General features: G+C 45.7%; 4 protein-coding genes across 5 annotated transcripts; all 4 read right to left on the reverse strand.

Moving 5' to 3' along the window:
* Positions 1-4,334: 4,334 nt before the first annotated feature.
* On the reverse strand, positions 4,335-27,673 carry LOC8041767 (eukaryotic translation initiation factor 3 subunit B). The gene is made up of 12 exons (XM_029967591.4): positions 27,132-27,673; positions 24,883-25,078; positions 23,682-23,801; positions 23,404-23,461; positions 22,721-22,849; positions 21,382-21,539; positions 20,281-20,574; positions 16,198-16,505; positions 13,440-13,641; positions 9,526-9,868; positions 7,278-7,386; positions 4,335-4,546 (listed from the first exon to the last, which is right to left on the reverse strand). The coding sequence occupies exons 1-12, from the start codon at positions 27,277-27,279 to the stop codon at positions 4,434-4,436; spliced, it is 2,178 nt and encodes a 725-aa protein (XP_029823451.1). The 5' UTR covers positions 27,280-27,673; the 3' UTR covers positions 4,335-4,433.
* Positions 27,674-30,034: 2,361 nt separating this feature from the next.
* Positions 30,035-89,497, reverse strand: LOC115309319 (histone deacetylase 6). Of its 2 annotated transcripts, none has more exons than XM_029967540.2 (34): positions 89,390-89,497; positions 88,991-89,039; positions 87,440-87,637; positions 85,510-85,550; positions 84,894-84,993; positions 84,181-84,252; positions 82,983-83,008; positions 82,174-82,278; positions 81,622-81,690; positions 80,765-80,891; positions 78,143-78,208; positions 78,014-78,073; positions 76,893-76,982; positions 75,819-75,925; positions 74,540-74,662; positions 73,944-74,168; positions 67,662-67,749; positions 65,949-65,989; positions 65,761-65,857; positions 64,744-64,815; positions 60,443-60,573; positions 58,466-58,534; positions 56,158-56,284; positions 56,007-56,072; positions 53,963-54,022; positions 52,837-52,926; positions 52,156-52,262; positions 41,821-41,888; positions 41,549-41,585; positions 40,939-40,991; positions 38,292-38,419; positions 36,281-36,430; positions 33,146-33,274; positions 30,035-30,214 (listed from the first exon to the last, which is right to left on the reverse strand). In XM_029967540.2, exons 2-34 carry the CDS (start codon positions 88,994-88,996, stop codon positions 30,152-30,154), a joined length of 2,991 nt encoding a protein of 996 aa, XP_029823400.2. In that variant the 5' UTR covers positions 88,997-89,039; positions 89,390-89,497; the 3' UTR covers positions 30,035-30,151. The 2 variants fall into 2 exon arrangements, with proteins under 2 accessions (XP_029823400.2, XP_029823399.2); XM_029967539.2 differs by having other exon boundaries at positions 88,991-89,043.
* Positions 89,498-93,408: 3,911 nt separating this feature from the next.
* On the reverse strand, positions 93,409-103,356 carry LOC8041768 (lysophosphatidylserine lipase ABHD12). Its single transcript, XM_029967537.3, has 3 exons — positions 103,202-103,356; positions 97,577-98,089; positions 93,409-97,012 (listed from the first exon to the last, which is right to left on the reverse strand). The coding sequence occupies exons 2-3, from the start codon at positions 98,087-98,089 to the stop codon at positions 96,350-96,352; spliced, it is 1,176 nt and encodes a 391-aa protein (XP_029823397.2). The 5' UTR covers positions 103,202-103,356; the 3' UTR covers positions 93,409-96,349.
* A 6,929-nt stretch (positions 103,357-110,285) lies between these two features.
* Positions 110,286-122,320, reverse strand: LOC8041764 (SUMO-conjugating enzyme UBC9-B). Its single transcript, XM_029967556.4, has 7 exons — positions 122,129-122,320; positions 120,954-121,022; positions 119,912-119,995; positions 118,956-119,028; positions 118,088-118,197; positions 115,485-115,564; positions 110,286-110,722 (listed from the first exon to the last, which is right to left on the reverse strand). The coding sequence occupies exons 2-7, from the start codon at positions 121,017-121,019 to the stop codon at positions 110,656-110,658; spliced, it is 480 nt and encodes a 159-aa protein (XP_029823416.1). The 5' UTR covers positions 121,020-121,022; positions 122,129-122,320; the 3' UTR covers positions 110,286-110,655.
* Positions 122,321-144,179: the final 21,859 nt, after the last annotated feature.

Consider the following 144,179-nt stretch of genomic DNA (forward strand, 5'->3'; position numbering starts at 1 on the left):
CTATAGATCTCGTCGTTCGAACATAAATATAAATGCGTCAAAAACCTGGTGTCATCGACAAATATTTTATTATACGGAGTTTTAGTGGCGTCATCTATCCTAGGTCCACAAAACCGTCAGCTCTCTCTGCTACCCGGATGAGACTTTCTTGCTTTCACCTTATGTTCGCGCTGCGCCAGCACGTGGTCGCGAGCGGATGAGTTTTCGCTGCTCACTGATGGCTCTAAAGAGAGCTTCACCAGAACCCCGCGCTAACCCCATTGACGTCACAGTGCACGTGACTCGGAAGATGGTGAAGGAGTTGAGGTGTGCCGAACACCTCAACCCTTGTCCATTTTTAAAATAAAAACTAGGACATGCAGGAAAAAGCGGTTTTTTTGTTTTTTACTTCAGAAAGGTCGAGACACCCAGGCTTAAAATCATGGTTGCATTATCTGGAATCACAAGAAACGCTTTTCCGCCCTCCACAAATGTTTAAACAGTTCGCGACAAAGCCGAAGCAATATTACGAGCTTCCTAAAAACGAATCTAATGCTGAGGAAGTCGCAACTTTGAATCATGACGATTCGACAGTTGCACCCACTCTGCACAAGCACCAAGATGGCGGCGTCTACAACAATATCGGGGAACAGAGTGCCGATAGCGTAGCTCATTTAGTGGCTTTAGTGTTGTTTCACATGCTGGAAACGCACGAAATATACTTTAAAATGAAACCGGCAGCTACTTATTTTCGAGAAAACCAATTAAAAATGTCCAGACTTCACAATATTTCAGGAAATACGCTATCTACCAAAGCCACTTGCAGTTTGACAAAAGGGTCACGATAAACTTTTTTTCTTGCAGCCAATTTTACGGAAGAAGTCTGTGAGAGTGCAATCCGTGCAATTCCCCAACACACGCAAGCGAGGGTGAAGGTCAGCGGCAGCCACAGAAGCTGGCAATTCTAACGTTTCATTTTATTTTGTGCCTCTGCGAACAACACGTCCGAAGTGCTCCAAGTCCCCCGGAGTGGGACCCCCAGTTTCGGGTACTACAGCTGGTGCAACTCCCTCCAGGTTCGCCTGGTAATAAGAGTGCACTGAACACATCGGTTGCGTTGCCAGCGTCGACCGAGAAAACGACAAAACATAATTGGCAGCTTCCAATTTTTTAAATTTTCCTGCTAAATTTAGCGGGGAAACTAAATTGGTGTGTAGTTCACGTGACACAAATTTTCCCGCTAAATTTAGCGGGGAACCTGAATTGGTGTATGGGTCCTGTGACGTCAATCTTTCCGCTAAATTTAGCGCAAAAACTGAATTGGTCTGTAGGTCCCACGAGATGAAATTTCCCGCTAAATGTAGCGGGGAAACTGAATTCGTGCAAGGCCAAGTGAAATCAATTTCACCACTAAATTTAGCAAGAAATGTGCAGATGGACAAAATTTGGGGATTGGGGGGTGGCGTTCGAAAAAGCATTTCCTGCCTTAAAACAAGGAATGCCGCGAACCTCCCGAAGTTCGGGTTCAAAAGGTTTGATTTTGAAAGTTTGCAACTTTAGAGCCCAGCTGAAGTTTGAATTCAAATAATTAAAAAAATGTTACGGTTTCTGAAAGTTCGTGTTCGAAGATATAGATTTTTTAGGTAGTTACGAAATATTCAAACATTTAGAATTTTCATTAAAATTCAAGTTCAGAAACTGCATTTTTTTTTAAATACAAGTTTGAAAGTTTCGATTTTAAGTTCCAAGTCTGAATTGAAAGGGATACTTCAATGAAATTTGAAATATACCCTTCGTGTTCAAAAATAGATTGAACATCATCCACAATATCAGTAAATGACAATCACACGTTTGTATATTGAGCCTGGCGGCTGTATTTTTCATTATAAACGGCCCACTCTGGCCAGTGCTCGGAGAACCGCCAGCGGAGACCACGTGACATCCAACGCAATCGTGACATAGCTCGTCTCGGGACGAGCAAAGCTGCGGCGGAGCCGACGTCGAGAGGATGGCCTAGTCGTTCTAGCCACTGAAGCGGCTGCTTTTGCACAAAATTTGAGCGACGGGATAATCTTCTATTAACCTTGTAGAAGGACAATGGCGACTTCTAGGTCACCAAAAAGGGATTCCCGGGAAGAGGGGAGTTCCTCCTTCCCCTCTGCTCTCGTCGTGGCCGGAGGCGAGACAGTTACCGTCACTACCTCTCAAGCTTCCAAGACGGGCATTGCGATTTTTGGCGGGATGACCCGTGGGATGGAGAAAACAATGAGCACAGGCACATTACCAGACACAAGTGAGTGTTGACGAGAATCTAACCAGACTAAATTAGGGGCCCACCCGGCCTACTAGAGCTGATCAGGTCACGACCGGTTGTTACCGGTTTAACCACATTGCCACTGCTTGAAACTTTTCTTTTTCGACGAACGGAATGCAGCCGGTTACTAATGGTAATGAAGCAAGCACCGATTCAGCATTCGATGTAGCGCATTGGTGTCGCTCTCCTCGCACGCTTTCCTTGATGCACGGAAATCAAGGGACTCGAGTTCAAAAACAACCAACGTTATAAAATATGCTCCCAGCAAAGTGCCCCGGTTGAATTTCAAGACTGCAGATCAGGGATCTGGTGGCCTACAGGTTACCTCGGGGCAACCTAAAAAAGTTGTGTGCGCGAAAGGCTCCGTGCGGAAGTCTAAAGAAAAAAGGTGAGGTATGAGGCCAAGGAAACCCCAAAGCGATCTTTCAGCGCTTTACAAGAGTGTCGTTTGTAGCATGATCAGCTAATGGTCAGACTTAGTGCAAATTCAACTCTTCACACATTGACATCTTGTGTTTAGATCTGTTGCCTGGAACCTATGGGGGTGAACTTGGTTCGAACGCTGTCGAATTTTTGTTCAGAAGTTCGTCAAACTTTTGAACTCAACAGGTTCGAAATTTCGGCACTCGTCGAATTTCTTAGCGTATTAAGTTTGAAAATGTTGAATTTCATAAAGCGAAAAATTGAAAGTTAGAAAACAATCAAACTTCTCAGCGTCAAAAATTCGAAAGACGTCGAAATTTTTATGAAACAAGTTTGATGTTGCGAAACCTTCCAAACCTTTCGAACCCCTTGTTTCAATCTTTGAACCTCAGGCTCAAAAAGTTTACAGCATCTCTACTTAAAACCAGATTTTTCGGCCCGCATAAACAAACTATGCGCTGCAGAAACCTTAAACTTCATTCGATTGACACTAGTGACGAGGATAGCAAGCGAGAGTTTCAGAACATGACTTTACCTGGGCCAAAAGACAAAATTTGTCTGCTAGCCAACATTCACCGAAGCCCAATTTCATCTAACCAAAAAATATTGTTGTGGGCATCTGTGGCATTCATTTTAGTAATCCATATCTGTCAGCAGAATTATGACATCTCCTCGCTGACAAGTTTGTTCCATTGAAATAAATGCCACAGGGATCCAGTGTCATTTGCTGCAAATGGATGTTGGCTCGAAAAACAAATTTAATCCTTCCCTCTTCCGATCCAGATAATGTCGCGTTTCGAAATTTTCACATTCCATCTACACTGCTAGCGTCCCATCCTGACAGAGTTGAGCCTTTATTTAGGCGGGCCAAAAAAACGGGTTTCATTCTCTAGATGGAGACCAGTAGATTGTTTGGTTTTTGCCAACTTGACATATTTATATAAGCGGCATGCTTTACATTAAAGTATGAAGAAGGAGCCTTTAGGATAAACGAAAGCGACAGAGGAGTGCCGGTGCGGAGATGGAACACGTTTCATCTTCTAGTGGTCAAAGCGCAGCTAATGGGCGAAGAAGCGAAAACATTTGCCGTTGCGGTAGCGGCACTACACAAAAAAGAATTGTTTGCCGCTGTTACATACAAGGAGACGGAGAACACCACAATGGGCTTAGCGCAGGGGGCTTTGGCATAGAAGCAACAAAGTCTAGGGCTCACAGAAGGGTGATCCGGAGATGCCTTCATACACACTTTAATACATCGCAGCCGCAAAAAGGCCTTGCTGATGGAAAAGCCAGATGGGTGTGCCATTTTTGTTTTGCTCCTTTGTAAACAAAAAAGGAAAAAGCATGAAAACGTCGCACTGTTGACAGACGACGCTTTCCAAGTCAATAAATACCCTGCCTAAAATCTGAGAGCAAAAAGGCGCTCAGCTACTTGTCCCCACATCCACGCACCAAAATGGCGATTTGGGTTGCAGTGTTAATTTGCAATAACACACCGGTTCTGTCAGTTACTTTTGGTATGCCAGACTGTAAACTGTCTGGTTGACACCGACATGACATTGCATGTGTATAAAAGGAGGCCTTCGGAATAGACAAAAGCGGCAGATGAGGCAAGCCCTATGTCAAACAAGTCTTTATTCCCTCGGCTGCAACAGCACCAGGAGACATGGCTCTCGACGCACGCCCCCGCGGAAAGGGCTGCAGTCGACCTGCGGGCTCACTCCTCATCTGCATCTCCCTCGGTCACGATCTCTTCCTCCTTGATGAGGAACTCCACCACCTCCTCCTCCAGGTCCTCCAGGTTGCTGTCCAGCTCGTCGGTGTCGACGCCTGGACACCGCACAGAAGGCAGAGTGTGCATTACTCCCAGGTGGACAAGCATCCAACCCGACGACAAACTAGCTGCGCTTACACATGGATTCGACTGCGGCATGACGAATTGAGAGGGGACCCATTGTGCACACCCAGTCTCCCCCTTTTCTGTTGTACCCAACCTCAGCCAAACACTAGAATCTTTCGAAGAAAAGCACGGAGGGATCGGGTTCCCACACCAGGTAATGGCAGTGTGTGTCGTAGAGTGTCGAACCATCGGAATTCAACTAGTGAAACCTGTTTAGAACAAACCCACATACAGCGAATTATTGTCGATATTGAACTCACGGAAAATTTAAATAAAAATGCATGTAAAAAGTATGTTTTATAACGATCAACATATTGGTTATATAAAATTTTTCCCCCGGAAGGCTTCCAAAAACACACAAACAATCATCTTCTAGCCTGTCCCTTCCCCCAAAAAAAGAAATAGGAAAGAAAGGAAATTTGAAAAGCTCCAGTTGCAAACAAAATTGAGAGAGGAGAAGCGATTTAGAAGAGGGAGAAAGCTGAAAAATACACTCTGCGTGCACGCACAGAAAAAAAAAAAAAGAAATTCATCCCAAAGCGTTTGTTCACGAAGAGAAGAGATTCAAAAAGAGGGATGAGCTAAAAAAACAAACGCTGCAAGAATGCAAAAAAAAAAAAAAAAAATCTTTTTAGCGTGTTTTTACAAGGCGGAAGTGAAGAGATGAGAAAGAAAGAGAAGCTCTCGGCCTTACAACAAACTCAACGTGGAAGTTCATTGTAAATGTTTTGGGCTATATCAAACTACTTGCTATATTGAACTGATCGTAGCGTTTCCTGCTGTTCGTTATAAACGGGTTTGACAGTATGTACCAATTGCATTGGTTAATAGTAAACACCAAACGAATTAATGTATTCGCACGGTCCCCCGACCCCTGACATTTCCCGGTAAATTTAGCGGCATAGGTCAACGGTGACGAAACATAGTCTAACACCGCGACATTAAGTCCAGGACAGAGTGGCTAAATAAACTACGCTTGAGTGATGACATTTCAACAATCTCACTGCATAAAACCATGGTCGCCAATAATCATGTGCGAATAATGTTTTTTGAGTTTGCAGCGAATGATGGTTCTGGCCGAATATTTTCAAATAGAATATTGAGTAGTTTCTCCAAACCTATCACTACTGTTGCACAATGCTTAAACGAAAATCAAGCTAAACTTGTGAAGGTTGTTCCCACGCTTCAACTTGTCCATTGATAAGCTAATTTTAATCTAACTATATTTATGGACAGTGACCTATGAAAGTCCAATGCCACAGGATGGCAAGTAAATGACGGATATGACATAAAATGATACCTATAGAAATGCCCAGCTATACCTAATTGGAATCAAGCGGATTTATAAACCTTCCTACAAAGAAAAATCCCTCAATCTCGAAATAAAAAAGTATCACAAATGATGAATGCAGGTTATCAGGGCATCTCTGCCTAGCATACACAATTGTATAACAGTCAGTTTAATTTTGCCAGAAAGTCGGCCACTTTCTGGCAAAAAATGCTGTGGACGAGCTCAGCTCGTCCATTGGTTTTTTCGGTTGCTCTCAATTCCACGGACGAGCTCGGCTCGTCTGAGTAGTATAGCGTCGCTGATTATAGATGGCAGCACTCGTATTAGTTGGCAAATATTTTTTTTGCATCCGCTGATTTTTGCGTAATAAACTTTCCAAATTTGATGTGTTATATACTACTACAGGAGTAACAATTCAAAATAAAAAAAATCTGGCACTTTTAGGTCACTTTTGGAAAAAAAAAAAAAAATTGGCACTTAAGGGGTTAACATTTACCAAGTTTCACTCAAATTGAGTGCGTTGGTAATAAATTCAAAAATATGCGAAAGAGTCAGACGAAGAGGATGGGCAGGACAAACATCTTTCGACTTTCAACACATTAAAAACATCTTTCGACTTTCAACACCTCAATGTGTTGAAAGTCGAAAGATGTTTGTCCTGTCCGTCCTCTTCGTCTGACTCTTTCGTATATTTTTGAACCAAGTTTCAGTCTGTTTTTAAATACGTTAGGTTTGCACGTGCACCATACCGCTTTCGAAGTGTTGTGCCTTTCTCCCAAGCATGCAATTGCGATGCTCATACTTTTACAAGTGTTCATCGCAGCGGGTTAGCCCCGTTGACTGCGCTTTTTACCGAGCACCTGCGCACTGCAGAGAAGCGACACCCGTGGAGCTCGCTTCCGCAGGTGTCGCTTCCCCACAGTGCACCCGTGCTCGGTAAGCAGTGCACTCTACACTTGGAGAAATGCAAACGTCGCAGCTCCTCTCGAAGTGCACATCAAATAGCGTATTATTTGAAACTACTACTCGAAATTTCTAATGTTCGCACAACCCTAATTGCCAATTATCTTAAGCTTCATCTGAAACAGCAGGAAACGTTTTTCCGCCCTCCAAAAATGTTAAAGCAGACCGTGACAGAGCAAAACAACATTGCCCAAACTTCAATACCCCGTGTTCAAAGCTTGAAAAAACATGTTTTGGAGTTGTGAACTGCAGCTTTTGCGCACACCTTACACCAAAACACAAAATGGCGGAGCTCCGAGACAGTCGAGGAACGGAGTGCCCACGCTCTAAGCGAACCTTATTTGGCGGCTTTAATCCACGCCGTGAAGGTGTCCCGCGTTAAAAAAGGATCAGAAGAAGCCGCTCACCGTCCCTAAGCTCCATGCGCAGCTCCCGCATGTTCATGTACTCCTTGGCCTTCCTTTCTTGCAGGGCTCGGAAGTCTTCCAGCATCTTTTTTCGCTTCTCCATCACCTCCTGCAAGATCGGACGCCGACGTGCGTCAGAGGGAGCACTGCTGCCACCGGTGCGCAGGCCCGCCAAAAGTCGCCGGAGAGCCGACCGCAACCATTTGCACCGTCGGCGATTGACGAGGTATTCATGCCTCGTCGACACCGGCAGTAAACACACCAGTCAATGCATTCCAGGCACCATCACGCAGCTTTCTAAGTTGCCTCGTTGCGAAACTAAAGCGCCGTCTAAGACCGTCAATTTGAGGACTTCCGAGGCAAGGAGAACGCCACTTTTGCACTTCAAGAACCTCCGACGTGCCAAGAAATAATTAATTTATTCGTTCGAAGCACCACATAAGGGTGTCGAGACAATGCCCAGGATATTTTACGCAGCTGAAAAAAACAAATCGCATCACTCTGGGAGTTGCGCGAGTCGTCTCGAACCCCATAACTACCTTGTTCACATTCTCTTCAAATCAAAGCATTTTTAGTGCTTCGCTTGTCATCAAAATTAAGTTTCGTAAATTATATTACTTATAATGACAAAGACGACTCGTTACTTGTTAAAATATTACGAGTCCTGTACTGCTGTCGCACACAATCGACGAGCAGCAAGCGGGAGACCCAGATGGCAGGTTCTCAAACAAATTCTTTGCAAGGAAAAAATAAAAATAAAAACCAAAGGACTTAGAAAAATTATTTCAGTCACTTTGATGTCTCTTAGAGGCATAAATGACATTAAGGGGGGACATGGGCCTAAATTTTAAATTTTTTTGAAAAAATTCATTTTTTAATTTTCAGGTTTTCAGTTTTAGAAACTAATTATACACCCTTACACCAAATTTGATGACCATATGCCAAATAGTTACGTTGATATAAAATATTTTCAACACATTGTGAGGCAGTAACAAAGTAAAGGAGTTCAATGTTTGAGTGCATTTTTCTCAGTTCCACTTTTTGCTGCAAATTTCATACGAAGGAATCTTTTGTTCGAAGGTGAAAGTATTCTGTTACCACAATCAAGATGTTTCTGAACTGAAATTTACTCAGGAATCGGGCTATCTACTTTATTTTGTTTTAAGTTGAACTCCTCAGTGAGAAAAAAAACTAAGTTTTCAAAAATTGACAGATGTCAGATATGCATCTCATAGTTTGAGGTAATAACTCTTCCTGAAATATTGACATTTAAGTTATTAAAACTAGATAGCCCGAGGTCCCATATCCCCCACTTTATATTCAAGCAGTCAAAATGGTGCTTAATAGCTTGATTTGCATATCATAGATTTCTTAATGAAAAGTGACATATCATCTTATGCAGGTATGTAAATTTGTACTAGAGAGCTGAAAGTTTGCACAGTACACCTACATCTGAAGCTAAATCTCCCCTGCAAATTTCATTCCAATCACTTGAGTAGTTCAAAAGTTTGACCTCTAGCCAGTGTCCCCCCTTAAAAAAAATATGTTAGAATAAGTGGTTTCAGCTTTAAAGGCGAAAGCCTTCTATGTTCCATTACAAGGAGAGGCGTTGGCATTGTGCCCAAAAAATGGTCGCACCATACATCATCAAGCATACACCGCTCAAGGTCAAAGCGGATGCGCCTCAGAAACAAAACGCAAAAAAAAAGCACAGCAACGCAGGTGCTTCGTCACTGAAGCCGTGAAGCCAGCGGGGGCGGCGCACCTGTGCAGTGGGCGAGCGTGATGTCAACGCTGGACTATAGTGTTTTCGCATTCCTACACATGAGCAGACTTAAGTTTCTTTGGCATGTTTTTTTGTAGTCTCTGGCACGAGTATACATTTATAAAGGCCGTAATTGAGGAATTCGTGATAAAGTGTGAATGCCTCGTCGAAGGTTGACAGGGCATGAATGTGCGGTTTCATTATGGAACCGCTCCTCCTGTACAGACTGATGGGGTACGAATGTACATTTCTAAAGGCCTCTAACGAGGGATTTGTGACGAAGCATGAATGCCTCGTGGAAGAGTGACGAGGCAGCAATGTACAGCTTTTGTAGGGAACTGATCCTCCTGTGCCTACCGACGAGGCATGAAAGCACAGTTTAAAAAGCCTCCGACGAGGCATTCAAGACGAGTCACGCATGCCTTGCCAGAAGCCTATCAAAGGCCCACCGGACCCAAAAGAGATCCCGTCCTTCCGTGTCACCTTAGAGGCCTTGGTCATGGAGGCACGGTCCCTGAGGTCAAACTGCTCCGAGTACTTCTTGAAGTTCTTGCGGATCTCGCGCAGCTTCTCCTCCGTGATGAGGGAGGGCGGCCGGGGCCGCCAGAGCAGCTGGCAAAAGCGGTCCATGTTGCACTTGCGCAGCACCCGGCCCTGGAAGGACCACAGCCAATAGGCGTTGTCCGTCTTGTGCAGCCACCAGGAGACGCCTGTGACCACGTAGCGCCCCGTCGGGTCCCACTCCACGTCCGAGGCCATAAAGTGGTCGTTCTGGTTCATCACCGTGAAGTCCGACGTGTCCACAAACTCCAGCGAGCCGCTCATCCTGCTCGGAGGGGTCGAGAGTTTGGGGAACGGCACCACATTTGCACTAATATAAGGCCACACAAGTTTCAAAGTCAATAAAAAAAAATTAAAAAATTATTATCATTAAAACGCGAACACAAAGCAACTGCACTCGAGGGCATAGCAGAAGTGAAAAGGGGACGAGAATCGGAAAAATGTTGTGCACGTTTTAACTGCACTCATTGTCACTGCTCGGCTCCTTGTCATTGTCACCACCTCGGAGATACGCTCGTCTTGCAGTTTCTTTTTCTTCAGGGTGAGCTCTTTGTCCGCAACCACAGCGCACCGTGTCAAGTCAATTAGGTTACGAAGGGCACGAAGCAGAAGCACATATGGCAGAACACTCGAGCAGGAACTAAAAAATGCACAGGCAGAACAAAGAGTGCTAGAAGCGATACACAATCTTCTTGCCCCTGCTCAGGTTGCTTTGCAAAAACGAACGCTTTAAGTTTCGTGACTGCGTAAACACGGCCAGCAGTCTTGGCTTGGCTTGAACTGGCTGGCGTCACACGCTCCGATGTGGCGCCTCGTGCTTCTGCCGTTTGTGTGGCCGTATGCGTTGTACAAACACGAATATGACAGAGTACTTTACCAGTTCTTTATACCTCCCTTTGCTTGCGCAACAGTAACAACGTTCCACCCACACCCCCGTTTCTTTTTGCACTTAATATCCCACGATCAGTTGGAGGGATGGCCTTCTTCCCACCCAAGCGTCTCGTGGCCCAGCTCGATTCCGAATATAACGAGTGTTTCAGAGCGCGTAGTTTGGAAAATAAACTTAAGTTATATTTGTGAAAATGCGAAACCTCTCCCGCAGCATGTGTGTGCCGTCAACAATGAAGTTGGCGACATGCCAAGAGTGCAGCATAAGCTCCGCTTCAGTGCGAGCTTTCTGCTTTCAAGACAGTCCTACGAGCGCACGCGGCTGAAGTACAACAGAAGGCTATGAGTGCATTCTGGAGGAGGTGCTAATCCTGCATTCCTGTGATCAAATTAGAAATATTATGTGCTGAGCTAATGAAGGGCACACGGCACACCTCGGCGGAGAATCGAGTATTAATTTTGACCTCAATAATTTTTCGACGCGCAACCGAAATTTTTGCCTTCTCTGTGCAAGCTTCCCTTGGACCGCAGGCACCTCGGCTGGAATCCAAACTTGCCACCCGAGAATCCGTAGTGTGTTTTCCACGTGCCGCCGACAGCAGAGCCGACAGATGCTTCCCAAGTACCAAAATCCCACAAGCTTCCGTCTCAGAACCGCTGCGCAATGCTCAAGCAGACGGTTAAGTTAAAGGGAGACTGACCCCCCCCCCCCCCCCCAAATTTATTTTTGATTTTTAGTTAAGCGATTCATTATGATGTCAGAAGACAACCCAGTAAATATTTTGATACAACGTTGCACATATTTTTAATAAAGTCAAAAAACGCAACTGCTTGAAACCGAAACTGGACTGGGGAGGAAGAACAAATATAGAGGAGAGGAGTGTTGCCAAAAGTCACATGGCTATTTATGGCTAGGGTTCCGTGGATTTTTCGAGTGCAGTGACTGAAAACTCTATGCTCACACTGCTGGACGCACCGCAAGTGCACGCCTTCCCCGTATAAAAGATTCAAAGTAAATAACCAAAATAAAGTGTTGACAAACACACATGCAAGATGTCATTTGTATTAGAATTTTGCTTTAGAACAGTTACTGCTGCAGACGCTGGCACGTGCGGTGCGTAGAACACCATTCCCCGCATTCTCCTTGATGCTTGTGTAATTTAGCAATACATCTGCTCAGCAGATTAGTTATCAATAGGCACCATTTTCAAGATCAGTAGACTCTCATGCAGATAATAAAGGTTTCTCAAAGATTTGCCGCTGTGCGACCCGTGTCGGCCATGTCTACGCTTGAAACCGCCCTCTCCTTCTCGTCGTTCCAAGCGCTTGCTTGCCTAGTTTCAGTTTCTTCCACTCTCCCCGGGTGGCAACCCGTCGCGCGTGTCTAGTTTCCTCCGGCTCCTCAGGGCGGGTCTGTGTCGTGGGCCAAACAGCTTCGCTGGTCATCCAACTTCACAGAGTGGAATGGCTCATGATTTTTTTTCAGCCAATGTATTTGCAGCTTTTCACAAGCCACAAAAAAGTAAATATCCTTTGATGACCCATGACTTTGGTTTCCTTTGGTGGTTGTGTCTAAACAATAGAAAACGGAGAGCGAGCGTGACTCAAAATGACGACTTCTCGACTGGCTGTTTTTGGGCGAAAAGAAAACTAATTTCGAGCCGTAAACTGTGTTCTGGGTAGTAGGACTCTCACGTCGCATACAAATAAAAACCTTGGCGGGCATAAATACCCTGTCAGTGTCCCTTTAATGCAAGACATTCTTTGGCTAGGTGCTTGGCATTTCATGAAGCCCAAAAGTGAAACCTGGATAAAAGCGTGGCCGCGAGGCTCGACAATGATTGGTTTTGGGTAAGGGAGGGGGAGGGGGGGGGGGACATGGACATTGCAGTAAAAAAGTGTTTGCACCATATAAGAATCGAACCCAGACCATTTAAATTCTTAAGCTAGTGCCTTCACAGCATGTAACGACGCACCGCTGTCAGTTGAGGTGCCATTTGGCCGGGGGCCCGCGGGGCAATCCGCTCTGTGTCCGACAGACGGCAGCCTAAAGGGACATCCAAACAGGACACTTCAGAAATCCTGGGGCAACACAACTCTGTCATAAGTCGTGGAAGCTGAAGCAGCTGGCGTCCGGCAGTTTGATTTGTGTTTGAACACCACCAAGCAAGCATCACGACTTTCCTCCCCGCTTCCTCTGTTTTTCGGTGACTACGGTGCTCGTCAGACTTTACGTCGCACGCCACCAGCCAATGGTGTGCCTGTTGCCTGTTCACCTGTTCTGCCGGGCCCTTGCATCCTTGGCCACATTCCAAAATATACTCAATCTTACTCCCTGGTAAGTCACTCTATATCTGTTAGCACGTGACGAGACCCGCCGGAGTAATTTATATCTATTTGGGTAAAATTTGGAACACAGCCCCTCCCTTCCGTTTTCGGGACTTGGAACAGCAGCAGAGGCCTTGAGCAACTGACCGAAATGAAAGCCAACAGAGCATGCGAGTGGCTGTTTGAACCCATGTCATGAGCATGCTCAAAATGCCTGTAAAGGACATAAACGAACTCCGACAAAAAAAAAAAGAAGAAAAAAAAAAAAAAAGAAACCACCCCCTTCCTTCCCTTGCGGCAAAAAGAAACTGACGGAAGCAGAGCGCCACATGACATGACGAAGTTGTGTCGCCTCACGATTTATGAAGTGTCCATTTGAACAGGCCTTGACACCCTGTCGCACGTTCCTAAAACCCAAGTTGGTACCGACATCTCCCTTCCACGAATCGCTATTGAGCATACACGCCACACGTAGAGCCAGTCGCTGAACTAACTGATGGAGAGCACTTAGAGCGTGGACGCAGCACGCTTCGCGTGCAACACGACTGCCCGGCGATTCGCTCCGCATTTTTCGCGGCAGCCAAGAGCAAACAAATCGCCGTTTTAAACGCTGCACTCACGTCCTGAGTCCCGCGAGCACGATGAACTGTCCGGCGGGGGACCAGAAGATGTGGTTGCACTGCTTGCGCTCAAACTTCTTGAGCAGGACGGCCGAGGCCCCCGGCTTGACGCCGTAAAAGCTGACCGAGATGTGGGGACTCTCGCCGTGGATGATGGCAAACTTGCTGCCCACGGGTTCCCAGGCAAAGGCCACTATCGTGTCTGCGGGGGAGAGAGAACAAGTTCACGGCAGGGCACGCAGGTTGTGTAATAGATCTACGGTCAGATGCGAGTTGCGAAAAGAGATGTGACATCGGTGCAACGTTTTTGAAATGACTGCACCCTTCACCGGGGGTCTCCAAACCCCTGCCCGCAGTATCTTTCCTGTCATCACCAACAACTTCATTTTTTGTACCCTGTTTCATGTCTGTCTGCGTAACTATGGGAAAAAGTTTTTGTGCTCTCATGCATGTATGCTTAGTAGTCTCCCGTGCTATAACTATTGCACACTGTCAACATCGCTTCTACCAGAGTGATTAGGCTTCTACCTTGAAACAATATGTCAAGGCTCCTAAGCATTTTTATATATGCCCAGTGAATTTTTCGGCTTGCAATTACTGTCGAGACCGGTTATAACGAAGTCAATGGAAATCGAAAATCACTTCGCTATATCCGATATTTCGTCATAACGAAGTCCAAAAGGGAATGAGAAATTATGATTGCTTTGCAGTAGCTGCTATTTCGGTATAACCAACTTCGTTATAACCGGTTTCGACACTACTGTATGATGTCATAACAAGCTTAGTATAGAATTTCAAAATTAACTGCATGTACTAATGCACCTTAATTCATTTTTCTTAAAATTTTACTCTAACTTCACTTTGTGTCTTTAAATGCCTATTTAGGTTAATGCATTGAGTTTTTCCCTAGATATACTATTTACTTGTTTATTTTCTGGCCCTCGAGACTGCGACAGATCCCCAATCCGGCCCCGTATCCACCATGTTTTTAGACACCTGCCCTCGACCAATAGGCAAAAGCCTCGGTAGTAGACCATTTGCCCTTCATAAAGGAACAGCGGCTAGCAGTAAGGAGGGTGTGGAAGGAGCTTCTGGCACAGTGTAAACTTGCATTCGACTACAAAGGAAGAGGCCTGCCACATTCCCGTACATTTCGACCGCCTCAGAATAACAGAGCAAGGAGGCAGACACGAGCAGTCCCAGTGGGCACAGATTGCGTGACACAGCAGCAAAACATCGCTCGCTAGGTTGGTATATTTTCTAATTTTATTCTAAAAAACAAAATAAAAAAATAAAAAAGAATAAGAAAAGAAATATTGGCACTAAACATTGGATAAGAAAAAAAAAACAAAGTTCACAAGCAACCTGAAATCGCAATTTCGGATACGCCAACTTGGAGCTAGGTGGACGAAAACAAACTTCACTGTCAAATGAACGCGAGATTGTGGCACGCTGCTTGAAAGAGAGTTCCGATTCCATAGAAACCATAGTGCGACTCTAGGTGGGGGTCACCACAAACTCTAACAAACCTCTCTCAGATTGTAAATGTACATGATTTCAATTCCCCTACGAGTTCCGTTACGTCTGGTGTCCCTCAAAGTTTTGTCTTGATGACCTCTAGTGTTCCTCATTTACATTAATGACTTGCCCCTCTGTTTCATTGAGCCGTATTTTATTTGCGTATAAACAAGTCCTTTATTGTCCCACTTCTTCAAAGCGACTTGAATGCTGTACCTGCTTGGTGTCGGCAATGGCACGTGACCCTTAACACTACCAAATGCAAACCAACGAGCTTCGCGTCGTAACACATCTCCTTCAACCTTGCTACCTTAGTAATATTCCTCTGATTTCTGCAACTTCCTATAAATGTTATATGTGTACACATTACCTCCAACCTATCCTGGAAAATTCAAATTATTCACATTTTTGCAAAGGCCAATTTTATGCTAGGCCACCTAAAACAAACCTTTTCATCAGTCCCTGTCCCCCTTAAACTTCTATTGGTCAGGTCTCTTGTTTGGTCAAAATTGCACAATGCAGCTGCAATCTGGGATCCTGGTCAAACCACACTTACAGCTAACCTGGAGCTACTTGAAAATCGCAGTGTTCATTTTGCATCCATAAAATCTAACCTCTCTTTCCCTCTTCTTTCATTGTGCCGTAGACACTCCTGCCTAAGCCTTTTCTCTATAATATATCACACTAATCGTATACTAAAAGAAAAAACACTCCTTCTCGAATCGTCTTACCTTTCTTCACACCTCAACCAGTTCAGAGTTAGCACTCCCCATTGCCGGACCTCGATTCAAAACGAATGATTCATACACAGAACATTGCCAGAGTGGAACCACCTGCCTGCATCTATAATATCTATACCATCCTTAGATTCGTTTAAAACTGCCACTAACAATTATTTTTGCATCCCGTAACTGTGTTCGATCCCCGTGTAAGATATGAAGGATTTAATGAATAACAGAGTACATTAGTGTGAATTATGTATGGTACAAGCTTCTTTGTGACTTAATACAGCAAGCACTTGCCAAGGTGTGCTGTGTATGATAACTTCTACGTTCTGATCAGGCACTAAGTGCGGGCTATCTAAGCAAAAACTTTTCTGACCCCAAATTTGCCCCTGCAGACTATATACCGAGTGCAAACATAGTCCGAAAAATACGGAAAAAAAACGCCCCAAAAAAGGCTTCATGGCTGCGGATCGAAATACACTCGAAAAGGGAGAAACGGGACGACCGGTACACACCCTTGATCTCCAGGCTGTCCACGGGGATCTGCTTCTCCTTCATGAGGAAGATCTCGAAGTTGAAGTACATGCCGCTGTACTTCCATTCGTTCTTCTCCTTCTTGGCCTTGGTGTAGCGGTCCACCTTGACGCACAGGTAGTCGCCCGACTTCTGCCAGTGCATCTTGCACTCGGCCACGTTGAACAGGTTCTTTGCCCGCAGCTCCACCCGGGAGGGCACCTCGATCAGGGTCACCCGGGCCGGCACGTTCTTGTCCTCTGCCACCCAGTAGGCCAGGATGTTCGACACCGGGGACCACGAGAAGTTCCTGGGACGGTAAACTGCCCCCGTCACCGGCGCCCCAGAAATGTTACCGTGGCACGTGTACGGTCGCGAGAACGCCCCAAAAGCGCTTCTGCGACCTACGTGCAGTCGCCGGAGTTGCCGGTGTCCCCGAAGCAATCCTGTCTTTGTATTGCCGTGCGTGTCGACAAGCGAGCGAGTGCGTGGCCAAACGGATACCGTGTTTGGCTTTCGTGCGAAGGCCCCGGGCTCGATTCCTGGGAACGGACGCCTGTTTTTGTTCGTTCAGTTTGCTGCTCTCGCGAGTTCAAGAACCTTGTCATCTGATCGAGTCACAAACGTTTTACGCCGAATGTTCCAGGAGTTCACCCAGATACAAAAGGAGCTCTGCGTGGCGGTCCGACGTCAGTCCCGCTTCAGCACTCAACCACTTGCGGTTACGGAGACTTCGACGCTTGCGACGCTACTACTATTTCTCTTTTGCTTTCTTGGCACAAGTTAGCCACATGAAGCTTTCAGTTTCTTTGGTTACTTGTAGGCTTATTTATCGGGTCATCCCTCCCATCCGTGACAATATGGTCACCAGAGCTGGCAGACACCAGTGTCATAAAAGGCATTCTTATGGTGTATATATGGCAGTGTTGGGTAAAGTACATCTAAAAGGTTTTTCAAGTACGAAGTAAATGAGACGTGATGTACTTTAAGTAAAGTATTAAAGGGAAGATGGGGCACTTCTGCATTTGACAAAAAACACGTCTATGGCGTTCATTTGGCCTTTAGAGTAACAGATATCACAATTATGTTCCAATGCGAAGAGTCGGAGAGCCATAAGAGCAATTTCAGAATAGGGCTGAAGCCCCACCTCACTAGCCTTGGGCAGCCAAAAGACCCGTCGATGACATCCCAAACAGTGACTGTCTTTCACGTTTTATCGCGTTTAACAATACTTGCGCAGCAAATAATTTGGGTATTCAGGTTCACGGGGTAAAAATACATCAGAATTCACTTCTAACTCATTTTTTTTAAGAACCTACCTAGGTTCCCTCTAAGTACACTGGGTGCAACATACTTGAAGTAAAGTACTATAAATACAATGTACTTTCAAAGTAAAGTACAAGTATTTTAACACAATCTTTCATGATGCTCTTTCATCCCCCTATACAGTGATTTTTTAACTGGCATGCATGGCCCAGGGGTAATCAGGGGTGCATGGCCCGTGTTCAAAAACAGCGGCGAATATTTGATAAAGTCAAGTGGCCACAGAGTAGTTATTTTCAGGAATGGAGCCAAATTCAGAAGTCCCTCTACTGAATTTGCCGCCCCTTGCACTGGGTTGTTGAACTCAAGGGGGCTAAATGTACTAGGAGAGAGCATGGTGTCAGCCTTGTAGCTTCCGCAAGCAATCCTGTCATAGAGGAGTGCCCTCTTTTTAATGCAAAAAAAAAAAACAGTGAGTGTCCAAGCGCCCTGGTGATAGTTATTCATAATCTGACACCTGAGATTGGGTGTGAAAAAATTAAGGAACTTTCAAATAGAAGGAAAAGACAAAAGAGAATGTCTCAAAACACGGTGACATTCTCTTCTGTTGTCTTCTACTACGACTTGAAAATTTGATTTTTCCGCACCACAGTCTCAGGTGCTACATTATGAATAATTTTGCTCTCCTAATATTTCAAAGCTCCTCGCTTGCGCTGACCAACCGAGAAGTAGTGAGAGTTCAAAAAGCTATGGGAACGCCGCTACCAGAACAAACGGAGCGATGCGTCGTCTGCTCACGTTTCTGACAAGAGTAGAATATCCCTCCCAGTTTTTCTTCGGATTTGACAAAGCATCATTTCGGGAAACAAATTCAACAAAACCAAATTTGGAAACTGTACTTTTAAGATGGGAATTGTACTTTCCGCGGAAAGTACCGGGAAAAGTACTTCAAGTAAAGTATGAGTACATATTCAGAGAATGTACTTCAGGTAAAGTAAAAGTTTCCTAAACCTACTTGAAATAGTGCTTTAAGTACAATGTACTTAAAGTACTTCCCAACACTGATATATGGTCATCGGTCACCAGTTACCAATGTCCCAACAACGTTTCTTTGGTCTAGTACGGCCACGAGAGTTGCCAGTGATCCAAAAGCACTGATATGATCTTTGTTGGGTCACCCGAGTTGTTAGTGTTCCGAAAGCATTACTACCGTAATATCTTAAATCATCAACCACCCATCTTTTGAAGGAAATATTGATAAAAAAAAATAAAAAACACATTTACCTCTACAAATACCCCAACGCGGACTCTGCGGTCCTTGAACATTGATCCTATCCGAATGATGCGGCCGTGGACTTTCCGGTTGGAGGACGACCATGACAAAGCAAAACGAAGGAGGGAAGGACACTTTACTTTTTCTGAGCATTTCCTCCCCAATTTCCGCAACCCCGAAGTAAAAGTACAGGCATGCGAAAGGAAAAAAAAAATGGAGATAACAGAATGAAACTTTGTTTTGCTTACAAAAAAGTTTGTTAAGACAAAAAAAACAGTTGGACAGATCACAGAACATAACCCATTCAGGGATCACGAGGTCAGCGAACGCCCCCTATCCTGGAATGTAACCGCGGAGTGTAAGGTCAAAGTCAGTCTCCGCCAAAGTAACGTCACCACAAACACTCTCCTCACGGAAGGTTGTGACTGCAGTTAGCAAGGTTGTGCAATATTTAAGAAAAAGTTAAAGGGTAAATAAAAATTTGCTGCAATGCCGCACACAGGCGTCCGTAGGGTGTCCCATTTCGAGCTCAGTGTTCACGGTGCCGAACATGCCATGCAGCAACACAGCAACACCGCCTCAACCTGCATTGATGGCACGCTGTGCACAGACTCACGCATTTATGTACCAAACAAAGAAGTTGCGCAAGAGCCTAGGTGCCTCACTTGGTCCGCTGCCAAGTACTTCCCAACATGATTGCCGGCTTTCCCGCTTCCCCAGCATCGCTCCTGGTTGCTTCTTTCATTCGCTCGCTCGTTGCACCTAATTAGATTTTTGTTGACTTTTTAAATTCTTTTTTCTAACAAGAGAACATAGCAATGTTAGAAACGTGCTTTCAGGAAACGCTCGCGCTCTATGCCGATTGGCGGTGTTCATCGCAAGGATGTAAGCAACGAACTTTGCAATACTAAATTTTCCTTCATGGGCATTTATTGCACAAAATAATGAAACTAAGTCGAGTTTTGAGTCTAATGTATAGCTTGTGCATGCCAAATATGTAAAAAAAAATAAAAAATTTATTTTTTGTGTTTACAAATTTAGACATGGGCCACCCCCCCCTTTTTTTTATGAATTTCAGGCGGCAGGGGGTTGGGCGACGACCCGGGATATTACGGTAGTCTATGTACGGTCACACGGGTAGCCGACGTCCCAAAAGCATTCCCATAGTCTACATACAACTGCCGGTGTTGCCAGAACCCAAAGCATTCCTAAGATTTCTATATGATTGCGAGGGTTGCCAGACACCCATATCATAAAGGGCGTCGTCAATAAGGGCATTCCCAAGATCTACCAACAATCGCCACAGAGTCCATGTCATAAAGAGCGACGTCAAGATGAAAGCCCTGCTCGTTCCTAGGTTAGAGTTAAAACATATTTTTCCTATGAACTAATATGCAAGCTCTACTTGAGCCAAGCCTAACCTTGCGCAAAGGATCACTACATTAACTCAACGGCTCATAAAAAAACCAACATTTCACCTGATTCAAGAAGAGCTAAACTACAGATGTTCACATTATTTTAACACTTTGTTAGGAAGAACGTCTCGCACCTGATGCCGGGTATCTTGAGGGACTTCTTGTCCAGCAGGCCGAAGGAGGGCGTTTCGTAGATGCTCAGCATGTCCTGAGTGAGGCGGGCGAAGAAGCGGTCGTCGCTGCTCCACTTGAACATGGGCCACGTGTGCATTTCTGGGTCTGCAGTGAAGCTGCGTCTCTTCATGCCCGTGCGGATGTCCCAGATGATCACCACCTGGGCCTCCTCCGGACCGCCGGGTCCTCCGCCCCCACCTCGCGGCGGCTGGTGGAACGTGTCCGGCGACGGTGGACTCAACGTCACCAGGTAGCTGTTGCCATCGTCGGGCGGCACGGAAAGGCAACGTCGAAAGGTTACACTCTCGACCCGATCTCTTCGAGGGACCGAGAAACAAAAGCTGGAGACTGGGAACTGAATGGGCCTTCCCTCCCACGTGCGGTTCTCTGAGCACGACGACAACGCGGCATCATGTTCCGGTACGGCCACAGACCGTTCAGCCGAGCTCTCGCTGGGCAACACCATTCTGTTCTAACTGCAGCGCCGTCTACACGCATGCGGGCATTTCGGCGGATTTGGTGGGTTGCGCACGAAACGCCGAAAGGTTTATCAAAAACAAAACACTCCCTCATCTCTCTCTCTTACACACAAACACGCACAAACAAAAAGAAATTGTAGAGTAAAAGTAATTGGTGCAATATTTAGACCAGAGACACATGTTGAGTCGAAAGTTCAGGTCGGCGTCGGTTCCCTGCACTATTGCTGGATCGAAAATATCAAGGTCAACGACACGGTGATTTCGAAACTGGAGTCGTCTGCCTCAGAATCACTGAATGTTCCCAAAATACCGAAACTCCCAGGCTCGCTGGAGCAGAGATGGCGGCTAAATCTTTCTATTTTTTTCTTCCAGCGGAAGCTGCAACTGCGATACTCTGGAAACACTTAGCAACTCTGGTCTGCCTCATGTTGGTAGAAGCGTGAAAGAAGGACACGCTTACCGCACACCTCTCCTCCCTGTACAGAAAATAGGTGCGAGAGGCGTCCCTCGTCAGCTACCCCGGCGTACGACCACAATAGAATGACGCAAAGAGGAAGGAAGAGAGAGAGAAGCGGTACCCACTTTTCGCAGGGCGAGAAGTCTATGAACTTGACCCCGAAGTGGGTGAAGCGCATGATCTGGTTGTACTGTGGGCCGCCCCAGAGGGCAATGCCCTGCTGGTGGAAGGTGGCCAGGTAGGTGCCCAGGGGGGACCACATCACCAGGTTGTCCGTCCACCGCTGAAACAGGGACACGAATTAGAGCGAGGAAAGGGAAAGAATGAAAAATCATGAGCCATTCCACTCTGTGAAGATGAATGACCGGCACGCAACACGGACTTGCCCTGAGGAGCCGGAGGAAACTAGACACGCACGAGGGGACCGCCACCCCGGGAGAGCGGAAGGAAAGGAAACTAGGCATGCAAGCGCTTGGAACGACGACAAAGAGAGGGTGGTGCGATTGTATACATGGCCGACACGGGTCGCACGGCAGCAAATCTTTGAGAAACCTTTATTATCTAACTGAGAGTCTACTGATTTTGAAAATGGTGCCTATTGATAACTAATTTACTGAATAGACCTATTGCTAAATTACCCAAGCATCAAGGAGAATGCAGGGAATGGTGTTCCATGCGCTGCACGTGCCGGCGTCTGCAGCAGTAACTGTTCTAAGGCATAAAGCGTAAAACAAATCGCATTCTTGCACAAACATTTTTATCAACGCTTTGTTTTGGTTATATACTTTGAATCTTTCATATGGGGAAGGCGTGCGTGTGCGGCGCAGGTCTGCAGCAGTAACTGTCCTAAAGCAAAAGCCTAAAAGAAATGGCATCTTGCATGTGCGTTCATCAACGCTTTATTTTGGTTTACTTCAAATCTTTTATACGAGAAAGGTGTGCGTGTGCGGCAGTGCAAGCGCAGTTTTCAATCACTGCACACGAAAAATCCATGGAACCCTAGCCATAAACAGCTTTGCTGTAAAAATATTAATCCTCCGTCGGCACTGCGACTGCAATGGGAATAGTTTAAGATGCCGTCAGGTCAACGTATCATGGGAGTTCAATGAGATCTTGACACTACAACTCCTTGCTTAACCTGCAGAGTGCCAGAATCCTGTCAGTGATAATTGCAACGCATCTGATTGCGTTCTTAATGCTTCACATTGAGGCTTTAACATGAGCGTTTTGACGTAATTAGTCTTTTTCTGCCACTTCGACTTCCTCTTTCTGCAAATCTCACTAAAGTAGTCAGCTGATGCATGTCTGTGCATTTAATTTTTGGCGACTTAATTAAAAACACTATGCGGCGGCGTACACCATCGATCCTTTTCATTTTAGTGCATATTTCATAACCTACACACAAACTAGCAAGACAATTTGCCAGCCCTCTGGCAAAAAAAAACACAAAAAAAAAACACATACCTCTCTGTCTTTGACGACAGTGGGCTCCGGATTGCTGTTGAGGTACACGGCCACCTTCTCCCCACCACAGTACATGACGCAGAACTGGTCGAAGCAGTCCGGGTCTTGCAGCCACTGACGCAGGTTGCCCTGAAACGGAACGAGCGAAGCAATGCAGCGCGTCACGCTCTAGTGCGGGCACGATCACTGAATGCATCTACAAATGCGTCTGCGTAGCAGTCTAGACCTCCCATGCAAGGAAACGCATGCTCAGACCACCACATGGGCCCTAGTGAATTTGCACCACTGTGCCTCAGACGAAATGTCTTCCTAGACAGCCGGCGAAGTTGTGCGCACCCGTCGGTTGTTTCTACGTTCTGTGGGCTCTCCATGCACGACTCATTTCTATGCACCGCATGCAGCTCCGTGCCACAAGAAACTATGTGTGCAGCACTGAACAAGCAATGTCGACACACATTTTTCACTGTCGTACTTAAACGCGAGTGCAGCACAGTGCTGCGACGTTAGAAACAAATGTGGAAGGACCTACTCAAAAGACGACGCAGGGAGGAAGAAAGAAAAAGTAAACGGTGGTTTCAGAGATTGGCACCGGCTACTCTATAAAAAGGCGGCACCATAGATGACTAATGCAACCAGTAACAAAACCCACTGCTGCAACAAACGAGACGAGTTATCGTACGTACGTGGTCGACATAGGGCTGAGGCTGAGGTTCCTTCCATTCCTCCGGAATATTTTCATACCTAGAAAGAAAAGTGAAGAGGAGAAAATGAAGACTTCACTCGATTGCAGAGTGCAACGGGGCACAAAGCGCCAGAAAAATCTGGCTACAGTTGGCGTCCCTAATGCAATCGCAAAAGATGGCGTTGCCGGCAGTACTCCTATTGAGCGCAGCCCATCGTGTAACTCCAGCCAATGACGTCCAGCCTTGATTCCTGCGGACAACGACCTCCCCGCACTCACTTCTGGAAGTCAGTGAAGAGGTTCACGGCGAACGAGTGCTGCTTGTCGAGCTTGTGGCCGTTGGTCACTTTAACCGCGTCCAGTGCACTCTGGGGGTTCTTGTACTCCAGGAACATGTACCTGTCACCAAAAAAACAGGCATCGTCAAGAAAGGAAATAGCAGGTTTGAATTAAAATTGAATCAAAAACTCTCAGCCCATTGCAACTTTCCCTCGCACTAAGGAGACCGTAAAAGGTGCCACACTGTTGCATTTGAATCACTATTTGTAAGAGTCTAACTGGAACCCCTTTAGTGCTTCACACTGCCCTTGCATCAAGATGTCCCAAAGTGGCAAGAAAACATGTTGTGGGAGGTGGCATGTCATGCTACCAGTTGTCGTGATTCTGGCATTTAATTACAAAAGCACGTACAAAGGAGACAAGTGGACGCAAGGACTCCCGTCATTGTTGTGTCCCAATCCAAGGATGCCGCCGTTTCCCCGAACCGACTGGTGGCAGAGCTGGTCATGGCAAAGCGGAAGTCTACCACAAGCACCTCTGTCCCCGTCGGGGTGTCGCGGCAAAACATGGTACAACACTATTGCGACATTACTGGCCAGATATCGAGAGGCCCAATATGAGATGGGGTAAACGCGCTAGTCGAAGGTTCCTTCTAGGCACAAGGGGGGTAACCGAGAGAAGTGTGCTGCAAGTGGAACCACTTGCAAGACTTCTTTTAAATTCACAAGAAATGCAATGCTGGAGTAAATTCTGCCCTGTACATGTTATGGGTACATTCCTAGCAGCCCCAAGTGGAAAAGCCACCAGGGTTTGATCAGCTTTACTACTTGAGCAGCTAGTTGTCCTTGCAGACACCTGTACGTCCACTTTTTCTGGTGTTGACATTTCTTTTACAAAGATGGAGACATCTCTGCAGCCAATGCCAGCCACCTCAAGGCGATTTTTGCCGTCAAGGACTTTGGAAAAAATTGCAGTTGCTCTAGGAAATGGCTTACAACAAAGGTTATGGAACTTCAGCTGTGTGACGGACCCCTACAATAATTTCAAAAACCGGCCAGACACAGCCAGGACACATCATTAAACCATGATACAAACTGCCGTCTGCCAGGGGTGGAGTGAGCAGACGACGGACGAAGCGGCTAGCAGACAACGAGCGGAGCGGCTAGCAGACAACAGGCGGGGTGGTTAGCAGACGACTCACCCTTTCGTCTTCCCCGTCTCATCCACGGGAATAAACTCTGTGTTGATCTCCCCAAACTGGGAGTAGATCTTCATCATAACATTCTTGAGCTTTTCTAGCCGTTCACTCCCGACCTGGGGGATGTTGTCGACCACAATGACGCTCTCGACCCCGTCCGCCTCGGCAGGCCTGTGCTGGAGGATGTCTCCCAAGAGCTCTGGAAATGGCGGCGGGAGAAAGGAAGAAAAGCAAACTTTACTTGTGGGAAAACGCAAAGCCCCTAATCTCTAGCAGGGAGGAACCAGTGATCATACCAAAAGTTTCTAAATCTTTTTTTTTTTTTCACCAGCTTTTTGCTTTGGTCACCAGGCGCTGAAATTTTTGATGCAGTGGCTATTAACGAGGTGGCGCAAGCCGCCATCCAATTCAAAGGCTTCAGTCACCCATACATTTTTCCAGTTATGAGGTAAACAAATGGCTGTGCCACCTTGGCAGCTGTGCACTTTGGCCACTAGCTATGGTTTCAGCCTTGTAAAAAAATTCACGCCAGGTGGTTAAAATGCGAAACTGAAAAAGAGGTAGGAAAAAAGTAAACTGCAACATTAAGTGCACATAAGTGTGCATTTCCACATGCACCTTTTTAGTTCATGAGCTCAAGAGTGGGAGAGTTGTAAGATGGGCATTTTCACCAAGGATGCAATAAGAATAGTCCTAGCATCACTTAAAGCAAGGCCTTTTCAATTTTACTCAACTTTGACTTTCCAGGCAGTGATGAAAATTGTTTTAATGCAGTACAGAATGTATGTAGCCCTTAGCCACACAACGTCTTGTGCCTCCATAATAACCAGAATTTGAAACAAAGAACATTAAAAATTGCAGAATTATTTTTGATGCAAAATTAAACCCTCATTTCTACCACAGGGATAGGGAAAAATGAAAGCTTGTAGGGATTGCTAGTTTGTTAAGCCCTTGACAACAGATATGCTGAAATGACTTCAGCAAAGGAGCGGTTAAGTCACGAGAGACAAGAAGGAAACAATCAATGGAAGAAAAGATACATCCAATGTCTCCTTGTCTCTTCTTTTCGCCAGTCCGGTTTCGAATTTATTTGAATGGTTAACTTGCACCAGCCTGCTTGCATCATAACCATTATACCATCTGTCACAACCATCTCAATTTCGGAGGCAAGAAAATTGCATTGCGATACCAAAAAAAGGAAACTTTCGTTTTAAATGTAGGAGCTATGTTTGAGACGAAGCAGTGGTTTGAGCCCTTATCAACTCAAACTAGAAAATCATTAAAAGAAAAATTCTACATAAAAAAAAAAAGAAAAACAGGATACGAAATGAGCAGTTTCTTTTTTTTTTTTGTTTCTCTAAATATTATTTCCCAGCGGGGAAACCCGCCTACAATTAAGCTAGAAGTAGTATGGGTAGACAGACTTATAAGCGCCGCACGCATACCACACCGGCAGTTACATTTTCCTTGTACGACAGCTGTCAAAAAACGCGTAAACAAGAGACGTTTAATTTGACCACACTAATTAAACCACCGCCACTCCACGTCACGTTCGCCGCACTTTTGAGTTTTGTTCACAAGCCGCTGTTAGGAATATCAGCAGGGCACGTCGTGCGACATTTATCGTTGTTTTCCCCACAGCGCATCCGCTTACAATATGTTCGGCTTCTCAGCGGGAATTCGTTACCGACAAGTGACCCCAGCCGACTCGCGTTGGTCTGCTAACAATGCTCGAAACCTTTTAAACTCGTTCTGACGATCAGTTTTTTTAAACTGTAGTAACTGGAGCCGATTAACACGGTAAATAAAACCACAACCCTAAGCCTAGCTCGGTAATACTGGGCATACATGGGTTGTTCCCGTCGACAAGTTGCAAAACCTGTTATTGTCGCCGCTCAAGTGGCCCCCGATCACTTTTAAAACAAAACAGGTCACACACCCCGTTCGCGGAACGAGTGCTCCCGAGTGAAGCAGTAAACATTACTCGGTTGTAATGAAGTTATTTGTGACTAACCAAGCTAGAGCCCGCCAGTTGTGTACGGCCGGTGACGGATACTTGAAACGGGACTTCGCGTCATGCGGCAGCCAAGCGGCCACTGAAAATACGTTGGACAGCTAAATTTGGTTCGTATATTTCTTTTTAAGGGGTTAATTCGAAGATAAAGACGAGAAAATCGCGCCGATTTAGCGCAAAGCATCGCTGGGTAAAGCGGCAAAGCGGGACACAACACGTGCAAAGGGTATCTGCGCACCTTCCTCTGTGATGTCGTCGACGAAGTCCTCGGGATCACTGAAACTGGGCAGTTCATTTTCGTCATCGCCGTTCTGGAGCGGATCCTTCTGAGAAGGCTCGTCCGCGAAATCCTGTTCACTTCGAGCCATGTCTCCTTTCTCAACCATTATTTTACACCAGCGTGGCCATCAGGAAAGCCGAAAAGAAACCTGCCCACCACGGCGCATGCGCGACCTCGAAGAGCTAGTTGCAGCGCTGGCCGCAAGGGGCGCCAAGGTCGCCGTCATTGGTGCGTTGCCAGATTGTGATATGCTCAGACCGCTAAAACCGGCAAAATTTTCCCTTCCCTTCCCTATTTTCCATGATTGGTCACATTTTTACATGTCACAAGATTCAACTTATCCGGATTACGGCTCTGTATGGCCGCGCCCGAGTGCACCCGAAGCGAGCAAGATGGCAGCCTCATAGAGTAAAAGCTCTCGATGCAAAACCCAGGGATCAGAGTTCAATCCCTGCCCCTGCCCGTTTCAATCTGGATGAGCATCGTACCGACATGTGCTTGTGTATCACTACTAGATGTGTCGCGAACCGGCCGCGGTTCGAGTTCGACCAGGTTCGACTTTTTCGAACTTTTAGTGGAAAGTTCGACGAACCTTGTATCGAGGTTCGACTCGTGTGCGCATGCGCGTCAGGCTGGCTCGTTGGCTTCGGATTGGATGGTAATGGCTAAGAGATGAATTAAGTGCAGCGCTGATTGACTATTTCAGTTAATACAGTACTAAAAATTAAGTTATTAACTTCTTCAGTGATTAGATTTAGTTTCTTTTAATTGCAGCTGTTCACAAAATAAAATAACCCTTTGCATAAAAAAAAAATTCTCCAAACCTAGACATGCTTGTATCAAAGGCTGGCCACACTGTCCACAAAGTCGAACCGATCGAATCTGGCGAAAAGTTTGAAGGTTCGTCGAACCGGTTCGACCCAGTCGAACCCCGAAAGTTCGATCAAAAAATCTGGTTCGACAAAAGTTTGCGACACCCCTAATCACTACGGCGTGATGCACGCCAAAGACCCCAGGCTAGCGGCTGTACAGTTCATCTACAGCCGAGACAAGTCGCCTGTTGAGGCAGACTGTTCAGGCTGTATGTGGAGCGCAAATTGTCTGCTTCTTATGCAGGGGTTGTGGTGACGTCAGAGTGCCGAGCTCTGATTGAAGGATAGTGGGTAGACCTCAAGGCAAGCTGCCTTCAGGTCTACCCATTATCCTTCAATCAGCCAATCAAGGCTCGGCGTTCTGACGTCTTCACAACCCTGCAAAGGACGAATACGAACTTGCACTATGCATAAACATACACCAAAATGGAGGCCTCATTCCCTTCTTCGAACACCGAGAACTCTCTAAAGTTAGCTTCACTTGCAAGATGAAGTATGTTTTTAGGAGTCATCTTTAACCAAATAATAATTTCATTCGTGACATTATTAAAAGCAGCGCAAAAGGATGGGACAAAAGTAGAAGCACACAGGACAGACGCTGTCTTTCCCCGTCCTTTTGCACTGTTTTAATAATGTCATTCAACAACCAACTAACCCAGCAATACATCCTTTTTCTTTTTATTCGTGAGTTCACTGGGCCTGACCTAGTTAGAAAGCGGGCTAGTTTCCAGCAGGGCTTTAGATCTCGCCCGACATCTGTAGAAGCCCACACTGTAAATCCCCTGATGCAGATATTAACAAACAGCTATGCACAACATTATGTTAAGGCACTATCTATTATAAAAGTCAATGCAGCTGGAAAAGGCTTCATCCTAGCCAATGCCAAAAGGCCAAATTCAAGCATGGACCCTCCACCTTGTCCCTCAAAATCTGTATGAAAGTATCTTTTCTTTTTCTGTTATGGAAACCCACTCTTGAGATTCAGCAGGACCGGCACCTGTGAATGTCACAGCCAAGAAAATGTATCAACTGAGAATATATCAATCAGCAAAGTTTTTTAACTTTTGATGAAAAAAAATGTACAAGAGGTTTCTTGTGCAAGATAGAAGGGTCCATATCACAAGAGCGAATGACATTTTAGCGAACAGCGACATTTGAGCGAATGGAAGTTTTAGCGAACGACGGGGGCGCGCGTTAACCCATCCGTCGCGCTGCGCTTTCAGTCTGCGGCAGCTCATTACAGAAATATGAACCCACTTGGCCCACCCGAAAACGCCGCGTCCGACTATTCGCTAAAGTGTCGTTCGGTGAAACGTGGGCATTCGCTAAAACGTCATTTGATTAAGTGAGTGCCTCCCAAGATAGACATAAACAATCCTGTAGATAAAAAAAATTTTTTTGTTACAAGAATTTTTGAGAAAGTTAGTTCATTCGGGCTAATTAGAGGCAAACTTGGAAGTGTCCAATAAGACCAACCTTTTCACGCCAGCTAAACTGAATGTTTACGAGACCACAGAGCAGGCAATGAAGAATCGATTTGCACAAATTCGCACATGTGTCTCACCTCCGATTTGAAAGGGTGCATCAATTCTTCTATCACCAATGCTAAAAAAAACTATAAAAGCTTGTCTAACTTTTTTTTTTCTTTTTTGTTGTAAGCTTTTAGTGGCAATTTTATTTTCGAAATACAAAATTTGTGTATTTTATTTATATCTTTTTTTCCATCTTACATTTCCCTTTCCTCCAACAGTTTTTGATACCTCAACTTTTAAGATTTGTTGATGCCTTTGGGGGGGCAGTTCTGTTTCATTAATGCTTGTTGCTAGTTAAAAGATGTGTTCTGTGCTCGTCCTATTTGTTTATTCTTTCGTGTGTAAATGGGATTTTTTAACTGCCTCTAGATGTTTCTGGCTTCCTGGAAAGGGTCTACCAGAAAAATTCCTCGAGAAACACCTACAAGATTCAACAGTTGGAAAACTACCTCCAGGATGAAATAAACAACATGGTAAATTGTTTTAATGGAACGGTGGGAATTTTCACAGGTTTCCGTCGCTTGCGTTGGCACAAAACAGCCTCCTCCGTCGATCACGGTTCTGCAGGTCAACCTCAAACGTAGTCGAGCGTTCCAAACTTCTTCAGGTAAGCGTCCTCTTTTGCGGGTTGCAGCACCTGTAAGAAAAATTGAAATAAAAACTAGAACAATTTATTTATGACATCCCTAACTGCAACGAAAATGACTTGAGTCGTTTCCAAGTTTTTTTTACACCACTAAATCTGTGTTTTTCTCACTGCAAAAATGAACTAAGCATTGCTGGATACACATTCTCTGCCCAAATCTAGTGCTGGCGGTCTGAACCAGATCCAGAGTTAATCGTGTTCAAAATTTATAAATGATTTTCTGAAATTTTTAAGAGAAAAACGGGGTCAATTTTTGCCCATTTTCAGCAGCTGGCGCCATAGAGCTCCATCTATTCGAGAGCTCTGTCGGCCGCCATTTTCAAATCGAAAATTCCGGAAAATCCCATGTCTTTTGAATAAGATAATGGTTAGTTCTGAAACTTCGGCACCCAGTTTATATTATCTGGGTGGAAAATGCGCGTTCGACGATGCATAGTATATTTTGCAACGCAAAAAACATCGGAAATAATTTTTGTGGGACACCCCACATTTGTTACCACAGGACAATGTAATCACGCAACCAATTTTTTTCAATATTTTTACAACTCCAAACAATTACCGTATTTACTCGATTCTAAGCCAACATCGATTCTAGGCCGACCCCGCAAAAACGGCAGGGCCAAAAAATAAAAAAAAAAATTCTAGATTCTAGGCCGACCAAAAAGTATAAGAAAAACACCATAAATTAAACACAGAACGGAATTTATCTGCAATGTACAGCACTATTTCAGTCACGAATCCGACGGTATGCTCACGGTTAGTGTCCGCATTTTTCCTGATCATTCGTCGTCCTCACTGGTATCTTTGTCACTGTCCACTTCCCACAATGCGTGGTCATCCGTACCGTCCAGGGCATTCGAGATGCAACACTTTCGGAACGACTTTACTACCAGTTCCGCCGGGATGTCGTCCCATGCGGCCGCGATCCAGCTCGTGGTGCCTTCCCTTCCGCGGTCCTGAGAACGCCATTCTTGTTGCCGCACATGCAAAGAGCTGACCAAGCTGTTTTCTCCAGCGACGCCCATTTTTTTCGTCCACGCCGAAGTCACGCTGGGCTTGCAGGTTGGACGAGTGTTCAGCAACCGAGACAACTTTCCTCTTAAAAGCCGCAAAGTAGTGGCATCGACTGGTCGATGCCATAGCGTCGAGTAGAGACGAACGTTCCGTGCCTTCCGTGGTACACAGCGTATCTTCCCGAAGCGATGTAGACAAGATGGCGTCCCGCGGTCATGGCGGAGCCGGATCCTCGTATCTAGGCCGACCCCCGAGTTTCGGATTTAATTGTTTTGGAAAAACTATCGGCCGAGATTCGAGTAAATACGGTAAGTCATTTATGGAACCCCAGTCAACCACCAAAGCAGTGTGGTGACGATGAGCTATATCCCGTGATATTATCGTACGGTTGCATTTTCCTGGTGCTTGAGACGCGTCTTTCGACCGACATGATCAGAGTCCTTTACTGCCCGTGCATCACGGTCCCGAATTGGCAGTAAATTCCCTCGCAGCAGCCGGCCAGTGATGCCGTCGGACGTCGCAATCCGGGCAGTCGCTCGTATGCGGAAAACAGGTCGTCTGCTTGTTGCGTAGGAGTTGCAGTCAGAGTTGTACATAGAGAGAGTTTGGTCGATGGGAGGAGCGAGCAGAGCATGCACGAGACGCAGTAGAAGGCTTGACGTGCTCTCCAAAAATAATCACCTAGGGGTGGTAGTGAAAAACACTTTTAGCGAGTGTGTAAGAGTTAAATGGAGTAAGTCTCTGCGGTTGAAAATACAGTGCGCGCGATGCTTCGATTATGATCGTGCAAAAAATGTGAGAATTGACAGTGCCGCCTGAATCCTGTTTTGCTCGGTCGGAGTCTGACCGCTCGAATGGCATTCTCGTGGCCCTCGACACCTGGCGTACCGATCACGTCAATCTATTCTCCTAAATTTTGATTTTGCACGACTGTGATCGAAAAATCCCGTGCACCGCGTTTTCAGTCACAGAGAGTTACTCCGACGCGCTTGTTAATTTTGTTTCTCGCGACCATTGCCAGGGTGTTATTCATGGCTTCCGACCCGCCACATTCGAATCTGTGAAGATGCCCTGAAACGTGACCAGCCCGCTCTCGGCCAATGGCGCCTCCTCATCTGCCTACTATACTTCCCAAAGAATGGCCACTCTCTCTCTATGTACGGCTTTGGTTGCTGTGACGTCAGACGATGCCGAGCTCCGATTGGCTCCGATTGAAGGGATAATGGGTGGACTTCAATGCTAGAAGGCCTCGAGGTATAGCCACTTTTTTTTTTCAATCATTCATTAAGAACTTGGTGTTCTGACATTGTTGCAACCCTTGTCCAAGACACCAACGAACTTGCGCTCAACGTGAGTTTCGGCGAAAAAGACGAGCAAGCGTAGGTATTGCTGTCGTCGTCGCAGCGTCCCGACTTCCGGCCGCTGAAGCTTCCTTGAACCGTAAAGCACAAGAGCAACTCGCAGCCGAACGGACATCTGCCCCGCCTACCTTCGACGACGTCGAGTGGAAATTGAGGAACCCCAAAACGACGACGCGCCAAGCACACCGGAGACGCCGTACCGGGACGTCGAGCGCAAGTTCTCGTTCGCACCTCGGCACGTCGTGTCTAGAGCCGCAATCACACCGCTCATACGTCGTGCAGAAGACGCAGTGTTTGCAGCAGACATGATGACAAAATTATCTGCACATATGCCTCAAGCATCTGTGCTCCCAACCCAATATGTGTGCATCGAATGTGCCCGCAGCAAGTTTTGGTATGACCAATGGAAACGTATGTTTGAGGAAGAAACACGCCCCAAGGGGTGTCTGCAGACCGTTTTCCGTAGGGCGCATTGGCAGTGCGACTGTGGCACCTTTAGACCCGAGTCTATGCGTGTGTGCCGGGCCATGCAGGTGCGAGAACTCACCGCATTGGAGACGTACGCGTTGCAAGGATAGCACCAGACCGAGAGGTCGCTGTAGCTGAGCACCATGTTGTGGTCGCTCTCTTCGTGGTGTTGCACCATGTGGCCGTTCACGTAGCGGCTGCAGTACGCCTGCACGTCCGAGAGAACCTTGTCGGCGTCGTCTTCTGGTTACCGCGTGCGCATCTCTTCTCGTATCGTGCCGTCTCGTTTCTAGGGTTGTGCGAATATTTGAAATTTCGAATAGTAGTTTCGAATAATACGCTATTCGATATTCGCTTCGAGAAGAACTGCACTATTCTTATTTTTCGAAGCGTTGATCGCGGCACGTTAGCCCCCTTGAGCATGCTTCTGACCGAGCTGTGGTGCACTGCGAAGAAGGAATACCTGCGGAAGCGAGCTCTGCGGGTGTTGCTTCTCTGCATTACACCGGTGCTCAGAAAGAAGCACACTCAGCGGGGTAACATGCCACAATAAACACTTGGAAAAGTATGAATATCGCAACTGCGTGCTTGGAAGAAAGGCATACTTTCAAAGCGGGATGGTGCATGGGTGCCGGCTGTATTTGAAAATAAATGAAAACTTTGTGTAAATGTGTATATCTCCATTGTAGTAAAAGTTTGAAAATTAAAGTGAGTGTTATGCAAGAGTTTTTGTTAGGCAGAGATGCCCTTACAACCTGCGTTCATCATGCGCGGGTCTTTCTTTCTAGAGCGCAGCTCTTAGGCGCCCAATTCTGGCTTGAGCGGCGTCAGCGTAATCGCGCGATGCATTATGGGACGCGAGACGTCACTGATGACATCATCAGTGACATCATTGTCATCCTCACTGATGACATCATCACTGACGTCACTGTCATCGTCACTGATGACATCACTGACGTCACTGATGACGTCATCGGCATCATCACTGATGACATCATTGGCATCCGCATCATCATCATCACTGATGACGTTATCGGCATCCGCATTGTCATTGTCACTGATGAGGTCATCGGCATCATCACTGATGACGTCATCAGTGACGTCACTGATGACGTCATCGGCATCCGCATTGTCACAGATGACGTCATCTGCATTGTCACAGATGACGTCATCGGCATCTGCATCATCATTGTCGTCACTGATGACGTCATCGGCATTCGCATCGTAATCATCACTGATGATGTTACTGACGACGTCACTAGTGATAATGACGCCATCAGTGACGTCATTGATGACGTCACTGATGACGTCACTGATGACGTCATCATCACTAGTGATGTGACCTCTAGGGGTCACGTGACCTGATGACACGACCCCCGTGAGGTCACGTGACCCTTGTGAGGCGACGCCGACGCCGCTAGGAGGGAGGAGCAGCAGACAGGATGAGGACGTGAGGAGGAGGGGTATACCTTCTCCTCAGTACCCTTCCCTCCTCCTCCTCCTCAAGAGCTGCACTCTAATTCGGCATTACAGGGAGTTGTAAACGGCTTTCCTTTTTTAACTCGACATAAAAGAAAGAATATTTTATATAGCAAGATTTGTAAATTCACTAAATTGGGTATATTCGGCCATCCCTATAGGATTCAATTTATGTCACATCCATCGCTTACTTGCCCTCCCAAGATACCAGACCTTCTGAGGTTACAGTTCATAAGTACATATATATTAAACTTAGCTTATAAATGAGCAAGTGGAACAACCTTCACGAGTTTAGCTGGGTTTTCGTCTAAGCATGATGTAAAGGTAGTGAAAAGTGTGGGAAAGCTATTCGATATTTGAATCGAAAATATTCAGCCAAAACCACTATTCACTTTGAATTCGCTTCAAACTCAAAATCCACTATTCGCACAAAACTACTCGTCTTGAACAACTAACATTTTCCCCCGTCCTTCATCGTGGGTGAGCTTAAACTTTCACTGAAGGCATATCTTAGTGAAGGATATTACCTCGCAAAACTCCCCAAAGATAGCTCTGTTTCCTTGGGAAATGAGAACCACACACTTGACATTTCCACTCGCGGATGCTGACGCAGATGACGGTTGTCTCGAGAGCCGTGCACGTGGTGCCATCTCCCGACGGATGCAGCAAGCCCTTGGCAACTGCTGTCTGCTCTCGACAGTGCCTGCTGCACCCGTCGGGGGATGCCAACACGTGCACAACTACCGGAGCAACTCTGCCGTCTGCGTTGATGCCCGCCACTAAAACTACCAAGGGTGGTGTTATAACTTCTCGCGGGAATGGAGCTACGCCTAGACACCTAAACAATATTTTAAGAGAAACAAGCCAAATGTTCTTACGTTACTATAAACTCAAAAGCAGCGCTGCTCCGCAGAGGTATGGCGGCAAGCTGCATGCATGCGAGCCCTGTCGAATCGGACTTCACCTCTCTCCTGGCCTATTCAACTCCTGTGGGGAGCGAAGAAGGGCAACTGAAACGGCCAGGTTGTAACGCGTTGGTGACTCCTAATGGCAGATCTAGTAACCCCGCCAGCCCACAGGCTGCTTTGCTTCTGCTGGGCCAGTTGACGTCATGTCTCCCACGATGCATCGCGCTCTCCGATGGCCGATTTCTGACTGCTCTCTGGTATCGGTTCTTTGGAACGAAAAATATAGCCATTCGTTCAAAATAAAAGGATACAGTTGTCATTAACAGATAGAGGTGATCACATTTAACTTATTTCTGAACATGAGAGGTATATTCGAAGTTTCGATTCAGTATCCCTTTAAAGTTTCACAAGGTAACGTCCATCACCAAGGTATGCGAAGTGCAAGTTCGTATGCTTCTTTTGAAGGGGTTGTGGTGATGTCAGAATGCCGAACTTTGGTTGGCTCTGAATGAAGAATCGAAGGTACACCTCAATGCAGATTGCTTTGAGGGCTACCCACTATCCTTCAATCGGCACCAATCAGAGCAGTGTCTTTCTGACATCACCGCAACTCTTTTGCAAGGAGCAGACGACTTGATCTCTGCACACACCGTTGGTGGAAGTTTGAGCTCAACACCCAGGACGGCAAGTTTTCCCGCTTGTTTCACTGCAGACTTTGCACTTTTCAACACCCTGTATGGCGGACGTCGAGAGAAGCATCTTTCCATCAAACCCCATTTTGAAACCAGGTGCGACCGAGTCGAGAGAAAAAAAAAATAGTCCCCAACCTCAAAGCAGTGCAGGCAGGCCCAGACCTCCTGCCTGACCCCACATACGAGGCAGGGGTCGTGGGGGTCGCAGAGCCCCGAGGGGGGCAGTGGGGGCAGGTCGTTCAGGTGAGGGCACCAGGGCTCCGGCTGGACGCAGTACGGGGCGTCCTGCACCAAAAACGTGGGAATTTTCGCAAATCGAAAGCGATCCAGGTAAGCTCCTGTAGCTAACTGACATTGTCGCAGCCAAAAACGGATAGTCGAGGGTAAAGCTGGAAATAAAGGTTTTGAGTCGGCTAACTTGTGCCAGAAACAAAAGAAAGAATGTGCGTCGAGAAAGCAGCAGCGAGCGTCGAGGTGTCGACGCGACACCTGGTTAGCGTGTGGGTGTGAGAGTGAGTAGGCAAGCCCGCACTGGACTCCCTATCTATTACCCTCGGTGTCTCTACATTTGGTCTAGAAATGTTTGAGCGTCGCACACTGCGGAGACCGACTTAGCAAGGTCACTCTGGTCTCCCCATCTATTACACTTGGAGTAAGAGTAAACACGAATCTTCTGCAAGTACGAAGAAGCGTTTCCTCTCGACCATGGGTGCGGCAACATTAGAGTCGGTCTGTCATGTCTTTCTGGAAACCTCAAGTAAACGGAAGAGACCCAAATGCTTCGACCTATTCGTCGTAAGAACTCGCGATACGGCTCGCGCTTTGCAGCTCTTGCCAAAAATCGCCGCTTGCGCTCCTGCAATGACCTCACAACTTTTGTTACGAGGCCATTACAGAAGTGTGGAGCTTGGCAACTCCGCCATAGCTCGATGAAGAACTCGACTTCTGACGACGACGACGAGCAACTGAGAAATCTCCCAAAGCTGGCAAGTGTTGGCCGCAATTAATAACACATTTTCTGGTGCATTCGTTGATCTCACATTACATTCGTTGTTTTATTTTTTTTTTGCGGGGCAGAACGAAAAATTGCCCCTCGCGTTAGAATTGTGGTTGCATCAGAATCAAGTACCGCACACTGCCACGTATAAGTCAACCTTTTCAGAAATAAATATATCAAAAGTGGGTATCAAGCGTTACAATTGTGGTTGCATTGGAATCAAGTACCACACATTGCCATGTATAAGTCAACCTTTTCAGAAATAATCTCAAAAATGGGTATAAAAAAAAATTATAAATGAAGAAAAATATTTTTTTATTGCTCAGAATTTGTGTGTGTCTGTCGGAAAGGGGGGTTAGGTCTATATTTGGAGTTGACCTCTATGTGGCAATATACGGCAAATGCGGCACACTTAAGGGGGGACATGGGCCTGAATTTCAATATATTTTGAAAACATTAATTTTTCAACTTCGAGGTTTTTGGTTTTAGAAACTAATTACGGTATACACCCTAACACTAAATTTCATAACCATGCGCCAGATAGTTACATTGATATAAAATATTTTCAACACATTGTGAAGCCAAAACAAAGTAAAGAAGTTCAATGTTTGAATGCATTTTCCTGAGTTCCGTTTTTTGCTGCAAATTTCATACGAAGGAATCTTTTGTTCGAAGGTAAAATTATTCCGGTACCAGAATTAAGATGTTACGGAACTAAAATTTACTGGGGAATCGGGCTATCTACTTTGTTTTGTTTTAAGTTAAAGTCCTCGTTGAGAAAAAAACTATGTTTTCAAAAATTTACATAGGACAGATATGCATCTCATATTTTGAGGTAGTCACACTTCCTGAAATAATTACATTTGATTTATAAAAACTAGATAGCGTAAAGTCCCACATCCCCCACTTTATATTCAAGCAGTTAAAATGATGCTTAATAGCTTCATTTGCATATCATAAATTTCTTAACGAAGAGTGGCACATCTTATGCGGATATGTAAAGTTGTCCTAGAGAGCTGGAAGTTTGCACAGTACACCTACATCTGAAGTTAAATCTCCCCTGCAAATTCCGTTCCGATCACACAATTAGTTCAGAAATTCAACCTCTAGCCAGTGTCCCCCTTCAACGAAACTGGGCGAGGCACAGACCATATCTTCGAGCACAAGGCCGGCGGCGGAAATGGGCAACCCAGCCTCGCCGTCGTCCGTGGGCAGCGCCGCCGCGCCGGTTTCCACCTCGGAGCGGGACGACCGGATGCTTTGACTAGACGGGCACCCTGAAACAGGGACGAAAGCCTCAGTCACACTGCTAATGCATCGTCCAAGGCCAACTCTTGCTCGTGTGATGGTCTTGCCAGATTGGCGATACAAAAACTGTCACATTCAAAGCATATAAACATACAAAACAAATACGCTCGAGGCTCGTCTGCAAATAATTTTGCCGTCGTGTCTACGGCAAACACCGCGACATTTGTGACTACGCTGGCTTGGACGTCGTGGCCCCATCTCTTCTTCCGCTGCCACAATGTGTCGCTAAGAAGCCCGGAAAGTACTCTATCATAACGCCAGAAAAGAAGGCAGCAATTCTCAAGCTAATAAAAAATGGCCGAACGCAAGCAGAGGCGTAACCTGAAGCAAGGCACTATTGACGGCTTTTTTAAGCCCGCTTAGATGTAATAAAGGCAAGTCTTTTAATCTGCTGATTTTTTGGACTGCTCTATCATTCAAGCATTTTTTTCGGTCCCTGCAAAGTAAAAAAAAGAAACTGGTCGGCGACTGTACTCCACTATGGCGTGATAGTTGGTTTGTTGCATGTGCTTGTTGACTCTACAAGTTTACTCGCGTAAATTAGTTTTTTTCAACTTTCGACTAGTCGTTGGAAAGCCATGCTCTCAATATTAACACTCTTTTTTTCCCGCCGCTAAATGCCGCCGCAATGATCGTTCACTCACTCGTGTCGTCTGCGCTAGGGTCAATGAATGTTCGTAGAATACCGAATTCCATTCAGTCCACTTGCTGGAAGTCAATCTCCCAGAATCCAGTTCCGATTGTCTGGTTTAGCCCGTCGCGAAAGTTACCAGTCGACAATTTCGTGGACTGACCCAAAACAACACAAAACATACAAAAAATGTTTCCGCTCCACCACGGCTACGGTGGGTACGCACGGGTGGTAGCACTGGGCATTGATGAGTTAGGACTGAACGGAAGGTGCGCTGATTTTTAGTTTTTTTTTTTTAATACCAAGCATTTACTAATCTGGTTTGCCAGAGAAGATTGCTGGCTCATTTCCTCACTCTGGTTGCACTGGTGTTGCGTTTTAAACTCTCCACCTAAGACACTCAGCCTAACACTCCACTTCCACGTGTTTCGAGGCGAGAGAGATGAGACGAGACAGTGATAAGCAGGTCACGCACAGCTCGGAACGAAAGAAAGAACTTTAATAAAAACAAACCAGTGTTGCCACAAACCAGAAAAGTAGACTGAAGAACTCGCATGAGAACGAACGCTACACTGTACGCACTTCGCTTCAACCACACAGGGCAGCACCTTAGTGGGGATCGCGACTGCTACGCCGCCACTCAATTCTGAAACGAAGATTGGGAGTTTTGATACTCTGGGAACATTCAGTGACTCCAGTCTGTGTGTGCTATTTGCAACGGTTGTGGTTCCGAAATTCGTTCTCCGGGTGGTGGGTGTGGCGTTAGGGCATCGTAGAACTCTTCTGCTCTGTTGCGAACTGTTCAGCAGCGGGATGACGGAAAACACCTCTTGAATTTTCTGACAAGCAAGTCGGCAAAAGCAATTCACGACTGGCAACATTGATTCTACACAGTGGAACGGTCGAATTGTTATCATTCTGAAGCACAGCTTGCTCGGTGGCCCTAATGTAGACCGACTGCACTACAGGCTTGGCTGCTTCATCAAGACAGAATCGTTCGGCCCATTATTTACGTTTAACTGTCGGTTGGCCATGCCCTAATCTTGAAAATTAAATTAAGAAACAAGAAGTCATTTTTTAAAGTATCTTTTCTTTCTTGATTTACAAGTCAGAAACAATATATATTGTGGTACTAAACTCAGGAAGTGCATATTTTTATAGTTACATTGATTCAAATTTTTATATCCACGCTGTTTACAAGCATGTTTTGCAAAGCTTTTCACATTTTTCTCAGAATTCAATTTCGTTTTGTCAAACAAAACAAAACAAAAGTTTTGTCCACAATGTCTTGAGATCTAAAATATAGATCTCAATACATTCTTTGGGGGATTTAATAACTCGTACATCAAAGAGTGCAACAAGACTAACTTTTCAGGAAAATGTTAACTACAAAATTTTCTAACAGGCAAAGACTCTACTGACTCATTTCTAATTACCAGTGAAAAAAATTTCGATCTGCAATAACCTTTCCTAGAATGATGCTGAAATTATAAGAATGGTTTTGTAGCACTTTCCGCTGTTTGTAGAACATGCTGACATACTTTGTGCCACATTTTTTGAGGGGGCTCTTGTAAAACAAAGTTGGGTGGAAACATTTGTGGTAAAATTGAGGTTTTCCTGAGAAGTACAATAGATGGGAAAAAAAATTAGCTTATGTTTGTCCTTAGCACAAAACACTTAAAGTAGACATGAAAATTTAATATAAATCAGATCGGAAGAGCATATCGGCCCTTAATATTAATTACCTTTCGAGAGCTAATGTTACGATACGCTAGGATGAATGTCGGAGACCAGGTGGGCAGTAGGAAGCAAAACTGAAAGATAAAAAAAAAACTTCCGGCATATGGCAAGACTCACCTGTCACCTGTTTAACGGTGCCTCCTTCATCTTCTTCTTCAACTTTTATTATGCTGAAACAGATACAAATCAGAAAAAAATATTGGAGACAGAAGGTGGATCGGTGGCCGAGTGGGTTGACGGACCGCAGTTCGGGGCACGCGTAGCGAAAGTTTGTTTTGCTGCAGAACCCAGGGATCCTGGGTTCAATCCCCACCCTTACCCGTTTCATTACCGCGTGATGCACATTAAAGAGCCCAGGCTAACAATGGTACTAAACTGGCCAAATGTCTCATCTACAGTGGATAACAATGTTGCCATACCCTGGCAGATTAACTACTACATGTAATTTTGTTTTTATCGTTTTATTGGGGGTTGAACTAGTACTATATTTTAAATGTACCCAATGCTAGGTCTTTTACATCTAGGAACTTTTCAGTGGAACACATGCCTGTTCCATAGAATTAGCTATTTCTGTGGCTCACAAATCCAGTTTGCTTTCACACACACAGATCACACAAATTAAAGCTCATTTTCACCATGCCCAGCCGCGACAAAATAAACAATGACTTTCAATTAATTTTCATAAAAGCTCAAGGAACGATCTGTGGTTGTCAGAGTCTCCACTTACCCTTTGGAGATTAGGAGTTCTTCCGTCGGCAGGTCAGCTGGCACCCAAATACAAGATAAAATCTTTAGCCAAAAACATCCGCTCGGAAATGGCGCTCATAAAAACATGAAAGAAAAAACAACAATTCGGCAATAAAAATAAAACTGTACCTCATGAAATTGCAAAGCTATAACAATTTTATGATAAAACATAAAAGTAATCTGGAGACTCTAATACAAATTTCAAGAAAAATAAAAAAGAGAAAGAGGTAGAAAAAAAAAACCAACACCCACCATCAAATCGAAGACAACTCCAGAACTGCTTATGAGCTTCCACGGTGTGAAGGATGGACTTTACTGCGCTGCACACAAGGAAGAGCAAGGAGTACATCAGAAAATCTGCGAAATTTGTTGCCGGGACCGCCAAATTTTGCACACTTGAAGGACACATGCAAAGGAAAAAAACTTTTTTTTTTTTTTTAACAGGCTAGGTGGAAAAAGAATATTATAAAACAAATTTACAACAAAGAAAAAAAAAATTGGAGCTATATTTAAGGCTGAAAAGGTTTACTCCGACTTAACATAACAAATTAATAACAAAAGGTACAGACGTTTCGCCACCTATGCAGGTGGCATCTTCAGTATAGACCAACACGCGACCCTGACGTCATGCAGCTGCGGTGGCGCTGTTGGCGGCACAGCGCATGCGCAGACGCTTCGCTCCTGCCAAATTCCGTTTCTGCGCACGCGCAGTGCCCACACCTGGTGTGGGCAAAGGCGGGCTTGTTTGTAAACAGTGTGTCGGTCTATACACTGACACAAATGAGGTGAGGTCGACCAGTCTACTTATCACACACGTCCCCGTAAACGTCCGGCAGGGGGCCACGGTTGGTGTTGCACACCGATGAGTCACGGCGAATGAACCAGGACTCGACGAATTTTCTTTGCCCCCACCTTTGTTCTCGGGCCAGCGTCGTCGCATTGTCCAGGTCGAAACTGTGTCCAGTCGTCCAGCAGTGTTCGACAAGTTCCGTCTTGGACCGCGTGGCATGGGTGGCCTTGGCAACGTCCCTTTTGTGTTCTTTCAATCTCGTTGCCCTCTTTCTGCCCGTTTCGCCGATGTAGGTCGCGTCACAATCCCCGCACTGCACTTTGTATACGACCCCCCTCTGACCGTCTGCAGAGGTGCGGTCCTTCGGTTTCGGGAACACATTCGCTAAGGTATAATGTGGTTTAAACACAGTTTGTACGCCCAGCGGGCGCAAAGCTCTCCGAACAGCATCTGACACGCCCTGGACATAGGGAATAGATACAATAGACGTTGCCCGCACTCGTGACTCACTCCCTCTTCCCCTCTGCATTCGCCTCTGCGTATCGTTAATAAACGTCCTCGGATAATGGCGCCGCTCTAACGTACCAACCACATTTTCTACCTCTTGCAACCGTAGCTGCTTGTTAGAGCACACTGCATCACAACGTGATAAAAAGGTTCTTACAGCGGACCGTTTGTGTTCGGTCGGGTGATGCGAGTCAAAGGACAAAAAATTTCCGGTGTCACACTGCTTACGGTACACCGTCGTTTCCACACTGCCATTACTGGTCCGGCGTACCAACACATCCAAAAAAGGCAACACATTATCTGTCTCTGTTTCGTACGTGAACTGAATGGCGTGGTGTACGCTGTTCAGCGCCACGTGGAAAGCATCTAGGTTAATTCTTTTCAAAATTACAAAAGTGTCATCTACGTACCTACAGTACATTTTCACCGGAAAGGGTACTGAGTTTAGCACCCGTGTTTCGACGTGCTCCATCATTAAGTTTGCTACGGTAACAGAAATAGGACTTCCCATAGGGCACCCTTCGATTTGATGGTAAATCGTGTTGGCGAAACTGAAGTACGTTTGATTCAGGCAAAACCGCAACAAAATTATAATATCCTCCACTAGTAAGGACGTACGACTCTCCAAATTACAATCTTCTTTCAAACGCGTCTCTACATAATCGATAGCCAGGCCAATGGGGACATTTGTAAACAATGAAATAACATCAAAAGACACCATAACATCGTCACCATCAAGCTGCTGCGTACGGACTTCGGTTACAAAATCGCGAGAGTTTCTAACCGATCTAGAGTTGTCCTCAGTTAACGGCTTCAGCACTTCAACCAAGAACTTCGACAGGTTATAAGTTGGTGAACCTACAAAAGACACGATAGGACGGAGAGGGCAGCCCTCTTTATGCACCTTAGGTAGCCCGTAGATGGTTGGAGTGGCTCCGTCCGAAGAAAACAGTCGGCGGTACAACGTTTGATCCAAACGCCCTTTGTTACGCAGTACCCGTAAATGTTCAACGAGCTGGCGCTCTGACTTTGCTGTCGGGTCACGGTTCAGCTTCATAAAGTGCGAGGGATCGTTCAAGATGCTGTACATTTTCTCCTCATAATCCTTTCGATCTAGCAACACAGTAGCCTTTCCCTTATCTGCCGAAAGGATAACGATAGATTTATCTGATTTGAGATCATTTAGCGCCGTGCGTTCCCCAGCGGTAAGGTTCGTCCGAGTGCTTTTTGCATTCGCCAGGACACTTACAATTCGGCTGCGAGCCAAGTTTACCCCAGTTGTATCCTGGATATGCCGCAACTTCTCCTCAACCTCCACGATGATATCACGTTTGGGCACTTTCCGTGGGGCAATTGCGAAATTCAGGCCCTTCGACAATAAGCTCATGTGGTTGTCCGATAGACGTTTCGAGGAAAAGTTATGCACTGCTTCTAAACTATCCTGTTCTGGCCGATGGCGAGGTAACAACCGGGACAACTTCTGGCGATGGACTTCGGTGCACTTGCCTCTTTCCAAGTCTTCAGCTTGTTTGCGCGCCCTGATGATGTCGCGCCCTGATGCGCCCTGATGCGCGCCCTGATGATGATGTAACCGAAGTCCGTACGCAGCAGCTTGATGGTGACGATGTTATGGTGTCTTTTGATGTTATTTCATTGTTTACAAATGTCCCCATTGGCCTGGCTATCGATTATGTAGAGACGCGTTTGAAAGAAGATTGTAATTTGGAGAGTCGTACGTCCTTACTAGTGGAGGATATTATAATTTTGTTGCGGTTTTGCCTGAATCAAACGTACTTCAGTTTCGCCAACACGATTTACCATCAAATCGAAGGGTGCCCTATGGGAAGTCCTATTTCTGTTACCGTAGCAAACTTAATGATGGAGCACGTCGAAACACGGGTGCTAAACTCAGTACCCTTTCCGGTGAAAATGTACTGTAGGTACGTAGATGACACTTTTGTAATTTTGAAAAGAATTAACCTAGATGCTTTCCACGTGGCGCTGAACAGCGTACACCACGCCATTCAGTTCACGTACGAAACAGAGACAGATAATGTGTTGCCTTTTTTGGATGTGTTGGTACGCCGGACCAGTAATGGCAGTGTGGAAACGACGGTGTACCGTAAGCAGTGTGACACCGGAAATTTTTTGTCCTTTGACTCGCATCACCCGACCGAACACAAACGGTCCGTTGTAAGAACCTTTTTATCACGTTGTGATGCAGTGTGCTCTAACAAGCAGCTACGGTTGCAAGAGGTAGAAAATGTGGTTGGTACGTTAGAGCGGCGCCATTATCCGAGGACGTTTATTAACGATACGCAGAGGCGAATGCAGAGGGGAAGAGGGAGTGAGTCACGAGTGCGGGCAACGTCTATTGTATCTATTCCCTATGTCCAGGGCGTGTCAGATGCTGTTCGGAGAGCTTTGCGCCCGCTGGGCGTACAAACTGTGTTTAAACCACATTATACCTTAGCGAATGTGTTCCCGAAACCGAAGGACCGCACCTCTGCAGACGGTCAGAGGGGGGTCGTATACAAAGTGCAGTGCGGGGATTGTGACGCGACCTACATCGGCGAAACGGGCAGAAAGAGGGCAACGAGATTGAAAGAACACAAAAGGGACGTTGCCAAGGCCACCCATGCCACGCGGTCCAAGACGGAACTTGTCGAACACTGCTGGACGACTGGACACAGTTTCGACCTGGACAATGCGACGACGCTGGCCCGAGAACAAAGGTGGGGGCAAAGAAAATTCGTCGAGTCCTGGTTCATTCGCCGTGACTCATCGGTGTGCAACACCAACCGTGGCCCCCTGCCGGACGTTTACGGGGACGTGTGTGATAAGTAGACTGGTCGACCTCACCTCATTTGTGTCAGTGTATACTGAAGATGCCACCTGCATAGGTGGCGAAACGTCTGTACCTTTTGTTATTAATTTGTTATGTTAAGTCGGAGTAAACCTTTTCAATCATGAATTCACCCGGCTTTTGGAACATTTTTGCATATATTTAAGGCGCAAAACAAATTTGTAGTTGGCTCCCGCGCGAGTTGCCGCTGGTCACGTGGTAGGCCTGTGCGCCGCCGCCGCCGCACACTGAGCGTTGTGCGACGCCGCTTCAACACGTTTCTCCATGCCGCCGTTGCCACCGCCGCACAAGTTCGTCTGCTTCGGGGTGCCGCCGGCACAGATCTATCACGTCTGCTTGCACTTTTTCAGGACTTTCCTTTGGGCTCTAAAAGTTACTTATTAATCTTAGTTTTTTGTTCTACTTCAAATGAAGATGAATAAGTTACTTTTAGAGGCCATAAGGAAGCTTCCGAAAGAGCGCAAGCACCACGTGATAAATAAAGACCAGTCACGTGATAAATAAGGGCCACTTTTCCGCGGCGCTAACTACGAATTCGTATAGCACCGTAAATATAGCTCTAAACATTTTTTTTCTTTGTTGTAAAACCGTTTTACGACATTCTTTTTCCAACTAAGCTGTTAAAAAAAAAAAGTGTTTTCCTTTACATGTGTCCTTTAAGGGGAGACCCTGGTCTTGAACATTTTTCTGTCATTTCTGATCTAATGTACAATAAACTTCCACATCTACTCTTAAGTTTTTGTGATAAGCAGAAACATAAGCTATATTTTTCCTATCTACTATAACAGCGGTTCTCAGCCAGTGATGTTTCGCGGACCCTTTGTGGTTCGGCGGAGATGATGGAGGATCCCGTTCGTGGTGAGGGGAAGGGAAAGGTACAGTTTGATTATGATAATGATCTAATAAGTGTATAAAACTAAGGGCTGGAGTAAAGTAGACTGCTCCCATTGACATACACGCGAGAAAACTCGCCCGAAAATTGGAATGTTTCGTCTCAATCGGATAAAAGACAACTTTTATCGCCAAACTTGACTCACAAGGCAAGGCTTCGCGGACCCCTAAAATGCCTTCGCAGACCCCAAAGGCTCTGCGGACCCCCATTTGAGAACTGCTGTACTATAGTTTTCAAGAAAACCTCAACTTTATCGCAAATGTTCCTCCCAACGTTTTTACATTACCTATAAAAAAACATGGCACAAAGTGTGTCGGCACGTTCTACAAACAGCAAAGAGCGCAACAAAACCGTTGTTTTTAATTTTAGTGCCATTCTATAATGAGTTACCAGGAGTTGAAATTGTTTTTCTTATAATTAGAAATGAATCATTAAAGACTTTGCCAATTAGAAAATTTTGCGGTGAACATTTTTCAGAAATAGCAGTCTTCCTGCACTTTCCGATTTACGAGGTATTAAACCCCAAAAAAAGTATATTCAGAAGAGGTGTGCGAATACCAAAATCTTTCAAAGTGAAACAAATCGAGTAGAATATTTTCAAATACGAATAGTAGTTTTGAATAAGAACATTCCTGAAAACAAACATTTTCTATTTGATGTGAATTAAACAAAATGCTCAATCAAAACATATCTGGAATTACATTTTTTTTACAAAACAGTTTTGAAAAGGTCAACTTTATTGCAGTAAAAAAAATGTCACAGGTGTGACTAATAAAAAACAGATGAAATAAAAGATCAGTCAGTAAAACATCATTCTAGAAGTGAAGTTACAGAACGTAAATGAAAGTACACAAGCGGTGGCGGGTTGGCAAGCCACAATACAAAGTGGAAGATTGCATCGTGCAGCTGCTCCGACTTTGTGCAAAACCTTTTTACGCGGGTGAACGCAGCAACGTGAACGTAATCGAAAGTACACAAGCGGAGGCGGGTCGGCGAGCCACAGAAGAGTTGGAGATTGTGCAATCGTGCCGCGCAGCTGCGCTGACTTTGCGCCATCTCTTTACGTGTGCAACAGTTCTGCCGATAGAGGGTGCCACAAAGAAGCAATAAATTAAGAATATGTTGTTGTTGGGTTCTTTGGGGCGGAGGAAGCAAGTCTCATTTAAATGACTGAAAATGGGTAGAAATAAATAGCAGACTGACGAACCAGAAAATCAAGCGGAAAATAACTCGAGCCAGATATCGCCGATAGCCAAGGTCAGCCATAAATCCATATCCGAGTCCATGGTACCTTGGCTAGTGAATATGGTCTGTCGCGTTTGTGCTCACGACGATGCCTGTGCCGTTCGAAATCATAGTCCTTCATCAAATCTATCGCAGCGTCTGCACCGTGACCGCTTCGCCAACTCCGCAATCCAGACATCATGGCGAGCAAAGGACAAATCGCGCTACTGCGTTCAAATAATTTTCCAGAGCTTCATACAAAAAAAAAAAAAAAGAAAAGGAACTTAGTAGATTGGCTTTTTGGGTCTGCCGAACCCAAACCGTACCGCACAGTCCAAAAGCAAAACAGAGAACTCGACCATGAATTGACACTAATCAGCGAGTTCCGCAATATTCATAGTTTTTTAAGTATTCTAAGAACTCGAATACTTCAAACAGCGAAAGTGCGAAGCGAATCGAATCGAAGAGCGAGCATTATTTGCAAAGTACAGTCGAACCTCGATATAACGAACTTCAATGTAACGAAATCCTCGATTTAACAAAGTATTTTATTTTTCATAATTTCTTGCCCATAGACCCCATGTATTTTTAGTCCCTATATAACGAAGTCTATTTTGCTGCTATTTCAATATAACGAAGCGCCATTGCCATAGAAGGCAATAAATAAATCAACTCTAAAAAACAAATTCGCAAAAAAATTGTGGTTAAAAAAAAATTATGCGCAAACGCGAGCGCTTGATAGGTTACTTCACGGGGACAGGCCTTCCAACGTTCCTGCCCGAGGATGCGGCGCCGGTAGCGCCGGCGAGGCATGCGGCAAAGCGGACTTCCGCGAGGCTGGCCAGAAAATGCCGAGCAAAAAGTTAACACGGCATAACAGCATCACCACTGACATTCACTGATCATAGTCTACTGCACCGCGGGTAGCGCGGGAGCCAACTTCAGCGGGGGAGCGACGTGATGGCGCGACCGCGCGAACAACAGCCACTACAGCCTCCCTACCGCGCGACCGCACGGGCAGTGCCATCTAGGAGAAGACCGAAAAGACCGATTATCGTCTTGCGAGCGTGATGTAAAGCAAAGGCGCAAGCACACTGTGGGCGCAAGGGGGCAAGTAAACTGTGCGGTCAAGAGTGCTGTGTAGGTTGGAAACATTGGCACCGCCTAAACTAAACCAACCGGCGGACTCTTCCTATTGGGGAGGAGGACAGACCGTTACGCCCCAAGCGGTTAACTTATCAACTACACGGATGGGGACAACAAACACAATGACGCAGCGCTCGGCCGACATAACCGAACGCGGCGTCAGCGTTCGACTGGAGTTCGTGTTCTCCGGCGAGGGGGAGGAGGGGCTCTTTTGTTTCCACGACGGCCTGCATGAACAATGCAGCATGCACGATTCCAGCTTAGCACAAAAGCCGAAGTGGGTCAAGCTCGCATTCTCAGAAGATAGGTCCGGCACTTAACGTCGCTTCGTCGATTGTTAGTATTTTTTACATTAAACTGTGCCCCGCGCTCTATTGTAGAAGATGACATGGCCATGCCCATAAGGCCTGTTGGCATGTGTACAGGCCTTGTGTTGAGTAAACACCGAGCGTGGGGAAAACAAACGGGTCAGAGCGCCCCCTATAGTGCGATCTCCTGCCCAATACCTCCCATTGGGACTCCAATTGCGGACGGCAGCGCCAAATCTCCCCTAACGGGCGTTGGGTTTCTCCAAAAGCAATAAAAAAATAGACAAAACAATACGCGCGCCGTCGTCATGGCAACCGCTTGGTTATGGGAGAGGGTGTGAAAAGTGTGGTCCCTCCTCTCCCTCTCTCTCACCCTCGGCGACAAAAGGATGCGAGTTCGTTCGGAGTTCGGAGCAGCCTCCGAACTCCGAACGAATTTGCATCCTATTATCGCTGATGTTGAGAGAAGAGGGAACTGCTCCCATTGCCGCCGTCTCGTTCTTCTACAATACAATGTGTTTACCTTTTTTTTGCGAATGTCCGACGCTCCGAAACGATTGCACTTGACTTTGCGTCGCTCGATTGATATCAGCTTGGCAACAGTGCACGTTCAGTGACAGCCAGTGCTCATAAAATGGTCACTCAATGAATGCAAAGTACGCCCAGCCGCTGCTGTTTAGCGGCAAAAGATGGGCGCACATCGCCAGTCTGAGCACAAGTCCAAACTTCTTTTGCAAGTTCTCTTTTTATTAGGCACGCTCTTTATACAGAGAAAAAAAAAAAAAAAACGTTCACTGCACGGCACAACAAAGTAACAAAATCTACACGAAACTACTATTCAAGTATTCAAAAACCTGCAATAACACATTTAACTTTGCGGTAGTTAGCGACAGTGATTCGATCGCCACGGTCTCTCGCAGGTTCCTTCTGCAGCGAGCTGCTCCACGTACGAGCTGCGGTGCTCTAACACCGATACCGCCCACACCGTTAATTTTAAGATACATGCGCTGTCCCTTGTGACCTTCTACAATAACTCTACCATAAAGAAACATGCACCAGCAAGTTTTCGGCAATCCGAAACTGTATAACCAAAAGTATAGCAGCCCGTCTTTACCTTTCGTCACTCGACCGGGAACCCAAAGAACTTGGCAGAGATGTTGCCACTGGAATTAGAGCACCACTGAGTCGAGCAATAGACAATGTTTCGTTTCCTCCGTGTTTTGGTAGAAGAAATAGACCGATAACCAATAGGTCAACGCCACTGCCCGCTGCCGCAAACGAAAATCACCACCGCACCGTTGGCACAGGAGCCGCCGAGCAGCCGACGCATCCGCGAGCGCGGCAGCCGACGCGCAACTGTTCTCAACGGTCAAAATACAAAAAACAACCGGCCAATGAGAGCAAAATATGAGGGCGAAACTTTAGCTAACCAAGATATCTGTTTCATCTTACCAGGATAATTTTTGAAATTTGTAAGCAGCAACAATAATATGTATCTCATCCTATTAAATAAACTTCCCGGCGTAAACCGGAAAAACTTAATAGAATACCAACGGATAAGAGATGGCGCTGAAATAGCTAACCGGAAGGCGCTCGAAGTGTCCGCCGGTTGACTAAACTGCTTTACTTTTTAACCGGGCGGTTCACTTACGTGCTTGCTGCCATAAGGAAACGTAAAGTTCTTTCTTAGGATGAGAAAGCAAACGTTTTGGACGCCATCCTGAAGAAACTGCCGAGATCACGTGCACTCGGGAAGTGCTCGACGCAATGGACGTACTGAGGAGGTACACGGCGTCGCATGGGCAGTAAGATGCCGTGCAAGCGCTCTGGGCCCTCTGGGCGCTCGAACGCCGTATGACGCCGCCGACGCCGCTGCTACTTTCGGACAAGGCGCAAGCAAATCTCGCGGACTACTTTGCCCCTAAATAAATGACATTTTCGGTTAGTTTTCATACCCGTAAAATGTTTCGGAATTTTTTTTTTGCGCATGCTAAAGCCAAATTTCGATTTAGCGAAATTTCAATGTAACGAAGTAAATTGCGAATTTTACCGACTTCGTTACATCGAGGTTCAACTGTATTCAAAGTTTCAAATATTTGCGCACGACTAATATTCAGGTCCAAGTTCTAGATTCAAGGATACTGTGGTCAAAACTTTGTGTTGTGACAAAAAAATTAATTCCGAGAAAAGGGGAAAATATTTCAAAACATGCTTACAAATAGCGCGGATATGAAACTTTTAATCGATGTAACTATATAAATGAACACTTCCTGAGTGTAGTACTTACAGTGTGTGTTGCTTGTAACTTGTAAATAAAAAAGAGTGTTTTAAAAAATTGGCTGCAAAAAATTGTTTTCAAAGTACCACTAAAGCCCCTCCTTCCCGAAGCACAACGTCATAAAAAGAGTTTCAGAATCGCCACTCTCACGCATCTTCAGTGCCTATCAAAGCTATGCACGCACACTTTTGCTATTTTCAAAAAGGTCAGAAAAAGATGTCACAACTGGTGTCAGTGCAGGAAAATATACCTGACAAGCTTGCAATTTCACGCGCAGCCCCCCCGAGCGACACACGCTTGGTGGCCGAAAGATCCTTTTTGTGACGTAACGACTGGTCAAAGGTTCAATCTGTCTTTTCGCGTTTAGATAAATCTTCAGAGAAAACTAACATGATGTTCACATTCACGGGATAAAAATACTCTAGAATTCACCTCTAACTCGTTTCTTTCAAGAACCTCTTCAGCTTCCCTTTAACGCGGCATGCCACTGGAAGTGCCGCGACTGCGCGCAGGTCAAGTGCACAAAAAGTGAAAGTCATGGGGTCACTACTGACGCACACAAAGTAGTTAAGTCACCTGGCAGAAGGGGCCAAGTTTTGACGCAGGGGGGGAGGTTTCTCCCCAAGCAGGGCACCCACGCAGTGGCTCATGGCTGATGGGATTTTGGAAAGATTGTAGCCTCCCTGTGGGAGAATTCGAAAACAAACAATGTATACGAGGTAAGACATGTAACAATACGACCAACTGCCACTTGAAGGAGTTCGCCAATAAGCTCTTCGTCATTTATATACTCCTAAAAAAAAACTCCATGTAGTAAAGGTCGGACAAGAAATATGGATACGATAAAGGTACAGTCCAAGCTCGTTATAACAGACCTTGATTTTTACCAAGATTTTGGTCTGTTGTAAAAGAAGTATGTAGTATGCAGATATAAAATTAAGCCAATGGTATGTAGAGAAAAACCAACTTAACTTCATAAATTGCTATGCTATATCCAAATGTCTGTTGTAACCAGGTCTGTTATAATGAGCTTAGACTGTAGCAGCATCAATTCACTCCACATCTTTTTTTAAATTTTATCTCATTAACAGCAGATAACTAATGTGATATGCAGAGAGTCACTTGTGCACATTAGTCAATGCTGAGATGCGACATTGCTGATGTTGAGACAGAAACTGCTACATGACGATCTAGAAATGCTGATGTAGGTTCCTCTCCGGACAGGCCTGACATAAATCACAAAGAAGCGAAACTCACCTCCAAAGCGAGGATCACTCTCCCCTGAGCCAGCGAGGTGAGCAGGTGAGAGAAATGTCCGTAGGCCTCGGCGGTGACTCGGCAATTTCCCTGCGTTGCAATACGTACTCGGTGTGCTATGTTTAACGACAAAGCCTCCTTAACAAGCACACTCTTACTCAACAGACTGGCACCCAGGGGAAGTTCATGGTTATTCAGGTGCGCTAAACCACTGCTTGCTACGACAAATCATGATTGGCCTTGTTATCTTGCTGTAGCCTCAACCGGGCGAATTGCTGTGGGAGGTGGTTGGCTGCCTAGTGCAAAAAATGTTTAGTACTCGATCACTGTCGTTTGTCAAGGACGTTCATCGAGACGTAGCGTAAATATAAACGGCTGCCTTGGAGGACACGAAGAAACTTCTTTGAAGGTTCTGCATGGCGGACAGCATCACAGTTTGCTTCGAAAGTTTACGGGTTACGATTATTAGTTAGACGCACTGTTCAGCATTGATGAAGTGTTCTAATGCTCGGATGCATCAAGAATCAAGGCCATGGATGTGATTGCAATCGTTCAAGAAAGTTTGCTTTCGTGTCTTTGCGCCATTCGAAATCACCTTCACCACAATTGAAGAGGACTGAGACCCCACACATCCACACCCAAAGGTCATCACCAACTGGCATTGGTGAAAGGGCAGGAACAGGAACAGAATGTGAAAGCTTCCTTCACTTTGTAGGCACACTAAAAGGTTTCCGACCTAGATTCTTTGAAGCGCCAACCTGATCAAGAGATTCTAGGACAAAAAGCACTAAACACATGTGGCCCGTTTCCGAATATAAAATAATGCAAGCTGTATCTTTTAAACCTTGTCTTGGAATGGACTTCTACTAATACATAAAAAAAAAAACAACCTCAACAGGCACACTTTTCAAGGCATTTGCTTGCTGGGCAGACCTTGATGAGTCGGCATGAATGCTGGGTGTGAGAACATTTGCTTGCAAACCAAGACGACTAGTATCAGTTACGTGCATATGCTCTAGCGAGGGCACTACCCTTTCAGCGAATCATAATTTCTGAGCCAATTTTCAAGCCAAAGCAAACCACAAAAAGCAGAAGGGAAGTCGATAAGGATGCATGGAGGCCTCACCAGGCAGTCGCCAACACAGCTGTCGAATCCACATGACACCAGCACGAGCTCGGGCGAATACTGAAATCAATCGATCAGCCAATCAACCAGTAGCATGGACAGATGGGCCAGCTGGTACATTAAATAAAAAATTATAGCACTTTATCTCCGTTTTTTGTACCGTCCTCTGGCACCTTATTTTTTAAGGAATCAACCATATAATCAGTAAACAGATGCATCAATCAATCAATCAGTAGCTCAACTTTCTCGAAAACCAAAATAAACAATTGGCTGATCAACCGGTCAAACGATAAGCCCACTGGTTTTCAACCAATGATGTTTCGCAGACCCCTTGTGGATTGGCGAAGATGATGGAGGACCTTGTTTGTGGTGAGAGGAAGGTAAAGGTATACGCCTCGCAAGTGGGCTCATTTTCGTCTTCTGCGCATGAGAAAGCAAGTAGCGGTGACGTCAGAACGTGGAGCCCCGATTGGCTGATCGCGACCCCCTATCTGAGCGTCGTCTGCTCCTTTGCAACGTCGTCTGCTCGCAACGTCGGCGTCTGTCTTACCTTTCCTGTGACTTTCGAAAGTTGAGCGAGCTCGACTTCGCCTTTCAGAGAGGGCAGACGAAATAACTCGAGCGGTACATTGTTTTTGTCTAACAACTAGCAGACGCGCATCAAGGAGGGAAAGTCAAAGGACTCACTGGCGAGGTGTCCCGAAGCGCCGAGGTTTGTTTGCTAAGAACCAAGAGCGAGGGTGGTTAGAGTCTGCAAGTTCCCTCCCAAATACTTTTTCACTCCTTTCGTGTGCTGCGAGACTCCTGACTCTGACGGCGTCGGCTGGTTGGCGCAGTTAACGTCTGCTTTACGTCTGCTAGTCAAAGCGATATCTGCTTTACCTTTCCTGCGTCTGTCGGAGATTCACCGCTTTTTTACCGGCGAGAGTCGCTGTTGCCTCGGAAAACAAGGAGATGACAAGAAAATGAGATTGACCTCTTAATCTAAAATTGAGGTCAGCGATCAAAGTATAAGATGGGAAGGGTTCACAAGGGTCGCGCGGGCATATTCCATTCAGCACGCCAGCCAATCGTGGGCAGACTGTTGCCAAGTCGGAGTGCCTGCTAGGCCTATCTGCCGCACTCGCTTGGTCGTTGTCGGGAGAATGTGGCCGTTGGAGCTTTTCCCGGGTGTTTGTGGATCCAGCATTCTTGTTCGTCGTGGTCTGTTTCAAGTACCTTTTACTTTTTTCTTGCTGCTTGAAGTCGGGACAAGTGAGAAGCGCACATAGAAAAATAAAAGTCCGTTGGTCTCCGCGACTGCGACGCTGTCGGCCATGCTGATTTGATTGTAAAAAGTGCGTAATCGGAGCTGTCCGTAGGATTTCGTCGTAACCTGCGCAAAACTTGCGAAAATTTCGTTTCGTGAATACGAATTTGTTCTCAAGTTTTGTATTACGCACATTTTTGGCGTAAGATCATTTTGTGAACCTGGCCTCTGCACTTTCGAAAGTCGCAGGAAAGATAAGACAGACGCAGACGACGTTGCGAGCAGACAACGTTGCAAAGGAGCAGACGACGCTCAGATAGGGGGTCGCGATCAGCCAATCAGGGCTCTGCGTTCTGACGTCACCGCTACCCCTGCGCAAGAAGCAGACGAACTTGCCCTCCGCGTAGGTTAATTACGATTATGATTTAATAAATAGATATACCTAAGGGCTAGTTTGAAGTAGACTTCTCTCATTGACATAGGTACACACAAGGAAACCTACCCAAAAATTGGAATGTTTTTTCTCGATCTGAAAAGAGACCTTTATTGCCAAGCTTGACTGATGAAGCAGGGCTTCGCAAACCCCTAAACTGCCTTCACGGACCCCCATCTGAGAACCGCTGAACTAGCCAACAGATCAATCGGGCAGCCACTTGAAGTCAGCCAAAACGCCGAACACCAAAGTAAATCAGTTAGCTGATCAACCAATCAATAAATAAATTAACTAATCGGCCAGCCCACACTTCAATCAATCAATCGATCGATCGGCCACTCGAGCTTCGTGGAAAAGCTCACCATGTAGGCGATGGGAAGTATCACATGGAAGAATGCCGCAAAGTAGTCGCCGTCCGTCAAGCCGTCCTGAAACACGACGCCCCGAATCTTAAAACTTTACCCAGAGGATCTGAAGGAGGATGACAGAGACCTGCCGAAGACATTTCCCTACCGAGTTCCAGGCAACGTTGACGTTGAAGCCCCTTCCGTCCCCTTCGCCGACGGCGCAGTAGTCGGCGTCGGAGGAACAGGGAAAGAACATCCCGTGATCGTGCCGGTGGATCGACATGTACAGCACCCTGGATCAGGTGAAAGATGATCACAGCTTCATGACGCATTGTTCCCGGTATAAACTCGTTACAACAGGCCTTGATAGTGATAAAGAATTTGGTCTGTTATAAAAAGAGTACCGTAAAATCCCGGGAGAGTACCGTAAAATCCCCACACACCCCAAAGGTGTGCGGGGATTTTAAGGTACTTGCGGTATTGCAAATCAAGCCCCTTAGTTTTGGCTTGATTTGCAATTTTCTTTTAAACACCGAAAGATAGCCACTCCTAGTGATTGTGGTGTTGGGATCAATGATGACCTCGTCATCATTGATCCAAACACTATGTGCGTCTAGTTAGTTATGTCGGGATACAATTCAACACTGCTGACTGGGAAGTAATGTCTTTTTACTTCATTCCCCTCGCTGCGATAACGAGTTTGGTTGCACCTTTCTTGGTTGCACACTGAAAGTTAGCCCACTCTTTATTTTCACCCAATTTTTTCTCGATTTTAGATGATCAAAGTCGATTTTAGATGATCAAAGTATGCAGAACGCAGATGCTCTTACAATGGACGTTGACGTAGATTACTACCAAATTCTGTTCTAAACGGCGAAACTGACACAATGTGAATGGAGTTTAGAAAAGAACTGGTTTATCGAAACCTGAGAACTTTCAAAGGAAGCAATTTTTTTATTGAGCTGTACTAATGATCGTCATCTCTGTGCGCTTGGGGTCGTACGGGGTCCGTGGGGCGCTGAGCGTGATGGCAACAGTTTGCAAAAATGGATGTTGTTGCTGCCACCGAACCGAAGCTGCGCAACGTCCGAAATGATTGCTGCCATTGAAGTGTCCGCTATAATGAAATGATAAACTATTTATGAACTCCCAATATAGTTTGTTATATTTAAATGTATGTTATGACAGAATCTGTTATGAGTGAAGTTTGCTCAATGGCATAGATGGGGAAACAAACTAAACAACACAAATCGGTATGTTATAGCCGAATGTCTGCCAGAAGCAGACCTTGTTGTAACGAGGTTATATTGTAATATGAACGGCGAGGAATTCTTTCGGTCGAAATCGAGTAGCTTGATGTTTGAAGGGGACTGAAAGATGACTGGTATGACGCCGTACACCATCTGCTAAAGTGAATTTTGAGATAGGTCTTTTCGTGGCACAATCTCAATCTATGCACCCTAAGCACCTAAGAAAACCCAGAAATTAGAATAGTATGTGGCCTTTTTCCTTATCAAGAAGGCAAGCATCGTGACATGCTGCTTTTTCTGAGATATGTTTCAGGAAAGGGGGAACAATGATATGTTTGGTCGCATTTACAACAAGGAAAAAGGCCAAGGATTATAGCAATTTTTGTTTGTTTTCCAGTACGTTTAAGACCCATAGATTGAGTTTTCACCCTAAAAAAGAAAACCTCAAAAACTTCTTCAGTGTTTCTTTAAATGAGCTGGAAGATCAAGTTTCAAAAAAGCTAATTAAAAGCCTTTTCGAAAACTTGCAAAAAATCTCGAGCAGGGCTGAACGCCATTCTAGTGTTCATTTCATTAAAAACAGCAGCAGAGGGGAAAAGCCACTTTTGTGGAAACTTCAGGGGCTCATATGGTTGAACATGCAGTTTTCCCAGGTAGCACGCCAGTGAAACAACGAACTTGGTATAAGCTTGTCAGTCCTCCTAGGCGCCCGACCCGAGCCTAACACGGTTTTGCTCCAAGACGCTATTGATTGCCTGAGTACTTTTCTTTGGTGTTTCTATGGCGTTTCTCTGGTTTGTCCCATGACTGCTTAAGTGCCAGACTTGAGCCAAAGGTGCCACGCATGAACCCAAGAAGCAGCGGCGAAGCCTAAATCCTGCAATTGTTTGGTGACATAGGCCCAAAATTGCCACACGAAAACCAAACAACCAGAAGTGAAGTCTACCTCTGCCACTCGTTTGGCGATTTAGGCCCAAAGATGTCGGATGACAGCAAAACAAGACAGCAGTGAAGACTAACTTCGGCACTTGTTTGGCGAATTAGGGCCAAGGCACCTCGAGTCTACCTTGGCTTCATCTGGCTTTTTATGGCCCTAAATTCCCAGATAGAAACCAAATTTTGGCTCAAAAGAACTGCGCTACCTGAGTAGAAGGAAAGGAAGTCCCCCCCCTCCTCTCGAACTTCAGAACAGCACAAAACAATGACGCAACGAAAGAACCTCACCTCGGGTCGCCGTAGAATGCGTGCTGCGTTCCATTGCCGTGGTGCACATCCCAGTCCAGCACGAGAATCCTGCGCAAGCAAAGAAGGGCGTCCTTCTCCTCACCCGGGACGACGGGCACGCACACGCGCTTGTGTCGAGACTGGCACAGCTCATAAGAGGCAAGAACACAGTTGCAGACAAGCGTCGTTCGACCGGCCAGCTTGTCTTCTCGTCGCGCGAGTTAACAAGGTGGCAAATCCATCAAGTTTTGAGCCGTGGACACAGCAAGAGTACCAATGCAGACGCAGTAAAAGTACTAATAGGTGCGGTAAAGGTACGTCAATCTGTAAATCAACTTCGCTACTCTGTACCAAGGGGATCATGAAACAACTTTCTTCGCTTTTGTTAACCGGAACTCAAAATAAATACTTTCCGTTCATAAGGTGTGGCAAAAAAATCAGACTTTGCTCAAACATTACATTGCACAAGAAAAACAAAAATTATTTTTGATTTTTGTTTTGTTTTAAGGGGGGACATGGGCCTAAATATTAAATTTTTTTGAAAAAATTCATTTTTCAATTTTAAGGTTTTCAGTTTTATAAACTTATTATACACCCTTACACCAAATTTGATAACCATACGCCAAATAGGAATGTTGATATAAAATATTTTGACACATTGTGAGGCAGTAACAAAGTAAAGGAGTTCAATGTTCGGATGCATTTTTCTCAGTTCCACTTTTTGCTGCAAGATTCATACGAAGGAATCTTTTGTTCGAAGGTAAAAAATATTTGGATACCACAATCAAGATGTTTCTGAACTGAAATTTACTGGGGAATTTGGCTATCTACTTTATTTTGTTTTAAGTTGAAGTCCTCAGTGATAAAAAACCAAGTTTTCAAAAATTGACATAGGACAGATATGCATCTCATAGTTTGAGGTAACAACTTTTCCTAAAATTTTTACATTTAAGTTATTAAAACTAGATAGCCCGAGGTCCCATATCCCCCACTTTATATTCAAGCAGTCAAAGTGATGCTTATTAGCTTCATTTGCATATCATAGATTTCTTAATGAAAAGTGACACATCATCTTATGCAAGTATGTAAATTTGTCCTAGGGAGCTGAAAGTTTGCACAGAACACCTAGTACATCTGAAGCTAAATCTCCCCTGAAAATTTCATTTTGATCACTTGAGTAGTTCAAAAGTTTGACCTCTAGCCAGTGTCCCCTCTTAAGCACCAGGTTATTCTATGGTGAAGAGAACCTACTTGAAGAAAAACTGAAGTGGTTCTGCATCTGAGAAAAAACAATGTTTTAATTTGGCCTCCAGGATCATGAATATCGAGATTGTTTTTCAATTTAGCGCAAGGAGGCTGCAGAAAATAATTTTCGAAGTACTGCTGAAGCCCCTCCTTTTCCGACAGTGACATCATATCAGGAGTTTTCAGAATCGCAACTCATCTTCAGCGCCTATCAAAGCTATGCCCGTGCACTCTTGCTTTTTTCCAAAAAGGTCAGAAAATAACATCACAACTCGTGTCAGTGCGTGGGAATACTCCTGGCAGGCATGCAATCACATGCGCTGCCCACGCGAGCAACATGCTCTTGGCGGCCTAAAGATCCTTGTCTAACAAACGACTGGTCGGAAGTGTTTTGTGTTTTCTTGCGCTTAGTTACATCTTTGAGGAAAACGAATGTGACCATTCAGATTAACGGGATAAAAGTACTCTAGAATTCACCTCTAACACATTTCCTTTCAAGAACCTCCTCAGCTTCACTTTAAATTTCACTTACCGAAGACTCAACACAGATTCACAAGTAGCAAATAACTGCAGCAGCAGACAAAATAGCTTCCTTTGAATCATGCCACAGCAAAGGAGGGCGATCCAGTTTTTACGCTGGCGGTTTCCGTTTCGAAATCCCTAATCCGGCGATCGCGCGTTCTGCCGTCTCTCAGCGGGACGAGAAACACCGCAGGAAAGAGGAGGTCTCACCGTTGCAGCCCGTGTCTTTCAAGGGCGTAAGCGGCGGCGATGGCGACATTGCTGAAGATACAAAAGCCACTGGCCATGTCGCGCTCCGCGTGATGCCCCGGGGGACGAACCACGGCCACGCCGTTCCGACACTGCGAGCGTTGGCAAAAAACAAAACGTCAATAGTCGTACAAATAAAAAAAAAATTTAATCAGGCGCCGACGAACGCACATGCAGAGTGACATTTCTTCTGGGGGTTTGCCTGCTTTGGAACGTTTGCGGTTGCAGACTCCAGCGTGCAAAGTACGTACAACTACACTCACGTGGGCTCCTTGGCACTTCAAGGGACACTGACACCCCCCAAAATTTTTATTTCATTTTTTGCCAGGGGCTTTAATATGGTGTCGGAGGACTACCCAATTAATATTTTGCAACAAAGTAGCGTATTTTTTTAATAAAGCCGAAAGACGCAACTGCTCGAAACCGAAACCCGACGGAGGTCGGAGAAGTGGAGAGAAGAGAGTGAGTGGCGGAAGTCACGTGGCCACACCCGACCGTGCGGTTTTTTTTTTGTTTTTTCTCCTCTCCTTAGCAGACGACACGACATGCGGCGTGCGATGCGGCGTGCGGGAACTGCTCGCCGGGCGATTCTTTTACAGTTATGTTTGTTCCGCTCGTTGTTCTGTACTCCAAGATGAGTTGTTTTGTACATTGAGGAGTCGGAGATGAGTAGTGAGTGCCCGTGGTGAATTTCCATGATCGGCTCCGAAAAGAATACACCCAAGATGTTGCGTGAAGAGCTGGCTCACATGTCCTGCGTCCGAAAAAAAGTGGCATTGTGCGACAGAGTTTCCGAAAGATCAACGGGATCAGGACCATTGACTGGCTGCAATTCCTGTAGAACATATACGGGCACCTCAGAAAGCGGACGCTACCTGATTTATATGCTCCTTGCATTTTGTGGAAAGTGATTACATTGAGTTCGCAGGTGTCAAAAAGGAAATCACATACCATTTAATTCAGCGAAGTATCGTCCGCAACATTTGTTTGTTATTTATTGTTTGTTTCTTCAGTGATGATTGTAAAAAAGAAAAAAGAAAAAAAATATGTAAACATCGGGAAATGTTTGAAAAACAAAAAGTTTCACGGGGGATTGAACCCGGTCCTACCGCGTGTGAACCAGACGTCTTTCCCACTGCGCTGCTGGGGGATCTCTTTTCTGGTGGATCTCATTCCTTTGTAATAATTCAGCCGGTAAACTGTAAGTTGGAAAGTTTGCTGTCGATTTTTCTCTAGCAAAAGCACTCCCGGGTCGAAGTCGGGAAGCACCACGCTTTGGGGACATTCGCACCTAGTAAAGAAATCGTACGCGTGCATATTCAACTCGAAGTAGACACGTCGTGCTTGACGTTTGCGCGAGCAATGTTTTCAGCCACGAGAAGGGAGCGACGGCTCGGCGACATCTTCGTGCAAATCGGCTTGGTGGCCGGGCGTGTCGTACGGGATGAATACCAATTCTTTTGATCAGTCCCAAACTTCTCTTTTAAAGGTAGACAAAATTCGCCGGTACCGCGAACGACAGTTCTGAAATAGAGGTCCCATGCCCGTCGTCCGCTGCCATCGCCGTCCCCAAGAGTCACACGATACGCGAAACGACAACGCACAGAATGCTTCCGGTTGTCTGTGGAACTTTTTTTTTCAATCAACATATTTACAGCTTTTTAGAAGCCACAAAAAATGGGTTTCATATTTTTTTCTATTTTTAATATTGAGTGTGTGCCTTCAGTGACCCACGACTTTGATTAAATTTGGTGGTCGCATCGATACCTTAGAAAACGGCCCGTGACCTAGAAAAAGAGAGTGAGCGAGACTCGAACCGGCCAGTTCTTGATCGGCGGTTTTCGGGCGGAAAGAAACCGAATTTCGAGCCACAAATTCTGTTCTGGGTAGTTGAGCTCTCATATGTCACGTACAACTAAAAACCTCGGCGAGCATAAATACCCTGTCAGTGTCCCTTTCAGTAATTTACGAAATGCCCAATTTATCTGGATCCTAAGAATGAAGTCCGTGTACACAGAATCCGTTTCTGCAGGATTCTTTTGTGTATGTGGTGGGCATCGCAGTTTTTATCATGTTCTTTGGTTATAGTAGCATGTTATTTCATTCCAAACTCTGTCCTCTTTTACTCGATGGTGGGTGCATCTTGAATTTCTTGTTTCTTTTCATAAACTGTTTGAATTGAAATGCCAAATGCCGACCGCAAACGCCAGAAAGCTTTGTGTGCATCCGCCAACCGGCAGAGGGGTACAATGTCGAGCTCGCAATCATATAGTCGTAGGTTTGAATCCCATCGGGGCATGTTTAGAACTTCGTTCTTCTCAGTTTACCGCTCTGTTGTACGGATTGTCCTCTGATGTACATGTTACACGTTTTGTGACAATGCCTGTGGCGTCCTGTCACAAATTTTTTTGGGGATGCCAGCCCTCAAACACACACTGTGGTATGACGTGACTTGCGACTGTATTTTTCCCCTACGAAAATTAAGTCCAAAGGAGGCGTGTGATTACGGTGCAATGCACCTGCAATGGACTCAAAAATCTTCGAAAAGCACGCTGGTTCGATCGGTGGTTTGGGACAGCTGGGGTTCGGCGTTTTTGGAGTCCCTTCCGGGGAACTTTAGAGAATGATGCTAGTTTTTCACTTCCATAAAATAAAAAATTCCAACTTTTTTTTTTTTTTCGAGGTATTGGGGTTGTTGTTTCTTACTAGACTTCAAAAGTCACAGACAGATAGCCTCTGTACAGCAGCATGCTCTACTAGTTTATAGCCTTGAAGATGCAACGAGACTATACTCCCTTAATTGCCGAGCTGACGATGCGGTTGCAAGATCGATTAACGGCTCTCCGTTGTCGCCTGACCCTGCTCTCGGCGAGCGAGTAGGGGCAGGAATGTGATCATGTGACAAGAGATAGATGTTCATACGACCGGTCCGACGAGCATGCACATGGCTCGCACCACACTGCCAGCTAAGGGGTGGACGGAGCACAGTCAGAATGAAGCGCACAGAAACCTTACAAACAATCAACAGATAATTTTCAAGTTCCGTCACATCTGCCTTGAGGAGGGGGGACACTACCCCCCCAAAAAAAAGAGAAATTTCTGCAAACAACGGTGATTTCGAAAAACTTAATTTTGCCAACATCAGAGAATACTCTTAGAAAATTAGAAAAATTCATTTGTTTAGACTGCAAAGTTGTGTTGTTTTTTTTTGTTTTTTTTTAATATAAGTTATGTTTACTTTATTGATGCTAAAGAAAAGGTAGGAGGTTCGAGCACTTTGAACATGTTTCTCTCCATCATACATTTGGCATAAACTTCACTTAATAAATTTATTGTTTCAGTATGAAACTATTGAGACTTAGTTTTTGCTGCTTACATACCGAAATTTTATAGAGCCAGTTACCAGGAACTTAGATTTTGCATTTTGATGTTCCTGTTTTATGAAAAATTGTAATATATAAAAGCTAGAAAAATGTAAAAAAACTACTTTTTTTTCATTTTCATTTTCTTTCATGAAAATATATATTTTGTGGAATTTATTTTCATAGTACAGTAACTGGCAACAGGTATTCCAGTATGCATTCCACCAGAAAGATGTGGTTATCAACACCATTCCTTATTGAAATATTTATTGAGCAGTTTCCATGCCAAGCTATGCTTTGCTTTGTTCTGGGGGTATAGTACTTCATAAAATTGGTTCACAGGACTGAAACTTTGTATGCCCTTCTTCTATATCGCTAGAAACACCCACCAGCAAATTTCAAAAAACAATTGAGAGAGCGGCTCGAAAGTTGAGATTCCCAGGCAGTGTCTTCCCTAACGCTTACCGTATCTAGCTGGAAGAACTTCAAGTTTATGAGATTCTGAGAAATATTTAGAATGCGTCACCCTAGCTAAGTAGGATGACACAGACCATTCTCTCACTGGTTAGAAAAAGAAAAGAGTTGTAGAACTTTCTCGACGCGTTACAGACCCAAATTTGGACGGACAAAAGATGGTCAATTCTGCTTGCGACCAGCGGCATTCCAAGAGTTGGTGCAGGCTTCTAAGGCACAATGTTAGACTCAGACAAATTCAAGCGCAGTCCACAGAGTGTCAGGGGCATGTTGCAGAACCAGAACACCGAAGCTTAGCTTTCTAAATTCAAGCCCAAATGTATGCAAATAAAATTAATATACTCCTCATGTGGCAACATGCCCCGCCGAAAAGGCTCCATACTAGGGTACACGTCGGAATAATGAAAAATAAAAATTCTGATTTACCTTCCGAGAGCAGACTGCATCCACAACCTGAAGGAGGGAACCTGCAGCCAGCAGGGCAGACTGGAACGTGTCCTGGGTATCCGGCGATGAAGGCCAAACAAGTGCCGGTAATTAATTTCTGGGCAATTTATTTTATTGCTGAGCTAATTTAATCGATCACAGAAATAACCACACTTTCCAGTCCACAAGTCACACCGCCATATAAGTCGCACCCTGCTGTAAGCAGCTCCTGTGAAACATTCTGATCGTTCTTTCTTCACACTAAAAACAAGAAAGAAGTTAGTTTTGTTTTGTTTCAAACATTCATAATGAATGAAAAGTGTGCATATACTACTACTAATTCATTTTCATCACTTTTTGATAAAAAAAGTAATGTGACATTAGTTTTAGTTTCGTTTCGGTTTCAACTAAGTTCCGAGACGCGCATCTCAACTGGGGTTGTTAGGCCTATGTACTGTGTAACACCGGACAACTTACCTAGTTGAACTTAATGAGAGATGGGAGATGCCAAAAATCGTTAGCTTAATGGTAGTCGAGAGCGCTCATGCAACTAGGGTATAAGTCAAATTGATAAATAAAATGCACCGACGAAAATTTAAAAAGAAAATGCAACTCCCACAGTGGAAAATATGGCACTTATCAGGCATTTCACGCCAAAACGAGCTATACCGAATTGCTGGACGTAAAATTGGTTTTCAGACTTTCGGCGCATATACATAGTGGCAAGGCAAGATTGGCGTGGCATACATAAAAATGCCAGGCGAAACAGGGAGCAACAATGCTGATGAGGCTAGATATGCCCCCGTTTTACACATTCTAAACTCTTCGCACACCGTTGCAGCTTTTTGGCCGATTTCAGCACCTTTACGCAGAACGTTTGCCAATAGAAATTAGGTCGATAAGGCTCCAGAAAGCGCAGCCACGTAATTTTTTGAGGAGAAACGCTCGTTACGTGAAAAAAAGCTGTCTCGTCACCCTTTGCGGCAAAGAAATAAAAAAAGAAGCAAATACACTTACGGCGCAAAGATATACAGAGGAGAAGGTGTATTGCAGCTTGATGAGGTCTGGTTTGTTCAGCTCCTGGGAGTTGCGCATCTTTTCGACGTAGGCCTTGCTGCAAGGATCCAGAGCAAAGATGTGAACAACTCGTCGGACGTGTCGGCCACTATTGTGCCCAAGAAGTGATTATAGACCAGATAACTCACTCGTGGACCAGCAGGAGTTCCTCGATCGTGGCCGGCCTTGACTGAAAGTGAGAGTCGAAATTTTTACTCGCGTCGCTTTCGACTATGATGCGTTATGGTTTTTCATCTGCCTTCGTGTTACAAACCCTACTTCTGCCTGCTTCGATATTAATGAGCATCACAACGGTATGCAGTCATTTCTCACTACTGCGTGAAGCACGTCAAAGGTACCAGGCTGACAGTGGTACTGCACTGGCTGAATCCCTCGTCTATTGCATAAACTAATGTTCCCGTACTTCGGAGACAGGCCAACGTTTGTGTGCTGCCTGCACACAAACGCCAAAATTTCCTTTTTAATATGTCGACGATTTTGTTACACGAAAAATAATCCCAAATGCTTTAGCAGAATATTTATTCCCTTTCATATGAGAAGCATGAGAAGAAATTAGATAAAACTAGAAAGCAAAGAAGATAAGCAGACCTCGAGTAAACAATGGTATCAACAACTCGAGCCAACGTGGACAGCGTTCTTTACCAGACCAAACTAGCCGGGGGGGGAATGGAGGCAGTAACTCTTATTATAATTACATTACAAAAACTAAGGTGAAAGAGAAAACGAACTAAACGACACAAGTTATTCCGAGGCATTTTTTTCAATCCACGGCTTCTTGAGCAAGGAAAGCGTAAGCATGAATGCGAATGATTCACACCGTTTCTTCTTTACAAAAGAAAGAAATGAAAAGATATACTGACATTAGGCATTTAAAGTTCCTATTATCTCCAAGTTACAGCAGGTTAGTAACCACGTGACCAGGTTTAACAAACATGATTGTGCACTTTTTTATTTAGCTTAAAGTTTCAGAGCAGATATACTCCGCTTGACCTTACAAAGGACCTTGGCATAGGCTACGAGCCATCCCAGCCGGTCCAGCACTCCGAATTTATCACGTGACAATGCACCCCACGCACGCATCATGTGACACTCACGCAGCATTGGATTGGCTACGATTTGAAGATTCCCCTGTGGTCCACCACAAGGAAAAACGGGATATACAGCATAAACTCGTTCTAGATTTTGAAAGCGACGAAGACTTTGGCCAGTTGTATAAGGAGCAAGCAGGATGCAGACACCCTTACTGCAGACTTTTCACGGGGGATTACGACTGGAGTCTGTTCCAATCGGTGGGAATGACAAAATGTGAATGGATATTAGAAAAGAGCTGGTTCATTAAAACTTCTGGACTTTAAAAGGTAGTGATTTTTTATTCGGTTGTACTAATGATCGTCATCACTGAGTGCTATGAGTCGTACGAGGCTTGTGGGGCACACAGTGCGATGGCAACAGTTCGCAAAAATGGATGCCGCCATCATCAGACCAAAGCCACGCAATGTCCGAAATTACGACTGCCATTGAAGAGTCCACTAGTAATAGAATGGTGAACCAGTTCCCAAACCCCCTAAAATAGTCTATTATATCCGAACGTTTGTTATACCAGAATCTGTAATAAGCGAGGTTGGCACAATGGCATGTATAGGAGGACCAATCAAACTTCACAAACCGGTTTTGTTATGACCGAACGTCTGCTGTAACCAGATCTCTCGTAACGAGGTTATACTGTAGTTGGTCCGTAATTCTTTCTTACTGAATTCACCCAATCTTTGGTTATGATGCGTCCAATAACTGAATTTACCCGCAGATCGAGGAAAAAATTAGAGAAAATAAAAAGTGTCCACCTCCAAGAGCAGGCACTTGTCGATGAGGCCGCGCTTCCCCAAAATCTTCCAGATGTTGAGAATGCGCTCGGGCTTTTCGGGATGACCCCTGAAAAGCGCAAAGTGAGGAGACGCTAAGAATGTGCGCAAAACGTCGTGTCTGCGTGATACCGACACTGGCCTTTGTTTCCTTAAACGCCCGACTTGCGTCTAAACAGTTATACTGGGCGTCATTACCGTAAAGGCCCGTTCACACTCTTGCGACCTCTTAAACCTGGGTTCCTTAAAACTTCTTAAACCAGGAAACACACTGGCGCCATCTATTGGGAAGCAGTGTAAACTCGGCGGTCCGGCATATTTTTTTTTATTTCTCGCGCATCATCCTTTCTTTTTTGGCTCGAAAAACTTTTGTCAATGTTATAAACGAGCCTTTCTATGGGTATTACGCACATTTGACCTATGAAATCCCGCAAAACCTTCGCACTTGTGAAATGCAGTTCCAGGGTCACTGCATAGATGACGCCACAATGCCCAGTGTGTTCCCCGATTCTAAAAACATTTAACAAGTTTTAAGAGATCTCGTCTCTCTCAGTCGTACTCGGTCGCAAGAGTGTGAACGGGCCTTAAGAAGGTCGTAAGGAATGTCGCCGAAAAGGGAGAAAACACTGCGACGATGTTGCTCCAATGTCGACGATGTTGCTTCAATGTCGGCGATGTTGCTCCAATGTCGAATAAAGCGACTTTGGACTGCTGAGTGCACCTCGCTTGTTCGTACTGTCATCTGATGGCTATGAGACACACGTCTGTCCATCCCAGGGGACAATTTTATGCCTCCTCAACATCCATATATGTGAAACTTAGATACTGCTGTCTAGTCACGTCAAAACAAAAAGTAAAGCACATCGTTCAGCTTTCTACTGTCCATGACAGTAAATAAAATATTGGCTCAATATTACACAAAATGAGTAAAGAGCTTGAGATGAAAAAAAAAAAAGATTCCCCAAAAGTATTATGGAAAAGTGTGACAGTCTGAATTTACCTGACTTATGCCCTACTACATTGAACGCGAAGCGTTCCACTGCTAAGTTCAGCGGGTAATTTGAATTGTCACGCATCCTCTATTGGACGTGTTCAAAGATGGTTTACAAGACTTATCTGCGACAGATACTTTGCGGGCAAGCGCTACTACTACAACCATGACATATTGCAGTATAGACCACTTACAACGTAACCGCTTATAGTGCAGGACCTGGTATAACGCGGCTTTTTAAAACCACCAGTTCGCCTCCCATAGAACTTTATGTAATTACATACCGCTTAAAGTGCAGGTGCGCGAAGGGAAATACCAGTTATAGTGCGTTTTCTCGAACAGCCCGCCGACCGCGCCGACACTAGATAACGGCGCTAGCCGCAAGCGGCACTCGCGGGGCAAGGAGGTTGCTCGAAAAAGTGAAGAGGGAGGCTACAGTTGCCATAGCGACGGAGGGACGCATGCACGCGTCGTTCACGTGCGTGCGTCCCTCCGCTGTGTTGGAAACAACTGCAACGACAGACCAATCGCAAGTCGAGGAGAAGTGTTCGCGCGCGTTGCATGCCGGCCGCGGGCCGGCTGCTTCTATCCGCGAACATGGCGTCGGTTGTGGACGTCGTCGCAGACGGCATGGTGGAAGTTCATCGTTCCGCGTAAAAGCGCTATCCTTGACTGTGAATTTTCGTTGTGTGTCGCTATGATAACCCAGCACGTACTAGAAGGGAAGATCCACCTACTCGTGCGGCGATGTTGTGGCGGCACTCTCAAGGCGGCAGAAACGCCCGTGTCGTCGTGTTTGTTTACTTCGACTACAGTGGTGCTTTCTAAACAATTCTGTTTTCGACCATCGCCTGGATTTCTTATTTGGAGCATTTTGTGCCTGTGCTCAAGTTGAAGGTATTACTGGCGCGTATTTTCATGCATTTTTATCGCGGGAAAAAAGTGATTAGGGTTAGTATTCTCGAACGCTCGCAATGTCCGTCCGCAGCCCGCGACGCCGTTAAAAGGCTGCGCCAGGCAAAAGTCACTCATTTCTTTCAAAATGTGTGACACACTTGAGAGAAAAGTGTACTAGTTTGATGAAATAAAGACTTTCCTCAAACTAAGCTTTATTTTTCATCTAACATAGAAATAATTTTTTTTACAAAGGTAAGTTGTCTGAAGGCAAGTATTTTGGCCTGAAAAATTTATGTTTTGGTTATAGCGCGGTACCGCTTATAGTGCGGATTTTCGCGACTCCCGCGACATACGTTATATGCGGTCTACACTGTACATCAGAAACTGGGATTATGTTTTTCGTTCAGATGATTTATCGTTTTTACATAAGGTTGTCAACGCAGCCGTCAATTCATCATTGCTCTTAGGCGCTGTTTGTTTTCATGCCTCCTTTCGGCCCAGTCGCTCTCAACACCCTTTTTACCTAATTGGTTCTGTTCCGTACGTCGCCAATTACGTGTGTTCACCTCCAACATAACAAGCTAGACCAATCTGTGGTGGATATTTTTGGTGACATGAACACTTTTCGAAGAGCAGTTAAGCCACTAGTGTGTGCATGATTATGACTTTGCTTGACTTTTTTTTTTCTGATTTGTACACATTCTTTTTTTCTCTATTCCTATGACAGCTAGTGTACCACATTTTAAGGCTTGTTTATGCGCCTGCACTCGACTCCGACCGACTGACACAAGACTGGTTTTTAAGCCTCTCGAGATGGCTTACGACTGGCTGCATTTGCTGCACAACTGGTAGTGAGCCATCGCAAGAGGCTTAAAGACCGTTCTTATTTGAGTCCGTCGTAGCCAATTGCAAGTGTACAAACGGGCCTTTAGGTCAAGTGCCGTATGCACACACATCAAACTAAAAATCATTGTTTTATATTTTGCTAAATTTAGCAGAATTCTGCTCGACTCCCGAGCTCAGGGAAAGCTCACAAAAAGATGTTTGACGCCGCTCAAAACACGCCGCACATTCCGTCGGCCAACTCCACCAGCAAGATTCAGACTCGTTTCTTTTTAGAACGGCACCATGGGGCTGACGTCCGGCAAATTCGATCAGTGCTGTTGGGGGGGGGGGGGGGGGGGGGGGGGGGGGGGGCAAAAAGACTACGCAGAACTTGCACACTTTGTTGCAGGTCAAGAAAAGCAGGCCCCCTCCCACAAAGCCCTCCAGTCTTTCCACTTTAGCAAAGCTTTAGCACAGCAAACGTTGGGAAAGAGGTGACTTCACTCTCCTCCTCTCTCGTGTTCGCTCTGCTAAAGCGGAAATGGTGAAGGGCGTTAAAGGGGCAGTGCAACAATTTGCGGACTTTGGCTAATTAATTGTGGGAATTGATCCCGGCCACGTATAAAACGAAGGACTGAAAACTATTCTTTCCTGCTTGCCCTAGTTTTCATTAAAAAAATAAAAGAAATTGGTATCTCTGGTACCCCTCAACTTAACATTGAAGCGGCACCAACTTCGCCTGTGACGTCATTCGGAGTGGCATTGGTTTCCGGTTGGGTTCTTCTGGCTTCCATTTCCCCAGCGCTTGCCGACTCGCCAGGCTCGCCGCTCTCCCGTTGATTCCCGACCAACATGGCGGCATGGGAGGACGGCCTGAGCGACGTCGAGCGCAAGATGCTTGCGACGCGGCGGGCAGTCGAAGTCGAAATCGAGACACCAGGAACAATAACGATACCACGATACTACGGACCACGACCAACGCACTCCGTCGAGCGAGGGAAAGACAAAACGTCCGGGTTGCTCGTGTAGCCGCCGTAGGCGCCTCGAGCGTCGACGGATGACGGCGACGGCAGGTTTTGTTGACTTTCGGTAGATGGCGCCACAAATAATTCATACCCTTTTAGCGGCAATATTAGGCTTTTGAAGCGTTTCTGCATGCCTAAAGAACAAGATTTTTTAAACTTAACCTTAAATCAAGCTTACAATTGCCCAACACCGTCACTTACAAAAACCACTCCGAATGACGTCACACCACAGGTTCCATTTGCGGCCACCATGTGGCCGCAGGTTGGGAAAAAAAGTGTTTTTTATTTTACGATTACGCAGCGAAATAGAGGTATTTTGGGGTATGGTGGCACTTTTTCTCTTACTTATGCCGAAGTAAACAATATAAAAAATACAAGCTGCACATTCGTTCAGTGTTAAAATCATTGCACCGCCTCTTTAAGGGAGGTGCTGGTCTCGCTTTTCCCAAAGGCAGACGAGCAGCTGGAAAAGAGGAAACTCTGCCTCAATTCCTCCTTTCCCTTTCGTGAAAGAGGGAGACCCTCCTTCTTTCTGCGGGGAGTAGCTCAGAGACTTGCTCTCGTGGGGAGAGAAGGAGGGGGAGTGGAGAGAAGGAAACTGGAAACCGGTCTTCTGCCTGGCAGGAGACAATGTGGCGGGTCAGCATTCACTCCGCAGTAGACTACAGTAGACTCTTTAATTCAAACTCCAAGAAGACATAAACTTTGTTTAAATTATCAAAAATTCATCTAAATATGATGCCGAGATAAAATTTGTTAAATGGAAGGTTACACATACAAAGCAAGTACTTGATGATTTCCTCTAAATGTGCCTACTGATCATAAACAGGTACATGCCACGCATGAAACATTGCAGAAATGTATATGAGATAAGCTTATTCATCCCTCAAAAATGTTGTCTATTGTGATCTGTCAATAGAGCTCATGAATCCTAAAAAGAAAAATTAAGTTAACAGTCCCCTGTTAACCCACGGTACAGTCACAGTAACAGCTAGTTGCGACACGTCACGGTGAAGTTGTTGGGCATCTGTGTCACGTTCGTGCACCATGGCGCAGCGAGGTGCGTGAACAAAAGCTTTCCAAACAAAACAGACGTTTGTTTTGTTCCAAACAATTTTGTTTTGTTCCATTTTGTTCCAAATGCTTTTTTTTGATCCGGAGCTCATGAAAGCATGTCTGCCGACAGGAGCTCTCGAAACTGACGGTGCTACAACAACACATTTTTATAGGCTACTTTTTTTGTGGAGAGCGCGTGCAATAGGCGTTGGTTACTACAAAAATTAAGACTCTAAAGCGGGTCATTAACGCTGTGGCGTGGCTCAGTGGTAGCAGCGGTGGCGGCTTTCTTTTCTTCAAGGGTTTGGCAACATCGATGATGAACGTCTCACATTGCCAATGACATCAACACGACAACTGCTACTACTACTACATCAACAACGAATGTCATTTCCAGTGGTGGGAAAAGCCCACTACAGTTGCCGCTGTAGAAAAAGTTGTCTATCGTGGACTGTCAGCCCTGTCGAGAGCGTTTCTTACCGAGCACAGGTGCACTGCAGAGAAGCAACACTCGGGGAAGGGAGCTTCGTGGGTGTTGCTTCTCTGCAGTGTGCGGTGCTCAGTAAGAAGTGCACTCAACGGGGACGCGGGAACAAAAGGTATGAATTACACAAAAACACTGTTCCACTTATGCAGCTTATAAATACATTGAAAACATGGCGGGACAACCAAAATTTTAGAGTGCAGCTCTTAGGTGCCTCTTTCCGGCTTAAGCGGCGTCGCCATCGGCTTAACTGTGCGTTGCATTATGGGAAACGTCCCATAACGCAACGCGCGGGTCTCACTCGTGACCCACGCGTTGCATTATGGGACGTTTCCCATATTAACGTCACGACGGTCCCACGCGTTGCATTATGAGATGTTTTCTATAATGTGACGTCACGAATGTCCCGCACAGTGCATTATAGAAAACGTCCCATGATGCAACGCGTAGGTTACTCGTGACTTGCGCGTTGCATTATGGGACGTTTCTCATAATGACGTCACACGTGACATCACACGTGACGTCACAAGGGTCACAGGTGACGTCACAATAGTTACGAGTGACATTACGAGTCACGACCTTGAAAGGGAAGGTCACGTAAAGGTTACGACCTTCACAAAAGCTTCACTCGTGAAGGTCACAATCATGAGTGACGTCACGAGTGGGAGAGAGGAGGGGGGAGGAGTAGGGATGGAGAATGAGAGGAGGGGAGAGGGAGGAGGAGGAGAGGGTATGGAGGAGGAGGGGCATACCCTCCTCTTTGTATGCTCCCCTTCTCCTTTTCAGGAGCTGGGCTCCTATTCGTGATTAAAAGGAGTTGTAAACGTCGTTCATTTTTTAAAATTTGTTCTAATTAGCCAGGAGAATGAAAAATTTGAGTTTGAATTCTCACGGGCCTACTGCAGTGGTACGCTCTTCTCAGTTTCAGAAACACAACCGAGAGAGCTCGGATGTGACCGGGCTAACCAAACAATGACAAGGCTCACCGCTCGTTGATGCACCGGTGGAGCGCCATCTTCTGGTCGAAGACGAGGCAGGTCCAGTGCGGCGCCACGCCGAGATCCGTCGCCTTCCTCAGGGCCTCGATCTCCCGCTCCAGGCGAGACTTAGTGCCGGCGTCGTGGATGTAGTAGGCGCTGCGCGTCGGGAACGCGTCGGGCCGCCGTACGCCAAGCTGACCCCGGTACTCAATCTTGGGAAGGTGTTCCCTCCTGCTCAAACCCAACAGAAAACCGCAAGATTGTTAAGAAAAAAAACCCGGCGACACCACCGTGAAAGCATGTGTCAAAACAACCGTCAGCATTCAAGGCAGGCAAAGTCCTGTCACATGAAATCGGAAGAGGGGAGGGTCAATGAAGAGATTAGAAGGGGTGGAAGCCTTCATCGGAATACAAAAGCTCCCGATGATTTTATCTTCGAACGAAAACTGAAATCAAAAAGCTTGGTGACCGATTTTGTAGTTACTAGAATATCTGCCTGCCATGGAAGGATTTTTTTTTTTTTTTTGTGAATGAGCACGTTTGGCGTGCGTGGAAATATAAAGAAAGTTAAAAAAGATCGCCAGAAGAATGGAACTGCTAACCTTGTGGAGTGGAATGCCCTGGGTGAGAGACCTGTGGACTCCTGGGAAAAGGTTCCCTGAAACTGGAGGCTCTTCCAGTACGGACGGTGTACTGAGATGACATCCAGGATCGTGTCCGTGATGCTGTGAAAGTCACACGCCCCAATCACTTGCAGACTTCAGGTGCCAGCCCGTTTCTGTAAGGTCGACTTCCACTTCTGGTAAGCATAGTCAGGTCTGAAGTATACGAGCGAATGGGAACTGAAATCTGGCGAGATTTTAAACCAAAAAACTTTTTAGCAGCATTCAACTTTTTTTAAAACTATTTTAACAATAAAAAAAAAAGCAGTCAGAAAAACAAAGTTTATGTCGCAAGTTTTACAAAGCTTCATCGTAAATCGAAAGAAACACTTTCCTGTCCGTTACAAATGTCAGAACGGTCTGCCGCAAAGTAAAAAGACATCACTAGAGTTTCCCGACGTCGCGTCTGAGGAGCGAGAGGTCGTTTCTCCTAATCCTAACGACCGTCAGGGGCGCCCGCCCTGCACTAGGCGCCAAAATGGCGGCGCCCGCAAGACAGCCGGGGAACAGTTATTTAGTGGCTCTAATCCCAACTCCCTCGCACATTAGATCTAGTTATAATTTAGTTGAAACGCACAATATGTTATAGATGACTAGCATCTAACCATATCCGGTTAGGAACCAGCAACATAAGTCGACGGGCCAACTGCCAGACGAACGCCGACGCAGTGCTTGTCCCCTTGCCGATCGGATACCGGTGCCAGCCGAACCCGTTCTTTGGGCGCCTCAGTGTTCCTCCCGGTGGGGACAAAACGTCAGGCATTCAGACGAACGGCAGTGCTCTGCTCCGTCAAACGTGCGTGCTCCGGGCTTCACCAGAGAAAGAGGATAAAAGACAGAGCAACGGAAAAGCCGAGAAAAAAGAAAAAACAGACTCCTTTGCTGCAACGGGTCGAAGCAGTTCCGAACATTCGTTTCTCTTTTGGCGCGAGCGAGCGCCAGGGCTCTGCTCGGCGCCACCACGTTCAGATTGTTCTGTCTTCACGTCTCGCACTCTAACAGGCTCCGAGAGAGTCACAAATATTCCGCAACCGCGGAAGACGGCACTCGAAAGTAAGATTTCCGTGGAGCGCTTGCGCCACACAGAGCGGGGGCACTTCGCGCTGTCCATTGCCACACAGTTTCCCTACACTCCCGCATCGCATTCAGCATTACCACTGCCTCTGCCACTCTGGTACGGCAAAAGGGGTGACCTGTTCTGGGAGGATCAAGGGCTCACCTGTCGCAGGGCTTGCCCAGGGGACCCAGATCAGGGCACGGGTCGCCCAGAAGGGTCCTCAGGGTCAGGGCCACGCCTTCCGCCAGCGAGGAGATGCAGTAGCCCCCCTGTGACGGTGGTAACCGCCTTACTGAATGAACGGGTCGGCCGAGCTTGAGACGTCGGTATCTGTCGTCTTTTTTGTTTTTTCTACTTTGGTTTCTTCGAGCGTCCCAACACACGGGCGACAAGTGTTTTAAGAACGTGGTAGACTTAAGTCTTCACGGGATCAGCGAAACAACTGGGGATGACAACGGGGGAAACTGTTTGAGTGAACGACATTCAAATAGTAAGTCTTACGATCGCAGGGAATGTGGCTGTTTCCGTCAGACGGACGTCGTCGGGTGAACTTGACGCAATATCGAGGGGCGCGAGTCTTTTGAGAATGGTAGGAGAGGTGACCGAAGCAATAAAAATCAACCCGATGCTCATAAAAACATTTCTTGGTAGTATAATCTATTTTATGAGATAGTAGTGCTATTGCTGGCATTGGAACTGGTGGAAGATCATGGAGGAGATTATAAAAAATTTATGACAGACAAAAATCTTTTTTTTTTTTTAAATACTGATGCGGGCCAATTTCTATAATGTTAGCCTTTTTACCATCTGTCAGAGGACTACCAACAACCTCGGCACCACTTCATTGCCAATGCTCAGTAATTGCTGTACTTCCGTCCCGCATATATTTACTTCACTGAGACTGCCCTACATTGTGATGATGAGAGTTGAATCGATGCACAACATTTGTAAACCCAACTAAATCTTTGCACAAAATAATGGATGACTTATCAGTCGGCTAACCAATGACAAAGATAATAAAATGGATATCTAAACATCGCCCCCCGCTCCCCCCCAAAAGCCCTCACGGGTCTAGATTCAATCAACCGGGCAATAACGTTGAAAGGCTAACAAGTAAAAAGATGTTTTTGCAAAAATATGTTTTGCGATTATGCGGGAATAAAACAAACTTCTTCCTGAAAACTGTGTGTTAATCAGGTGAGAAAAATTGTGCACGCACAGAAATAAAGGTGTTACCTCAAGCACAACGCAGACTTTTCCACCGGCGAGAGCCATGAGAGAGTTGAGCATGTGTGCATATGCACATGGCGTCACCTCCATGTGACCCTGCACATGAGAGTGGCACATTAATGCCTCGCAACGTTGACAAACTTTGCCCGAACACGCTGCTCACAAATGAATGACAATCTTTAGTTGAAGTGTTATTTTAGGAAATAAATTACCATGTCTTCTTCCATCACAGAACTTGGAAAACAATAACACTACATGGAATCTTGTTAATTTGAACCCGAGGAGGATCAAATGTTTGAATAATGCAAAGCTCGAATTACCGGGAGTTTCCTTCCTAGAAACACATAGGACGGGACCTGCATGTTAGTTTGAATTAACTGCGAGTTTGAATTAAAAGAGTTTGAATTAACGAGATTCCACTACAAGATGTTTTAACAAAGCCTGCCAGGGAGCGTGACTCCACTCTCAACAGTGTGCCCTTGTGCAAAATAGACACTATTTTCCTTTCATGTTGATACGCAGCAACATTGGAGCGAACCTTACCCAAACGCACTGATTGCAAATGGGCCCCTGGTATAGGTTCCGCTTTCTCAAAAGAAAAAGAGCATACCCGCTATACATCACAAAACTATACAAGTTTACAGAACAGTTTACTGACGGCTCAACCAGTAATACCAGCCCTTGGATGCAGGGAAACAAAACTATTCCATAAAGTCCATAAAATGTTTTTAAAAAAAGTAAACACAACAATACACCAACTAGTTTATAACCCAAAATGTTTACTGGGATATATGCTAGCCAAGCATGAGAGACAGCATGACAACTCTCGACATTGTGCCGTCCTGTGGAGTAAACATTTTTCTGGCGTTGAGATGCAATAAGTACTACAGTGCGATACACTTATGACGATGATGAGAAAACCAAAAATTTCAATCGTTATAACCGATCATCGTAGTATCTGGAGTAGAAACTGATCGTTTATAATCTAGACACTCTAGAAACTAATCGTTATAAGTGATACATCGTTATATATGGTATCGTTGCAAGTGGATTGCACTGTAGTGCAAGTGAGTTGCACTGTAGTCCATTTCTTAGAATTGGCAATTTGAACAGGTTTTATATCTTACCTCTGGACAGCCAATGGCAGCATCGTAACCGGACGAGATTATGACCAGCTCAGGTTGATACTGCAGATAAAAAATAAAAAAAAAAAACATCTGACAAATGTGTACAAAAAATGAATGCGTGTAACTTACCTCATATGCGACAGGAAGCACAATGTTGTTGAAAATGGCCATGTAATCTGCGTTACCCATTCCAACCTGCAACAGCAGCAAAGGAAAGCAAATGAACAACTATCTTGTAAAGCCAGAAATAATGCCACAGGAATCTAAATCAATGTATACAAGACATGATGCCAGTGTAATGTAATAAATGCAGTGCCAGCTCATGCCGGTACGATAAGAAAATGGCACACTTATTTTCCTCACCGCAAAAGAGTATAGCTACACGTCTAGAGTAACATTTGAACATGTTATTTTTTTTAATGTAATTTTGGGGCTTCTTCACAGTTTGTGCACAAGAATCTGAGTTGATATTGTCTTATCACAACCAAATTTAGCTCGCATATACTTTAGAATATGGAGAATGCAAGTATCTATGCTTGGTTAGAAAGTACATCTTTTTTAGGGGTGTGCAAATATTCTAGGTTTCGAATACGAATAGATTTGTTTTATTCAATACATATTCGACTCAAGAATTGCACATTCGGAAATTTCCAAATATTCTGTTATGGCCGAACATTCGGGCAAATAGCGAATGATTCGCGTGTGGGACATGCCCTGAACATTCAGAGCTTCCTTAAAACCCGTGTATAGACACCTGAAATTGCGGGTATTGTAGCCATTTTTCTATAAAACCTTGCCGTTTACATTATATGTACAACTATCGTGTATGCACGACCTAACGCGCTCCCAAATCTATTGTGCAGGCAAATTTACCACCTAGGTATTCAAAAAAGTAAATTGCTGCCGATAATCTACCTTTCAGGTAAAATAATTAAGGCTGAACACATACCTCATAGAACAGATTTCATGAAACGCACAACACAAAAATAAGTATTGTACACTAGTTGCCGTTGTTGAAGTTTGACGATGGTTCTTCACTGTCCATAGAGGTAATCGCCGCTTCCGTCTAAAGCACTTTAGGTGCTGCGCCTCTCGCAATCATACGAGTGCGCGACCATTGGCTCTGGGAGGGTCGTCTTCCAAAATTACTTTGATAGCTCGTCGGGTTGCTGGGATTGCAAGGCCACGCAGTGCTGCTCCGTTGTTATCTTTTCCTGCCAGCGTGTTCTGGTGAAATTTTTGTTTTGTTTTTTTCATCTTAACGGCAGACATGGGTCTGTAGACACGAAAGAATTTGCGTGATACGGTTACCAAAATGGCAAACGTAAACAAACGGTCCCGATGGCGATGAAGCTGGTCACTTTATATTGAGTATTGCATTTTTCTTTTGAGTTTCACTTTTTGGTTTCGATTGTAACATGCATGTATTTTTGGGCACCAATTTTTGCAAGAAAAGTGTTAATTAATTGGGCAAAAAGGTATGTATTAGCTCACGACAAAGGAGCAGTTTTGGTTTTCGTTTTGCCAAGCCTGCATTACGAGTCACTTTTCTAGCGACCTTTTTTTTTCTTTTGCAGGAACAGTTGTCACGGCGAAAAGGGAGCGCTCATGTACAAAACATGTGGAACAATTCATTTTCTTCCATGATAATTTGCAACAATTGCATTTGCAGCTGATATCTGACTTACTGGCTAGTCAAGGACAATTATTTCTTTTAAAAAAGGTCACTACCAGTTGTTTGTGCAACAACATAAAGTGTGCATTAGATGCCAGTATCTAGACATGTATAGTTTTGTACACTCTTAATTTTGTCAATTTGTATGACTTATCAGTTGCACATATTGCCCACTTTCATGTACAGTTGACTGGTGATCACTAGTCAAGATTTAATAGCTGTGTCACCAATGCCATTGTTTATATGCTGCCTAGTCAGGCAGTTTTATTCATTTGAATTTGTTATCACTTCCAGTTTGGAAAGTAATACAGAAAGTATTTGCATATTTTTTCTTGTTATTTCCTAACGGCACACATATATTCGAGACATATTCAATATTCAAAGCTATTTTTTTTTTCAAATATTCATATTTAATTTATATTAGAAAATTTCAATATTCACACACCCTTAATATTTTTAATTTTATGAAAAATGTAAGAATCGTTTGTTAGCCCCTTGAAATGGCATTTTTGCTATTTTTGATTCGTATTATAAATTGAACATTGGACAACACATTATTTTTGTTGTTCATTGTACTCGGTGGATTAAATGGAGCGAGTTAGTTTATGTTACTAGGCTTTTTTAGGTGTGTTGCCTTGCCACACATGCGCACAAAACATGTTTTTTTTCTGCATGTAAATAACATCGAGAACGTAAAAACCAAGCCATATCAAATCTAACCCCAAATTCATAAAGAGAAGATTAAGCACCAACAGCTGTAAAAATTTCATTTCAATATCCTAAAAAAAAAAAAATGCTCCCCCTGGCACGTATTGAAAACAGAGCGGGACAACCAAAATATTAAAATTTGTATGAATTATCTAGAAGTATGAAACATTCGAATTTAATTATCGTGAGCCTACTGTACAAAGACACTGCGCTAATGAGCACCTCAAGTAATGCTGGCATATGTTACCGACATAATCCACGACGCCAATGAAATGCCGACATGTGCTGTCCATCTGAAGCCTGCATTTCAGCCACAAGCAAAGTAATATATTTTGGTACTCTTTAGCAATTAGAGCAAATCTACTCACCTTGTTGAGTGGAATGTTGATGTTGTAACCTGCCCCCTCTCCCTTCCCGACGTAGTTGAAGTTGGATTCCCGTAGCTCGGGCCAGAACTCCCCGTGCTCGTAACGATGGACGGACAGGTACAGCACCCTGCGACCAAAGCCATGTTAACAATGTTGTGCCAGTGTTGAATGAATGTACAGCTGGCATTGTGCCGACGTTGCACCAATGCACTGCCAGTGTTGTTTTAATGTAAAAGTAATGCAGAGCCAGTGTCGCATCAATGTTACATTAATGTGTGGCCAGCACTGAATCAAAGTTGCGCCACAGTGCAGCATGTACTTCGCCAGCATTGGACCAATGAACAACCAGGATTGTGTGAATCTTGCACCAATATGCAGCCAGCATTGTGATAAGGTGCAGCAATGCACAGTCAATATTGGGCCGATGTCTTACAAGTGTATATCCAGTGTTGAGCAGATGTTGGCATCATCTTTTCTGATGAAGCTAATGATGAGAGTCTGATATATTGAAGGCACCAAAACAACACAATTACATTTAATTAAACCTAAGCCTAGGTTTACACTGATCTATTGCTGTTTGCAGACAGATCAAAATAAAGATTATTATTATAATTGCTAACATTGCGCCGATTAAGTAATGGCACTGTGTCAACATTATCCTGGCAAAATGCCAGTGCAGTGGTACAAAATTATCAACATTTTTGCTATGCAGTGCAGGTGTCACAACAAATTTGAGTTGCTGAGTCAGCCTAGTGTCCATATCATGTTGACTTAAAGCCAAAAAGAGTGGCAATATCAGAGCATAGCTATGGCTCTTAGATATCCAGTGTGCTAGAGATCAACAAGCAACGACTCACTTTGGGTTGTCGTAGAACATGTACTGTGTTGCTTGGCCATGGTGAACATCCCAGTCAACAATCAGCACCCTGTTTTCGAAGTAGAAAAGTGCACTGTAGTAACGCTGCTAGTGCTCATTTTAACAACGTTGTCAGGTAATTAACTGGTAATATCAGAAAAAAATATTGGTCCTTCACTCTATTACATGACCAACATATAGCACTGTTGGTGTACAGTAGCTGTTCAACATCACTCACTTTCCACAAAGGAAAGTGGCAGTCAAGTTGTTCTAGTGATTATTTTTAGGGCGAAGAATATTATCTGCCATCCATCGTGACAGGAATGCAGTCAGCTACAGTCAGCTAGAGTGAAAACAATAAACAAAGTTTAACCTATTGAGCTTGACTGTTATCACAATACTTGTTAACAGCACCTACTTAGCACGTGCCAGGGAGACAGGAGCATTAGAAACTCTCGATCATTCAATCGAGCCAAGAAAACAGGACCAATAACTCCATGATCACCGAGTCAACACTAGCGATACCAGCCAAGGAACGAAAATGTGACCGTACCTGTTCACGTTGAGATGCTTCACCGCATGGTCGGCCGCAATGGCGACGTTGTTGAAGAAGCAGTAGCCACAGTATTCACTCCCCATGGCATGATGACCGGGCGGTCTAGCGGACAGATTCAAAGTCTTTAAAGAAGACGTCCCGAGCTACCCTCCTTCCTTTTACACTCAAAAGAAACAAACGAGATGCACCAGATTCATCGACTAAAGCCCGCCATTCCCTAAAGATTAGCTACCTCGATAAAACGGATGTGCCCGAGTCATTTGACAACAATCAAGCTAAAGTCAAAGCTTGATCTCTTAACTTTGCTCATTGGTTAAGGGGTATTCGCACGGGGGAGAAATCCCGAGAAGTTCACGCGAAAGCGCGCACGACGCGCCTAAAACGTTGGGCCCGTGCGATGCGGCACTTTGATGTCAGCTTTGTGGCGGTGGAAGGGCGGGACGCTTGAGAGGTACAAACGATCTCGGTTTGGTGGTGGCAGATCAGGTTGTTTCTAACGATATCTTCTGGCTAAACGCTTTGGTGTCAAGCGTAGAAACTGCCAAGTTCCTCTGTGGTAGTGTCAAAAGCAGAAGCCGCTAAAATGGACTGAAAACGCTCACGTTCCTTCACCTGGCACTTCGTAGGTGTAAACAAGGAAGCCGAGGAGGGAATCACGCACACTGTGGATGTCACGCACAACCTTCCAAAAATTTCTCCCCCGTGTGAATACCGTTTTGGAAGTACAAATCTTAAATACACAATACCGAACCTAAAGATCTCGGGCAATAATACAGTGGAAAGAGAGGAAAAAAAAGTAGGCGCACCTGACAAGAGCCATGCCATTGCGCACCTGCAACCAAATGCAAGAACGGCGGAGGTTAGTGGCTCGTATGGTAGTGCCCCCATTCAGAAAAAGATGTTTGAATACTTTTGCTTTGTACCTATATTGCTTCAAATTAACTCTTTCCTTACCGCAGGAAAAAAGGTTATGGCATGGTCTCAATAAAAAAAAGCTTTAGCCACGAATTTTACTATACTAGGCGTACCGAAGAACACTGAAATGTAGTTATAGGAGTTCTCTTTTCCAAAATGTAAATATCAAACAAAACATTTACTATATAGTGCAAGAAAAAAAAAAGTAATATCGAATTCTGTGTAACTAACATTGGCAACATAATAAAACCGAAGACAGGAAAACAAAAAGGATGTACTCAACGCCCTCTTGGTGTTGTGTACATCCTTTTTGTTTTCATGCCTCCAGTTTCATTTTGTTGCCTAGGATTGACCAGCTCACCTGCATCCTCAAGCTTCTTTCAGTAATCAACATGGAAGTTTTTTTTTAAATTTTAATTCATAGTGTCCGGCAGAGTATATTAAGAGTTAAAAAAAAATCAGAAATATACATTTTGCACTTTACACTTAAACACCCGCAGAAGCAGGCTCCATGGGTGTTGCTCCTCTCCAGTGCGCCAGTGCTCGGAAAGAAGCAGACTCAACGGGGCCGCAAGAACGATAAGTATGAATTGCACAAAAACACAGTTCGACTTAAGCAGCTTATGAACACATGAAAAACATATAAAATATCCGAGTTTGAATTATTGCGAGCCTCCTGTACCGACAAGCGCCTGTAGAAAATCCCTAGCTGGATCGACCCACTGCCACAATCAAAACGAAGATTCAATGAATGAACGTCAGCTTCTGACTCACTGCTGCCACTTGCATCCACAAAATCGCTTGCCTATGCACCAGAATCGTGAGTCGGATGATCTGTTCTTGAGGAGTGTCGACGTGCAATGAGGACGCCCACGCTAACGCTCACGATCCTAGAACTTCAAAGTCGCGTAAAAATTGCCCCCTCATGGAAAAGCGAAAAAATTGAAACTGAAACTCAATGTAGTCTTTGTAACATCCTAGGTGGCGCCACATGCTTAAAAACGGTGCTGAACCTGTTCAAATAGGAGTTTGGAATCCATTGATCAATCTGAAAAGGCACGGTGAAGAACCAATTAAACGTATAATTACCTCTCCCTTCACAACTGCAGTGATAAGGTCCTTTGTTGAACCCACAGCCATCAGTGCCAGGTCGTAGGTGCTCTTAAAAAAACCAGAAGCTCGAATCAGCACAATGGGATGCCTGATGCAGATGACTTTTCTACTGTTAGGTTTCAAGACCAGTATATCAGGTAGACCTAAAACCGTGCAGAATGCTACACTGAGCGAGACATTGTGAGTCCGAGTGGGCATAGAGGTTCTTTTTTCGTGTCCAAATCACCATCATATACAAGACGCCTCCAACCTCGCAGGTGCCTCGTGAGGTAATCTAGAAATGTACATCAGAAGCTTTTAAACAAAATTACCGATCCTTCTGAACATCTCAAATGGCTTTTGTTCGATATGAAAAATACTACCATTGAAGGATGTGAGCACTGTCACGGTGCAAGCCTAATTTCCCTTCTTTTTATTTTTGTTAGGTTCTTTGTCTTTACATCACCACCGTATAACTGTCACAAAACTAACAAGGGTCTCGCAAGGTGATGTAAAGGGGCGCATCGGAAGCTTCAAATACAACAACTGAGTCTTCCAACCACTTCAAATGATTTTTGCGTGTGATGACATGTACTTCTGCTGAGGAATGTGAATGTCATCATGCCGTCACACAGCACTAGCCAAATGTCATTTGTTTCTTTAATGTCCAATGTCACAATTAAAAAAAAAAAAACGTTTGTGAAACTCACAGGATGAATATAGATGGAATCAAATCGTGTACACAGTTTCTCCAGCTCCGCATCATCGGTTTTTCCTCTCGTGCTCTTCAGCATCTCCAGATGTGAAGGCCTGCAAAACCGGCCAATCATTTAACCGCACGCACCGTATAAGAACTGCCCATCATTGCATTTCATCACCATCTGAGACATACCCCTACAAGTAGATGGCAGTCTGTTAAAACTGCCTGCACTCAATTTGTACTACGGTAATTTAAAAAATGCTAGTGGTGACACTGGTGATAACTTGTTAGTGCAGATATTACAACTCCGTCTCTTTGCATAAAACAGTCAGGAAAACTAGAATCCATGCGGACGCCTTTCCAAATAACACATACGTAGCACCCAGTTTCTTTTTTCTATACAAAGCTTACACACCATGTCATCGCCTCATGGTGGGGGTCATTTCCCCTTACTCTCACTGAGGGGAACAAATTCGGTAGTGTGAACAAATGTAAGGAGCAGAAGGTTCATGCACTCAGCAACAAGGCCATTCAATGGCAGTGGATGCGACGTCAACAAAAGTCACATATTGTGATGGTCGTTTGAAATGCTAGCGGACAGAGATGAGAGCGTCCGTTAAACTCACCCGTGCAACGTCAGCACCTCGTCTTCTTCCGCAAACCTCGCCTGAATGAAAAACGACATTGTCAGTTGTCCATTATGATAAACACAGAGAAAAGTTTGGGTAAACTTTTCATTTACCATGCAAATGTCTCGTACAGCAGAATGCATTAGTGATACACAGGGTCTTTCCTTCTTTTTGATCAATAATTAAAAAAAAAAAAAAGGAATTCACTCAAAAGCTTCCGTTAACTTTTAAATTTTCATTTTTGGGGCATAACTATAGAACTGATGCTCGACATCAACATGGTACAAGTGCAACATGAAATTCTGATTAAAAAACTTTCAGCCTTTCCACTTTGGAGAAGAAGGAAGAGCAGCGGAGCAGTAGCCTCTGTTCTCGGCGGTGGCTTTCCAGGCGAGTGATCTACTCTTCTTTCGTAAGGGAATCTGAAGCACTCGACACAATGGAGCTTTGGGCGATAGCAACCTCGCGGCAGTTGCAGAACCATTCGCACTGCTCCGCACATTGCCACTCGTTCCGTTCCCGCTCTTCTTCCTCCAAAGAAAGGTTGCCGCCATCTATGAGTGATGGCAGCAACCAGTTGTCTGGTTGCTAAGGCTGGAAAGGTTGCCGCGATCTATGAGCAACGGCAGCAAACAACACACTGGACAGCTACTGCCATCTATGAGCGACGGCAGCAACTAGAGTGTTGTGTCGACCATGGGTGTTGACATTTGTTTGGTATCAGACACGGTCCTGCGGAAACTAGCCCTTAACAACCCCGCTGTAACATTTGCAGTGTGCGTTATGGGGCAAAGAATGTTACACTTGTACAAGGCTTCAAACTGAAACTAAGCGGGCAAAGAGCCCCAACGATGTTAATCCTCCTGCCGGCTTTGCCAAGCAAAGCCGGCTGCAGTAGCACCACCAGATTTATTTCAATAGCCCAATCAATTTAGCTGATCATGGCACAGGTACGGCTACACATACATACAAATACCCAAAACGCATTTTGCATTCAAAAGACTACACAAGCTTGATCATGCTCACAAAGGCTACGTAGCCTGCTGACAAAGTACTGGACTTATCTTTCTTACTTAATTTCCTAGTTCTTTAACGTGAAACATCCTTTGGCTATGTGTTCGGCATTTCGTGAAGCCAAAACGTGAAGCCCGGATAAAAGAGCAGCCGCGAGGCTCGACACCGATTGCGTGACGGGTGGGGGAGGAGGAGCGAGGTGCCCGACGCCGACTGGTTATTGGGGAGGTGATGTCACCAGAGGGGTAGGCAAGGGGGAGTGAGGTAGGCGAGAAGGAGCTCGACCACCTGTGCACACTGAGGGAGGGGAGCTGAAGAGTATGGAAGGCTCTGGAAGATCGCCAGGATTATCAGCCCGATTAGAAGTAGTCAACTCATCCTAGGAACAACTATCGTGTGTACACATGGCATGCGTTAAACTATCTGACGAAGAGTGCTGTGAATGTAGGCGTCCGAAAACTCAGAGTACCGCTAAAAGTTTGGGATGCTGAAACAATTGACGTATGCAACACGATTGCCTGGCAATTCGCTACACGTTTGTTATTTCAACTTTTTTTTTTTCCAATTTCCTCGTTTCCCTTTTTTTTTTTTTCCGCATCTTCTCATTCCCCCCTGCCCTCCTGCTCGTCCTCGTCCCTGTCCCCTCCCCCCCCCCCCCCCCTTCAGTGTTTTCCCCGCCGTATTCAACGGGGAAGTTGAATTGCTGTAGAGGTTACATGACACCATCATGACGTCAATTTCAATGCCAAATTTAGCGGGGAAACCAGACTGTACAACGCTCTCGGCGCGTCGCTCCATCATGATGCTCCTTCATGACAATTTTCTAGCAGAAAACGACCCATAAACCATATTCGGCGTCAGAGGAAACAAAAGGGACACAGTGAGATGCAAGCGAAGACGAAGAGGGGAGTACCGGTATCCGGACGCAGCGGTCGACCAGGCCGTACTCGACGCACCGCTCCCAGCTCTTGGTCAGTCTCTCGGGACACTCTGGGTATTCGGGGTCCCAGAGGCACAGGTGCTCCGCCATCCGCTCGTCGTACACCAGGCCCGTCCCCCGGGGCGGAGGCCCGGCGCTGGGTCGGGGCGACCGACGGGGAGAGTCTGCCTCCTGGAGTGGTGCGACACCGACCGACGGTTTAAGTTAAGGTGCCCAGATCGCGCCTTTAACCAGCACGTTTAGCATCCCGTACACCGCCCGTGTGTCGATTAAAAGTTTTAACCCGATTAATCCCCACTCTTTAATCAATTAATAAATTGATTAATTGGTCTTGTTCATTTCCATGCACAATACTTTTTTTAAAAAATAATTTATTGTTTTTGTTGGCTGCGTGATAAACGACCCAATATACAATTTTGATTATGAATCAACCTCAACGTATAGTTAAGAACAGCGCAAAGACAGCCACAATCACAGGTTGTGGCTGTCTTTGCGCCACAACCTGCGACTGTACACAATAGTCTCTGCTGCGCTGAACGGACACTCGAATGCGCTGAAGTGGCCGGCGCACACGTGTAACAATTCCACTTGTCAGGAGTTACAAAATCTCGTCCTTACAGTTTACTTTAGGCCAAATTTTATACTAAAGTTTGCCCTTCGTACAGGTGCGCTCGTCCACGTCTGCATGGTGAAAGCATGCAATTTTTGCTGTTTTTTGGTTCATCAAGAAATGTTTACCAATTAATTGGTTAAAAATAATTAATCGCGATTAAAGCATTAATTGAACGCAAGTGAGCAAAGAGTAACATCACGTTTCGCTTTGTCGGCACTCCGATCACATGTTTCGAGTTACATCGGGCACACTAGTTGGGTCAGTTCACGGTACTACTAGCAACCCAAGTCAGTCAAAATGTGAGGCGAAGTCCTAATGAAAGTATGAAACAGAGGCGTAAATAGGAGATGTGTAGTCTGTTGCAAGCTAAGAGTAGCGCCGGTCAAATTCTTCCCGCAAAGCCCTCCACTCTTTACACTTTAGCAGTGTGAACGCTGGAGGGGAGGGGGCGAGGAGAGAGGAGGAAACAACCAATCACGGTGGGCACAGCTTTGTGGGTGGGGTTTGTACATTTAATTCTAAACCTGCAAAGGACGATGGTTTCAGAGACGGCATCAAAATGGCGTAGTCACACGTAAACCTGAACAGAGGTATTCGACACCGTCCTAACAAGGATGCCAAGTTTGGTTCCCAGGTTTCATGCAGCACATTGCAATGTTCTCCCTTGGTTTCTGCATTTTGCTGCTTTTTCTACACCAATTTTTTTTTTTTTTTAGTTTGTGACATGTACGTAATAAACAACGCAAGTACAGCACCATGTTACGCTTTGCCGATCCCAATTCATCGCGCGTTTCCCTGGCTTTGTCAAGTTCACAACAACCGCAAAAGTCATCCCAAGTTAGTTACCAAACTCCAACCAACGCAAAGGCAGATTGCAAGATCAGTCGACCAGCGGGAAAAATCAAACAAACCGTCATTTCGGGAACGAAGAAGTCTTCAGTCTCCGTCACTAGAAGCCATCTTCCTGAAACAAGTGAAAAGCAGTTAGCTGCGATATACAGCCACAATTTATCGCAACTGTGATAACAGCTAGCCACAATTTATCGCTAGATCTAGCAATCCTTAGCTTACCGCCGAACAGTTATGAATTGAATGTTTGCGACGCAAACCTAAGGAGCGTCTAATGTGATATTATGTTGTATTTATGACACACGGAATACGCAGTGTCTGCGATCCGGCGGTTACTCAAAACAACAGATACGAACTCCCGATAGTAATGCATACAACGCACACCCACAGCGATGTGGGAGTTGAAATGTTTGCAAGGCAGCAAGAAAACAAAGCCAATAGGGTGGCGTTAAATTACTCACTTCACGATGGCATCTCTTGTCCGGCGGCTATGATATGGCAAGCAGAAAGCTTTCGAGAGTTACGGGGTAGTTTTATCGTTTTATTGGACAGCCGACGTAGGAAAACACATGGGTATGGTGTACTAGAAGACTGGGCAGTGTAGCGAGCGCCGGCGGAGGGGGGGCTCTTTCTGCGATGACCGGATCGGTGGCCGCGAGAGGGCGCAACGTGTAGTAGGCGTGCTGCCGGAGTGCGGAGCGCAGGCAGCGGTAGCGCTTGGCTGGCTTGGCGTTCCGCACGAGTTCGATTGTTTCATATTGTTTGGCTAACTCTTTACGGTATTCTTTATTTCTGCTGTTTCACATATTATTTATCGCACTAATTCGTTGCCAAATGCTTTGCCCGAGACGTGCATCTTCGGGCAGGACGCCACAGTACACATCCCGACACTGCTAGCGCGAACAAGACATTGGCGCTTTCTCGGATTTACTTCGAAAGAGTATTAGTGAGGACGAACTTTTATCACCTGCATTAGAGACCCGAATGAGCTTTCTCCCCAGCAATTAGAACTTTGCTGACATACTTTGGTTTCTCATAGAAAAACCGGCGATCGCTTGTTCGCGCTAACAATGTTGCGTTCTGAATAGGCAGGAAATCCATCCCCCAGGAAAACGTTCGGGAAGTCTCTTGAAAGAGACGTCCCAAACGTGTGTAATCCCCTGGATAACGTAGGATAAGCATGCTGATGGCATGATACCTAAAAAAATATGTGCTTCTGTGACCCTATAATTTCGCTGTCACTGTAGTTGTGATCAATGAATTCCGTAGTTGAAGCGCACTACCCTAATGAATTGTTCCAGCGTTTGGGAAAACAAAATGGGGCTTACAAAACGTATTATAACGTCTACTTCCGTAGGCTGCATGGAGGTGCTACTTTCGACTCTCGCAACTACTTCCACGGGCTTTCGAAGGAATTTCCAGCACTAGCCTTTATCGTGTTTGCTGTTACTGCGTAGGGTCTTCAAACAGGACTGTGCGAAGTTAGAAAAATAATAATAAAAATAATTCATTTATTTTTCCAACAAAAAGTTGAAAGGCGACTAAGGAAAAAAGCTGTAAAAACAGCTTGACTGGCCCTTAGCCACCCCAAACAAGCAGTCGCAAAGCAGGCACCAGAGGAATTATACAATGAAACTTTACAAATTCATAAACAAAAATTAAAAATCATTACACAAAAGAAACAGCGAATGTATCCACTCAACCATCTGTGGTAGTAACCACAGTGGATAAATTCTTATTTATCCACTGAACACCAGCTATATATTGATATGTGTGGGCACCAGGGCGCACAGATAAATTTTTAATTATACACTGGGCGCCAGCGCACAGATGAGATTAATGAGGTGCACCCAAGGATTCCGGAGGCGACGGTATTTTCCCAAGAGCTCGGGAGAGGGGGGCTCCCGAGCTCCCCCGTAGTCGGCGCCTGTGGCGTTTTGTACCTCTACATCAGGGGTCTCAAACTCATTCGAGTGTGGGGCCCAGATTGCTCTCCCCCGAAAGGGCAAAAGGCCAACGCAGAACCCCCCCCCCCCCCCCCCCCCCCCCCCCTCTTCGTTGGCTCCCGTTTTTTCGGGGCAATGTTTTGCTATTCTGTAATAAAAATATAAACAAACAGTCAGCGGAGTTGTTTCACGCTGCAAACGTCAACTGTAACAGTAACACCCCAGAGATTTTCTAGAGAAGGAACCTTATGCTTTCCGCTTTTTGTAAGCTCCAACGTTTTGCCATCTTTAGCTTTCATTTGCATATACAACTACTTTGGGACAACTCCTGATGTTATAAGACACCAACGTACTGGCAGTTTTCATTAAATCGAGAACAAGCACACCGTCCTTGGTCCGTCGCATAACTCACTAGGCTCAACGGGCATAAAAAGAATATCTTCATATGGCAGTTCTTTTCTTTCCAAGAGAAAAAATACTTGCATTTTAATTTTTTTTTTTTTTTGTCAGCTAGAAGCCCGAGTTCATAGCTTTATCTTCGGCAGTTGCTTCTGCTAAGCAACAGTTCGTGCAGCCGATGTGCCTCTGTGAGCAAAGATCTCGCACTTGTGGCCTACTAGTGGAAGTGCCGTTCCTGTTAATTTACATGAGAAAAGGCCAAGAAGCAAATATTTAAGCAAAAGAAATACTCCGTCAACACACACACACACACACACACACACACACACACACACACACACACACACACACACACACACACGACAGATTAGTATAAAATGTGTGTACATGTTATATGAGCAGAGGCTGCAGAGCTTTTTCGGTCGAAAATGAATCGAAAGTATAAAACTATATTTAATGGCGCTCGAGGCATGGGAATTGAGGTTCGAATCCGCGGGAGGCTTGCGGGCCGCATCCCAAACAGTCGCGGGCCGCATGCGGCCCGCGGGCCGCGTGTTTGAGACCCCTGCTCTACATTCTTTAACGTGAGGTTATGATCTTGATGAGCTTCGACATCTTCAGGATAAATGACTCAGTATCTTTCGCTGGGCCATTAAGCCCTTCAATTTTCTTGCGGTAAAAAAAAAAAAAAAAAAAAAAAAAGAGGCCTCTTAGCACCTCCTTATTGAAGAGACGGAGTGCTGGGCCAACCCTCATCTTTTTAAAGCTGTTAGGAAAAAAAAAAATAATTTGCTGATGTGAGGCCATAACCTTTAACGTCACATTTTCACAGTCACTCCTCCAAGCCTTTCTGATGCAGTCAGCGTGCACAGGACCCTTCGGTGTGTCCAAACCAGCGCCTATAAAACCGATTTAGCAGATACTTTAGAGTGCAAAAAGTCCGAAAAAAAAAATGTAGAGGACGACTGTCATGACTGCCTGCATTACATGAAGCAGAGTCTCCCTGTCACTCCTTTTAATGTTGCGGGACGACGACTGACGCCGATCGAACTCGAGAGGGGCACGAAAAAGGGAACGGGGTTCTTTGCAGGACCGGTAGCCACTGTTGCAAACCGGCACGGGCCCCGGGAATTGAGGTTAGGGAGGGGGTGTTCGGGGGGCATTGAGAATATAAGAGTCGTTGCGAATTAAAGGGTTGCTTTCGGAAAAACAAGGGGGGAGTACACCCCCGTAGAGGGGTGTAGGGAAATCACTGCCCCGACACAAAACACGTCCCGTCTCTCTTGTCCCGCCGTTCTTCCGTCATTGCACGCGTTGTCTACACCACACTGAACGGCGCCGATCACAATCCATTTCACTCAACCATTAAAAAAGAAAAAACTGCAGCAAAACAAGGCGACGACGCGAACCACGCGATCACAAGCAGTACGACCACACGGCAATCCGAGCGGGAAGGAGCACGCCTGTTACCCGCAGCGCCCCCTGGCATCCTCGCGCGCCGTCATCGCTGCGCTGACCTCCTCCCTCCGTTGCTTCTCGGCGCGGACGACACACTGCCCAGTTCTAGTACACCATAACATGGGCACTGAGCAGGCTCGTTGACCTCATTGAGTGTTCCTTGGGCCCCTGTTGGCGGCCTCCCAAACGCATTTTTAGAAATAATTTTCTGCTGTGTCACAGGTTTGCCCCTAGAGCCTACTAAAAGCTTTAAAAATATTAGTTAGGTCTTAAAAGTATTTTTAATTTAAAAATTAATGAAAGAAGTAAACTTTAGGCACATAGGTTCAATGTTTTATACACGTTTGCAAGTCCGGTCTCAGGGCGCCGCCATCTTCCTCAGTGGGGTGCGCTCTCGGGAGCGGCCATAATCCGATTACGACGCTTTAGCAAGGCTTCGTAATCGGATTATGACTGGTCCAAGCGCACCCCAGACAGGCAAGATGGCAGCGCCCTGAAGCCGGACTTGCAAACGCGTATAGTTCCGGTTTTGTTTTCATTGCATCGAGTTGTCTGGTCATCGCAGCGTTCAGTATCTCCGAGCATCAAAAAACCAGGACCTCAAAGCTGTTTATGAATATTAGCAGAAGATTAACTACTTTCACTACTATTATTATTAAGAAATATAGAAACACAGATACAGAGTATAGTAACTTTTATTCACTATATAATGCAGCAGTACAAAAATATGCGCTCTGCGATCACGTATAAATTATAACCGGCTGTCAAGAAAAGTACTAACACATACATAATGATCTTAGGCATTCTTCTAAATGTGCAAAAATAAACAACCAAAGCAGCACCCACAAATATCGGAATGCCGGCCACAGGGTAAAGCTGCATTTGCGGAACATCCTATAAATTATAAACATATACTCGTCCCTAAGGCACTCTCTGGTCCTAGACTCCCCACGTGCTGACGATAATCAAGTCAAACACCAGTATCAAAAGCTCGCCAGAAGTTCATCCTTGGAATTCAGTAAAATACAATGCAAAAAACGCGAGAAAAGATGAGAGGATCAATCCACAGCACTGTGGTTTGCTCGAGTTCTCGTCTTGTCCGCATCTTTGACACCATTTGCCTTATTATAGTCTACAAACTGACCCAAACGTTAATGTGCATGGATGGCACATTAACGTTTGGCCAATGGCAAGCGGTAAAATACTCAAACCTTCCAAAGAGCAACGAGGTCTACATGCGCCGAGTCACTGCCACAACAAAATGCCAGTTTTGGCTATCCGAGAGTTGAACCGTCAGCAACAGCGCAAATGGCACAAGTTACAAACATCCAGGACACCTAAAAGGCACGAGATTGCACTGATATGAAGCTTATATTTGCTAATATACTAAACTCTCGAAAAAAAATTAAATTCACGATTACGGCTTTTTTTTTTTTTTTTTTCTTTCCTTTAACCAGCACCACACTCTACTACTGTAAAAGAAACACTGGAGTCACGTCTGTCAATCCGACAACCGCAAGATAACGCTATTGGCCTGCTACAAAAGGTAACAAGAATCCGAGGCCAGCCCCAAAAAAAGCTGACAAATGACCACGGCCAAGCGGTTACTTCCTCATGAATAAACAAGACTCCCATGTTTACCTTGCAAGAGTGCCCCGCAGGTTCCTGTGAGCCTAAAAACCTGCCACAGGGGTTTTAGTTGCACACTGATACTAATCTCACTTCGTGACAGTAGTTATGACCGGTGTCAGCTGAAATAACCTAACCTGACCTGACCCCCCCTTCCATCCCAAACATACATTTCGGTATGTAGTTTTTTTTATAATTTTAACAAAGGAAGTGCCAATGTGTGAAGGCCTGTGCTGATTACAGAACAAAAAGACACTGAATTAAGGAAACAAAGGGAGTTCTTTGCGTGATGTGAGTGAATACAGTCAGCAATCGGACACAATCCTCGAGACTCTTTGCAACCTAAATCCTTAATTGTCGGACAACAGATAAAAATTTGGAATTCTCGATCTGATCATGTCACGAACAAAGGACAACGTTAGGGGTCAACAGAGAAGGCACTACAAGTCATCTCACATCGGATCAAACATTTCCATCGAACATGTTTTGACAGATCTGCAGATGCCGAGGCGATTCTTCGACCTCAACGACGCTCGCGGAGTTTCAAAATCTCACTATTCTTCGCTTGGCGTGTCAGCCTCACCTATGCCGACTCCATACTCCCGAGCAACCTTTTGCATCCGAAACAGACGACGGCGTATGGGGCAAGCCGGCCTGCTTGTGGCGTCAAGCTCAAAGCTGGTTGCCCCAGCCCCAGCGTGCGCTGTATTTGCTTACACTGTTACCGAGTTACCCAGGCCCCCCAATTCCCTAAAAAGAGACAACGCCACTTCTTTCCCGTAAACGCTCCCATCAGACAGCACAACCTAATGTTCCAGCAAACAGCGACGGTCGAAGAACTTCTTCCGAAGACTTGGCCAATGACATCACCCAACGTCGGCAGGACGGTTGATAGTGTTGTCGCACACTGCCCCCGACTCTAGCTAAACTTGCAGTTGGAAGACAAAGCAGGTCAAACTTTCCTTCAGACAAGGTCATAGTTAGCGACTTGGACAGCTTATGTAACGCAATTGCTTTAGTCTATCCCGATCAAAAATATTCGCCAGAACTGTTAGTTAAAATAAAAAAATATATAAAAATGCCTCTGCCCAATTTTTTTGGGTAGTGGAACCGATGGGGTCGGCGGTTTGGAGTCGCCTATAATGCGAGGACACGGTAGAGCAAGCTCTCTAGTGGTCAAAACTTGCGGTCATATGTACAACCCGCTAAAAAACCGTTTACATGCATGGATGCGCCAAGTGTTTGTGGCAAATTTCATGGACAAAGTACCACGCCTCCGGCAGCGTCACTTGCTAACGCTGCATCCAATATATTTATAGCCCGCAGTCACTCTCTTGGGCTCAAGGCGTCGTGCCCAGCCAGCAAATTTGCTTTGAATGCTTTAACGTGTTGCATCGATTACAGAGGAAGCCAAACAAATCTCATCCACTCGAAATAAATCTCGAAAATCTGTTTCTCAAGCACCTGCAGTGTAATTTGCCGTGGATAGGTGTGGATAGGTGGTGGATCTGTTACTGGGAAACATTCAAGAAAACTTCTTCGATCAAGTGAGAAAGAAAAATCCCAATTTCTCTACAGATCATTATGAAATTACTTTTTCATATAATGTGAAAAAAAAAAAGGAAAATATTTTTGTGGGTTACTCAAAACATTTATATAACGACAACAAAAAAGAGTGAGGAAAACCTGAACGGTTTTGCCATCATTGGCTGTCTTGTCCAATAAAATGCTCCAATAAGCTACAAAAAACATTCTTTTTTTCTTTTACTTTCGTATCTTTTACTTTATTCGTATCTTTGGACTCAGTTAAGCTTCTACTTTGCTATATTTATGTAACAAAATGCACCACTTAGCCACACTTTTGTGGCAAATTATGGCATTGAACCACGCGAAACCGATTTTTGAGATTCGTATGAAGTGGGCAAGATCTAGCCGGCCCACTTCGTACGCCCGCATGGACGGCCCTCAAAACACCTACTTCAAGCCTGTTCACTTGACCTTCTTGACAAAGATGCCCGTGAAGAACCCGCTCACGATCCGTGGCAGATCCTGGTTCCGATGAATGTGCTTGTGCCCGTAGCCGCCAGATGCCTCAAACTCCGCAAACCGCACCGGCGCGGCGTCCTTCACGCCCTTCCGCGACGCCTCAAACACGTCGAACAGGTTGCGCCCGAGCGCAAACGGCACCATGCCGTCGTCCCTGGCGTGCAGCACCATGACCGGTGTCTGCGGCGCCACCGACGCCACCTGCGACACGCTGTCGAAGTTGGCAGCGGCGTCGTCGCGGATGCTCTCCACGAACACCGGCTCAAAGTATGGAAGGTACCGATGGAAAATAGACAGAGGGTGGAACTGGGCAACCTTGTGCAGTGCGTCAAAGGGTGCCTCTAAAAGGACACCGTCCGGGAGACGGACTTTGGGGGTGGCAGACGGCTTAGAGAGGCGGGATAGGAGGTAGACGGACACACCGGTGCCCAAGGAGTGTCCCCAGACGAGGACCTTCTTCTCCGGCGGGGCTATCTCGCGCACCCAGCGGTAGACGGCCTCGGCGTCGGTGACTATGGACGCAGCGGTGGGCGCGACGGCGGAGGAGTCGCCGTAGCCGCGGTAGTCCACGGCAATCACGTGCGCGTGCAGCTGCTTGGAGAGCACCTGCAAGGATTGGGAGCAAACAGGTTTGGGCCTCTACAACGGGGAGGCAAATGACGGTTCAAGCAACGAAAAGCAATACAGTAGAATGAGGCCAGCTTGTCGAGGAAAACGAGATCTTCAGCATATCAGAACCATAAATGTCTGTGTAGGACTATTACGAGTGCAAGTTTGCTTCACTACATTCATACCTACACTAGTATGTGTTCATAGGGAACAGCGATATAACAAAGATATGCGTATTGTGATATGCAAAGATCAAGTCCACGTAATACCGGCACAGTCGTTTGAAATACTGACAGAGTGAACATATACTTTTTGAAAAAGTGACAAAACTAAAGAGAAGTTCTACTGTGTCGGTCTTCCCGTTGAAATATATTCCGGCAGTGAACTCAACGAACTAAGATTTTATAAATCTTATCTTTTGTTTTTGTGATAATAAAACATTTCGTGCACATTCCTCACTTTGCAATGACAGGAATGAGCAAATAGAAGTCCTACACCACCATACAAGCAAATAGAGCCGTAACAAACGAGCACACCCTTGATAACTTTTGTGCAACTCACTTTGTAAAGACTGACGCGATGTGCGCCGGCCCTCGAACCCCCGTTGCCATGGAGGTACAGCACAACAGGCCGGTCGTCCCGCGCCAGCCAATCACGCACCTCCGTTGCCCCGCCGCATCCCTCGGGCGACGCGCGCACGAGCGAATCGGGCGGCAGGTACCACACCCCCAGACGGACGGAGGGCTCCGATTGGACGTACAGGTTCTGCCCGCACCGCAGTCCATAATACTCGGGGCTGGTCAGGTTCGGGAAAGGAGGAATGTTGACGAAGGTGAGAAACACTGTCTGCCGTCGAATCCATGGGGACGCATAGAAGAGGCCCGGGATGATGACATAGATGACAAGGATAGCCAAGACGAGTAAGCTGAGTAGCCGGGAAAAGAGCCGGCTGGTCTTGGCTTGGTTGCGGGCCGGTTTCAGAGAGTTCTTGGCGGAGCTTGCTGACGAAGAAGAGCCGTCGCCCTTCTTCTCATGGACGGTAGAGTCCGTGGCAGTGCCACGCTGGCGAAGCATCTGTAACATGCGACAATCATTGTGAGGACGGGAGACTGCTAAGAAATGTTTATGTAGGCATGCCATCATACTGCTAGCTAGGTTAAACAGGCCACATAAGTCGGATTCCTAATACTGTAATACAATTGAAGAAGTCTCTTATTTTCGTAGACCCTGTATAGTTCCCAATGATGAAGTACTAGTTTCTATAATGGTTGCATGTTGTCTAATAGCATTAGATCAACTATTACTGGAATCGCCCTGAAACCAGGACAGTGCACAGCATTCCTCAGTCACGCAGCGCGAAGTTGGTGCAACATCAAGGGCAAACTGCGCCATCATGCAACACCTCGCGTTTAGTTTGTTTCTTCTCGCGTACGTCCGTGCGCGGTGCCCGTCTGCCGTGAATTTCTCCTGGCTTATGACTCGTGGATCTTGCAGTCCCACACAAATGAACTGGACATGATGGTTGACGGAGTCAAAAAGCGGGTTACAATTCCACAGGTATATTTTGCCCATTACTGTTGGTTCAAGAGAGAGTACCACCAGATAATACCCGTACCTCAGTTGCCTCGGTGTCATCGAAATGCCTCACAACGCTTTCCATGAAGTTCATAACTTTTGGGCACTCCTTGCCACCGCAGCCATTACCAGTAATTGCCGCGATGGTAAGAAGCTGGTCGTCCTCGGCGTCAGAAAAGCTGGGGAATTCAGCGCACGCCGCTGCGAGATGTGTTCATTTTCACAAGGTCGCCATCTTGATAGACGTCTGCCAACGTTGGTGTCTGCTATTCCCGCCATCTCCTCGATTCCCGCTCCTGGCAGCAATGCCCAATGGGGACGGCACCCCAGTGCGCCGTCGATTTTCTTGGTGAGCGTCAAGGTAACAAAAAGCTGCACCAGGAGGGTGCGCTCCGTTGATCGAGAACGACCGGTGCACACCGGTGCACTTGATCGAAGAAAACGGGGTGCACCTTGGTGCCGCGGTGTGGATGATCGAGGATGCTATAATACGACCTTTTGGTCCCTAATGATGGTGTATAGTCTCTACGGTGAGTGCAAGATCGTCCGCTTTTTTTGCAGGGGTTCTAGTTCGCCATGAGGTCTACCCACTATCCTTCAATCGCAGACAATCAGAGCTCGGAATTCTGATGTCACTACAACCCCAGTAAAAAAAAGCAGACAAACTTGCACTGTGCATTACAGTGCTCTTTAATGATGCTCCATGGTTCCTAATGTTTTTCTAGTCCGTGATATTGATGTGTGGCCCCTAGCTATACTATGGTAGAATGGTCCCTTGCAAGTTTGCATGGCTCCTAATAATGATCCCTGATGAGGTTGCATGGTCTCTATGGGGAGCGGAAGTTTGTCTGATTCTTGTGCAGTGGTTGCACTGACATCAGCTCTGATTTGCTCTGATGGAGATAATGGGTGGACCTCAATGCTAGCTGCCTTGAGAACTATCCACTACCCTCCCAATTGAGCGAATCGGAGCTCGGCATTCTGACGTCATTGCAACCCCTGCACCAGACGCAGACAAACTTGTGTACCGTATACAAAGTTTCCCAAAGTTTGAGAGTTTAAGCAGACTTAACCCTCTGCTATGGTGAGAATTTTTACTAGCCCTATTCTTGCATATGAAGCACTCGCACAAAATAAATAAAAGATCAACCGAATTCATTCAAGTGAAAGGTTACAAGAGATAGAACAGTTTGTGCTGCACCAAATGAGACTAGAGTTTCAGGCCCTTGTTTCATTAAAAAGACATCTGCATTTTGTATGTATGTGTGTGTGTTTTCACAATCACTTTCTTCTGTAATTCGTTCCATATAGAAACAAAAAGTAGAAGATAGACCAATTAATTGCTGCAAAGATTCTCCTTTTCATTGTATTCTTTCTGAAATTATGCTTTCGTAAAATGGGTATTCAAAAATTATATCGTCAACACATTTGTACGATATATACATATATATATAAGCAACGAGTGGATGTGTGTGTGTATATATATATATATATCAGTGTGTCGAACCGAAAAAAATACGGGTTCGGTTACGGTTCAGGTAAATTAATTTTGTTCCGGTTCAGTTCCGGTTCGATTAATTCGATCTGCGAACCGGTTCGCGAACCGGTTTGGGGCGCTGTACCGGTTCGCGAACCGGTTCGGAAATTATAAATGACAAATTGCAACATCAAAATAAATTACAAATAAAACATCTGAAATCAGCACATACGAAACGGGATACATCGTAGTGTAAAGCTCAGGGATTTCTACCAGGAATGGTTTCTTTATGTGCACTCAAAGGTTACCTCACCGACGTTTACACATTCAGACTTCATCTAATTGGGTCCGACGCAGTAGCTGTAAAATCCGCATCCTCCTTACAAACCCACTTACAAGTAGAACCCGCTAACTATCCCGCCAACTCGGCGTGTAAGCAATTGAAGGAACAGTGGGGAGAAAATACAGCTTTCTTTATTTGAACTAGCCTTCGGTAACTCAAATTAGACCCTTAAAGAAGTTTTCATTAAACAAGATACGGAATATGAAAAACACTTCACCGAACGCAACGCCAGAAGGACGTAATAGGATAAATATTAAAATAGAAGAGTTCGCTGTCTCACAAACATGTTAGCTTCAACCGGATGCATTATTATCAAACTCCACAGCCTTTTCTTTTCTCATTCCGATGGAAGCAAGCTTCAAGAACTCTCGCGTTTTAGAAACGTGTTATGAAATGAGCACACAGCAGCATTTAGGATTTACGAGATTGTAGGAAAATGAAATCCCGTGACGCAATTTTTTTTTTTTTGCACAGCCTTCCAATTTTTTTTCTTCCGTGCAAGCCACGACCAGCACAATACTGGTTCCTATGTCAAGATTCATGGATGCAGCGTTTGTCAAGATTCATGGATGCAGCGTTTATATTCCTAAGACTGAGTGGAGAAGAAAAATATGTAAGCGAAGTGTCTGTCAGTTGACGGCACTTAAAAAACAAATGGCATTGATAGCACATTCAATGTCAACAGCGCGTGGTCGAACCGTTTTGACATGAGCCGGTAACTATTATTTTTTTTTTCCGGCTCAGTTCCGGTTTGGGTTCATCGCGATAACAATATAACGGTTCGGGTTCGGGTTCAGTTCCGGAAAAAAATACCGGCTCGGTTCCGGTTTTCGGTTTGGTTCGGTTCCGGTTCGACACCCTGATATATATATATACGCATCCACTCGTTGCTTCACATAATAGTCTACTTGGGAAAGAAAATGTTGACTCACACTACGAGAATTTCAAGGGACTTTTGTTTGGAATTGTAAAATCAATTACGGCTTGTCGGTGCATTGTCCGTTTTTATACTTTTACCGTTGACGGTCGTTTTGAATGTTTTAGCATATATGTTCATGTGACCTCATACTCAGGTCCGAGGCATCTGAAGCAAAATATATACCATAACAGATCTCATAAAGCTAGAGCAAGGAGTCAATTTCCACATAATACAACTAACAAATTATCAATTCATATCTAAAAATAATCTAATCCAACTTCAAACATCGCCATGCACACTTAATCCGAGAGGAATCCCTATGCAATAGACCCTTTCTGGAATTCAGACTTGCAACTTTGATCACTATCACCATCTGAAAAATGGCATGTGCGCTATACTAATGGCGGCCTTCTGTTTAGTGATGAAAGAAGTTGAAGATGCTCCTAAGCAGATGATTCGATGCCTATACATTCAAGATGTTAGCGCGACATGAAGCAGGAATCGGATGCAAAAGCTGCGCAAGGGTTCATTTCTAACTCGGGCCCAGACAATCTGTTAGTAGCACACACTCAACTTCAAATTAAGCCCCTTGATGATTAGAAATTCATCAAGGCGTTTATGTGCACTGGCGCTTCGTTCTGACTGGTTGCATCTTTTTCGCCATCGACACTGAAAGGGATTTAAAAAGAACTGGTCAGTGATGCGCGCATTCTCATGTACCGTTGACTTGCGAAAGTGACGGTGCCCCATACAGTACTGCAGACCACAGGTTTATCGCCGCCATTAGTATGGTAACAGTTAAACTGCCATTTGAGTCACCAGATGGCACTGAACTCCGGAAAGGATCTATTGTCTAGAGATCTGTAGCAACAGACACTGACAACATGATCGATATATCACACCAAGTGAATAAGCACACCTGTTGCATGTCCACATCATTGTGCACCTGTGTTTATAAAAACAAGTAAACTCTTGACAAAAAAAAAAAAAGATATAAAAAAAAAAAAAAAAAATCCAAGTTTCAGCTGCGTCGCGCGTGACCTTAAATGGACGAGTACGAAGAACTACGGTCGAAATCCACAACTTTTCAGATGCAGCGCTATCGTGACGCCTGTTGCACCAATATATAGTGCAGAGTGCGCTAAAAATATATAAAATAAATAATAATTAAGCAGCATAGCCATTCTTTACTAATTACGTAATCGATTTCTTTTCGTTCTGACGTTGGCATTCTTTGGTTAAATTCAGCCCTTGTGCTACTAAAACTGACCCATTAATTCAATGTAAAAAAATAGTTCCGTCTATTTCCTTCCTTCTCCGTGCAAAAAAAAAAAAAAAAAAAGAAATGGCACGAGCGCGAGCAATTTTTAAAGAAGCGCTCGCAAGTACAAGCTCAAATTTAAACGTTGATCACGTTGGCATATCCTTTTTTTTTTATCAATCACCACGTGGGATATATGACGTTAAGTATATCTGCTTACAACAGTTAAAAGCGGCAATCTTCGCTAAACTGCACAAAACAAGCACAAAAAAGAAGAGATCGATGCGATAATCATTTTCCGTGTAGTTCCTCGTGCCGATGACGCAACGACATCACGGTCGCTCCGTGTTTGTCTTGTACGACGTATCGAGTAATTAATAACCCAGCAACATCCGAACCATCCGAACGACGAAGCTTCAAGACCCTGGCCACCCCTCGAGATGGTTGTTTGTGCACTTCGGTCAGATGTGGCAGGTCGGATGTCAATGACATTTGGCCATGAGCAGTACAGGTTTCAAGGTAGGCCGTGTGACTGTCGACGTAGATTTTTGTTTGTTTGTTTTCGCTTCAGGTTAACGGTGCGGTGTTACAACAGTTTGCGAAATACTCACCGTGTTCGTGCCTTGGTCGAAATGTGCGACCAACGAGGAAAGAAAAACGAGAAACAAAGATTTGCCGAAAGCGCAGCTGCAACGTGACTTCTTCGGATACGCCTCCAAAGCAGACAACTTCCCGTTTGCGTTTAGCGTTTGGAGCGCCTTGAAGCCGCGGTGTAGCCGTTTACAGAACTTGCCACATCGAAAAATTGTTTTGTTTCTGAAATTCCCATTTAATACAATATTTTGTTTCCGTAAACACAAATGTATTCACCTTTATAATTTAATTAAAGTGATAAGTTGTATAAGAAATAAATTTAATATTTAAAACGTGAGCTCCCCAAAATCAATGATCATTGTCGATTTTGTCATGATTGTTTGTGACAAGGTTTAACGATTTCGACAATTTTACACACTGTCGCTGCAGCGCCAGTGAAGCCACCAGGCGGCCATCTTGCATGTGGCAAAATTGTGTTTCTGCTAGCTTTGCAGAGGCTGGCGGCAGCATGCTGAGGCCATGTTTTCTACTCGTTCGTCATCACTCATTGAAGAAGTTTTTTAAAACCCTCTGCAAGCGTCAAAAATTGCCATTGAGAACAGAGGGAAAATTTTACAAAGCGGAGTGCTGCAGGAAAAAGGCACCACGCGTCGAAAGCAAGTTTTGCCGGCCTCACGGCGTGATCAAAGCTTCCTTGGCACGCCGAAGTGCTTCGTCTCTCTGCCTTTGCAGGCGTAGATACCAATCAAGAATCGATGCCGTGTGGATGTGCTTTGCAAGTATGAACACATCAACTCCTCGAACACATCAACGAGGTTTGGATAGAGGGAACCATCCCCCCCGAATGGAAGAAAGTCAATGTCACTGTCATTTCCAAACCCGGCAAGCCACCCACAACAGTCACAATCTGTCTTATATCTACAACTTTTTGCCTTGGCAAGTGTATGGAAAAGATGGCTCCACATTGCCTCAACTGGCACCTTGAACACCACAAACACCTTGCTCATATGATGGTGGGCTTTCGTTCTCACGTGAGCACCCAGGACGTGGCACACGGGATGCAAGACGTCTACGCCATTCCAAGCACGGCACAACTGCGCACCATAGCTGGAATTGATATCAAGGCCTTTTATTACAATACCCTCAGGGCCAAAAGGCATTACAGAGGGGGTGGGGCAACCAAAAAATGAAAAAAAAAAAAAAAAGGGTACAAAAAGAGAGCAAACACAGCCGAGAATAAACATCAACAGCTCGAAACACAGCACTCTGGTCAAAAAATAAACAAAAGGACAATCACGACAAAAGGTGAGCAGATAAGGTTTTTTTAAATAAATCAATTGAAGGTATATTAACAAACGAAGCGGGAAGGTGGTTCCACTCAAGAGATGTTTTTGGAATAAACGCGTTCAAAAAGGCTGATGTGTTACAATGAGGGACACCAACTTTGAATGGATGATCAAAACGCGGAGAAATGAATGGGGGCTCAAGGAATAGTTTATCTTTCAATGACGTGTTAGAATGATAGATCTTGTAAAAGAGGCACAAGCGCGATATTTTGCGACGTAAAGAGAGGGAGGGTAGGGATAGACTGAGTTTCATGGAGGAAACGCTTGCTGTATGATGATAGTTAGAAAGTATGAAACAAACTCCGCGATTTTGCATGGTTAGTTATAAGTGTCGAGTGACCGGGATCCCAGATTGCAGCAGCGTATTCTAATTTTGACCGGACCAGGGAGTTATAAAGCAGTAATTTCAAAGAAACGGGGGCCAGTGTAAAATTTCTTTTTAGAAAACCGAGCATAGAGTTAGCGTTAGCAATAATGTGGTCAATGTGGGTTTTCCATGACATGTTATAGGTAATATAGACACCCAGGTATTTGTAACAGGTCACAGACTGAAGTTGAGTGTTACAAATTGAGAGAGGTGGAAGAACCGTGTGACGACGAGAAACTCTCATAGACTTGCACTTGTTAATGTTAAGGGACATCTGCCACAATTCACACCATTGGGATACAGCACACAAATCATTTTGGAGGAGGAGTGAATCGGATTCATTAGTAACTTCACGATATATCACACAGTCGTCGGCAAATAAGCTAATAGAAGAGGATACACACGTAGGTAAGTCGTTAATGTAAATAAGAAACAATAAGGGCCCCAGAACGGACCCTTGGGGGACACCGGAAGTGACTGGACTTAGAGAAGAGTTAGCATCATTAGTATACACAAACTGAGAACGATTAGTAAGAAAACATTCAATCCAAGACAAAATATTAGGATCAACATGCAAGTGACTGAGCTTGAAAAGTAAAAGTTTGTGAGAGACTTTATCGAATGCCTTACAGAAATCTAGAAAGACGCAATCAACCTGGGAACCACGGTCGAGGATGGAAAGTAGGTCATTAGTGAAAGTGATAAGCTGGGTTTCGCAGGACAGTGATTTGCGAAAACCGTGTTGTGATGCAGTAAAAAAAGAATTTGAATCAAGAAAGTTAGCAAGATGTGAGTAAATTACGTGCTCTAAAATTTTGCAGGGAGTACTGATAAGGGAAATGGGTCGATAATTGGAAGGGTTATGTTTACTGCCCGATTTGTGAAGCGGAATCACCTTCCCAATTTTCCAGTCGTCTGGTAAAACGCCAAGGTTAACAGATTGTTGAAATATTTTGCAAAGAAAAATGGAAATGTAATTTTTAGTTCTCTTAAGAAATTTCGGTGTGATATTGTCAACGCCTTTGATGTGGATCACACTACCATACTCACCAACCTGGTGGAAACCCGTCCGGGAGTCCGCCTTTTCACCTATATAAAATTCTTTCCTACGGACTGCACCATACGTATCCGGGGCCCAGATGGAAAACTCTCCGACCCCTCTGTCGAGAGGCACTTTCCAAGGTTCCATACTCTCCCAGTCCGTTTTCAATCTCACTATGAAGAACCTCCCTGGAAAACTGGTGGCCATCCCGTCCCCAGCACTCAATCTACGCGGATGACGTCACACTCTGGTGCACGACTGGCAGCCCAGGTGAACAAGAGTCCATTCTCCAGAGTGGCCTCATCAACGCCTACGTGACAAGTATCGGACTCACCTGCTCCACGGAAAAATCAGAGTTCACCATCGTCGTCAACGACGACACCAAATGAGCCAGTGTGTACGGGAAGCTCATCAAGCTCTGTCTAGATCAGGACCCTGTACCTCGCTGACCCCACAGTAAGATTCTCGGCTTCTTCCTCCAGCAGGACGGTTGCAGCACCAGTATGGGTCCCCACCATCTTTAGAGGGCAACTCCGGTCTATACTTTCGATTTTGGACTTATGACTGTTTCTAGTGCAGTCAACGTCCCTGAATTGCAAGGTGTAATTTTTTTTCGCGGTATTGTGCGTAGTTTTAAAGATATCGACGCCTCAAAGTTTTGTTTGGGGCGCGGCCAACAAAACCGAAACTAGCCGCTCGAGGCCCCGGCAACTCTGAAAATCAGCCGCTATGTAACGTGACGTCAGGATCGTTCTCCTTCGAGTACGCAGGCCAAGTGGCACCTACCTCTGTTGCGCTAGCCGTCTAAAGAAAGGAGGCAAGCTGATTTTGTTTTAATTCTGTATATTTGGTAGTTATCCAGCATATGCAGCAAGAGTTAGTGCTTATACCCAAAAGCTAGCGACTGGAAAACCCATGAATTCGTACGGTGCCGTACTCGGCGGCCGCCGCTGTGCGTGCGCTATGCCGCACTCGTTGCTGGTATACCCAAAAACTAGCGCCTGGAAAACGAGTGTGAACTCGTTCGGTGTTGTACTCGGCGACTGTCGCCGTGTGTGCGGTTCCGTACTCGTCGCTGGGCCTAAATTGTCATCGGGGCTCCGTGGATGGAGCGGCGTTGCTCTACGCCGCGCTGCCAGTGACGTACAGTACTGGGGGGCCCTCTCGCTTTCGCGCTGCGGGTCAGTCCCAGACACAAAGCTTTGAGGCTCCCCGGCACAGGCCGCGGCGCCCGAACACACGTGTGCTGAACTGTACACGTCTGTTTTTTCGTTATTTTTTCCTCGGGCGTGTGAAAGTCGAAGTCCAAAGTCTACTTGTCGAACAGCGTTCACCCACACCTTCTCCAATTTCCGGTCCGTTGGAAACTTATGAAAAAGCACTTCGGTGTTGCGCAGCGGGTTGTTTGAGCAGACCACAGCGCTACAAGTTGCACCCGACATCTTTCGAGGAACAGCTGGGCAGTCTTGGGCGCACAGAGTTGCTCACTAAAACGAGCCTTGGAGTCCTCACAAGCAAATAAACAAAAGGCTATACTGAAGCTAGACAGGCTACAGACAAAAGCAATGGCTAAACACGCCTATCACATGCCGAAGTAGCGGTGGTAGCGGCTTAAAGAAGTGCACTCCGCGCAATGCCCGGACCGAAGGAAAAGAAGAGAACGATACTGACGTCACAGCCCAATGTTGCTTTAGCGATCAGCAACCCGCTGGCCACCCGCTAAGGAGCAGCGGCTCGAGGCGGGTCGCATTTTTATTATCGGCATTAGTCGAGAATGCGGCGTCCCACGGACGTAATATTTTGGCTGGGGTCGTATTTTGTGTAACTACAGCGATACCAGTAATTTACCTCATTTTGAGTTTTGGCCGGAGTTGCCCTTCAAACAAATCAAACAAGTTCACAAGATACAGCGGATCATGAGACAACGCAAAGGTCTACGAGAACATGAGCTTCGAAAAGTAATTGAAGCCATGGCATACTCCCGTCTCATGTACGCGTACCCCTACCAACGATTAACTGTTCCCCATTGCAACAAGATATAAGACCCCCCGCAAATGCACCCGCACGGCACTCGGAGTTTCCATTTACGCGCCAAATTTCAAACTCAAGGACACCGCACTCTTCAATACCCTCCAAGAGCAGCCAGAACCTCACCACACAGCCCAGCTTCAGAAACTGACCACTTCCAAAGAGGGAAGGGCTCTTCTCAAACTCCTGGTCACCCAACGGACCACCTTCTCCGAATTCCTCCAGGGCCCCCTCCATGGGACAGCATACCGAAATCCCTGTCCGCCCCATACCTAAACACATGAATATCGAGGCGGACCAGCAAAGCTGACAGGACAAGGCAACACATCTAATACCTTCGCATGACACGTATTTCACAGACGAAAAAGTCCTACCCCGCTACGTCGTCACGATTGTTGTGGGCGCCCGCTCCCCGTCGACGCGTTTCTGCTCAGACGTCTCTTCACCAACTGCAGCGGAGGTTCAGGTCATCACAGAGGCCATTACTCTCCACAAGCGCTCAACCCCGATATAACTGTGTGCACCGATAGTCAAGGAGCCCTCCAGGAATTCGAGTTGCAGATGCTGCCGGGCCACCATTCACATTATATACTCTACGGGTACATGAGAACCAACGAGGTGGAGTGCCTTAGAGCGATAAACTGGCAGCTAAAGTGACCTCTGATTGGCCTCCACCATGTTGCACATTTTCAACCACTAGACACGATACCTTATAGTTTTACATCTAGATTTTAAGGAAGTACAGTGCACAAATAATTGCCTATTGATCATTTATAACGATACCGACGAGATAAGTTATGTTTCATCCGTTTTAAGTTCAAAATGTGCTTCTACGACCAAAACTCGGGCAACTTCGCAATGCCTCCGCTAGATGCCGTCAGCCACGGTGCGGTATTTCGAGTCATCGGAGCTCAACACTGATCTCTGGGACAGACTTATCGAAAAAATGGTTTATCAGGTTCTTTACAGCGATTGCGAAACAAATCTCGGCTCAGTTTTGCGTAAAGGCCTCAGGATTTGGTACGGTTGCGAGTCTGGTGGTCAAAATTGTACATGGCGGCAGCCAAGTGGGGTCACTTTTGCCTGGTGAACAAGCCACCAGTTTATCGCTCTAAGCCCCTCTACAGCTCGTTGATGAGAATGCACCCTCACCTCACCGTAACACTGAAGTGGATGCTGGGCCACCAGGGAATTCAGGGGAATGAGCCTATAATTACATCGCAATTTGCAAAGAAACCAGGGCTTACCTGCAGGGTAGAGAATAAAACTCGCAATTGAAATCGCGGTTTATATTAAGATTCAAATCGCACCAGTTTTAGCGCCCTTTTAAATCAAACCTTTCACTACACTCGGTGACAACTTTTCTTGGAAATGCAGTGAAGAGGCGAGCTTTGGAAAATTTCAATGCAAATTGTTTTTTAGAGCGCAGCTCTTAGGGGCCCGTTTCCAGCCTGAGCGGCGTCGGCGTAACCGGGGGGGGGGGGGGGGGTTCACGTGACTCCCCCTCCCCCGAGATCACGTGACCCCCCTCAGTGCCCTTCCCTAGTCCTCCTCAAGAGCTGCGCTCCAATTCGGCGTTACAGGGATTTGTAAACGGCTTTCATTTTTTATTTAACTCAAATAATCATCTAGCGAGAAAGATGGTAGCAGGCTGAACATGAGAAAAAAGCAGTGCTCTTCAGAGTGGATCCAGAAGTTGAGCTTTTTTTCTACATGCAGATCAAAACTCAGAATTAACTTTTACTAAAAAAAATAAAAGCTGCATTTGTTCAAGTATAGCGGGATGTACAAACTAAAAAGTTCGTAATTGAGGTGTACTGAAATTGTCCAATAATTCTTTCGTCCACATGCTTCAATAATCGGATGGATTCACCAATCAACCTGCTTCGTCATAATAGGTTGCGATTGTTCCTGCTTTAAAGAAAATTATATATATCAATCTGATATAAATAAAAAAAAAAAAATCTTATTTAAGTCACATACAACTAATTTACTTCATTAAACTTTTTTTTTCACTTTGTTTACGTGTTACTGGGGGCACGCTGAACATTAGATCACAAAACCAAATTTCTTTGCAATCGAAGACAAGAAAAAAAGTGCTCACATATAAAACTGCAACTATCACTAATGCACAACTCACTAGATGCAAATTTATTGGGTCAAGGCTAAAAAATATCTTAAATATTCAACATTTTGCAAAAAAAAAAAACTACCAATGCCTAAAAGAGGCTTGGTGATCAACAAAACTGCCCCATTCCACACAAACAAAACGCTGATCCCAACAAGACCACAGTGTGTCTGCAAAGAAGTAGCCTATGCATCAAAAAGTGGTTTTTATTTACAACGTAGAGACCACAGACATTCGCCAAACTAGACAGGACAATACCATCGGGGCCCTCTAGTCTCCAGAAAACCCCTCCGACCCAGGGTAGCCAACTTTCCATAAAACTTTTGCAACCTGCCGGCGTCGTCGTCCGCCAGCAGTTGCGGACTTCAGCCACCAACATTTCATTATCTTCGATAGAAAAACAGAAAGGAAAATGAAGATATAAGGCTGACCTAATTCAGAAAATAAAATTTCTTTTCATCTGTTTTGGGTGATGAAACTGACCATCTGTGAGATTAAAAAAAAATAATAAAGAAACGTGCAAGACGGGCACAGATGACATGGGAGAAATGAAAGTTCCTTCATTCTGCAGAAGCCATGGATTTTGCCTGTGCTCTGATGCGTTTCTCGTACTCCAGGGCATTTTGACTGCAAGACAGAAAAGATGCAGGGCATTAACGTAAGCTCACTAGTGAGATAATGGAGCAAAGCATGCTTGCAACACTGAGAGTCCAATACACAGATTTAGGGTGCTCATAAGTAGGACTGCGTGTTTTCGAAGCTTATTTGTCATCAAAAACATAGGGGTGTCTTTTGGAGTTTACTTTTTGCCGAAAATTCTTAGTTTGTTAGAGTTTATTCATGTTTGATTCCTAATTTTCTGGAATTCCGAGTTTAATTCCGCAGCGTTTCCTTCTAAAAGTAAATGAATAAACAATATTGGGGTGTAAATGTATGCTAGATAAAAAAATAAAACACGCTTGCATCAATTAATATTTCTTCAGCTTGATTTGGCATTGGTGCCATTGGCAATGCTAAATTGTCACACGACAAAAGTTGCACACAAATGTTGCTTCGATAAATGTTTATACCTTAAAATCAATAAACTCCCGGAGGTAGTCGCTGGGAAGCACGTATTCATCCCATCCTATTCCATCATCCTACCCCACAGCCGCACGAGGTAGTGTGGTAAAGGATGTAATTGAGAAGTTTCAACTGCCCCACTTCCCCATTTATGCAATTTCTATGGTCCATAGCTTTCAATGTCACAAAAAACACAACCTCTCCTTTCTTTTCCAAGGCACAAATAGTATGACCCAAGCTGGAAGCCAAAACACTAGCTTTTGTTCTGATCCGAAAGTACAAAAACCTGTTGTCCTGAACGAAACTTAACGAGATAAGAGCTGAGACCCAGTTTGACAATGGTAAGAGATATGAAAGATAACTGGTGGCAGTTTCCCAAGACTGTTGACAAATACAGATTTTTTCATCATTTTTTAAAAGAGAGGGTGGGGGCATTGACACATCAAAATTTTGAGTTTATCGAATAAATCTGAATTGACCAAAATTCTACTGGCAGGTATTTTTCGGAGATTTTCGGATTTATCCGAAAACATGGAACCCCCCCTCGTGAGATAGATGCTTATAAGCGAAGATGCTTTCTGCAAAAACAAAACTCGACCTCACTACAGTGCAACCCACTTACAACGATACCACACATATTGCGTACCGCTTATACCAATCAGTTTCTAGAGTTTCAAGACTGGAAAAGATCAGTTTCCAGTCCAAATACAAGGATAATCGGTTATAACAATTGAAACTTCGGGTTTTCTCATTATTGTTATAAGTAGGTTGCACTGTACATCGTTTGCAAGTATGGCCTCCAAATGCTGCCATCTTGCAGCTGGTGTGTACAGGGGTGGAACTCATGAAATGTACTTGGGAGCAGCCACGGGAGCAGCTGAAACAGCTGTTTTGGAGCAGGTTGGGAGCAGCTAAAACTACGTTCTGGAGCAGGCTAGGAGCAGCTCAGATCAGTTTTCATTGCACTTCAGCTTGCGTCTTAGACAAGCACGGGAGCAATTTCAGTCGTACTTAGCAGAACAGATGAACATGAATGGTTAGGGACCTAGGTAGATGGGATAACAGTGTAACAGATGCGAAAACTTGAAACTTTGTGAGCCTTAATGAGAATCAAAAAGCCAGTACCCTGTTTCTCAAGATAGCGTCCTTGATATTTTCCGAGCGGCTTTCAGCTGCTCAAAATGCAAACCAGCACTGCTTATCGCACAACCCACACGTGCTCGACATAGTAATTATATGTGCGAACCCCGTGACGTGCGCAAGCAATGGACGTGCAGTTGCACGGAGGAACAGGGCAACAAATTTCGCGTTTATCCTATTGCGCAACTCGATTACGAAGCAGCTGGCAGACTACGATTAACGAAGTTATCGTATTTGAAGCGATAAGCAGGAGCAAGGTTAAAGTACGCCGAGCAGATCTATCACTCGCAAAAGAGCTGCTGGCCGGCAAGGTTTCGAATCGGACCGCGTTTCAGTTCAATCAAATCACGATTTATCTTGTGAGAATGCGGTTCCAACTTCTAACGACGAAGTACTAAAAGGAATATCTTGCTCATTTGTTTTCAACTGGCTGACGTCCGGATCCCGGGCCGCAGAGCCTCAGGCAATCTGACGCTTAACGACTCGACCTCACCTCAGCCGACTTGCTTAACCGCTTATGGTTGAAGAATAACAATCCAGTCGCAGGTGGCGTGGCGCTTAGAATCCGAGTTTTTTCGCGCGCTTCCGACTCGGGATACACAGGGAGAATAAACAGAACAAAGTATTGCAAGGCCGACCAGGCTGAACGCGCTCATTGTTGCCAATCGAGTCAATAAAACCGAAACAAGGACAAAATAAAAAGTTTCTTGGCGCACGTTTTGCAATCTGGCGCATAATGGCGCGAGGTATTGGCTGTGGCGCAGTTTCTGCAACATGGCGCAGGATGGCGCAGACATATGCGTCTGGCGCAAAATGGCGCAATTGGCGCAGCCGTTCCACCCGTGTGTATAGATCAAGGAGGTTATAGCAGGCAGAAGATGGCATTATGCTTCACTCCATGTATGGAGCGAAGTGCAACAAAAGTAGGCACAACCCCTCCCCCCCCCCCCCCCCCTCCCCCCGTCTCTCAAGGCACAGCGACGCGCTTAAAGCATATCACGGACTACGTCCCTAGAGCGGGACTGACTAGGACAGCTCGTAGCATCCGCTTCGTCCGGACGTAAGGTGAAACGAAGTACAGACAGCGCGGCTTCAGAAAGCAAGCGGCACCGGGTTGAGAAAGCTTTAGGAACTCCGCCCCCAGCATGCGTTCGCCGACTTCCAGCGTGTCGCGACTGCGCATACACATCGAAGCTTCTCCGGGTGTGCAGATCGTGCAGACACACATCCGCGACGGCGGGCAGACGAAGCGGACCACGGACGCGGAGCAGACGTAGCCTAACCCTAACGTAGCCCACCGAGCCGATACGAGCAGATGATGAGAGCGGCGTTGGTATGCAAAGCAATCTGGGATCAAGGTTTTTTTGTTGTTTTTCTTGCGCCGTTGAGCATGACGACGTGCCCGGACCTGGGGTGCCTAAACGTCCTCGGCATAAAAGGCCCAGTAGTCGAGTCTGAACAAATGGATGGATGGATTGATGGATGAATGCTGACGGCTGTATCTTTATAACGGGCAGTAGCTTAAGCCACCTAGCCTTACGACCAAAAAAAAAAAGAACACGACTCCTCCCCCTGTCCTACTACTAAGTTGATCTCCTTCCCCTCTGAATTTTTGTAAGCAGACAGTGTAGGGTATCGCCAAAATAACTTAAAAAACCAAAAAAAAAAAAAAAAAAAAAAAATGCCGAAATTGCTGATTAATGAAATGCGCTAGCAATTGCAGCAGGGGCTCAGACTCAATGGATCATGGGAATTCCAACCTCGCAACGGTCCACATGCTGCTGTGTTCGGAGAGCTACTCTGTTCTCCCGGGTGTCCGTGGTTTCGGATGCAGTCACCACAACACGCCTCAATCACCGCCTACGATTCGCATACGATTGTCTTCGACGAGCCAGCCTTTCCTCCTGGGTGCTGGCGGTTTCGCGCAAACAGCGACGATGCTGCCCCTCGGTTTTATGCTGTCACGTATGTTGACACACTACCACTGCTGCTATATTCCCTCCTCTCCTGCTTCCGTGGCGTGTCGTTGGAAATGTGCCAGAAGATTGTTTTCCTTTTGTAAAAGGGAAAGCGGACGTAACGAACGAGCAGAGCGAAGAGCACGGCAGGAACCGCGCCGCTGCCTCACAAGACCGGTCCAGTCCAAACCACGACCTTCCAATCAAAAGACTGCTGCATGCACTGGGGCGATAAATGCCAACGTATCGCCAATTTTCCTCTCGTCAAACCTTGTTGGCATCACCCCAACACCAATCCCACCGAGAGACAGGCGAGACTTCAGGCTGCAGCCACAGGGGAGGGAGTCCTGACTTTCCTTTAACCCCCAGCCGCGCTAGTCAGTTCCATTTCCTTGACAAGAAATGCACATGGTTGCCAGACTAGAGCACCCAACAAAGTTTTCCACCCACAGTGACCACACTCGGTTTCAAAGTGCAACTGCTTGCAAACTAGAGAGGTTGCGTTTCAACACGGGCCCCTGCCTCCACTTTCTCGTTCGAACTACGGTGCCTTCGCCGTGGTGCTTGATTGGTAGCCGACGGTCCACTTTTTTCCCCTGGTCTGTAGGCAGATGACAAACGGCGTTTGCTCATTTTACTTCCGTCAGCAAACGATGCTTCATAGCAGATGAACAACGTTTTCACTCGCATTATCAGGCGAACTGTCTAGGAGCCCCATTTTCCCTCGCTCCGCAAAGGGTAAGTCAGATCTTGTTTCCACTGTCTGGCCGACCAAAATCTGGCGACCCGGAGCGTTTAGCCTCTTACACCGCCGATGTCTCAAAAGCGCCACCCAAGCAGCAACGAACAATGTTACTAAATCCGGAGTCTCAAAGGGTTGGATGTTGCAATCATGTCAGTCGGTCGTACGTGTTCCGGAAAAGAAAAGAGCATGACCGAACGAGTGTCAATGTCGTACAAGTTCCAACTCACGGCTGCCAAAGCTTCCGCGAAATAAAGCTGAGGAGCGGCCTGCGCCAGAACGAGCGTCTGCTGCATCCACGCCTGCCGCCACGCCGCTGCTAGGACCGTGGCGGGCAACGGCACCACACTTGCGCGACGTCACTTAATGGAAGTCGGAAACCGTTCTTGGGGATGCGGTAAGTGCACCAGCCGGATACGAAACGCAGGCACCGTAGTTAGGAAGTCCGGCGGAACACCTCGAATCGAAACCCAAAGATTTCGCTCACCAGTAGATTGTGTACGCCTCGGCCTGCGCGGGATCTTTGACGTTGGGTTCGTTGAGCAGGTCTTGGACTCCGAGCAGGATCTAAAAATCACACACGCAAAATAAAAAAAATAAAAAAAAAAGGGGGGGGGGGGGGGGGGGAGAGAAAAAACAGACTTTGCGTTCAGTCCTGACAACCCAAATTGCGAGATGCCTATGCGGATCGCAAGTTCGTCTGCTTCTTGCACAGGGGTTGTGCGATGATGCCAGAAAGCCAAACTCTTATTGGCCGATTGAAAAAAAAAAAAAGGTGGGTAGACCTTGAGGCATTTAACATTAAGGTCTACCGACTATCCTTTCAATCAAAGCCAATCAGATCTCGGCATCGTTCTGACGTCAGCGCAACTCCTGCGCAAGAAGCAGACTTGCTCTCCCCACTGAAGAGATTGCACCCCAAGGGCTACAGTTCCCCACCGTCTCGCTGGTTTGGACCTGCCGGCCGCGAAATGCTATTCACTTTTGTTTCGCAAAAAATAAATTGCAAGCTTTTTTTTTTTTTTTTAAAGAGATGTTTGAGACTTTTGCTTCTACCTACATACGTGCTGCCAAGAAAATTGTAGACTGCCAAAGCAATGCAACTATGCCGCAAGTCTGGAGACCGTGTTCGAGAAAAACTAGCGTTTAAAAGCAATACACCGGAATTTTCTTCATCATCTCCGATCTGTCCGAACATTTGCTTAAACACACCAACAAACATGGCTGAAATACTAACCAAAAAATTGGGAAAAAATTTATTTTTCAGTGAAGTTATTGAAATTAAAATGTCAGCCCTCACCGTGTTTCTCAAAGTGAAAGATACTGGCGACAATGAAAAAGTGACGTCAGGGGAAGGCAGGGGGGTTCACTCATTGGACAGTAGGATTTGTTCCCAACTGATTACAAGAAGTTTAAAGGTGTCAAATGAATGCTTTGGAAGCTTGCTCCAGCACCCGCACAGCTGCACAAAACAAATGCTCGGCATAGTAGATTTTTAGACTGCCCGCTCGACCTGCAAGCCTGCTTTTCCCCGACGTCACGGCACTGAAAAGCGCAGAACCCCCCCCCCCCAAGAGACGGCGGCAGAAACGTGAACTAAAGTGCGCTGCGCGACGTCGACTGAAAAAAAGGTTGTAATTATTAGCGGGTACACGCAAAGCTAGCCGACCTCACCCGTACTTGCACCTTGAACACGTTGGAACCGCGAACGCAGGCACTTGCCAATGAAACGCATTCCAATGGCGAGTAAGGAGAAAGGCAGCTAGCTTTTCGTCCACCCACTAATCCTTCCAACCAGAGCTCGGTGTTCCGACGTCCCCTCCTCTCGATTTGCACCCATATAAACCAACAAATTCATACACATTTTTGTAGTGCAAGTGTAAACCGAGACGTCATTCAGTTCTAAACTTGAGAAATTTTGTGTTTGAGCATTTTTACAATAATCGCCGAAGTTTTAGCACTGCGGAGCAAACTTCTGACTCTCAATGAAGGTTTGGTACTCTAATCGTTGGACGTATCGCTTTTACTTGCAGCGCTGTAGAGCGAACAACTTTCACCGCCTCCTGTATTTGCGTCGTCGTTGCCTCGTAACGGCTCCCCGGCCTCGTCAAACCGTCTTCGCAGCTTTTTTTTTTTTTTTTTGGCAGGGAGATTAGAACATTGTATGTGCTCACAAATTTATGGCACATTGATAGGCAATTGTGTTGTACACGTGAAACGTTCCAGCATCACTAACGTTTAGCGATACGCAGTGTTTCCAGACGCCCACGTTCACGGCGCCTTTCATCGGATAGTTTTAACGCGTGGCATGCGGACACTCAATAGTGGTTTCTAGGACGAAGTGATACTACTGCTAATTGGGCCGATAATCTTGGCAACCTTCCAGAACGTTTCGTGCTCTCGAGCTCCTCTCCCTCAGTGCGCACAGGTGGTTGAGCTCCTCGTCGCCTACCGCTCTGGTCCCATGACCTTCCTGTTAACCAATCGGCATCAAGCACCTCACTCCTCCTCTCCCACTCGTTGACCTATCGGTGTCAAGTCTGGCGGCCACGGTCTTCCCTGGGCTTCACGAAGTGCCGAACACATAGCCAAAAAATGTTTTGCGTTAAAAAACAAAGAAACTTCAAAACTTCATTGCATTAGTGCCGCAGCCATGCAAGGTTCCTCGGTGTAGTGATTATGTTTACGGCCGTCTTTCATTCAGAGATGGCACCACCTACAATGCGCCAATTGCATGTGTCACGTGTTGTACAAAACCACGGGCCGCGCGGCGGCAAGACATGATTCGGTCACCAAAAATATGAAAAATAAATCTGCTCGAGGCGCTCGCCTCAGATCTGCCCTCGTCACCGTCGAGATCGGTTGCCTGTCGTCTCGTTCTCATCGGCAAGTTCTGCCCCGGAGCGGGCCGACACCATCCATGTAAGCGCGCATCTAGTGAGGTTCAAGGCGTGCAAGGCTTGTTTGACCCCACACCACCGGAGAATTACAAAACTCGGCCATCAATCCGGAACAAAGTCCGTTCCTCAAAACAGAAAGGTTTGAGATGCTCCCAAACTGGGAAGTGTTGGGAGAGGAGGAAACCCCCACCTGTTTGATGGTGATGGCCGGTCTCCAGTCCTTCTCCTCATCCAGCAACGAGAGACACACCGTTCCTGACGGGTACACGTTGGGGTGGAACAGCGGGGGCTCGAACTTGCCTGCACGGTAACCCGCGGTGACGCGGGTCAAGCAGTGGTCGGAGCCTGCGACGCGCTGCTACAGCGCCTGCAGCGCATCTCCAACTTGGCGCATTTACATCTGGCTTGCGATCCCCCGACTTTTGCCCGCCGAGGTTGCATTTGCATCCCGCTATCGCCAGCTGCGATCCCGGTGGCAGCACGGACACACAGGTGCAGACGACGGGTGCCCGCTGTGCCATAGGACGCGCTCCAGCTCGACGGTTTGCAATACAAACTTTGGCGAGTCTTTTGGCAGTCTAAGATGCCCTCCAGTTTACATTTATTAATCATAAATAGCTCGATTTCTGCAACAACTTACGAGGTTGTTACTTTTGCTTTCTCCCAAACAACATTGTTGGTGAGAATGACGCTCCCGACACCGTCGCAATATTATTAAGTGTTTAATGGCACAAAAAGCAACATAGGCCATGCTGCGCAAAACCGTCCCAATATTATGGGAGCAAATGTCGAAACGTGGTGTCAGAATGGTCACTTTTGGCCCGTGCTTTAAGACCAGCATTTCTTTTCAAGATTCCTTCAGCGGGATTTTAAGCTCTGGCACGACGCACCGGCCCTTGGGACATCAATTTTAGGACACTTTGGGACCTGCATCTACGCGAAGGTGGAACAGGACGCCAAACGTGCCGGTCGAGGATGCTTTCCAATAGACGTAGCACCGCACGCGACCTCGCGAGGAGAGGGAGTGCAACGAAGCAAAGGCGGGGCAAGCGACTCACACTTTGGCGGCGTGGAAGGGTAGTCGTCCTTGAACACCATCCGCAGCTTGTAAAGGCCACCCTCCCACGGGGTCTGCGGAGATTACCGGAGACAGACGGTGAGTTGAATGCCCTAGACGTGCGCCACAGACGGTGATGTGCCATATGCCGATACTCCAGTAGGTAGTTTTACGGTATTGTGTGTTAAATGAGTGTACCGGTGGTGTGAAAGTAACTGGGGGGGGGGACCTGACAATAGGAAATGCTGTACCTCTGTTCGTGGCAACACAAAGGGCATAACCCCGCGCGGGACCGCGATGCAGTACGCAAACCATAACCGGGCTTTTTCTTTTCTCGTTTTTCGGTACAAAGGCCTATAAAAACTCTGGTCCTTTGCTCGGTAGACCAAATGTTTTTGTTTGAAAAGGCGCGTCCGATCGCCCACGTGCAAACGTCGTCCAATGCAATTTTACCGAACAAATCTTTGCGCGCTTTTACAAATTATGCACATCTTAAATGCGAATACGAAGCTTTTGTGTACTGGTGTGTAAGCTTGTGTTGTGCAAGCTTGTATAATCACGAATGTGACTTGCATCAAGGCTTCGGTCGTCCTGAGGCACGGAATAATGAAGCATTCGTATCATATCATGCTCACCACGCAGAAGACATATTCACAAAGGTCGAAATGACCTCGCTTCTGCCAACTACCCACCCAAACCGAACTAAAGACGGGAAGCAACGGCACAGGTGCTTAAGAGTAACGAAGTCACCCTTCCGAAGTAGTTACGACACCACTTCGAATCGCCAGAACTGTGTCGTGAAGTTGAATCCCTTTCCTAAACACTTTAAAAGGAGGGATTTCTATCCGTCGTGAAGTTGAATCCCTTTACTTAACACTTTAAAAGGAGGGATTTGTAACCTAACGTAAAAACAAATGTAGCCCAGAAATCTCTGCCTGAAGATAAAAGGTGGCTTACCCCGGTCTTTCCAGGAATGGCACACTCCCAGTTGAGAAGGTTCAGGGTACCGTCGTTGTTCTTTGTTGGCCTCGCCACAAAACCCTGGGCGACGAAAACGGAGTCACACGGTTACGACAACCATCCGCACGCTGACGCCCACTTGTCAACATTTCCCAAGTGTGTGATCACCTCCTCTCGAGTAGACTTTGCTCAACACTGTGCTACAGCTACACCTTGTACACCTCTAAGTCTGCAGTGAAGCTCACGCAGAGAGCGGTGACGGGTGATGAAGGAGTCGCGGTTGATTGGCCTGGCGAGCACATACTGCACTGTCGGCTTAGGAGTGTACGGAGTATAGCCGAGAATATTATAGCTCAAAACGCTGGTGCAGACATTTGCATCAGAGTTTGGCCAACCATGCAGTGTGCAAACAACACTTGAACGCTTCTTGTTCTGAACAGGACTAAAGGTTCTGCAGCGCCTGCGAGCTCAAATCTATGCACCATCTATGACAAATGGTTGTTACCATCCCAAGACCACAATGAAAGAATGATGCCACATAAAAAAAAATTAGGAAATATACGCAGAGCAGAGGTGGGCCCGGACTATGCAATAGATGCAAGTGTTGGTAGCAGACGCAAGCAGTTGTGAGCGGTCGGTCACAATAACTCAAACGTCTGAATTGGCCTTTAAGTTGTGCGCACGGTGAAGGTTGCTCAAACTTGACAGGCTCGTCTGTCAAGGTCACACACCCTGACAGATGCACATTTTTACATGCATCTGTCGTACGAGCATCTGCACAATGATGGCACATTTCAACAGAGTACTGCACGACAACAGATGTCACTTCGCTGTAAGCTTTGGGAAGGGCACGGCAAAGGGGAAGCAATGTCACTGAAAGAAATCGCCGCATTTATGGCATTTTCAAAGCGTGCAAACTGTGTTTCGAGACCTTTTATCAAATCCAAACCACACGACGCAGCTAAGTTGGCTCCGGCTACGCAACGTCTGGATTTAACGACAAGGACGCAGAAAAAGGTGCTCGGAAAGGGGTGCTTACGAAAGGGTGGTCTTTTCTCCAGGCCTTCCGTTCTTCTGAGAGACGGGCTATGGCGATGCCAGACATTGTCTGCAAAAACAGAAAACCGTGAAATGTATTTTAAATATGCCGAGCAGCAGCCAATAGGAGCCTCGTTCCTTGAAACTATGACGTGCGCCAGCCAATGAGAGCCTATCCATCAAATCACATCTACAGACAACAGGCTTCGCTCATTTGGGACAGGGGAGTTTAGGTGCCGTCTGGCGCGGCTTCCAAAGCTGATAACGTCTGCTCGCACCATAAAACAGTGAATGCTTTTGCATTAAAAAAAAACAAAAAAAAAAAACAATATGTTGCAAACCAACCACTCACCTACACCAAAAGAGAGAAAAAAAAAAAAAAGAAAAAAAACGACGAAAAAATATGAAACAGGTATGCTCTGCTGAAAACAGTGCCTCGACTTCAGAATTGTCAGAAGGTGGACCGTCTCTGCAAATCTTTGCTTACCACCTTTCAAGACCCACGTCGCAGTTATTAAACAATCGACTGAATGAACTTGTTAGCTTTAGGGCGCTTGAAAGAGCAAGAAAGTGGATGCACCTTCGAAGCGGACGTAGGACGAGCATACGAGGTTTTCTAGAGCACTAAAGTTCAAGCAATCGACGTCGCACAGTCACGAAATATACGAAACGAAACGAACTCGCGCCCTTTTTGGATTAACAAGGTGCTTCGTGTTACTTTATGCGCCAGCGAAGCCAGGTGCACGAGCATGCTGCCCTGAACGATGCTTGCACTGCACGAACGCGCGTGCTCAGCGGAGACGCTGAAAGTCCGGAGCTCGCTTTCGTAACTTCTGCTAGGCGCGTACTTTTAAGCGAAACTGATTACAGAACCAAATGTAATTCACACTTCGCTACCGGAGGAAAAAAAAAAAAAAAAAAAACATTGCCGGTAGTAACGTTTTTGGAAAATTTCCCTCCAAAATAGAGCGACTCAGTCAGCGAAGTCAGTACTCCCACGAACAGTATAGAATAATGTCGACAAACACCGTAGGAACGAAAGGACACACTTAAACGATTAATAACGAGACGAATGACAGTGGTATGAAAAGAAAAATCGTCCCAAATTGATGGTACTACACGAATGACAGTATACCTCGCTAACCCTAGTCTCTGAAATGAGGAACGCACACTTACTGAAGTTAAGTTACGATGGCTGCGTGGGTGTGTCGCGTCAAATATAAATTAGGGGACCCGAGAACCCTGTAAATAATTATTAAATAATAAAACAAAGGCACCCAAAGTTTAGACAGTGAAGGTTTCAAACACGGCCACTCGCTCGCTTCCTGCAAAAGCAGCAAGCCGCCAGCCAGGTTCACGCGGATACCTAAAAAATGCGAAGCAGGCAGCTATACCTCTTTTTTGTGTTCTTTAACATATTTATAAAAAAATCAAAGTCTTATTTGAACCGATCTTAATATATTTGTAATTGTTTATAAAAGTTTTATATATTTTTTCTAAATTTTGAAATACGTTTTTTGTCGCGTCGCCTTTTGCGTGGTGAATCGGCTTGAAGGCGGGAGTTATGAACCAACCTTATGAACAAACTCTTTTCCGTAATGGCCTATTCAGAGGACGGACTGATCCGCGGACGGATTGATTACGTGGCGACATGTCCGCGGTTCGTCCGTCTCCCAAAACATTCACACGAGGGAGACGACAAGCAGACGCCAGCGAGCACGGACTGAACCCGTTCGCCACCCAACAGTGCCGCGAAATTAACTCCAACATCGCACTGTGGCACCATTGTCTATGAAACAAATTGACGTTTGCTACCGTGATAAAGAATTGTACGCCGCTGTTACGTACAGATCGAGACAAAACACCATGATGGACTTCGCGCGAAGCGCCACTAGCTTTACTAACCGAAGGCATGACAGTGACACAGGCATGAAACTGCTCGAGAAGGGTTCGGCCAGAACACGGTATCCTTCGTACACCGTGGGCCAGAAGCGACGAAATTGTGGGCTCGCGGATGGGCGTTTGGAGATGCTTTTACGCACTCCACGCTCGTGCACAACACTCAAGCACACCATAGCCACAAGAAAGGTATCGCTCGGTGAGAGAGAGAGAGAGAGAATAAACATCTTTATTATGAAAAAGCGATGGGGAGGAGTCCTTAGTCTAAAACGCCTTGAGCTTTCCCTGCTACCACATCCCTCGACACGAGCATCAGCAGGTCAGCCTGCTTGGACGTGCAAGATAATCGCGGCGTGCTAGACGAGTTTTGACGAGAGCTTTGTGACACGGACCCGGAGGATAGCACCGGAACCGGCGTCGCGTCAGCCGGACAAAGTTTCTGCAGTGACGAAAATAATCCATGAAGAAGGGGAACATACTGATTTTTATTCAGCCTAAAGGGCTGCGACACCACAGAAAGGCCATTGGCTCATACCTGAGGCCTGCAGTGCCGCATTACGACAGACAAACGGTTTTAGTTTAGAACAGCTCAGACCTAAAGGTGGAACAAGACTCAGAGGAGCCTCTGGGCCCTGGCTTTCTGACATGCTACACATTATTTTTGCTCTTTTAGCTTTGTTGCACATCGAAAATTTCCTCCGAAACGACACGTTTAAAACAAACAATATTAATAAAAAAAAAAAAAAAAGGCGGTGAATTTTTTGAAGCATTTCTTTCTAACCACTAACAGACGTTTCAAGGAGCCGGCTCTTGAGAATGAGATGTCCCCCAAACGGTTTCGAGAGGCAGTGACTGCAAGCAACTGCTCTGGAGCCCGCGTTTGATCTGCCAGTGCGAGACACCTTTTCTGCCCTTCGAGTGATATGATCACTGCAACATGTTTACGAGCCTCTGAGGTACGACTTTTTATTCTTAGCTTAGAGCAGGGGCGGCCAAGCTGCGTGTTAAAGTGCGGCTCGTGGAGGAGGGGGGGGGGGGGTGTTAGGTAGTATACCTAACACCCCCCCCTCCCCACCTCCTTTCCTGTCTCCCTCCGGTCACATGAGCACTTCCCCAAGAAGAGAAAAAGAACGAGTTTTAAATTGAGACATGTTGCGGTTTGGTCCTGAGCTATTGCTGCCATACGTACGTGTAGTGGGACTGCTTTTGACTTAGATAGATTTAAAGTAGTTCAAGTTTCATTTAATGGCCTAAAAAAAGTTTGGAACTCCCCCCCCCCCCCCCCCCCCCTTTTTTTTCTGCCTTTTCTCTTTCAGGCGGCCCTTGGAAGTTTAGTGATTTTGTTGGCGGCTCTTAGGCCGGGTCAGCATGGACACCCCTGGCTTAGAGTAATACGTCTAGATGGCTGCTATGTTCTAAATCAGTGGTTCTCAAATGGGGGTCCGCGGACCCTTTGAGGTCCGCGAAGGCATTCTAGGGGTCCGCGAAGACCTACCTCATCAATCAACCTCGGCAATAAAAGTTGTATTTTTTTCAGGTCGAGAAGAAATGTTTCAGTTTTTGGTCGAGTTTTCTCTTGTGTATGTCAATAGGAGAGGTCTACTTCACACTAGCCCTTAGTTATATCCATTTATTAAATCAATATTATATTTAACCTATACTTTTCCTCGTCTCACCACGAACAGGGTCCTCCATCATCTCCGCCGACACACAAGGGGTCCGTGAAGCATCGATGGTTGAGAACCACTGTTCTAAATTATTGGACTAAGAGGAAACAAGACCATTTCTAAAACTAATTCAAACATTTTACCCTTAAAACAGACAGCATGTAAAAGAGGAGTTTGAAAATACCTCCTTGATCTTCATGAGAGATGCCCTTGAATGTGCCCAAAGTGACAGTGGTTGGTTGCTATATTACAACCGGATTTACTTTTCGCCGGGGGACCGGCCACTCTGACACAATTTTTTCATTTCTTGTTTTTATTTGCACCCAGGTAACAGCGCAATCGTACCCCGTCAGTCGTTTTATCGAGCAAGGCATTACACGATAACTTGCATATTAAAATCCGCGCATCTGCGCATGAAATTACCAAAATGACGCGATTTGAACCCAAATTTGAACGCCAGCCGGATGTTAGGTGCAGGCTACAGCCCACTCGGCGGAGCAGACGACGCGAGGGGTGAGAGCGAGGGCTTTTTTTTTCTCTCTCCTCTCTTCCTACAACCTGCAATGCTGTTTGGTTTGGCGCTATCTAGCGACTGAAGCAAGAAACAATTGGTATACCTGGGAGTGGCTGCTGCATTGTTCGAACGTGAGCTATTACTCTGATGGCGCCGCAATAGCCCAGTGCCTGAAGCAAGAAATACTAGGTAGGCCAGGAAGCCGCAAGCGCATAACAGGCAAGTACGGCGCAAGCTGCGGCCTGGCGGGCCGATCGGAACGTGACTACATATCACCGGAGTGCGCTTTTACTGCGATGAAGTATCCAGCTTTCACTGCGTCATGCTCCAATATTCGTGAGTGGCGCTCGCATACGGATATCGAAGCCGTCGGCACGCAATGGGGGGCTTATCGTTCAATTTTTGCCAAGTTACACCGAGGGAGGGTATAACCTTGAGCTGTCACTCTACTGGCGCCGCCTGGCTGTTACCGGCAGACTATACTGCCCCCCCCCCCCCCTAAAAAAAAAAAAAATGGCAAGAAAAAAACCTTCGACGCTGAAAATTTAGAGCAGCCGTCTTCGCACTAACACTAGGGTCCCATATATAGGGTGAGGGTAATTCTGAACAATCACAAAACCAAAATCTATTATCCATTAAAGGTTTAAATAATTCGTGCTACAGAACAAGATGCCAAAGGAAAGAGAGTCTTATTTTTTGCTAGGCCGCTTTATCTTGCAGTGTGGTCCAAAGGCAGCAGCGGCATATCCTCGAAGCGATTAGAAGTCGTCAGTCCGAACTCGTCGTTCCGTCATTCGGAGAAATGACATCACACACAAACACGCAAACCACACGCCGAACGTGGAAACGAACTTGAATATCCTTGCGCCTATGCATAGTGAGAATATGAAGGCTCTTCGGAGTTTCTGATGTTCCGCGCATTGAAAAGTTTAATCTAATAACGAATTGCATCGGATGCCATTTAGACATGTAAATAAGAAAGGGGGAGAAATTTCCCTCCACCGAGACGGGCGTCTCGATGGAGGAAAATTTCACAAAGGGAAAGAAACTTCGCCGAAAATGGGGAAATTTTAGGCGTCCAATGGAAGAGGGAGAAACATGAAACGCCCATCACGTCTGCGCTACAGGCGGTTGCCCCCTGTCTACAGGCCCTATTCCCAAACATCTATCGTCTTTTCAAGATCCTAGTCACTCTGTGCGTAAAAACGGCGGAAGCTGAGCGCTCGTCCTCTTCACTATGACGGCTGAAAACATACCTGAGAGCGTCCACTTCGAATCAGCGACTGCTCGGTCTAGTGCTTTCGAATGTTCACCGCAACATTGAAGTTCAAGCGGTGGACATCCAGGATATTCTTAGCCGTGAAAGCAGGCGGCTGCATCTTAATATGTAGGCGCTCGGCATAAATGAAATGAGCAAGAGAGACTGTAAATTGCTTTCTGAAATAACTAGTCACAGTGACTTTTTTATTCGCGGTAATTTCTAATTCAAAGTACGTTTTCTGATCAGTACCCAAGGTGTGCCTGAGCGCAGCGTCATCCGTTGCATAGAGTGCAATTGTTTTCACAATTCATTTAATATTCCTTACTTCACTGACATTGTTTTATGTTATCACCATTTGTGCGTTTTATTATGTCCCCTTTAGTTTGATTTAACTATGTATTTCAGAGAGGATAGTTTTTTTATACCTTTCCCTGAATTTGCCATCCTTCACCGCACAAATGTTTCGAAATATTCATTCTCTATATGTCTGAGATCAAGTTCCGCATCCCATCAAATAAGCATGAATGAATAAATATTGACTATTTTATATATTTAAGCACTTTCTACCCAACAAAGATTCCCCCCGAAAGCATATAAGTTGGAGATAGCCCCCGCTCCCCCTTTGCTCCGTGTCTCGTGCAAGACCGACAGCGTGAGCAGGGCAGCGAGCGGGCCCCATGGGCTCGGGGGGGGGGGGGGGGGTAGCTTCGGCATTTCGGGGGGGGGGGGGGGGAAAGGGTTCGACCCCCCCCCCCCCGCCCCCCTTGCCTACGCCGCTGGTACCAGTCAAATGAAACAAGCGTCAACTATAGTCGGTGCGGGGTCCTTAACCCAGGTTTGACGCTTCCTAACGATACGACCCGTGCTTGAGTGAAGAAGGTTGTTTTCGCAGTTGATTATGCTAAGGATTACTGTGGTGGTGTGGTGATATATACAGTTTCCACCTTGAAGAATATAAAATTCCCTGTGTCATGAGAAATATTGCGAACATGCAGGAGTAGACAGCACAGCAGAGATAACAATTGGACCATGATGATGTTGACCCGAGACCGAGACAAAAGAAGGATTTTTAATTCTTTTATTACAGTGGAAGAGAAAGTAACAGGGACAGACAGCGTCTCTCCATAGAACCGCTGTCGGTCCCTGTAACTTTCTATTCCACTGTAAAAAAAAAAAAAAATTTTTTTGGTTTGAGTTTTGGGTTAAAATCACCATGGTAAACTTCCACCAGCTCGCTTGCGGACTGACCGTAATTTCGTTAGCAATTGGTCCCTTTTCCAGTAATCTTGTACGCATGCGTACACTCCCTCCCCTGGCATTACTTCCCGCTGTCACAATTTTCGCAGGGCAAAGTTCCGGCCCACCAACACATTCAGCAACTTTCTTGGCGTGTGTTCTGTTCTTTTTTTTTATATATTCAGTATAAAAGACATAAAAGGCAACGGCGATCAAGACAACGGCACGATGCCAATGTATTCTGACGGGCGGAGGGAAGTTGGGCTGCCCTTCATTTGTAGTTCGAAGACAACTCCGCAGACGGCGCCCGTTACTCGAAAAAAGTAAAAAAAAAAAGGTAAATTAAATTGGTGTGCCGCAAACACCAGACAAACTTGTGGAACTCTGACATAGTGCGCTTTAATTACAATGTGTCACATGATTTATGGATCGCGTTTGAGCTGCGAGGAGGTAGCGTAAGCGTCAGCCAACTGCATTAAATCGCAATCCACGGTTTGAGTTGCTCCCTCTTTTAAAACTATAGGCTCTTTACTCCGATTCAACAACATTCCCAGAACCGTAGTAAAAAGACCTGGCAGAGACACTTAAGACTGCTTACGTATGGGAATGCGAAAGCATTATAGTCCCTTTGGTGAAACATTTTTGATTGATGTTTTCGACTTGCATTAAAGTTCTTTGTGCTGCAGCAGAAATAATTGTAATGCACGTTGGCCACAGCCCACAGACCGGAAACATTTGGACCATTCTGCTGCAGAGCGCTTCTTCGTCTGAGGCGTATACTTCCGTGGGCGGCCATGTTTCACAGCTGCCACTAAGAACGCTTCAGAGTCCATTGCACTGGGCGCAGCACCAATGAAGTCCGAAGGGCAAGTGACGCGGGCGAGAGAGAGAGAGAGAGATGACTTGCAAAAGAGGAAATACTAGCGTGGGAGTTAGAGATAGAGGCCGAACGGTCATCGTTAGTTAGGGGAGGGGTTTGGTGGATTAACAGGTGATAGAAGAAAGTTGTGAAAGGTGCTCCTGACGCGCGGGAGGCAGCGCGCTCAATTCATACACTCATGACGTGGCGCCACCTCGTCCCCATTGGCTGCGCCGTCACGTGCCCAATGACGCACGCTCTAGGCCACACCATTAGTCAGCCATGGCTGCTACGTGAGGCGTGCAATGACGCGCGCACTAGGCAGTGATGCCGTCGGGGAAGCGTGCTCGTCTCTCACCCCGGAGGCACGAGTTCGATTCCCACCCAGACTGAAATGTACCAAATTTCCTTTCCAGAGTCGTTAATATACCTTGTTCACAGGAACCTCCTTTGGAAATTCGACGTCAATCCGAGCATTTTTGGCGTGTTTTTACTCTTTGCGCCGTCAGCCATTTTTGGTACCATCGCTCAGTCACGCCGCCGCCGCCACCGGACTTTCGCGTAATAAGCCATATAAAAGTCCGGCATTAGCGGAACGTTACTGATTTCCCCTTTCATGCGTTTAATTAAGGCTTATGTGGGTGCACCTTAGATTAGCTTGACGTTATTTGATCAAGACGCGCACACGTGTCAAACGCCAAAAGCATTATTTCGTTTTTCGACAAGTAAACCTTGTAATGACTACTCCGCATGGCGCAAAACTGCCTTTTCTTCTTTCCTTGATGGGATAACATAGTCGGTGGTCCGAAGCTGCGGCATCCTTACTACCCCACCGCCCTGAAATCGGGCACTTGGCGCTTCTATTCACGAAGCTCTTTGTCAGATTGATCTTCAAGCCCAGGGGTCTCCAAACCTTTTGGCTAAGGGGCCGGATAAGGCATCTGTCCGCCCGTCGCGGTCTAAAGGGCATGGAAGAGGAAGAGTAATTAAAAACGAGGAAAGACTAAAAGAATACTCCTGGCTAAGAATTTAAGCGCAGAAATTATTGTTAAAGTATTAAAATAACCTAAAGTTGGATCAAAACATCTATTTAAATGCGAAATTTAATACTTTGCTAATTAGGACGTTACGCAACGATTGCGACCACGAAAACTCACCAGGCATAAATGAAAGTGCACTGAATACTTTGGCATATTTGTGCATGCATCGAATTCCGCACAATGCATGGAAGACCCTTAATGAAAAATACACCAGGCAATCCTGGTGTGACATCAGAGAATCCTGTTGTGACACCAGAAGATCTGGTGTGCCCACCAGCGATGCTGATGCATCAAGCACACCAGCCTGGTGTGCCCACCAGAAATGCTGGTGTACCCGCACATCAGCCTGATGGGTACACCAAGAGAGTCTGGTGTCACACCACAAGGACTCATGTGCCGACCAGGCAGCCTGGTGTGCACACCACGCAGTTTGATGTGACACCAGAGTTGTGTTTTTGTTGACTTTTCCCCCCGTCCGCGCTCGTGTTTTCTATTAGTCTGTGTGCCGCTCCGTCCCCCGACGAGGTGCCTTGTTTCCTCCCGTCTTGGTGGTCGCCGGAGACCCCGCGGCGGGCTCCTTTGTGCTCACGAAGTGTCCCCCTCGTCCCGAGCACTTTCCGGGGCGGCCTTGAGCAGCTTGGGGCGCTCGCCGGCTCGCCTCTTCGAGGGTTTCTCTTTCCCTTTCCGCCGCTATTCTGTTTGAGAAAGTAAAGAAGTCTTCTTTGTGAGTCGAAGCCAAAAAGATGTGTTGGTGCGCTTTCCTTACTTCCGACGAGCTTGGTTTGGTAGCAAAGAAACAGAGGAAGCTAGTAATTACAGTTTTTGGGCCCGAAAACCGGGAATTAAAGGCCAGACCATGCCTACTGCGAGCGAGGATTGCGTCGACCGCCTGAAGCGAAAGAGGATTACCCTGCGAGCCGCCACAACAAAGATCATCAACGAGATTGGCGTCTGCTGGCCACGAATCCAACCGACATCGGTGAGCTCGAAGAAACATTTGATATTCTTCTGCTTAAGGAGGCTTCCCTGAAAGAGCTGGGCAAGGAAATTGAGCTATCTGTCGAATATGATGCTTTAAAAGAGGATATTTCTGGCGCGGAGGGGTACGCGGAACGGATCAGCGTAACTAAGACACGAGTCAACCGCAAGCTGAAAGGCCAAGAATTTCGGAACGACAGGGCGTCCAGTTCTTCGACGCAGGGCAGTGGCTCCGGACAAACTCCAGTTGATCACGGCCAACTCCCTACAACAGTAAAGCTTCCGAAGCATTACTGTTGTGCTTTTTTGCTTTTTTGAATAAAGTAATTATGGCAGCAGCGTTGTTGTCAAACTTGTCATTGTACCCTTTTTTGTGAGTAAAGCAACACCCAGTCAACAGGTGGTCTGGTATCACATTAAAACAAAACCTGATGTCCCGCCAGAACACTAGACGTCTGGTGTAACATCAGAACACTAGATTTCTGGTGTCATACCCACACATCAAATTTCTGGTGTCACACCAGAACACCAGATTTCTGCTGTCACACCAGAAAATGTCCCAAATCACATCTGTGAAAAAGTCTGGTGTAACATCATGTCGCACCAGCCCTCGACCTGGTGTATTTTTCACTAGGGGTACCCCTCGAAAAGGTCTAGCGCAGGAAGGGCAGATCATGAAAAAGTCAAGGAGGCCCAAAAAGAAGAAAGGTAAGGCAGGTAGCACTCTGTCGAAGGAGGAAAACAAGATTCTAACAAAGTACACCGGATGGGAGAAGGTCTGCTTTCAAAGAATAGCAACACACACGGCCATCACATCCGTGATGCCTAAGAGGTTCCACTGGCCAACCTCTGTGGAAGACAAGGGACCGGACGCCAACTGTAAAGCATGCAAGCACCAAAACCTGGAAAAACCAGATTTGAGACTGCAGGCCAACAAGTAACCAACGACAGGGTGCAATCCATGGGTCTTGCACAAGGTTTGAGTCAAGTCAAGTCAAAATGTGTTTTTATTTGTAAACAAGATGTTAGTTCATTACACTTATTCAGACGGGGGCCCCAAAGTTTTCAAAGAAAACTGTTGAAGGGACCCCTTGGTAATAAAGGGTTAGTCAGCGATCAAATTGGCACCATTACATATATATATAAACAAAAATTGGAGAAAAAAAAAAAAACGAAACATAATTGCGGTATGTATTATATATTATAAAATTCGGCGTACTTTTTTCAAATTTGTTTTGGAAACTCCACTTTTTTTTTCGGTGAATATATATACTGGTAAAAATTTGTCGGTTCCTTTCGGTGAATATGTGTCGGCCAAATGCACTCATTTTCAGCACGTTTGTCCAAAATGTACTAGGCGCATATTTGTTTTTATCAGTTCCTTTCTTTTCAGTTTCATTTAAACGATTCAGACAGTGTACGGATTTCCCTTTCATGTGAAGTGCAGACTTGACGTTCTCTTCTAGGGGCACTCAATCCTTACTGTGACCTGATTTAATCGTTGCGGGGAAGCATTCTCAGAGAGGACGAACGTAATCCTGGCTTCCACTTGCGTCGGGAGGACACACTTCTGCATAAGCCGCGAAATTCGCAAGCATAATTCTTGGCACAGTGTGAAGGATACATTCAGTAAAATGAAAATGAAATAAAACGGCACAATAAAACAAGTAGCAAAATCCCATGTTACACCACAAGTATGATTCGTAGCGTGTAACAAATCTAACGTCGTATGACAAAGAGGCGTCATATCGCTAATATAGTCATAAAAAAGAAAGAAAAAAAAAACGCCTAATACGAAAAAAACAAAAACAAAGAAGGACACAGCATATAATAGGACTGATGGCCGCCATTTATTTTAGCAATGAAGAATGATCGAATATATGTCAAGAGACACATTTGAAGTTAACTATAAGTACATAATAAAAATAAAAACTTGAAGACAGGATCACGAAGGAGATCACAAATTCCCTTCACAAGACATACACAAAGGCTCCCAAAGCACTTCGTTGGCCTATGAATCTCCGCCAACAGAACAGTTCGCGGTCACGTAGAAAGGCTAACTACTGGATCACGCGTGATGACAAATACAACTTTGAAATACTGGCCTTCTTTCGGTTGAAACCGAATTTCCGAAAATAAATTCGGCAGACTTTTATTGGTTTTTATTCGTTTAAACCGGAAAATGCTTAACCCTATGTATACATAATCAAAATATAAAACCAACTGAAAAGACCACTTCAATGGACCTTTTCCACATACCGACGGCACCAGGCGGTGGCTGCACGAACTAAAAATCGAGGAAGTGACCTACCTGCGCTACCAATCGAGAATGGGAGCTACGCTACCAGTTTCTTCGCTCTCTTAGCAGCGGCGCCTGCTAAGAGAGCGAAGAACGACGTTTGGGTGGCGTCCACCCAAACGTCGTGTTTTCCTTTCTGTCGACGTTCTTTTTTTGTGTAACACAATTACATATATGCTGCAGTTACGTGTTCTACTCGCTGATATACAGCCTCCTTCCGATTTTCCTCGATTTTTCGTTCCGACTTCCGCCGCTTGGCATCGGGCGCTCGCGCGTGCGCAGAACGCTTCTCGGAAAAGGTTCATACGAATAATGGTAACCCAGAAGCATGAACCAGATTACAGGAAGCGGATCGCAGACTCGCTCCCTGACTTTATCAAGAGAGCAAATCTAACACAGCACATTTGAATCCACCCCTATTCCGCTACTCCCCCCCCCCCCCCCCCCCAGGTCGGATGACACAAGTAAAAAAACCATGGTGAAAAATTCGTGTTAACAAACGCATTTTGACTGCCTGACTGACCTCGGTCGTCTGCGAACTCGCCTGACGTGAACTTTGGAGAGTTTTTTTGTTCTATTATTTACAGGAAAAGTACTGCGCCTTGAAATTTCCCACAGTAAGACTGACCCGCCCAGTGTACATTCGGTGAAAGTTTAAGGTTTCGGTGTGCAGGCACCGATTTTTTCGGCTCGTTTTCCAGCTGAAAGTCCGCTTGGGACACCCTCTATAATCCCGATGTTCAAAACCCTAGACTGCGGTGAGAAAAAAAAAAAAAAAAAAAAAAACGAATATTGAAGTCGAAAAAAAAAGGCACATGAGAAGACGTCTTAAACTCAACTATGTTTATTTCATTAAATTTACCCCCACAATGCAAATCTTCGACAGCATCTGTTAACACAACCATCATACGTCTCATCACGTTTCGACCGTTAACATAGAGTTGGCATCCCTCACTGTCGCACCTCAAGCTTTCATCAGTCTTTCATGCCCATGACATCACTGGACTGGAATCGCCTTCCCGCACCTGTTGCCAGCATAGCCGAGAGTGCCGGATTCAAAGCTGCACTTTGCGAATATTTTTTGGATTTTGGTTGACAGTGTTTTGTTTTAACAACGTTCTGTTTTTGGATTTTTATGCTTACCTGCCTAATTACCGTTTGTCTTTGTGTGCAATTAGTGTGTGTGTCCACTCCCCTCTATAATGCCTTCGGGCCCTGAGGGAATGAATAAATAAATAAATAAATAAATAAATAAATAAACTATAAACCGTTCATTTTCTCTCGTTCCCTTATATACCGCCGATAGAAACCAAAAAAATCATTTCCCGGACATACAGTTTGTTCACAACGCACCGATTGGACTCTTAGATACATATGAACATCATGGTTAACTATCACCAGTTCGCCTGCACACTTACTTTCTTTTCATTATTTCTATATGAGCCGGGACCCATATATATGAACCCGGTATTTACCAATATTTACACCCCGAACATGTTTTATAAGAATCGGGTTAAACCCGATTTCTTCTTTGAATTTGAAAATTGAATTCGATCATTTTCCAAACTGCTTTGCTTCGAAATTGTTTCCTTACAAACAAAGGGTTGGCAGGAACACGCGCGTTAACTCCAGACTTCGGAAACGAACCTAGATTCTGTTGGATTCAGTGAACTTCAAAAACATAAATCTAGCCCCAAAATGTTTTTTTTTTTATCTAGTGTAAACTATCCTTAGCCCTTCCCCTTTCTTCGTTGCAACCAGCGTAAAAAAAAAAAAAAAAGCAAACAAGGAGGATGAGAAATTATTTTCAAGACATTTCTTTCCAAAGGAACCGCATATATTTTGTTCCAGTTCAACTGAAGTGATATTGCTGTGCATTGTAACTTTACGCATAAGCAGGGATGTTTAGAGAACGTTATCTTAATATAGACATGTCGAGAGACCGGACAGAAATAGTATGAAGATGCTCATGCGCAACATTAACAATAAAAAATAAAAGGAAAAGCTCAAGGAGCTCCTATGCCAGGCTCCAATGCTATTTTGTGCACTTAAAATACTTGATTGCAAAAGAATATGTTCTACATGTTGCAACAGAGGAAAGCTCTTTGTTGTTAACTATACCCTATATAATTATACTGTATATTGTAAATATACCCTAAAAAAACCCGAATTCCAAGTTTTTCTTTTTTAAACCGATTTTTTTTTTTTAACATTAGCTTGGAACAAAGTGCCCGTTTCTTAATCCCCCCCCCCCCCCCCCCCCCCCCCGATTTTCGAAAACTATGAAACCCGAAAAAACGAAGGTACCCTGTATAGAAGCTGTGGGGTTGTCAGCGTGTTTCACGCAGAAGTGGATGACATGGATAGATTGTGCTGCTGGGCCCCTCCTCGTTGAAACAGGCAGAAGTGGACTCTGAAGATGGCAGGCGGAGTTGATTTTTATTAGATTCTAATGGTCGTCCAAAACGTTGGCGTCTCACTTTCTTCGCCCACGTCTCTTGCCGATGTACGAACACCCAGCGTGAACAAAACAAGTGCAGAACAGGGAAAACACGAGTTCGTTTCTGTCATCACCGGCCGGTGCTTTGCTCGAGTGGCCGCTAGTCGTATTTATGAGACCGAAGGGAACTTCCCTCATCTCTTTTCCCCAGATGGGGTCGTCAGCTCAACCAACTGTCGTCACGAAACAAGAAAGACAACAACAACGACAATAACACGCGAAGCTGGAGATTGAGTCTGGGAAGAGCTCTGGTCATGCGTGAGGCACGAAGCCATCTTGTTCAAGAACGTGAGTTCTACGTTTCTTTCTTTTTTCCTTTGGGCGCGAGGGAAGGGGGGGAGTTTGCCCCGATGCCTCACTGGGTATTGGCCGCCGTATTGGAGGTTTGTGCTCTGTTTTTTATTGGTTCTCTGCACTTTTTCTTTTGATTGTTTCTCTTATATCCGTTCTTGCTGCTCTCTGGTTCGCTAAAAGTCTTCCTCTATCCTCGCGCGTTTTCTTCTTTATGTTGATGGTTTCAGCTTGACTATTGCTATGTGGCGCTATATTTTTCTTTATTTCGCGAGGTACACCCCGTTTCATTGATGACGTTGTCTTCTACGATGAATGCTGTCTGCTATTTTCTCCCCCCAGCACCTGCCCTTACGCTCCTATGATGTGCTCTGCTCCGGAGAAAGCTGTTTTTTGCCCGTCGAACGCTGCGCTTGCTTTCGGGAAGCTAAGGTTACGGTCCCATGTGGATCGAGTCTTCCTGAATGATTTATGATAATGGCGCCATGTTCCATTGCACCCTCCAGGCTTAGCAAGGCCCTAAAGGTTGTATAAATAGTACAGCGATGGGAATGTGCCTTAAAGTTTCCTCTGCATTATCTCTGGGTCGGCAAAGAAGGTAGACAGGGAACATACAGAACGCAATGAAGAAACACGAAGTTGTATACCCTGCTCGAGGGTCGAAGAAACACGAAGTTGTACCCTGCTCCCAGGGGTGGTTTAGTTCTGCACGACTCGGTCTTTGAGTTAATTTAGTTAGTAGGGCTGCGCCTCAAATAGAGAGATCCCATTCGGGTTGCACAACTGACGCCGCGGTTGATGAGTGGGTCTTACGCAAAGCTCATTCTCCGCATTCGCAGCATAAAGTTCCTTTACGGTGCAGTTCTTTCACCACCCGAGCACACGCACGCATCATTTGTGTACATCTCTTGTGATAACATTAAGGAGCCCGCTCAAACTGAAAGAACGGCCGCGACCCGAAAGCTACCATAAATAGAAAAAGGAAATACAGTTTTATCTTAATCTATCGATCAAGTTGTCATATCCAGAATTGTGTTTTTATGAGGGAAGCAGCGGACGCAAACTCCAGTTCCAGCTTTCCAGGCACGCGACAGTAGAGGGCTCTAGGCAACCGTTTTTGCACTTCCGATACGGTGCGGTGGGCCCTCCGGTACGCACTGCGCATGCGCTGCAACAAAAGACTCGTATATACGCAGTTCGTACCGGAGGGCACATCGTACCGTATCGAATGTGCAAAAACGGCTCCCTCAATCTTCCTATTCGTTCACTATGGAAACACTCAATCCATCTCAGGACATCTGCAATTCTACATTGGCGACGAGGATGCTACAGTCCCGGTAAGTAATTCTTCGTCTCGAACCCACAGCATCCCGCTGCTATACCCAAACTTTGTCCGCTTCCCAGTTAAGCCTACAACCACACCACGAACAATGACGCCCATTCCAACTTCTCTGACGCCATTTGATTTGGATGCGCATTGATCTTTCTAACATCGGAACGGAAAGGCGAAAATAGATCTCTCGTTTCGAAAACTTCATCATTGCTTTTAACGTGAGAGATGACGCACGGAAATGAGTCCTTCTGCTCCACTATGCGGGAGAACGAGCTCATGAACTTTCTGAGACACTCCCTGATTCTCAAGACAGACCAACACCAGCGTCTGATTCCCCACCAGCAACAACCTTAACTGTGGGGACATATCAAGATCTCAAATACAAGCTTGCCACCTACTTTAACACACGAACGAACACAACATTTGACACTTTGCAGTTTCAAAAGGCAAAGCAACTTGAGGGAGAGTCTATAAGTCAATTTTCCATCCGACTTCGGCTTCTTGCTCGAAATTCCAATTTCGCCAACACTGACCTTGAAATTAAGAATCAAATAAGATTTGAAACAACCTCTTCGCGCCTGAGGCGGGTAGCTCTGAGGCAGGACCTCGATCTGCCATCACTTCTGAAGCAAGCTCGCATCTTCGATGATGTTGAAAGGGCAGCAACACCCATCGAGGGGTCATCAAATGAGACTGTGCATGCTGTCGCTAACAATCATCGACAGGACCCTAAGAACCATGCAGCTAAAGACACCCAACATTTTCGTAATTTTTCGGCGTCCGCGGAGTCTAGATACAGCGCACAACACCAGTCTCCTCGTTGTTTCCACTGCGGTGGTCATTAGTCCCATGATGATGGGCAAGCAAACTGTCCTGCCAAATAATCATCCTGTAAAGCATGTGAATGAAAAGGCCACTACAACAAGGTCTGTCAGTCAGCCCACAAACCAATACCTCAACTCTCACACAATTTTTACTATAATGAGAGAGTTTATGCTGTGGGAGCCATTTCACAGGTATCTGCCCGAAGCCTCCCACGGGCTTGCGTAAACGTAAACAACACTCTAATTAAATTCCTGATTTCACAGGTGCTTCAGTGTCAGTTATTGGGACCTACCACGTGCAGAACTCAAACAAGCAGAGGTTTGCATTTACGCGTATGGGTCCAACACACTTTTGCCCATCATTGGCAAAGTAAATGCGACACTCACGTGCAAAGACAACAAAGTAAAAGAAGATATCTTCGTAACGGATCCGCAAAGTCATTGCTAAGCTTCGCTGCGGCAAATATACTTGGCCTCATAAAAATCACATACGCCCATGACCGACTCATCCACTCCAACTTCTTAGAGCCTGAACTCAAAAGTACCACCAAGCCTCCGTGAGACGCCTCTCACCACCTTTCCTGAGCTATGCACTGGTGCTGGCAAACTAAAAGACCTCCAAGTGCACCTCCACATCGACACAAACATCATTTCAGTTGCTCAACCTCATCGAAGGATAGCCTTGACCTGTGAAGCAAAGTAGAAAAGAAAATCAACCAGCCTCTGGCCCTTGACATTATTGAAGAGGTATCAGGGTCACCCCGTGGGTTTCTCCAGTTGTTTTTGTGCCAAAATACCAAAACCCTGAAGGAATTTGACTTTGCGTAGATATCAGCTCTGCAAAACAGAGTCATCCATCGGGAGAAGCATGCTTGCTCTACCATCAATGACATAATCATGGAAGTGAATGGGTCAACATTGTTAACAAAACTTGACATAAAGGATGGGTACCATCAGCTTGAGCTTGACGAGAAATCACGAATAGTGACGGCATTCGCAACACACAACAAACTCTACCGCTACAAGCGTTCTCAATGTATGGAACCAACGCAGCAGCCGAAAATTTTCAGGAGACTACCCGTAAAGTCCTCAATAGGATACGTCTCGTTCTCTACATCAGTGATGACATTCTTGTATTTGGCAAGACCAAACGAGAACATGACCAAGCTCCGCAGGCAACATTTCAAAGGTTGAAAGAATGCGGCCTCAGGGTTAACACAAGAAAATGCCGTTTTGCCCAGAAACAACTCCGCTTATTTGGTCTCATCCTTTCCGCCATGGCATTGCAGCAGACCCCCAAAAGATCACAGCGTTTCAGAAAGTGGAAGCTCCTACCAGTGCACATGAAGTTCGAAGTCTGCTTGGCACTGTAAACAACAGCGGACGTATCCTGCCTCATCTTGCTGACCTCTCACACCCTCATCGACTCCTCACCAAGAAGAATGTCAAATGGGTGTGGGGACTTACAGAACAAGCTTCCCTGGATAGATACTAACACACCCCCAACAATTTTTTTTTATTTTTTTTTGCCAGGCGGTTTTTAATGGTGTCAGCAGACTACCCAGTCAACAGTTTGCTACAGCGTCACGTACATTTTACACGTACTCGAAAGGTCCGCAGTATGTACTAAATAAATAAAATAAATAAATAAAAAAAAAAAAAAAAAACGCAGAAACCGAAACCCAAACTGGGGGTCAGGGTTCCAGAGAGCGCCACCGTCGGTCCGTCGGTTGATCATCAGCGCCACCGTGGCCACATGAGGCAACATTGGGCGGCTAAAATCAGCAGTACCGCCGGCGTACTTTCCCGAGATTACTTTATTACCAACTCCGAGCGTTGTGTTATCGGGCGGTACACTACCGACTGTTTGAAAAAAAAGTATCAAACCATATATTAATGTGCATGCACATTAATATTGTGTGGTTCTTGCATTATGAAGTTTTACTAGGTGCCTTCCTCGATAGATTGAGACAACTGAAAACAATAAGTTTTTTTTTTTTTTTAAGTTGTTTGCGCGCGTTCCAAACTTACAAAAGCGAGCTTCCCTCCTCTACGAAAGCGAAACCAAATAAAGTATTTGTCGGACCTAAAAGCGACCCCCCCCCCCCCCCCCCCCTCCCTCTAACCCTCCCCCAGCCTTCTTTTCCATGTGAACTCTGGCCGCATGAATAGCTGACCTCGTTTTGGTGATCAGGTCGTTTTCAGACCCGCCGCCGCCGTGCTGAAGGCGATTGTGGTGCCCGAGGAATGTGCTTTCGGGCAAACTGGATGTAGTTTGGACGGTGTCGTATGCAGTTGCTCGGCGCCGCAAGCTGATGCGCGTTCTCGTCGATTGAATATACCGTTGTCTTTTACATAGATCACAAATAAACGCAGCATGAATAACCTTTTCCCGTGAGGTACGTACATTTTTCTTTTCTTGAGTATGTAGTTTCGCAGCGGGGACGAAGTTAGAGCCGCATTGACACGGGTTAAAATGGAGCAACCATCTTGGGCAGCTGCGCGATCACGCTAAAGTCGCAAACGACAGTCCGCTCTGCAGCCGGCGAAGCGGAAAAAATGCTCACTTCGGTTTTCGGTAACTACGATCAAACGTTCACAAAACGTCGTTCGATCGAGATGTGTCCACGGAGCAGAGAACAGTGAAAGAGTCAAAGGACTGACCTGACTCTTCAGTCACTGCATCGATCGAATCACAACGCCGGGCTTCGAGCACATACATTTTAAATATCGGGTGGAATAGCGCATTCAGAAATCAATCTCAAGTCAGGCAGTCTGAACGGAATGCTCATTTTACTTATTTTACGTCATTTATTCATCTCCGACAACGTTTTGTTTCCGACGGCCTCGACGGGAACCTGCGGAGCTTCACGCCTGCTAAGCTTCCGGTGTTGCGACAGTCCGGTGCGCAAAAGTGCCTACAGCTTCGACGTTTGCTCTTCCGCAATATCTCTTAAAAGAAAAAAAGAAAGCCGTTTACAAGTCCCTGTAACGCCGGTTAGAGCGCAGCTCTTGAGGAGGAGGATGGAAGCCTACTGAGGGATAGGTGACTCCTTGAGGTCACGTGACCTCGGGGGGGGGGGGGGGGGTCGTGTGACGTCAAGGAGGTCGCGTGACCTCAGGGGGTCACGTGACTACAGGGGGTCACGTGACTTCAGGGCGGTCACGTGGCCTCAGGGGGCTCACGTGACCTCGCGGTTACGCCGACGGCGACGGCGACGCCGCTCAAGCGTTTTAGAGCGCAGCCCTAAGCTGCGCTCTAAAACGCGCGACTCAACACCTTCAAATTGATGCGTGAACAGTCCCACGAGCAAGGAGGCTGTTGAAGGTACTTCCCAGTTTTGCAAATGTTTTGAACTGCTATATCCCGTTGCTATTTCACGATGGAAGGAAGCCATTGACAACCCTCGTTTCGTTTGCAAATATCAGGTTGTTCTGCTGCCGTGCACAAGCCATCCTCGACCAGTGGATGATGGAACACAAAGGGCAAGCTCACCAGAGGCCGCGAGAGGTTTCACGCTATTTGCATGTTGGTGCGAACGGGTCAGAAATGTCTCATTGACCGATTACAAGCAAGATGTGGAGACACGGTCAATTAGAAGCCGAGAACGCTCTCGCCTTGACCAAAATCGGGCTAATGGCTCGCTTCCCATAGCAGGCGGCAATCTTCAAGAGATGTCGTTACTTTACTCAATAGGGGCCTCTAAGAGCTACCACTTATTCAAGTGTGCAACGACAACTGGTGGGTGGACAAAATGTAAAACAGAGCAAATGAAACAGAGTAAAGGGTGTTAATTCATCGAGACTGCGATTCTGAACTCGCAGGACCGTGTGCGCAACTCAAAATTAAACTATTACGATCACGGACTAATCAACATATTTTTTCTCCGCTTTCCAGGTGCATCAAAGACTGAAACGCACTCCCTGACACTGTCGTAACTGTTAATGACCTACTTTTATTTCGTTCAAAGTGCAAAATATTTTTGGGAATGTGACCACTTGTGCTCCCGTGCATCTCGTTTCTTGCATGTTCACTGTGAAATGCCTACGCAGTGCTGCTATCAAAACATTTAATGCACACTAAGATATTTGATTAATTAGTTTTTAGCTGCATATCATCCAGATGTTCTTGAGAGCGATAAAACTTGAACTTGAAGCACTTTTTCAAGCCGTACGCACGCTTTCATACACTTGAGAGCAAGCAGACGAAAACCGATAGAATAAATGTTCTCTGCATTTGATTTTGTTACTCGTCCCATTAATACTATAGGCTGTAGACTTTCCGAAGTTTATAAAAAAATCGTCGGATATGTTTCGGTGTTTATGATTTTTTTTAAATATCATTGCATTTCACTGATTTGTTTCGGATGTACGCTATAAACTGTGAACTGCAGGGGGCAGAGGCGCTGTCAGGCATCATGCCTTTATCTCTGCCCCCTCTGCGGACTGAAATCCACAAAACCAATAAAGAAAAAAAAATTATCGGTGAAAAAATCGAATAAAAAACGAAGGGTTTAAGAAGATATTTGATTTAAGTCTAAGAGATAAGGGTTTCGACAAGAACAGTTGTACTTATAACAAAGACTTTCAGAAATTGGTGTTTTTTGGTTTTAACCAATTTTGTGTTTTTGACATCAAGGGTTGTTTCTTAGTGTTTTTCGGTTACAACCGACTTTGTATTCCTGACACTGACTGCGTTTATCGATATTTTTTTTCGGTTTAAACTGGAAAGTATACGGCCTAATTATAAGGCAGGCCGGCTGCGTAAATTTCCACAAGGATAATTTGGCTTTTAAACGCCATAGCATTTGTTTTGGAATGAGACGCTATACAGGTGGTGATATATAAAACGAGAGAACATGACCTTACCCATATCGAGAAATAAGAAAGGGAGCTGCACCTTTCTTTATGAGCCGCGACTTCCTCCGCGGCCCTATTATTATCTACGTCACACCAACAAATCGCATTGTGGGTGCCGTGGCCACGAGCATTTCAGTGAAAACAACTCGCCAACAAGAGAAACCTGTGTCATTTATTTTTGCTGCTAAATTGCAATTAGTCAGTCCACAGACACATACGGGACGTCACGGGTTGGTATAACTAAAGCCCCTCGATATGTTTGCGGGTGACAGCGACACCTATACCACCACCATTCAACCTCAGCTCCAAACACTTTAAGAAAAGTCAACCGCCAGGATCATGCTATGCTGCCACGTATACTTTAATGATAGCCCGACCCTGCTCAAAAAAACATTTACTCGATGTCAGTCTAGCCATAGCCTCCTCTGACCTCACAAAGCCTGGCAGTGAGAAGGTAGAGCGGTAGACAAAAGTCATGTAACGGGCGCCCCGCTGCGGAGAGAAACCGAAACACGTACCTGTCCCGAGCGTTGGAATGTCTGCTCGTGCTACTCGCGCGTTCCTCGGGCTACCGCTCCTTTTCTCGTCGGGTTCGAAAACCATGTTTCGGGTCCTCGCCGCTGCAAAAGCTGTGCGCTGAATACCCGACTCCCCGACAAATGCTCTTTGCTACCAGATCCTCGCGCTCCAAATCTGCGACCGGGCACTCTATGGCTCCGTCATCGAACTGCCAGGCTTTGTGAGTATGGTCTGGCATAAAGCCGCCATCTATATAATTGGGTTGTGTGTATGTTTATACAGCCTAGAACTTGGTCTGCCTCACAGGGGCGACGAGTCTCCCAGCTGTAGATGAGCAATTTAGCCAGTGCAGTAGAACCGCTAGCCTGGGGTCTTTAACGTGCACCACGCAGTAGTGATACACGACCGCACGCTGGTACGATGCTCATCCAGATCGAAACGGGCAGGGGTGGGGATTGAACCCAGGATTCCTGGGTTCTGCAGCGCGAGCTTTCGCTCCACGTGCTCCGAGCTGGTGTGCGCAGTGTGCGCTAGCCCACTCGGCCACCGATCCCCCCTTCCATCTATATACATCATACAAGAGGCAGTTTACAGACACCACCTAAGCCGTGTTTCCTCCTTGTATGATGTTCCCGTCGCATTAGTCACACACAAAAAAAAAAAAAGAAAAAGAAAAAACGGTCTGCAGACATGTTGCAGGCTAGGTGGCGCAAGCTACCGCCCGTTACAAAGAATATAGCCAATAACATCCGTCCATCCATCCATCCATGTTCAAAACACATATAGGCATATAAGTAAACTTGCCTGGAACATCCCTGAGGAGTGTCCGCATATAATTTCGTTATCCTGTCTGCAGCGAACGGCCGTGTCGTTTGTATGACGTATGACTGCGGCCTTACACGTGACATCTCGGCATACAGGCAGCGGGGTGCACGAAGCACCAGGTCACGTGATCGTACTCCTAACGTTTCATTGGCCATGCGACATTCAGACGACGCGGCAATGCTCGCCTCACATTTGTGTATATATACTGTATATACATTATGGATCGCGTCCCCGAAAACTCTCGTCCCGCGGCATCGTCCGGGATGTCATTCAAGCTCCCGTGAGACCCCGCGAATCGCGCGAGACTTCGCGTAACTGCGTC

This window comes from Ixodes scapularis, unplaced genomic scaffold, assembly GCF_016920785.2.
Source record: "Ixodes scapularis isolate PalLabHiFi unplaced genomic scaffold, ASM1692078v2 PGA_scaffold6__148_contigs__length_123643588, whole genome shotgun sequence".
NCBI classification, from domain to species: Eukaryota; Metazoa; Arthropoda; class Arachnida; order Ixodida; family Ixodidae; genus Ixodes; species Ixodes scapularis.

What these genes read in the sequence shown, in the direction of transcription:
- LOC8041767 (XM_029967591.4), bottom strand. Translation starts at nt 27,279, where the DNA reads ATGGTTGAGAAAGGAGACATGGCTCGAAGTGAACAGGATTTCGCGGAC. An exon ending in CGACGACATCACAGAGGAAG is followed by an intron (nt 25,079 to 27,131) that starts GTGCGCAGATAC and finishes CGCCATTTCCAG; the next exon opens with AGCTCTTGGGAGACATCCTC. An exon ending in CTGTCGTCAAAGACAGAGAG is followed by an intron (nt 21,540 to 22,720) that starts GTATGTGTTTTT and finishes TCCCTGTTTCAG; the next exon opens with CGGTGGACGGACAACCTGGT.
- LOC115309319 (XM_029967540.2), bottom strand. An exon ending in CTGGGCAAGCCCTGCGACAG is followed by an intron (nt 74,663 to 75,818) that starts GTGAGCCCTTGA and finishes TGACTTTCACAG; the next exon opens with CATCACGGACACGATCCTGG. An exon ending in ACGCGTACGTCTCCAATGCG is followed by an intron (nt 30,215 to 33,145) that starts GTGAGTTCTCGC and finishes TTTTTCTTACAG; the next exon opens with GTGCTGCAACCCGCAAAAGA.
- LOC8041768 (XM_029967537.3), bottom strand. Translation starts at nt 98,089, where the DNA reads ATGCTTCGCCAGCGTGGCACTGCCACGGACTCTACCGTCCATGAGAAG. An exon ending in ATCGCGTCAGTCTTTACAAA is followed by an intron (nt 97,013 to 97,576) that starts GTGAGTTGCACA and finishes CAATCCTTGCAG; the next exon opens with GTGCTCTCCAAGCAGCTGCA.
- LOC8041764 (XM_029967556.4), bottom strand. Translation starts at nt 121,019, where the DNA reads ATGTCTGGCATCGCCATAGCCCGTCTCTCAGAAGAACGGAAGGCCTGG. An exon ending in CCCTTCCACGCCGCCAAAGT is followed by an intron (nt 118,198 to 118,955) that starts GTGAGTCGCTTG and finishes GTTACCGTGCAG; the next exon opens with GCAAGTTCGAGCCCCCGCTG. An exon ending in CGGCCATCACCATCAAACAG is followed by an intron (nt 115,565 to 118,087) that starts GTGGGGGTTTCC and finishes TGTGATTTTTAG; the next exon opens with ATCCTGCTCGGAGTCCAAGA.